General features: G+C 36.9%; 3 protein-coding genes and 3 long non-coding RNA genes across 10 annotated transcripts; 3 read left to right on the forward strand and 3 right to left on the reverse strand.

Annotated features, from left to right (window-relative positions):
• Positions 1 to 1,320: 1,320 nt before the first annotated feature.
• On the reverse strand, positions 1,321 to 5,745 carry LOC126831714 (uncharacterized). The gene is made up of 3 exons (XR_007684277.2): positions 5,636 to 5,745; positions 4,292 to 4,489; positions 1,321 to 1,455 (listed from the first exon to the last, which is right to left on the reverse strand). It is a non-coding gene; the product is annotated as an uncharacterized LOC126831714 (long non-coding RNA).
• Positions 5,746 to 28,200: 22,455 nt separating this feature from the next.
• On the reverse strand, positions 28,201 to 31,969 carry LOC126831701 (uncharacterized). Its single transcript, XR_007684262.2, has 2 exons — positions 30,972 to 31,969; positions 28,201 to 28,762 (listed from the first exon to the last, which is right to left on the reverse strand). It is a non-coding gene; the product is annotated as an uncharacterized LOC126831701 (long non-coding RNA).
• A 1,346-nt stretch (positions 31,970 to 33,315) lies between these two features.
• On the reverse strand, positions 33,316 to 37,615 carry LOC126831700 (uncharacterized). 2 transcript variants are annotated; one of them, XR_008789355.1, is made up of 3 exons: positions 37,601 to 37,615; positions 36,096 to 36,761; positions 33,316 to 34,033 (listed from the first exon to the last, which is right to left on the reverse strand). It is a non-coding gene; the product is annotated as an uncharacterized LOC126831700 (long non-coding RNA). The 2 variants fall into 2 exon arrangements; XR_007684261.2 differs by lacking the exon at positions 37,601 to 37,615 and adding an exon at positions 37,133 to 37,293.
• Positions 37,616 to 39,760: 2,145 nt separating this feature from the next.
• Positions 39,761 to 61,809, forward strand: LOC126831695 (L-threonine ammonia-lyase). Of its 2 annotated transcripts, XM_050562355.2 has the most exons (13): positions 39,761 to 39,904; positions 42,225 to 42,395; positions 43,736 to 43,806; positions 44,155 to 44,200; positions 46,427 to 46,612; positions 47,703 to 47,758; positions 49,055 to 49,217; positions 50,129 to 50,219; positions 55,911 to 55,986; positions 57,012 to 57,137; positions 58,083 to 58,250; positions 58,923 to 58,980; positions 60,386 to 61,809. In XM_050562355.2, the coding sequence occupies exons 1-13, from the start codon at positions 39,881 to 39,883 to the stop codon at positions 60,488 to 60,490; spliced, it is 1,341 nt and encodes a 446-aa protein (XP_050418312.2). In that variant the 5' UTR covers positions 39,761 to 39,880; the 3' UTR covers positions 60,491 to 61,809. The 2 variants fall into 2 exon arrangements, with proteins under 2 accessions (XP_050418312.2, XP_050418313.2); XM_050562356.2 differs by lacking the exons at positions 39,761 to 39,904; positions 43,736 to 43,806 and having other exon boundaries at positions 42,258 to 42,395.
• A 122-nt stretch (positions 61,810 to 61,931) lies between these two features.
• LOC126831694 (uncharacterized) lies at positions 61,932 to 99,985 on the forward strand. Of its 3 annotated transcripts, XM_050562351.2 has the most exons (12): positions 61,932 to 63,315; positions 66,152 to 66,252; positions 68,292 to 68,360; positions 68,925 to 69,350; positions 69,737 to 69,808; positions 70,594 to 70,821; positions 71,239 to 72,528; positions 72,848 to 73,289; positions 73,706 to 73,795; positions 74,090 to 74,134; positions 96,811 to 97,138; positions 97,793 to 99,985. In XM_050562351.2, the coding sequence occupies exons 11-12, from the start codon at positions 96,851 to 96,853 to the stop codon at positions 98,882 to 98,884; spliced, it is 1,380 nt and encodes a 459-aa protein (XP_050418308.2). In that variant the 5' UTR covers positions 61,932 to 63,315; positions 66,152 to 66,252; positions 68,292 to 68,360; positions 68,925 to 69,350; positions 69,737 to 69,808; positions 70,594 to 70,821; positions 71,239 to 72,528; positions 72,848 to 73,289; positions 73,706 to 73,795; positions 74,090 to 74,134; positions 96,811 to 96,850; the 3' UTR covers positions 98,885 to 99,985. The 3 variants fall into 3 exon arrangements, with proteins under 3 accessions (XP_050418308.2, XP_050418310.2, XP_050418311.2); XM_050562353.2 differs by lacking the exons at positions 61,932 to 63,315; positions 66,152 to 66,252; positions 68,292 to 68,360; ... (5 more) ...; positions 73,706 to 73,795; positions 74,090 to 74,134 and adding an exon at positions 94,090 to 94,610; XM_050562354.2 differs by lacking the exons at positions 61,932 to 63,315; positions 66,152 to 66,252; positions 68,292 to 68,360; ... (5 more) ...; positions 73,706 to 73,795; positions 74,090 to 74,134 and adding an exon at positions 96,376 to 96,609.
• A 22,749-nt stretch (positions 99,986 to 122,734) lies between these two features.
• On the forward strand, positions 122,735 to 126,472 carry LOC130014239 (transcription intermediary factor 1-alpha-like). The gene is made up of 3 exons (XM_056103138.1): positions 122,735 to 122,965; positions 123,184 to 123,511; positions 124,167 to 126,472. Exons 2-3 carry the CDS (start codon positions 123,224 to 123,226, stop codon positions 125,262 to 125,264), a joined length of 1,386 nt encoding a protein of 461 aa, XP_055959113.1. The 5' UTR covers positions 122,735 to 122,965; positions 123,184 to 123,223; the 3' UTR covers positions 125,265 to 126,472.
• Positions 126,473 to 144,179: the final 17,707 nt, after the last annotated feature.

Raw genomic sequence — 144,179 nt, forward strand, 5'->3', positions numbered from 1 at the left:
GGGCACTTAGAAATGGATACAAAATGTAATGAAATGAAATGGGGTTTAACGTCCAACTGTTCTGCTCCGAACTGGGCTAATGAAGATGGCCATACACCATACAGTGTGTTATGAGGGAAATTTTGCCCTGACAGTGGCACTACTCTTATATCGAATTCCAACTGTCAAGGGATCTTTTACATGCATGCCAATGTGTACACGGGACCTCGGTTTTTTATCCCATCTGAACAACTAGACAGCTGTCCTTGTCAGACTCTCCCTCCTGCATCACTGACAAGGGGAAACCACGCCGGAAATCTGGATGAACTTTCTCGGCCAATGCAGGGATCGAACACTCGACCTCCAGGCTAGCGAGCCAGGGTCTTACCCATTTTAATGACTAGACAGCTGTCTTGTCAAGCCCTTAATTGTTAGTATCATGACATTAAACTGACATTTGTTTTACGTTTTACAACTAATATCAGGTTTATGTTAGAAAACTAACGTTAGATTTATGTTAGAAAACTAAAGTTAGATTTATGTTATAAAATTAACATTAGATTTACGTTAGAAAACTAACGTTAAATTAACGGTTAAAATTATGACATAAAACTAACACTAACGTTAGATTTACGTCAGAAAACTAACGTTAGATTTACGTCAGAAAACTAACGTTAGATTTACGTCAGAAAACTAACCATAAACTAACGGTTAGAAACCTGATGTAAAATTTACGTTAGATTAACGTTAGAATTATAACCAATAATACATATATAATTATTATGTCTGAATTCCGACTATATATCAATTGTTAGAATGTGCACACACTTGTAATGTTATTTAATCAAGAAGTATTCAAAGGGAAAAAAATTGGTTAGTAATCCGTCATAAAGTTTACGTTACATTTACGTCATTTTCTGACGTAAAAGTAACCATAACCATTATGACGTAAAAGTAACGTAAATTTAACCAAAGAATTTTACCATTATTGGACGCTAACCAAAATCTAACCATAATGACGTAAACTTTACGTAAATCTAACCATCAATGTTAACTGGGTATATGCAATGAATTCTTCCCCAGCTTCGCACCTGTTGCTATGTACCGAGACAGCTAAGTCACGTGACACAAATATGACATTTTTTGATCGATTGTTATAGCAGGGGTATTACCTGACAATAACAATGTTTTGAGAAGGATCTGAAGCAAAATTATGAAAAATCAATTAGTTTAAATATGTTTTTAGTCCAAGTATATCATCAAATCGCCCAGTTTGTACGCGGGAATGTCACTTTAAATAAAACTCACCAATACAGTAAGCAGATGCGCTTAAATCGATGCGTTTAAGATTATATACGAACATGTTCAACTCCTGACAATAGTTTGTCTCAATTTGATTCACTTCTGTGCAGGTGTCATCTTCGGACTGTGCACAAACTATGGCCGTACTCAGCGAGTTATTGCTATAGACAGCATCTGAAACGAAGTAAATGTATTATTAGATTGCGGACAACGTAGATAAAACACTTAAACATGCATTATGCAAGAGCTAAATCTGCCTATTGCAGGTCTTTCTTTAGGCCTGAAATGTTTTCTAAAGTATTAATTAGACATTAATTAACTGATCTAGGCCTTAATCAACTCTCGATGGCATCAGATTTTTCCGATATTAAATAGATGAGAATGGTTCAGCGATACTTTTATTTAATCAAATATGGAGGACCGAGACTTAGCTTCGATCAACCATGTGTGGTTGAAATTATTGCACACGTCCGTCAAACCTTCAAAGGCTAATATCTTCGCTTGCAATAGAGTAATGTGAAGGATATTTTCAAATTATTGATTTGACATCATCTACTTTCGAACTGTTATAGCAAGAATGGCTAGCTCTTTATCTAAATCTTACATAATGTATCTTTAATGTTTATTGGTAAGTTCGCATTTTTAGTTATTAGTCTGTAGTTCGTAGTGGCGTGACAAAAGGGTATACCACACTATCGCCTAGGTTTGTGGATTCAATAGTAATGAGTGTTATAATTAGTCACGGTTTTATCGACCGAGACAAGGAGGGGTTCAAGATAGATGAACACCCGAGCTCGTGCAAAGTTGTGCATATTCTCAGTATCCCCAGTGGTATCGTTCCGTTCTACTACACTAACCTCTAGGTCCAACTACGGGGAGAGACGCAGTCAAATTATCCCCCCTAGTGGTTTACTCAGCAGATCAGTGTGGGGGGGGGGGAATAACCCTAATATAAAGTTTATACCTGTCTATTTACGATGCATAGAAATCAGATCATGTCCAATGTCAGGCTTTTGAAATATAAATTGAAGAAATTTGGATTGATATGCGGATAAATGTATTTCAAGCCTATTTGCTGATTTCAAGTTTTCGACACTTGTTAATACGCACAATGGCCGTATGTTTTCGTCGCCCATGCCTGTTCGTCCAGCGCCCAAGCTCTACAGACTAAAGTTAATATCCGATTGACTTTAAACGTATACACAGTTAAGGTCATGAAACAAAGAATCCTATTGATTTTTAAGGATTTCCGATAATTACTTACACAGCTATGGTCCTTGATATTAAATGTTTGTATATTAAACGTTAGAATACGTACAGAACTAGAAGCCAAACAAATTCTAGTGATTTCTGATAAATACTTAATGGTTTGTTACTCGTAATTAGATTGTATTGTGTTGTAAATGTTGTCATAACTGACAAAAGAAAAAAAATCTGCGACAACGTCTGTTGACTGCCCAGACGACTTAGGTGCTGTGGGCGTATGTTTCCTGCCAACCTAACAGAATAAGCTAACCATATAAGAATGTGAACAACAAGCAAGTTAGAATGGTATATTAGTTAGAATAGACATCCGAAAGGAAAGATTAAAATTATTTTTAAAAAATGACCAAACAGAAATTTATCCCAGTTCGCTGGGCTTGTGTATTTTATTTCTCACATGCATTGCATGAGTTTTTCTAGCCAGAGTTACTATTTCACCCACTATAAAGCCATTTCCAACAAATTCTTGAAAAAAAAATAGTTATTTATTACTAACTACATGTTTTTATCTTTTTAAATTAACGAATGAAATTGTATGGTCTATTTTCCACAATCACCGAGTTATTATGTTAATGGGTTCCTTTATACATATGAACACCTACTTTTCTAATCCAGCAAGTTAGATGTTACTCCTTTATATTCTGACGACGTAACATCTAACATCCAAACAGTCAAAAGCTCGACGCAAAAGTTTATAACTAGTTTACTCCGTTAAGTGGACGGTAAATTTCAATTTGTCAGTTGTCTGCATTGGTACCACATAAAACGTATTTCACACGAAATATGTTTTTTTACTGTTTATTTTATGAGATTTTCAAAAATCCATCGCCGGCAAGCGAATGTTAACCATTAACCACGAATTGACCTAGTTTTACTTCGTCAATAAAAATTCCGAATAGGATTCCACACAAAACGAAAGTTATCTATTCGTCATTTATTTTAATATTAATTCATTTATTTTGTTTATTTTGGTGATTTGAACTATAAAAGGACATAGTGACTAAACACTGCAACATTTTCATAAATTGCTCCCCGTGTACAAAATATACGACAAACAGTGGTAATAAGTGTCCGGAAGAGTAAGCTTACCCTGCCTGGCGCCACACCCGCCATAGCTCCATCCAAACTATTAGGCGAAATGTCGGTAAAATAGCATGATTGGCCAATGAACTATCGGTATGCAAAATGCACGCGATGAACTGTGTTAACGATGTAGTAGACATTATCAGGGAGATAGTAATAGTATACGTGTCAATTAAATATATCTCGAATAATAGCCGAGAGAGACACGTTATATTTACCAATCAAATCAATATGACGGCCATAAAACTTTTTAAAGGTTTTAATAAGTTTAGTGCGCAAGTATCCTTGTAGTTGAAGCTTAGATGACAAATGCCTCGATCTACTGAATGTAATATTGGATAGATCTGTTTTACTGGACCGCTTTAGTGTTGTCCAATGATGGTTCATCGGATAAACTTGGATATGCATATGGAATTAACCGACTGACGCCTGACTCGTGAGTATTTGGTCCGCCAACAATTCAGTCGCAAGATTGCGTGCAGGTAACCCTGCTTAGATACCAGTAAGGCGTTAAAACCCCATTTTATTTCATGCATGGCTTTTGTTTAAGTGTAGCGTGATCTTCCTGCACTAACTATTATTGTATTTGGTTTATTGTGTACCGAATAACTAAAACCAATCCAATATATTAGTCAACATTATTTATTCAAATTTGAATATTTACCTTTTAAGTATAAGGGATATATTGCTCCACAATGATTAACACCAGGTGGGTCCACTTCAAGTAGTTTAACATTGGCTTGTCCATACCATCCTTCCGTAATAAATCTATCAGACAGAGGCGTTTCTCCAGCGGTTCTATTATTTGATGACAGTCGTCGCTGAAAGTCTGAGTATGACATCGGTGAGTCGCATGGACCCGCTGATAAATAATAATATCACACATATTTTAACATTTCAAGATGATTATTAATAGGCCAAACTTAGAAAATACATGTACCAAATGCGATGCTTGAAGTTGAGCCACCAATTTTTAATAAGAAAACAACAATTTGAATGAAAATATTGTTTTAAGAAATAATTTCACACTGATATTATATTATCTTTCAGGTAACATTAATTCGTTTTATTTTTATATAAAAGCCACCTGGCTGGTGACTCTGCTGATGGTCTTTGGTCAGGGTTTATCTTCTATCCCCGACTCCTTAAATCACATTGACGTTTTCCCGTATGCTTACAATTAACCATAATAAAGTTACACTCCTCATATACCATTGAGGGGAATCCGAGTGGCTAAGTGGGTAAGACGCTGGCTCGCTAGCCTGGAGGTCGGGTGTTCGATCCCTGCATGGGCCGAGAAAGTTCACCCAGACTTTCCGGCGTAGTTCCCCCTTGTCAGTGATGTGGGACGGAGGGTCTGACAAGAACAGCTGCCTAGTCGTTCTGATGGGACGAAAAACCGAGGTCTCGTGTACACATTGGCGTGCACGTAAAAGATCCCTTGACAGTTGGAATTCGATATAAGAGTAGGCCGTAGTTGTGTCCGGGCAAAATTTCCCTCATGCCCGTCTTCATTAGCCCAGTTCGGAGCAGAACAGTAGGACGTTAAACCCCATTTCATTTCATTTCATATACCATTGAGTAATGTCTCATGAGAGGAGTTATGCATAGGCTAATAAAAATATTGTATAAAAAAATTGCTCCATAAATTATAATCCACATTTATTTTTATTACTATTATTGGCAGCGTAACGCCATAAACAAAGACTGATATGTGTACGCTCCAAGCATATATTAGTACACATCTCTTTTGATTACCATTAATGGCAGCGCAACGTCTTCAACGGTGTACGCTCCAAGCATATAAAACCACATAGGGGTTTCATGGTTTGGCGAATAGTGATTTATCACATGTTAGTCACGAATGGGTCTAGTTTGTTTTGAGTTGAACTTAAACCCCATTTCTCTCTTTCAAATTGACCATATGTGAAGTTGATGCGGATACAGACATATAACACGGCTTACCCAGCAATGTCTAGTTTAGAGAAACAATTAAAATTTGGCTTACCATTTAAACATCTTGTGGTAGATGTTATTAAGATTATTACAAACAATGTTTCAGAAAGATCCATCTTCGGTACATTCAATACATTGTTCTTAGTACTCGGTGGTGTAGAATACAATGATTACTCAAGTAGTTTGTAAAACATAATATAAGTTCCATAATATTATTCATGTCGCATCTGATTGGTTGCTTTAATCTCTGGGAATCCCCCTAATAATTTTGATATTTGATACTAATGTCTCGGTGAATAGCCCTCATAAAAACAGAATCGAGGGGGTAATAAATTAAACTGAAAGATCAAACTTTAGCTGATATAGAGATGACATTTCAATAGAATTTACTGATATTTGATAACCGTCCATTGTAAAAACAGTGTTTGGTTGGTGATTTTAATTTGTGGGGATTCCCCTTAAAATTTTTGATATTTCATACTAATTATAAAACACCCCCTACGGTCCATTGCAATCAGGTCTCGGCATTCATCGTGTTATTCATGTCTGTTTAACACTAAACATTTTATTGTTAAATATGCTTTGGATATTTGATATTATAAATGCATCCGTCTAATAATGGACAATTCACAACGTACTAAACACGTAGACTTATTCTGCAACAAAAGTCCTACATGATATGGTACCAAACCGGGGCTGCACTACATAAAGTCGACATTTTAACTAATGTACTCACAGGCCCGTTTATATTGACCGCTAAAGCGGCGATAGCATTTGATTACTATTTCAATGAAGCCGAACGTGGTCGAATTTTTGTTCGCTCGAAAAACGGCCAAGATTAAATTGCCTTCAGAGCAAATCGGTCAGAACTGGACGTGCGAACGATTTGGATTAGCTAATCAGAGTGCTAGGTTAAAAAAGCGTACATGGTCAATCGGCTATGACACAGTTGCATCTGCGGTCATCAGTGATCGCGTTCTCGCTTAGAACAAATGAGCTTTTAGCCACTCAGTGTTGTTTTTGACTACAAATTTAATGTCCAATATATTATACATGATATTATGGATAGGTTAATCTATTTGAATGTCCCCCTCCTTTCGAAGAATGCAGGGGACTGTTATAACGTCTGTCTGTCCGTCAGACTTTTTAAGCTAGAATGTTCAAACTTGGTGTTTAGTGGGTGGATGAATTTGATGGAGTTCGAAGATGGTCAATTTCTGCTTAGTCTAAGTAAGATAAGCAATTTGATTGGTTGATGATTTGGGACACGATACCTAAGTAAGAGTGATGAAACGTCGTGTATAGTTTTATCACATCAGTCGTTTGACTAAGTTCGATAATGAACATTTTTGCCTCAAGGTAAGCAGAGCGATAAGCAATTTGATTGGTGGACACTTTGGATCTCGAAACTTTAGATTCTAATTGCGTGATGATTGGGTGAAACTTCATGTATAGTTTCATTACGCCGATACCTTACTTAACAAAGTCCGAAACTGAGCATTTTCTGCCTGGGCAAAGTAGAACACAATAACTACCATTGTTCAAATTTGGCCTAGGTGTCTATTGGGTAAATTCCTTGACAGTGTTCGACCATGTGCATATTCCGCTCATGCTAAGTAGAGATAAGCAATTTGATTGGTTGAAACCATTGGACACGATAACTGTAGTTCTAATTGAGTGAGAGCGATAAAACGCCGAGTATATGTAGATTCATTATGTCAATACCTTGACCAAGTTCAATGCTGGTAATTTTCTGCTTAGCCTAAGTATCGATAAGCAATTTGATTGGTCAAGACTTTGTAAAATAACAACTCTGCTTTTAATTGGGGTAGGATATTTACACTTTATGTAGATGCTCATTGACTGAGTTTAATGATTAACATTTCCCTCTAAAGCTACTATGGGACAAAATAACTGATGGAGAGTGATGGAACGTAGTGCATAGTTTCACTACCATGTACTACTTCAAAACCTTTACTGATTTTGATCATGAACATTTTAAGCTTAGACAAAGTATAGACAACCAGTTTGAATCATTTTGTGAAATAAATAACGCTGTGTGCCTCAATAGGTTTGGCCATCTTTGTTCAATTTTCGAGGTTGGTGATCGAAATCAGACACCCCCACGACACTGCGTCCACAGTGAGCTAAGAGTGGCCCCTTTCGTCATGCTTGCTACTGCATCCACAGTGAGCAGTGGTCGGCCAGAGAGTCTAAATGAAATGCCATATTAGATCTGAGGCAGACTCGTGTACTCTTAATCCCCTAATCTCTAATGGAATGTCCTTCTATTCCGCAATCTTGAATTATTTTCCAATGTAACTAATTACCAAATATCTGTATGGAAATGTATTCAGCTACCCCGAAAGGATATATTTTGATATCAAACTCGATCATATTATGGTAATTGGATACAAATTTGCATTTTCCAGCCAAAACTGGTGTCAATTGTGGATCTTGGCCAATTTCGTCCCCTGAGAGGTAAAAGGTCGTAAGTGACAAAACAGGCAAATTTGATATTTTTGCGCCAAAAGTTTATAAATTGACCCTCCCAGGTTATAACAAACAATGGTGGCAATTGCAGTGATACAAACTGCATTATCGGTAATTAATATTAGGTAGTATGTGGGGAATGTCACCAAGATGTCACTGGACAAAGGTAGTAAGTACACTGATGGAAGTGTAACAAGGTCGTAAGTGACATATAGGCATGTGCAGTAGCTACTACTACTTGTTAGTTGTGTTTTACGTCCGCTTCCACCGAGGTGATATCGCAGACAATGCAGTAGCTACTTCCTTCTACTAAGTTCTAGTAAATCAAGCATGGCATTCACACAAAAGCCTACATTTCTAACGTCCGAAGAAGCCTTGGCAATATTATTTGATTCGGATGCGGAAACGCTTGAAAATTTATCGTCTGGTGACGAATATAAACCAACAGATGAAGATAGTTCCGACAGCAACACTAATGGTATGTAATAATCTGAGATCTATGTTTAAAATAGTTAGCCCCACCATGTGAATTCTTAGATTCAGTTTGTATTAAAATTACATTCAACATAGGGAAGGCCCTTATGTCGACTAGTTATAAAGAGAGATAACTCTTTAATGCTTAGAGGTTTTTTTATACTACAACATTAGTGTTCACAATGGCTTACTACACATCAGATTCAGTTTGTTTACATTCAACTAATAAAGAGAGATAACTCTTTATTACTTGGAGTTTTCAACATACAATAATAGTGTTCAGACCACATCAGACCACAACACAGGGAAAGGCCCTGATATCGGCTAGTAAAGAGAGATAACTCTTTATAAATGATTGTAGTTTTCATACCACTACAAGAAGGGCGGGGCGATTAAAGTAGCCATTTAGCACATACTCTAATTAACACATGGTATACTACTTAATAAGTTACAAATAAGTCCTATATTTTCCATCGAACCAGGTTTATTTCCAGATCTGCACGGAATGATTGCAATGGGACTTAATGTCCTACTTTTCATTACCGACTGGGCTAATGACGACAGGCATACGCCATACAGTGCCATGGGCAACATTTTGTCCGGATAGCAATTGAATTCCAACTCCCAAACGTTTTTTTAAATGCAACGCGTAGGCCTAGACAAAATCTCTGTTTTACGTACCATCCAAATAACTAGGCACTGTCCTTCTCAGGCCTCTCGCCCTACATCACTAATCGAGGGGGACCATACCGGAAAATCTGAAGAACCTCCATACGACCAACGCTTTCTCTTATCTAATGGTTAAACATTGAAATTATCTTATAATTCAAATACTAATTAGTGTCAATCTTATCCAATTTAAATAAATTAATAGTATCGGGTGTCAATCACAAGTTCTTTTGTCTCTACTTTCAGATGTAGATCTGTAAGGTGTTGTACTTCGTGGGGGAGTGTTTCGGGGTCACAAATGTTTTTGGCTCTTTTTGTTAGGGTGGCGACGACGGCTGCCTTAGTGCTGTTAGGGTGGTTTGATTTATAATGAATATACTGGTCCGTGTGGGTTGGCTTTCTGTATACTGAGGTAATTATTTTAGAGTCCTTTCTTTTAACTAGTATGTCTAGGAAAGGAAGACTGTTGCTGGTTTCATTCTCCATGGTGAACTTGATCCTTGGGTGTTGGTTGTTCAAATGGTGTAGTAGGATACCCGCATCATCTTGTTCTTTAATCATGACAAATACGTCGTCAACCTTACGAGACCAGAATAAGGGTTGGAATGGTGCGGTTTCAATGGCTATTTCTTCCAGTGACGTCATGAAAATTTCTGCTATCAGGGGGGATAAGGGACTGCCCATTGGTAACCCATGGATTTGTTGGTAATAGTTGTCTCCCCATGTGAAGTATGTAGATTCCAGGCATTGCTTGATTAGACAGATGGTGGTATCGACTTGTAATGATGTTTCCAGTGACGTAGAGAGTTGGCGGATGCGGGTTTCTAGGACTTTGAGGGCATCTTCTCTTGGCACATTGGTAAATAGATCAATAACATCGTACGAGAGCATTTTCCCTGGGTTTCTTATCTCTTTGAGTTGGGCGCAAAATTCAGTGGAGTCTTTAATGAACGAATCTGCCATTTTCCCTAGTGGTGAGAGTAATTTTGAAAGATACTTGGCAGTATTGTAATACTATGGAGCATATCAGGAGTCTGGCTTTAATTGGATCTTTGTGGATCTTTATTGATGCTCTAGCGTATGGTGAACAGGGGTGGTCTGGTTTCAGTCTGTTATGGATGTTGTCGGTGATCTTCCCCTCTTCACAGAGTGATTTCAAAAGCTTAGCATGATCATTAACATGGTTATTGGTAGGGTCTTTCCTAAGGCGTCGGTAGGTTGAGGTATCATTGAGTAGGTCTTCCACAAGGGTCTGGTATTCATCTGTGTTCATCACTACTGTTGCCTTACCCTTGTCAGCAGCTACAATGGTTATCTTCGGATCACTGCGAAGGTCTTTTATAGCCTTTTTCTGTTGCAGAGTTATGTTGCTTGCTTGTGGTTTGGCTTTTAGGAGTAGGTCAGTAATTTGATGTCTGAGGTATTCCACCTTCCCACCTGGTGCTAGTTGGCGTAGCCCCTTTTCAATATTGGTTATAAATGTATCAGCATGAGGTTTTTGGTTGGATGGTACAAAGCGAAGGCCTCTAGAAAGTAGATTTATTTCATCTTCAGATAGGTTTGACAACTGTCTTGGTAAGGTAATCATTGGTGACATTGGTTTTGGTTTTATTTATTGGTTTGGTTTTGGTTTGTTTCAGGTTGTAGAATTTTTTGGTATGTTTAAGTTTAACAATTGTTGATTTAGGCGGGTGTGACTTTTTTTCTGAATTTCTTGGAATATTTGGAGATCTAACTGGGTAATAGTGTTTTGAAGTTCAGTTTGTAGTTCGTTGACTCTAATGGATAGTTTCTGCTTTTCATTTCTAAAGTGCTGGAGTCTTTGACGGAGTAAGCATTTACTGGCATATCTAACAATCTTGGTTGCGGCATTCGAATTCACTGGTGATTTAATTGTGAGGCCTTTGGGTATGAGGTCACTGTCCCTACATCTCATTAAAAAGGTAACGCTGTTGCATGTACGTATATACTTATCTTCACACTTACATATTTGGTTAATAAGGTTGACAGCCACATCTCCATATTGATGTCTAATATATTCTTTAAATGGCATTTAGTAATTGGAACATAATCAAATAACACACTATTTATGGATAACAATTACTGTGTTTATTTCACTGCGACGTTTCAACAAGATTCCACAAGTCTTTATCAAGCATATAACACAAATAAATAAAATGAAAACAAAATAGCTATATATATATATGCACGAGCAGTGCGAACCCTCCAATGGGATGCAAAATCAGCAAGCATGAGCAACTGTCCCAACATTTGTGACCCCGAAACATTCCCCCACGAAGTACAACACCTTACAGACGTTTTCACCAAACACAATGGGTATCCGCTACAGATGGTCAAAAAGATTATTAATTCCACACTATCCGACCTACCAAAACCAGATAAACTAAAACCTGATAAAGCCCCTATACCAGTGTTTATACCCTTCCACGGAAACCTCCCACCAAATTAGATGATTATTAAAACAAGAAGCGCAGATAGAAACCACATATCTCAAAGGCAAGACAACCAAGGATTCAATAAAAGCAAATGGTAAGATAACCCCCACCAAACCCATCTCCCCAAAAGGGTGTGTTTACCAAGTCATCTGCAGCTGTGGGGAATCATACAATGGAGAATCGAAGAGGCCCTTAGACATCAGATTTAAAGAACACATGTCGAAAACACCCACCAACCAATCTGCCATTGCCGAACACCTATTTGAAAACCCGCGCCACCGAGTGAACTGGACTAACGTCAAAAAGTTAGCTGTTAATTGCCACAACAAACGAAACCGAAGAACCCATGAAGCTATTAATATACGCTGGCATGAAACAAAACTAAACAGGGACCCAGGAATTTACAATCCAAGAGCGTATGATCGCATCATTAAAATGTAGTTTACATCGTCTCTGAACTATCCTTTAATTTTAATATTTGTATTGCTTTTAACTTTGTACATCTCCTCAAATCAATTACAATTTGCTTTACTGCATATTGCCTTCACTGTTAGGATTAACTGCTTATGGCTTCAGTTTCACCCCCATAATACTTGTCCTTTCATCTTTTATTATTACTTTCATCTATAACTAATTACTGTATATATATATATATATAGATTTATTTAATATGTTTTTACAGTCCGGACTCATTATACCTGCTAACAATTGTTTGATCCTCTGGCTTCATTCCTGCACTTATCTATACCAATTACAGTTTATAACCATCTATGTACATTGTTTATTTAACGGCTTGGGACAGTTGCTCATGCTTGCTGATTTTGCATCCCATTGGAGGGTTCGCACTGCTCGTGTATATATATATAGCTATTTTGTTTTCATTTTATTTATTTGTGTTATATGCTTGATAACGACTTGTGAAATAAACACAGTAATTGTTATCCATAAATAGTGTGTTATTTGATTATGTTCCAATTACTAAATGCCATTTAAAGAATATATCATTGTAATGCATATTTAAAATATTCTTCTGGAAGACAAAATGATATCTTCATTAATTTCATTCATTTATATATTTTATAACGGCCGTACCGCAAAAATCGTAATCAGTATGTAAAATGTATTTTAACTGAGTGGGGATCACGTGGCTACGTGGGTAAGACGCTGGCCCGGTAGCCTGGAGGTCGGATTTTCATCCCTGAATTGGTCGAGAAAGTTCTACCAGATTTTCCGGCGTGGTTTCCCCTTGTCAGTGATGCAGGGTGGAGGGCCTGACAAGAACAGCTGTCTAGTCGTTCGGATGGGACGAACAACCGAGGTCCCATGTACACATTGGCGTGCACGTAAAAGATCGCTTGGCAGTTGTAATTCGATATAAGAGTAGGCCGTAGCGCCCATAGCACACTGTATGGCGTATGCCCGTCTTCATTAGCCCAGGTTAGGAGCAGAACAGTAGGACGTTAAACCCCATTTCATTTCACTTTAACTAGTTAGAATAATGAAAAATACATATTTTATAACAACTGTACCACAAAAAATTGGTAATCAATATGTAAAATGTATTTTAGCTGAACGTTTACATGATGTAAATATCGAACTTTACCATTCTGACCCCATGGTGGATTCTAATCCTGTATGCTGTGGCGTAATGCTTGGACTTCTACCCACTGGACCAAACATAATCAAATGTCAAGATGGGGTTATTGGACGTTTTGTTAAGATTTTTATCGAGAAATCAGAGATGATGACTTTATGTGAAGTTGAGATAACTGGTCATAAAGGTGGGTAGCATATATAGATAAGTTTATCAGCGCGGAAACCGAACATCTAGAGAAATGTATGAAGTCCATGCATGTGTTTATACATTACAAAAGATTGTATATGACGTTGAATCTTTCATCTCTAAGATGGGCACTGTGTAGTTACCAGATTTGTCTTTAAGACATTTTAGGCGCAACATAACCCTTTTATTCCTCTAGGTATTGTTTGTATTTGCGAATTGTTAATTTCGGTCTATGTTTTTGTATGCTTCAATATTAGGATTTTGTAGAGAATTGAGTGCAACTCTCCGTGTAAAATATCTTGACATGCTCTTGAAGCTGAACCTTTTTATATTTAGCTATGTCACGACCAGAGACTGAATCGCGATTGATGCCACCATAGACTATTTAACGGTTTGCTCTCTCGGATTAATTAAACCAGTGTGACGTGTCGCTACGGGGATATACAGCAGAGGAAACGTCGAATGACTGTAAGGGGTATTGGATAGTCTTTAATTAGCTGTACTTGGTTATCGGGGGGTTTAATTCCATCTGCCGAAATGTCATGGCCGAGGTATAGGCAGTGTTTTTGAGCAAATTCACATTTCTTTGAATTAAGTTTTAACCCTGCTTTGCGGAAACGATCAAACACAAGATTCATGTCTTTAAGAGGGGCATCTAATGTTTCATTAAAAAATAAGCACATCGTCAAGATAACAAAGAACACTAGTAAAAGTTAACCCGTGTAATACTTTATCCGTTAAGAGTTCAAATGAATTGGGTGGGGATTTTAAACCCCATAGGTAAGCGAAGGAATTTATAACAACCAAACCAAGTTGAAAACGCAGTGTATTTTGATGAGGAGGGGTCTAACCCCATTTGGAAAAAATCCAGATGATAAGTCAATTGAGGTTATAAAATTTGGTGTTTTAGTAGCGAAAGCTTCTGTTAACTCTTGTAAGTCCGGTATGCGATAATGAAAGTCCAGAGTTTAGGTATTGAGATAGCGGAAAACCACACAAAATCTGTACAATGACAAACGTTCTGCTTTGCCCCCAGGCTGGTAAGTTGTCTTAGTTTTATTACGCTTTGTAACCAAAACAACAGGGCTGGTAATAGGTACATCCTCAGATTCTGAGATTGGACAAATGACACCTTGCGCAACTAATTCCTCCAACTGATGACGCAGAAATTCACGCTTGTCAGGGGGAAGTCTATATGGATTCTGATGTTTACCTACAGCAACCGGTTTTAACAAAATTTTATATTCAACAAAATCAGTTAGTCCTAATGAGGGATTCTCAGTAATGACAAAGATGTCCTTAATAGCAATTAGTAAAGAGGTAAGTTTTTCTAAATCTTTCCGTGTACACCACAATTTGAAAAATTAAGTTGTTCTAAAAATGACTCATGAGTAGTACTACTAGTATCAGTATTACCAGCACATAACAAATTAATCTGTTCATCCGATGAAGAGGTGGAAGTTGATGATTTGTTTACATCCAAAATAGAGTATGAGTCATCAAGGGAGTAAACTCTGCAGTTGGTTAAAATAATGTCACAGGGTTGTCAGTAGTATTCAAATTCTTAAAGGCACAGTTGGGATATAGAAACTGTACACAAACTTTTACACACCATGTTTTTTCGTAGTAAATGTTGATCCTTGAATACCAAATTCGTGCGCCAATTTACCCCAAATATACTGAGCGCCATGGAAAACGCATCACTTTTTTTCCCAAATATACATACAAAACCACCATGAACTATTGTTTCACACAATTATGCTCCTTAATTAACGCAAAAAATATCGGCCCGTGTGCACAAAAAAAAAATGCACGAGATGCACATGAAAAACCCAATATTCACGTGCAGCATTGTGTGTGAGCCTTTTAAAACCATGTTTTCAACTTAATGTGCAGTACATGAACTGTGAAACGCCAATCTGTCGTAATTTGTTGTTGGACGTGTGAAGGAATCGAGCTAGAGATGCCGAGACTTACTGAAAATCAACGGAATGAAGCCATGGGAATGTCCAGGGCTGGCATGTCTACACGTGCTATTGCCAGACACTTCAATTGTCATCAGTCCACTATTGTAAGGTTGGTGGAACGTGTTCGAGTTACTGGATCAACACGTGACCGTCAACGTCCTGGTCCACAACGCGTTACAACCCAGGCTCAAGACCGCTACACACGGATCACTCATCTGCGTGACAGATTCCGCCCAGCGACTCGAACAGGTGCAGCAGTCGTCGGAAGACAAGGACCAGTAAGTGCCAACACCGTAAGACGTCGTCGAAGAGAAGTAGGTCTCCGTGCACGACGACCTTATGTTGGAGCTATCCTCAGGGATCATCACCGTCAGCGGCGTTTGATATGAGCTCAAGGACAACAGACATGGCGAAGAGTAGACTGGCAAAGTGTGCTCTTCAGTGATGAGAGTCGCTTTCATCTTTATCACGCTGATGGCCGTCAACGTGTGTGGAGACGTCTTGGGGAACGTATTGCAGACTGCTGCGTCTTCGAAACGAATCGATGGGGTGGGGGAAGTGTAATGATGTGAGAAGGCTTCACATTTCATCACCGGACCGCCTTACACATTTGCAGGGGTCGCGTTAATGCTGTAGCCTACCGTGATGATGTCTTGCAACCAATTGTTGTTCCGATGTTTCGAGCGCACCCACAGCTTCATCACTTCCAACAGGATAATGCACGTCCGCATACCGCCCGTTTTAGTATGGACTACCTGGCTGCCTACAACATCAAGGTCTTGGACTGGCCAACCATGTCTCCGGACATGGCACCGATAGAACATGTCTGGGATGAGATTGGACGCCGTCTGTATCGGAGAACACAAATGCACACCATTGCTGCTTTAGAAGCTGCTCTTGTCCAAGAATGGAACAATTTGCCCCAGGCCTTCTTTCAAACATTGGTAAATTCCATGCGACGTCGCTGCACAGCGTGCGTAAGAGCCCGTGGAGGACATACGCGCTACTGTCATCTGTGTCGTACTTTTGGTTTTGACCCCTCTGACTTTGTACCGTTGATTACAGATTAAACATCCATAAGTGTACAAATGTGTTGTTATTGATGTGTTCCCATTTGAATATTGTTCACAATAAGAAGCAAAATAAATAAGATATGTTTACAGGATTATTTTGTTATACGAAAAACTAAGTGATGCGTTTTCCATGGCGCTCAGTATAATAATTTCTTTGCCAACAGGAATTTGAACAGTTTTAGGACATTTGACATGAGTGGCTTTAGAAACATTAGAAAAATCAAGAATACGTTTTAATTTCTTAAGAAACTGTACACCCAAAATGACTGGTTGGGAGGTGTTTTTTAAGTACATGAAATTGACAACAATAATTGACATTATCAGTAGTTCGAAAATCTAAATAACAAGTACCTACAACTATTATCAGCTAAAACAACAGGATTAAAATTGTACTTAATAGAATCATGCAACTGACAAAATAAATCATCAGAAATAGTATTAATTGAACTACCACTATGTAATAATGCACACAATTTCATATGGTGAAAATTTTTCCCGTAGGCGTAATACAATGATTATTTATTGATTTAGTGGTTGGTTGAGCGGTGACTGAGGATGACTTTGTGTTGGATTGAAAGACGTTCGAGTTGCTGGTTGTTGATGGTACTGTTGACGTGACATGTTGTAAGAGGTTGGGTGCTGTCGTGGCCTTTGAAGAGAGTAGCCCAAGGGAGCCAGGTTGTAAGCCCTCGGGCTTGGGTAGTTTTCCGACACACTAAGTTTAAATTTAGTACTGGAATGTCCAAACTATTGACAAACACTACAATGAAACTCTGGACGAACTTGACCTCCTGGTATTTTATTACACTGTTTCTGCTGATGACCTATTCCATAACAAGAATAACATGTACCACTATTGGATTGAGGGTAGCTGGGTGGCTGGAATAGTTCAAATCTGGATGATTGTATTGGGGGTGATGTCTGTAGGTGTAAGAAGAAACTGTTGGAGGCGTATCCAAATGACTCACCCGTCGTTGCTGCCAACAAAGCTTCAAAACACGAGACTGGGTTTCTTGCTGGAAGAAAAAATGCTAGAGATGGAGGCAGACCCTTGAAAAAATTCAATTAAATATCCATGTCGGTTTTTGTAAATGAAATGAAAGGAAATGGGGGTTTAACGTCCTACCGTTTTGCTCTTAAACTGGGTAAATGAAGACGGGCATACGCCATACAGTGTGCTATGGCCTACTCTTATATCGAATTTCAACCGCCAAGGGATCTTTTACGTGCACGCCAATGTGTACACGGGACCTCGGTTTTTCGTCCTATCCGAACGACTAGACAGCTGTCCTTGTCGGGCCCCCCGTCCTGCATCACTGACAAGGGAAAACCACGCCGGAAAATCTGGATGAACTTTCTCGGCCAATGCAGGGATCGAACACCCGACCGCCAGGCTAGCGAGCCAGCGTCTTACCCACTTAGCCACGTGATCCCCATATGTCGGTTTTTGATAGCTGATGTCCAAGTCTTATCAATCTGCTATGAAATGCATCAATGGTTTCGTGACCTTGAGTAATCGATTGATATTCAGCTTGGAGGGCAAGGTTTGTCTGCGATATCACCTCGGTGGAAGCGGACGTAAAATACAACTAACTCATCATCATCATCAAGGTTTTCTTCAGGTGCAATGGAAAAGGCAGCCTTAAAATGTTTGATGAAACTATTCCAAGATTGCTCATAAAAATAATTATGTGACAACTTTCCAAACCAAATCTTTGCTGAGCCTGTTAACAATAAGTAGAAAGCAGCTTTTTTCTTCTGGATGGTTGGTAAATTATTAAGTTCAGTACATGCTTCAAACTCCTAAAGAATGAATCGAATGATATCGATTTATTAAAATGTCCATCAAAACGCTTCATAAAATACAGATATGTTGAGGCGTGTGTGTCATAGTACCCTGTGCCACCACTGACACTATCGGAATCGAAATGATGAAGACAAGGCATGGTTGGGTGCGAATTGTCTGAAGTAAAGACGAGCTGATCACCATCAAAGTCAATTAAATTATATTTTAAGGATGTCACCTCTTTGGTTATGATGGCAAATAAGTCACCCACTTATAATTATCGTTAACAGTCTTCATTGTTGTAGGTTGAGTTATGTAGAGCAGGCCCACACGTCAGCTCAATCTAGACAAAAAGTAAACAAGTAAACAAATATGGCGCGATTCTCTCTCACAACAACACGTTGTTAATGTTTAGGAAGAAAGAATGCATCTCCACCATGTGACGTGTCGCTACGGGGATATACAGCAGATTCACTCGGTTTTCAACAGGCCATGCGACGTTCAAAGATTAAAAAAAAGACATCTGGGTTTTTTTTTGTACTTGGTATTTTACATAATCATTATTCACAATGAATATGGCGATGTTCTTTCCGCTCCCTCATCCATTCAGCTCTACCGCCAATTCTCGATCAAACCAGCCCCTTACATACTTGGCCTCAGACTCGATCACACGGGCCCATTATCAAGCATAAATGTAACACCAGTCCCCACAAGCTACAGAACATACAGAATACAGCAACCGGAATGATTTCACGAAACAAAATATCATCTCACATAACACCTATTTTAACATCTTTACACTGTCCCCCAATTCCCACTTGCATCAACTGTATGGTCCTGTGCCTCACATACCAGTGTCTACGAAATCTGGCACCCAGCTATTTATTTGAACTATTAACTCCATGTCAGCCAATTCAGTCCTTGAGATCTTATAACCAGAACACACTCGTCACACAGTCGAAATTTGAACATTTTGGTGACAGACGTTTCAGGTAGTTTCTCCTAAAAGTTTTGGAATGATATACCTCTGAAAATCCGAGAGTGTGAAAATCTTGACTACTTTTAATTCACAGCTAAAGACTCACTTATTTCCAGAATGCTATGTTAATTAGACTTTGTTCCATGTGTATATATAACTATTTATTCATTGCGCTTTGGGTATGCTTTTGGATATATTTGGCGCTCGACAAATATACAGTATTATTCTTAATTGTTAAACAGTTTGGTCCTGAGCTCATTTCAAACAGCTTCCGCAATACGATATATGTATCCGAAAATTATGTTACAGTGAAGATCATTATATCTTTCAGTTGATGAGTCCTCTTTCCAACAGAACACGTGTAATGTGAACGGATGTAAACGATTTCCAAGTAAGTTATGAAATTATATCACCAGTTTTAACAATTGTGTTATTCTCGCGACACTGTCGTTTGATATTGACAAGGCCCATCAGTTTATCCCTCGCTTGTCGAAGAAAGCAGGGGCCTATAAAAATGGGTCTGTCACACTTTCCTTCTAGTTGAGCTTGAATTTGAATGTCTTGATGGAGTTCTAAGGTAAGCAGAGGTAAGCAATTTAAGTGGTTGATGATTTTGGACATGATAACTTTAGTTCCCATCTTCATTAGCCAAGTCGGAGCAGAACAGTAGGACGTTAAACTCCATTTCATTTCATTTCCAATTAATTGAGAGTGATGAGACTTGGTGTATAGTTTCATTAAATCAACACCATGACAATGTTCGATAATTAACATTTTCTGCCGAGGGTAATAAGGGCGATAAGTTTTGATTCTAATTGAGTGATAGTGGTGAAACCGCTCGCATAGTTTCATCACATCAATACCCGAACAAAGTTCGATGCTGCGCATGCTCTGCTTAGGCAAAGTGATTGGTCGAGATTTTGGAACACAATAGCTCTCCTACTAATTGAGGTAGAATGTTCAAAATTGATGTAGATGTCTATTTGGGTGAATGCCTTGAGAGAGTTCAATCATGCGCATTTTCCACATAATAGAGATAAGCAATTTGATTGGTTGAGACTTTCCAACACGATAAATTTGGTTCTAATTGGATGAGAGAGATAAAGCTCCGATTATAGATTCAGTATATCAATGCCTTGACTTAAGTTCGATGATAATAATTTTCTGCTTCGCCTAACTAGCGATAAGCAAATTGATTGGTCAAGACTTTGGAACATAACAACTCTGCTTTTAATTGAGGCATAGATGTTCATAAGGCAAATGCCTTGAAATAGCCCAATGGTTGGATTCCCTGCCGCTCGCGCGAGACACGACGAGATCTCAATGTCAACGGCAAATCAAGCGATGTGATTTTTGACATTGCGGGATTTTTTACAGAATAGTTTCTCGAACAACTCCTCCTTAGAATTTACGTTATTCTTATAGTTACACGGCAATGTTTCAACCCGATAAGTATTCCTATCCGGTAATGACAAATTTCTCCAGTTTAGAACTTTGAAATTTCCAAATGCAGCAGTTGGAAATTGTGAAATGATCAATTTCAATTTTTTCGTACTTTTTGTAAGCAGCTTGGTTTTGCTTAATACTCCAAATTCCCGTATGTATAAAGCATTTTAAAATTAAGAAACTAAAGTTCAGGTATAATACTTGACATTCACATGGGCGTGTTGATACATTTACACCCCAATCATCAGTTAGTAGTCTATCTATCTGTGGGTTGCAAAAAAAAAGAGCAGCAAGATTAAAAAATAATAATATTAATAATTGATTCCTTTCCTATTTCTTTGCTTTTGAACTTAATACTGGTAATTGCGCGAGGGGAGGTAATTTTATTTTAGTCACGATTGTCGGGTCTGTTTTTTGCCGCGGCACAGAATTATAAAGGCTTCGCGGGCGTGGTTTCGCTAGCAGGTACTTCAAAATCTGACTGAGTTTGATTTTGAACATTTTGTGGTAAATAAACAAAAGAGACACTAATACTGTTTTCATAGTCAGATTTACTTTAATATTTATCTAGTGAAGAACACTTCCGTATCGGATTCTTCGATCCACTGTTTTCATATTCCTGTTGGACGCGGATTCTACACAAGTTGAACATTTTCTGCTTAGACTAAGCCTAGATAGACAGTTTGCTCACTACATTTTAAAAAGATAAATATGAAATTAATTATGTCTGTCATTTATTTATTTTGGGATTTCGGCGTGGAAGATCAGCCTCATTGTAGGCATGTTAACTACCAGTTTTTATCAATTTTAGTTATCCACGCAACACTTCACAAAACAGCTTTCACTATGGATAACTTTTATTACAGCACGAGCCGTGTACAAAACGTTCAGCCGTAGGGTAATGATTTCACCTAGGCAGTCGTAGAGTTACACGTAGTGAATTCCATAGAAACAACAAAAATATAATTCCCTAAATACGACAAATACACTTAAAACGCGTACGATAACTCACTTCTAAAAATTCCTCAACTACAATTAGGTAGAAACCATATAAAAGCAGTTGATACATCAGATATCTATTTGACATTTTAAGAAGTTTCGTACATTTTCCCGTCATGCAATACCTAGCCCTATATGACAACATTATGATATAAATATATTAGTATTTATGCACCTCGCATAAAACTATTTAATACTCCTTTTGATTCGCCTATTTAACATCTAAAATCGACACTTATTTTCTAAAAAAAACATTGAACTATTTCCGGTAATACAAATTAATACGATAAAGGCAGGTGAAACGGAATGTATCCACTACAAATACATACCATTGCTTACAACATTATGCCTTTGTATGAAACCCAATCAAACGAAACATAATCAGATAAATAATTAAAGAAGTTCTTACAAATTTGGTAATGAAGACCATGTGTATTATATATTTCGATCCGTCTTAGGTAGAAGATAAAAGACATCCTGTTTATGTCTGATAATGTATTTTATTCAAACTATGAGAGTCGATAATTTCAGATGGACCGAACATTGCCTTGGGTAAACCTACTGTACAAAGCTCAACTAAGATACATACACACAATGTGCCGTTGTCATCATCACTGGCTGTCGATGGGAATAGAAATGGTGATGCATATCAGTTAAGCTGCAGTCATACTGAATATGGTGATTATACTTCATGGTTACAAGTTGACCTTGAACTTACTTTTAACATTACCAGTGTTACCATAGTGAATCGCGTCGATGATCGGGAATGTAAGTTAATCTTTGTAAAAGAATCTGATAATAGTGCACGGGCTCTAAAACCGTTATTGAAAGGTACATGCCTACAGCATGGGGCCGTCCAGAGCCTGTTTTTATTCTCCAAATTTAAGTCAAAGTTAATCTGAAAAGTGGAGTGACCACAAACAAATCGCTAAATAAACTAATGCTGCTGTGTTTAATCCTGCATATATTCGCATCATACTTAACTTCGGTCGAAGACGGCCACTGCCAAATGACGTAATGAACATTATAAGTCTATATGGCCGTTTTCAGGAAGTTTCGGAGATCGATATCACAATTGGTTATTAATCTATGTCACATTTGTAGGGGTATGTTTCTGTTGATAGTTACTATTCTGATTGATTTAAGTAAAACTGAGGATATTTTAAGGATATTAAATCATATCGATTGGAGAATATACAAGTAATGCACCGACCAGAAGTTTTATATCAATAAATTAACTGTTTTGTATCTAATATATATTGTCTTTTAGATGTTTATGGTAGAATGACAAATGCAAGTATATTGGTTTATGAGTCTGATCCAACTACTACAACAACCACGCCCATCATTTGTAAATTTATACCAGGGATTTTCGGTATGACTTCTCGAACATTTGAATGTGATGACGTCACTATCGGACGTTACGTCAGAATAATCAAAGATTCTGAGTTTTTAGATGTGTGTGAATTGGAAGTGACGGGAAATTTGGCGTAGATAAAATACTTGTGGTGGGTGTTGCAGGGAGATGGTAAATGAAATTAAATATTCTCCGGTTTAATACACCTCGCTTTTTGGGGCATCAAATTCTGCAATTTTTTAACTTGATAAATATTGAGTTTGGCATCTGCCCCGACCCGCTTGGGCCTTGTCACACCCACGTTTTTGTTAACATTTTGTCTGTAAATCTACAGGTTGAAATTGTTAAGAGATTTTGTTCAAATGCTACATGATCAACCGTTTAATTTTAATTGTTGTACCTATTTATATTGGTCCATGTCGTACCCCCCCCCCCCCAGGGGCAGAGCGACGCCCAATTTTTATCCGCCCACATTATCATGTGGACGTATATTGTCGTCGCCCCTGTCCGTCCGTCCGTCCGTCCACAACTGTTTGTGAACAGTCTACAGGTCACAATTTTTATCCGATTTCATTGAAACTTGATATATAGGTTTATCACCCTAAGATCTCGGGTTCCTGTCGATATTGGCATATATCGGACTGTAACTTCATGGATTATGGCCCCTGATTGTCCGAAAAATCACGTTTTTAGCTTGTGAACACTGTAGAGGTCACAATTTTAATCAGATTTGGTTTAAACTTGAAATGTATGCTTATAACCCAAAGATCTCGGTTCCTTTCGATATTCCTGCATATCGGAACGTAACTTCCTGAATTAAGGCCCCTGATTGTACGACAAATCGCGTTTTTAGCTTGTGGACCCGATAGAGGTCATAATTTTTATCCGATTTAAAAAACCGTATTTTTATGTCACCGTTACACCCTAAGGACGACTGAGTTCGAATTTCGTGAAAATCGGCCCAAAACTGACAAACAAAATGGCCGCCGTTCGTTCTCTAATAGCGTAAAAATATGGTACATGTATATCAAGGTTGTGGACTCAATACAGGTCACAATTTTTATCCGATTTTGTTGAAACCTGAAATGTAAGTTTATAACCCAAAGATCTCGGGTCCTTTCGATATTTGCGCATATCGAATTGTAATTTCCTGAATTATGGCCCTTGATTGTAGGAAAAATCACTTTCGTTTTAGCTTGTTCTCTGTCCTTCCTCGAAAATGTGGACGTATCCTACCTGGCAGCCGCTGGTTGTGTTTATTGTCCACAAAACCGCAATTCTGAATGGATCATCTTTAAAATCGGCATATTTATACCGTAATGACGTTGATCTTGGTACATGTACCGACCCCATTGTTTGTGTTTATCGCCTACATGCAGAAATTCTGAACGGTTCCGTATTGAAAAATTGCATACTTATTCCTTATACCCTAAGGATGATCCCTCTTATCCATACCACGATCCCTAGGGACACAGCTACGCCCATGTTTTCAGTTTATCGTCCATAGGCCGCAATTCAGAATGGATCACAGGGCCGGCGAAAGCAATTCTTGATTGGGGGGGGGGGGGCTTCCATCCTACGTCCTTATAGGCGTGGGTCCCGGGCCGCAATAACCTGGAGAAAAGAGTACTTGCGGCCAAATCCCCCCCACCCCACCCACTCCGCCGGGCCTGGATCATCCTAGAACTAGGCATATTTATGCTTTATACCCGAAGGGCGGGATGCATACTTATTCCTTATACCCTAAGGATGATCCCTCTTATCCATACCACGATCCCTAGGGACACAGCTACGGCCATGTTTTCAGTTTATCGTCCATAGGCCGCAATTCAGAATGGATCACAGGGCCGGCGAAAGCAATTCTTGATTGGGGGGGGGGGGCTTCCATCCTACGTCCTTATAGGCGTGGGTCCCGGGCCGCAATAACCTGGAGAAAAGAGTACTTGCGGCCAAATCCCCCCCATCCCCCCCCCACTCCGCCGGGCCTGGATCATCCTAGAACTAGGCATATTTATGCTTTATACCCGAAGGGCGGGATGCATACTTATACCCTAAGGATGATCCCTCTTATCCATACCACGATCCCTAGGGACACAGCTACGCCCATGTTTTCAGTTTATCGTCCATAGGCCGCAATTCAGAATGGATCACAGGACCGGCGAAAGCAATTCTTGATTGGGGGGGGGGGCTTCCATCCTACGTCCTTATAGGCGTGGGTCCCGGGGCCGCAATAACCTGGAGAAAAGAACACTTGCGGCCAAATTATTGGGGGGGCTAAAGCCATCCCCCCCACTCCGCCGGGCCTGGATCATCCTAGAACTAGGCATATTTATGCTTTATACCCGAAGGGCTGGATGCCCGACCCCGAGGAGTGGCTCAAACCGATTTTTTGCTAATATTTTGTCTGTATATACTCCACATGTTGTAATTATTAACAGATTTTGCTCCAATTTGGCATGATCAATCATTTCAATAACTGAATTGCACTTCAACCACAGCGTAATCCGTCTTATTCTAGCAATGGATAAAACTGGCACACCCAACAGCTAACACTCTGTAATTGTTACATTATTTTATTTATCGTGGGCTTATTATTAAATATATACTTTGCACGACATTAGAAATTGTATTATATTTAAACACCTTGCGTTATAGTACTTGTATTGTATTTAAAACCCTTACCTTATCATAATTGTATTGTATTATAAGTTATAGTAGTGTATTTTATTACTGCCCTTGTTCTAGTGTTCATTTACCTTAAGTTTCAAACATCATCTGTGTTTCAAACCGTACCCAAGTGACAAACATTACCCAACAGTACAGCGGGAGGGAACTTTCTCATGTTGCTCGACGTTGTTATAACTTTTCCTCTGTTAACGGACCCGGTCATAATGAAATCTTCAAGTTACTCCATATATCCACGAGAAAAGATGGAAGAGCGTTTAGCTGAATATATAACATTTTTAAAAAGAACTTAAGTCATCCATACGTTTCTAATGTACACTTTATATACGACCAACCAGAGATCATCAGATATATTCAAACTCATGTAACAACCAACCAAAACAAGCTATTATTCCATAAAGTAAACGACTCAACATTATCAAGCACCGCTTACGAATTCGTATTTTCTAATTTGAACGGACGTCTGGTGATGGTCAATCAAGCCGACGTTTATACGGGACAAGGTTTGGATTTAATTACTAAAGATGTCATGGTTTCTAATAAGTTGATGATGTATGCTTTAACCCGACACAGTCGTGTGGAAAGGAAGTGTGATATGAGACCAGGAACCACCACCTGTTCTGATAAAAGATACCAAGGTTCCCACGATACATACATATTCGTACCACAAGGGAAATTACCCCAAGCAGCATGGGACGATTTGAACCATCTCTCCTTTGTTCCTGGAATCGATAATGTGCTTATATGGACTTTCGAGAATATTTTAAAATATAAAGTACTGAACCCATGTAAAGTGATAACAATGTTTCACTACCATTGTAGTGAAAACGAATAAATAACAGTAAGAATACTGGAATGTCTAAACCCACTGAGAACCTTAAGTGATATGTAAACACGGTGATAAGCTTAAAGGGCGTGTGACTCTATTTTTTGCAGCCTTAAAATAGACGAAACACACATACATATTGATGTAAAAATTAAAGTGATTTATATTCAATTGCTAATCAAGTTATGTTCGATGAAATACGTGAACAGTTCAAATAGAACAATTACGCCTGCTCAGTATATTTATAAAGTTTATTTTAATTATTATTTTGTCGTTTGTGAATCAGCCATTACTAATTACTTCCGCATTGTCTTTTAGGACATGTTTTTCTTTGTTCATTACAAATAGAACACATTTGTATACTGATTATATAATATTTCATTGTGTTGTAAATATTAGATATTAGGATCTCATATTCTCAAGGCAAGATAACAACATCAATATTGATTAAAATGGACCAATGTTCAATTGTAATTCGTGTTTTAATTTCAAATATTATGGGAAATATTGGCTTAGAGGTTCGTTCACATTTTTGTTCGATTTTGACGAAATTTGAAATGTAGGTTTATATCCCAACGATCTCAGTTCCGTTCGATAGTAGCATTTATCGGACCGTAACTTCATGGATTATGGTCTCTGATTGTACGTAAAATCACGTTTTTTATCCAGTTTTGATGAAACTTAATGCATATAACCCAAAGATATTGGTGCATATCGGACCGCAACGTCTTGGATTATGACTCCCGATTGTACTAAAAAAAATCATGTTTTAGTTTGTGGACCCTCTACAGGTCCCCAATGTTACCCAATTTTACAAATCGTTCATGTATTCTACCGTTACACCCTAATGAAGGTCGAGTTCGAATTTCGTGAAAATCGGACGAAACTGTCCGACAAAATGGCCGCTCGTCGTATGTAAGAGTATGTAATACCAAGGTTGTTGGCCCTTTAGGGCGTCACATTTTTTTTGTCCGATTTTGATGAAACTTAAAATATAAGTTTATAGTTTATCGCTAGGATCCCAGTCCCTTTTGATATTCGCGCATATCGAACCGTAACTTCCTGGTGTATGGCTTCTTATTGTACGAAAATTGGTTTTTGAACTTGTTCTATGAGAGCGTATATTGCATGACAAACGCTTGTTATATTCAAGCTTTAGAAACGGAAGTTGAAACAGTATTGTTATATTCAAGCTTTAGAAACGGAAGTTGAAACAGTATTGAGTTGTTTCCAGAAACATTAGTACCATAGGCGAAGGACCCCCCACCCCCCCCTCGATTCGGTGAACCGTCCATTTTTCGGGCAATGTATTTCCGTTTTTTGGGCACAACAGAGTTGTTTTTTGCTTAACATATTAATCCATATTGTTGTGTAAATGTGTAATTAGTGGAAAACTCGTTTTAGTTAATGATTGATCCAGTGACCTATTCCGAAAATTCGATTGGCAAAGAAAATTTTCGAGCAAATAGCCCAACTGAAACTGGTCCCCTATGCCTATGATTAATTAAAAAAAAACAACGTCATCCCAACCGTTATAAACATGAACTGTAATGCCATAGAGCTTGATCCAAAACCAAGGGCAGAACCAGTCCAGTTCAACCCAATTCAATTCAAAAACAAGGCATTGTGGGTTTATGTCTTTAATTATCGGAAACATAACGGTTTGGTTTTGTATAATATATAGAATTACATGTATGCACTCTATTTATTATCAATTGTGTATGTTTTTGCACATTTTATAAACATGTGTGTACCTATATACATACAAATCTGGATGACAACGCGCGACCATAATATGTAGACTGGAGTTGTCTCCCTCTAACCGCAATCATCAGGCGTTGCACGAGGATCGATTGTCGTGTATCGTTTACTTGACTTCAGTTCTATATTTAAACGTCTATCACAGGAACGTGTTAAATAATATATGTAATGAAATGGGATTTAACGTCCTACAGTTCTGCCTGCTCCTGGCTGGGCTAATGGAGACGGGTGATCTGCTTTGTCAGAGTCGAATCATATTTTAAATGTTAGTGATATCTTTCAGAAACAGCTACATTCATACAGGAAAATCTCGGCGTCATATTCACACCGTCCCGGACCAGGGCAGTTATTCCTACACCCCCAAACACAATCTTCATATCTGTCATAACATAACCAACACGCTCCTCGACTGGGTGATGTCATACCTGGAAAAATTAAATGAATAAAAAAATGAAATGGACGCTGCTAAACAATCTGTAGATGGCAGATAAAGAGACCTCTAGCAATTATCCAAAGTTTAACCTTCACATTCCTTTGTTGACAGCGGCGCAATGGTTTCTCTTATTTCAAATTTCTCTTAATTCAAATTCCCACTGTCAAGGGTTCTTTTACGTGTATGTCAATGTGTGCACTGGACCTCGATTTTCGTCCCGACCAAAGGAAATGTTTAGTGCAATGAAATAAGACCGGAGGCTCAGCGCGGGGGTACGTGTCCATCAAATGGGCACAAAACCAGACCCAACTTTTCTAGAGTAAAATTTTGCGTAGAATACGATGCCGAGTGGTAATCAGTCCGCCGTTGGGTCGTTTTCGAGATATTCGGGGTCAAAGGTCAAATGGGTTCATTTGCACTGAAAGTGAATGCGCGGTCATTCTTGTATTATGAAATGAAGCTGAAAATGATAGAAAGTAATCACACTTTCAATAAAAATGTAAACTTGCTAAATTCACCTTTAGTCTTAGTGACCCTGGAGGTCAAAAGGTGAAATTTACCGTTTTTGCACTAGGAAGATTTAAAGTAATAAAATGTCAGCGTAAAATATAAAAACTAAAGCGAAACCTGTTCTAATTAATAATAGGAACATTTCAAATTTATCTTTAGGTGGTCTTAGCACCGAACCTTTACTTTGGAACGTCGAAAATGATCTTGCATAACAGAACCAAAACACTTTGAAACCGGTTTCAAAGATACGTAAAAACGGTCAAATAGAAATCTCTCCGATTTATTTTCACAACGATTGTTAGTGTTGGACTCCAGCCTGCAGGCCGGTTGGATTTCCGAGAATCCCAGTCTAGGAAAACCGACGTTAATCTGTGACGGGAAAACACGTATCTGACGACGAGATTAAAAGTTTGCAAATTTTTTATAAGTTTTTATGAATTTCGCCGGAACATGGACGCAGATAAAACCGACGAATGCATTGTACATGGTAGTTCACAGGATATATATGTCGTATTGGTAAATGTTAGCGGGAAAAATTTTGGCAGGTTTTGTGACACTGCCTGCAGGCTGGAGTCCAGCCATGGAACTATTCAATTGTTTTTTTCAGACAACTAGTATCATTATGTATAGCATTCGTTGAAAAACTAATTCGGAGAGATTTTGATTTAACAGTTTTTACATATTTTTGAAACAGGCTCCGAAGCGTTTTGGTTCTGTTATGGAAGATCATTTTCGACGTTCCAAAGTAAAAGTTCGAACGTTGCAGTAAATAAACCTAGTGAATGTAATCCATAAAACTGACTGTTTATTATATATCGCTTTCTCTAAATGCCTTTCAAAGATAAGGTCCTACTCCTTTGCTCCACACGGGCTAGCAAAGACGGGCATACGTTCGTTCGTTCGTTACGTCTACTTCCACCAAGGGTGATATCGTAGACAAATGTTTCCTAAGAAACTTGCCAGAGGAAGCCACAAAATAGGCTATGTACTACGTCATGCATAGAGTATTACGGTGGGATTTTTTGCCCGAACAACGGCGCTATGGTCTATTCTTATTATGAGTTCCAGTCAGGTCAAGAAACGTTTTCGGATATCCAGTGTATTTACGCTGCAATATTATAGAATGATGTCCTCTGTAACGTCACTTACTGTCAACAAACGTTATTATGCTAACCTACCAGTTTTCAAACGAGGTGTTTTGATCTTTTTAACTATAATATGCCACGACTGGACGTGGTTGATTTTTATAAATTAATATCAACATTGTTAATTTAAAATGGAATCTTGTATAATTGAAGTAAATAATGACTTCATTAGTTTTTATAACAATACTTATACATCTTTTCTAATAATGTTTTAAAGATACATTATGCAAGAGCTAAATCTGCCTATTGCAGGTCTTTATTTAGGCTTCATATGTTATATAAATTATTAATTAGACATCTATTTACACGACAAGGTTAAAATCAACTCTTTTTTTATCATCTATTTTTCAATTATTATAGCAAGAATGGCTAACTCTTTATAAAACTCTTAACTAATGTATCTTTAAAATTACAGAAAATATATAACATAACATTTACAGTTATAACAATAATAAAACCTCTTTTTTAATAATGATTTGAATTTTACAAAAACAAAATATATTAGATATAAATTAAAACTAATATATATATAAAACTACAAATTACCTTTGTCAAAATAAACGATAGTCAGCACCAGGGAAACTATCAGAAAGATATTTAAAACTCGTCCCATTTTCCAAAACCCTTGGTTACAGCTTTCTGGGTCTTCTGTTTTCGGATTAACAAAAGATGAACTGGTGATGAATTGATTCAAATTTAAACTAGATTATATCAAGTTGAAATGATTAACTTCCACTTAAAGTCTTTAAACAGGTGCGCTTCCCGTATACTGCACTATTCCTGGAGTCGGTAACGTATAATCTATTCAAGTCTATGTGTACAGCAGGTATTTATATACCAGAGAGAATCATCTACACCTGTTGTTCATTATACCAGCCCCATAAACTGATATCATAATGCATGTTATTTACTGACCTGGTTCCCTCTAGACCATGACCTCTATTTGCTGACAAACAATGAATGGTTCAGAAAATGATATTAAAGTGACAGGTACATTGTACCACTTTTAACATTCCTTGCTATATAATTTAAATTATTCACTTTTTGGGGGCAGACGAAAATTGTTATTTTAGATCCATGGATTACACAGTTGTGATAGAACAGTCGATAAAACGTGATCAGATACGTGATAGAACTGTAGACAAAATGTAATCAGATGTGTGATAGAAGAGTCTACAGACAGATGGGATCAGATGCGTGATAGAACAGTCGATAAAACGTGATCAGATGTGATCATACACAAAACTATAATTAGTACCTCCTGGTTAGCGAGAAGGATAAATGGGTTTAACGTCCACTTGAAACAAACTAGGTCATTTAGGGACTAACATGCCTTTCCATTTTATGTCCATAATTTGCTTGCGCGTAGGTCTCTTTAGCAGTGGGAGAAACCGGAGGACCTGGAGAAAACTCACGAGGTTGGACAGGCAACCATACCGCGTGTCATGTACAAGCGGGGAGTCGAAAGCACGCCACTTGAATTAATGATAGTATTGATAGGCCTTATAGATTGAACGAGCACGCTTTAAATCATTCAGCCCTTCTCCCTCCTCCCCCCCCCCCTCCTAGTTAGCGAGATAGCGCCTAGATATTGAGCACTAACTCATGACTTGCTTCTATATATTTAGAAATAAAAAAAACACGTGTTGTTTCTTTAAGGTATGTGTTTAGTGCTGTAGAACCCGGGCTGATCCTTGGTTGACCGTGTTAAAACAATACAAATGACTGCCACACCCCTATATATATACATACATACAAATAGTGTATTACGTTCTAGAAATATGTGTTATGGTATTTCTACGTAGTAAAGTTTTATACTACGGAATAACAGACTTGTACCGAGAGCTGATCAAGTACAAGGTCTCCGCCTAAACTCGAAATGAAATGAAATGAAATGGGGTTTAACGTCCTACTGTTCTGCTCCTAAACTGGGCTAATAAAGACGGGCATACGCCACACAGTGTGCTACGGCCTACTCTTATATCGAATTCCAACTGCCATGGGATCTTTTACGTGCACGCCAATGTATACACGGGACCTCGGTTTTTCGTCCCATCCGAACGACTAGACAGCTGTCCTTGTCAGGCCCTCCGTCCTGCATCACTGACAAGGGGAAACCACACCGGAAAATCTGGATGAACTTTCTCGGCCAATGCAGTGATCGAACACCCGACCTCCAGGCTAGCGAACCAGCGTCTTACCCACGTGATTCCCCCCCCCCCCCCCGCGCCTAAACCCAGTATTTTCTATTGTTTTGGATTTATAATAATACAATATATTAAAACGCAAAAGTAAATTTACAAAAAAGGGATTTCCGAGTTATTTGACACCGATTGTTTTCGCAAGCCAAGATTGAGCATAACAAAGTATTTTATCAATCTGGTTAAAACACAGATTCTATTTCATTTTGTTTTTTATAGATCAAAAGTTCGATTTACTTATCTTTACTACACTAGGATCTGGAAAAGGTGTTATATAGCCGTGTTCTGGATGACTTGAGGGATTAACAAATGTATCGGTATGTTGCAACGATCGAGTTCTGTCGGTATCCCATTAGACAACTCAATGCTGCTTGGTTAATCAAATGTCTGACGTCATAGGGTCAAAAGTCGCTCGTATGACCCTTGACGCGACCTCTCACTACAACTGGTCAGATCCTCATGTAATAGAGGTCATTGAAGGTATAAAAAAAACGAAATATATATATCTATATTTTAATGAGACTGGTATTTTGCTGAAATTTGCTTCGCTATGAATTAGACCTAATTATTCAATTATTCTGTCTCTCTCATGGTCTGTGTTGGCGCTATTATATTATACCATCACCACCATGCCCCCTCATCCAGCCCGAAAAAAATAAATACCTCCACTAAACAAAACAATCAAAGCGTTCTCAGCTTTAAGGAATTAAATTTATTTGAGTTAATGTACATCAGTGATAAAATACAATAACAATATATTAGCGTTAATAAGTGATATGATACAAAAACTCTGAGATTTCTTTCGATATTCACTGAACAAATGGACATTATCTACAAATGATTGATTGGCCTTCTATTGTGTGACGACAAATTAGTATTTGAGTGAGTTTTTTTTATGATTGGGGTATAGAGTTTTTGGTGTAGGTTTTGACTGGGGTAAATCATTGTTGACGGAATATAGGGATTTTGACGGAGATACAGAGTTTGTGACGGGGATATAGAGTTTTTGACGGAGATATAGAGTTTGTGACGGGGATATAGAGTTTTTGACGGAGATATAGAGTTTGTGACGGGGATATAGAGATTTTGGTGACTAAAAGATCCGAGAGATCGTGATGATTAGAACTGGTTTCAAATGTTGCAGGCTATAGTTTTTATAATGCCTCGTTATGTGAAGGTCTTCTGGAGGTGACTATCAGTCATAACATCCGTTTCAAATGGTACAGGCTATAGTTTTTATAACGTCTCGTTACGTCTAGCTTTTATATGGAAGTGACAATCAGTCATAACATTCACAGTACCATCTAGATTGTCTAGAATAACAATAACCATCCCCATAACACTGGACATAGCACGACTGATCACATGTCTGTTCATCATAATAATAATCATATCTTCTTCCTGAAACTAGACAAAACAAACACATTAGCTAACACCTTAACTGAAAGCATTGATTTCTTTTGTAATTCTTAAAGATACATTATAATGGGAGATTAGATAAAGAGCTGGCAGTTCTCACTACAATAGTTAAAAACTAGATAATGTAAAGGGAATTTGCTGAAAACTTCAAATGGATCCACTCTGAACTTAGCATTTAGCGGTTGAATTTTCGATCATCATCACTAACATGGGTACGACAAAAACATAGTCTCGATTATCCAGTTCCATGATTAAATCATGAATGAAATTCGAGCAGCAATTCTGATCCTAATCCAGTAAATATCGCAGGTTAGCGATGATATCGAGAGTTGATTATGGTCTCGAAAAGTTGATTAATGTCTAATTAATAATTTAGATAACATTTCAGGCCTAAAAGACCTGCAATAGGCAGATTTAGCTCTTGCATAATGTATGTTTAAGTATGCTTGCCAATCGCTATAAGTGTAATGGTAGTGATGAGTGTCATACGTGCGACACAATATGCTCTTTCACCTTCCGGAATACCCAATTTCGTTGCATTTGATACACTTTGAAATTTGTTATCGTTAATTCTTCTATCTCGTATTTGTGTCGTTGCGGGTGGGGTTTGGGGCTTAAAAATCCGATGGTGACCCAGTACCGGATTAACCTTGTTGGGGGCCCGGGACATACCAACTGTGCGGGGGCCCCGTTGTTGTTTGTTCAAATTGTTCGTACTGACCGCGGATCGTACTAGTATGTACTCCGCCCCCTTGAGTACCTATGGGGTGTTTTCCTCCAGGTATTTTTTTTTATAATTAGGATTAATTTCAGTGCATCTGAGACAATTTAGGTAGCGAATTCCTGAAAATCTGTTGGTACCTACCAGTCCCCAGGCCCCCAATATCCCTTACTGCCCAGGGCCCCAATCCCCGCCCACTCAGCCCAGGTACTGGTTGGCTCCGTCTGGGATAAAATATTAATATGACCCAGAATTGTGGGGGGGCCCCTAAATGTGAGGGGGGGGGGCCGGGACATTTTTCCCACTTTGCCCCCCCCCCCCTAGATCCGGTACTGGGCCGACCTGGAAGTCTTCGGTTTCAGTCCATGCGTTGGCCGAGAAAGTTCATATGGATTTTCTGGCGTGGTTCCCTCTTGTCAGTGGCTTAGGACGGAGATCTGGCAACGTATAGTCGTTTGGATGGGACGAAAAAACGAAATTAAATGGAGCTTAACGTCATACATTTTTGTACCAACCGAGTGTATGCCATGCAGTGGTCTTTGAGGTTTTTTTTACGTGCACACCAACGGGTCCCATCAGAACGACACATGTCCAACCCGTATAGTTAGAAATAAATGGCTAATGAAGACGGGCATACACAATACAGTGTGCTATGAGGGAAATATATCGAATTCCAAAAGGGATCTTTTACATGCACGCCAATGTGTACACGGAACCTCGGTTGTTCGTTCCATCCGACCTTGTCAAACCTCCTGCCTGCACCACTGACAAGGAGGAACCATGACGGAAAATCCCGATGAATTTTCTCGGCCAACATCGGGAGCGAACTCGCGATCTCCAGCCCAGAGTCTAAGTGAGAGGGACGCAATGACGAGCTTTGCGTCATGTTTTTGATTTTTTGCGCCCCCTTGAGTTTTTACGCCCCCTCGCAAATGGCAAAAATCACGCGGTTTCAATGCGGTTTTCAAAACTAAATCATTATCATAACTTGCTCAACCAGTGTCAAACATATACCGTGGGTCAGTGCTGGAAATCGACTCTAGCATGTTCCACAAAGCCCAATATTACTCGGACTGGGAGGGACACTCCCCCTTCCCAACTCACACATACAAATATTGTTTTTTTGGATGTCCAGACGGAATCATGTTCCTCATGCAAAATCATGGATCACCACGCCCCTGCTCAAGTCTAGCGAGCCAGCGTCTTACTCACTTAGCCACCGTGGCTCCAGGAAATTAAAGAGAATAGTGTCAAGGCGTATAAAATAGAGAGAACACATAAAAGTCCGAAGATCCCCCATGACAGACAAAAATACAAATGGATACTTACCGTCACATGTGTAGATTAAAACCAGCAATAAAACCATTACTATTATAAATCGCTGCATTCTGATGGTTTATCTGTTTCTATAATATACTAAAGATATAACGCTAACGGTATATTTGTTCCTATAATTAATTATATTATATATATCGCTGACGGTTAAATGATGTAACCAATTGTATAAATAATTCTTCTAATTTATATCAAACAAACAGGATCTAACTATAAGTGACGTAATTAAAATAGCCCTGACCTTTGATTATCAGTACGTAGATAAACATTAAAACAATATCAAAAGGGTAGTGACATGTTTATGCCAGGATATAGATCATTTTGTTTTGATAAATGAAACAAATGTTTAAATGGGAATTAACATCCTGGTGCTCTGCTCCAACTGGGATAACGAAAAGAAACCTACGCCATACAGTGTGCTATGACTGCTCTTATATCGAATTCCAACTGCCAAGGGTTCTTTACGTTCACGCCGTATATGATTGGGGGGGGGGGGTGGAAATGAAACGATGGTTAATATGTCGCTTTAATATTACCTGGGTATCGGGACCGTCTTGAATTTTGTAAACCCCTGCGCTGCCAGTATTGAGAACAGTAGGACGTTAAACCCCATTTCATTTCATGACCTCTACATTGTTTATGACATTATTTCTAGCGGAGCTTAAAAAAAACACAAGCCACTGTAAACAGATATGAGATAAATAGACCAAACTAGTTATATGTCAAATCTAATACGCAATTAAACTGCGCAATAAATATCGTAAATATTATGACTTTCCCCGGGTGCATGGGGCGAACATTGTTAGAACTGATTCCCACAGGACTAAGAGGCAAAATGTTGCCGCGAGTAATTCCAGTGGTAATTCCTTTCCAATTTCGAATGGCGCGTATACGACAGGAAAAACATCGTCTCTGAATGGACGATGTTTTCTGGCCAGTCTTGTCCGTCCCTATTAAGCTGCAATATGAAAATATCGCTCTTACGGTAGTCTACCCACATCTCTGTTCAAAGTATATTTGGGAGTCCTTACCTTGAATTTTCACTGCGTAAATTCTTGTCAAACGTGTCGGTCGTTATGGGTCGACATTCCATATGTACGTCCGTTGTCGTCACCGCCATAGTGGTCTGTGGGTCTGTCAACAATATTATTCTTGTCGGCACTCTACTGCGGGCCAGGCTAATTTTATTTCCGTGCCAAATCCCCCCCCCCCCCCTCACACCCACACATACCAATAAAGAAATGAACTAAATTTGATTTTGCGCAAAATTTAATTTATATGCTGACACAGTAACAAGCGGTTGCCATGCAAGAAACGCCCACATTTTGAAAGATAAAAAATAAGTGGATAATAAATTGAAAGAGGTGTATAAGTCGTCCACAATCATTGGTAAAGTCGTCCACAAGGTATTAGTTACGTCGTCCACAACCAATGGTTATGTCCTCCAAGACTAATCGTTGACCACAGGCACTTGAAAGGATTAAAATAAAATTTCTTACTACTGCTTGACTATATATCAATAAAATCAAAGTTTATCACATGCCATGTAGTTTTTACTCGTTCAAGAAATTTCGTCCGCTATCAGCTCACAATACTCACTATATAGTTCTAACACCAACGAGACTTTATTTGATCATTATACACCTTCCAATGTAATTAAATTATTACAAATCAAACATGAAACGCTATATATATACTATTCAAAAAAAGTGGGTATGTTTGATTTTTAAGTGTTATTAAAGTCACCTAATGAAACTGACGAAGAAACAAATGACAAAATGAAATGAAGTTCACATTCATCAATTTATTCCAAATGATCGTTAGACTAAGTAAGGCACAGACTGACCATTATAAGGGTAAAATGATACCCGGGGTCAAACAGCAAAGTTACCACAGCATCACAACCAAGTCAGTAACGGGTAAATCCTCCTCTGTTTGCCAAACAAGCATTGATCCGACGTGGCATACTCCTAATGAGACGTCTAAGGTCATTTTGGTCCAGATTGTCCCATTCCTGTTGCAACGCAGCAGCAAGTTCTTGGACATTGGCAGGACGTTGTTGACGTTGACGTAACCTCTGTCCAAGCATGTCCCAGACATGCTCGATGGGGGAGAGGTCGGGACTCAGTGCTGGCCAAGGTAATGTGGTGATGTTCTGTTGTTGGAGGTAACCTGTAACGATCCTGGCCCTGTGACATCTTGCGTTGTCATCCTGGAAGATGAAACGGCGGCCATGACGTCGTGCGAACGGCACAACATGGACTGCCAAGATGTTGTCCCAGTAGTACTGGCCTGTAACACGCCCTGCAACAACATGTAAAGCCGTTCTTCCAGCAACAGTGATGCCTCCCCACACCATAACAGAACCACCCCCAAATCGATCATGTCTGATGACGTTAACGTCTTGGAAGCGCTCGTTTCGACGACGCCACACCCTCCTACGTCTGTCCAAAAAATCAACAGTGAGCCTTGACTCATCTGAAAACATCACATTGCTCCAGCGTCGATTATCCCAGTGTTGACGATCCCTACACCAACGACGTCTTGCCTGAATGTGATGATCTCTCAAACAAGGGATCACGCGAGGACGTCGGGCGCGAAGGTGACCCCTATGCAGTCGATTCCGAATCGTCTGGCCACTCACTCTCACACCAGTGTCTGTTTGAAGACGAGCGCTGATCTGATTTGCTGTGATGACACGATTTCTCAAGGCCAAGGTACGGATAAATCGATCCTGGGCTTGAGTTGTCGCCCTTGGTCGACCTGAGCGTGGTCTGTCCTGTACAGATTGTGTATCACGGTATCTGGACCATAGCCTGCTTATGACAGACTGAGAAACATTCATCGTCCGCGCCACAACCGCCTGTGTTGTGCCGATCTGTAGCATGCCAAGGGCACGTAACCTTTCATTTTGGGTAAGCCGACGCATATCAAAATTTGTTTTCTGGTCACTAAAACAATTAAACTGATGTTTCCACCCTGGAATTCAATGCCACAATGACTGTAACATTCAAAGTCAGAGTCGTGCAAATCTTGGGTTGGACCCCCATGATGATCCCAAGCATCACATGCATTCCATGCGGTAGCTATTGGTGCGTTACATGTAACTGGAAATGTTTCTTCTGTTAGGTTCTATAGTGACTTTTTTCGTAGTCATTTGCATATTTTAGTATTATGCCCCCAAAATCAAATATCCCCTACTTTTTTTGAATAGTATATATATATTAATTAGCAGTTATCAACTTCGTCGGATCGGAAGTAACACGAAATGAGGTCAGCGACATCGGGTTGGGGAAACCCTTATATCTAATTGATCGAGGCGTGTAACTAAAACTAAAATTGACTTTCATAGCTGACCGCGAATTAAAAATCTCAGAATGACAACAGACTCTTCTCATTGGTAGGGCCCTATGCATATTCATCTCTCAGGTAGACAGATAAAGTGATAAAAATTAATATAATATTTTTTACGAAAAATATTTTGCTTTTTAGTGTGACAAAATGCTCTATAACTTTCATCAAATTGAATGATTATTAGGCGCATAGAACTGATGTGTACAGACTGTTACTAACAAAAACAAAACGGAATTCCTTTGACCGCATTTCGTGTTCTCTTGGCTGATCTGCGCGAGCAAGTCACGTGACCCACATTAGTCAAAACTTAACCCATTTCTATGTGTAAACTTAGCCACAGTTAGTGAAAGTAAAATGCACGTTCAGTTATAGAGCCTGCTATATTATAAACACGATCTATATATACTCTTAACACGGTTTGGAATATGACGGACGAGAATTCAACTAAGGTAACTACTTTTCAAATTCATCGTTTCGGGACGGTCAATACTCAACAATGTCACTGTCAGTGCCAGTGTTGAATGGACCAATTTTGTTGTTTTATTTCTACTACTAGCCTACTACTACCACTACCTAGACCAGCGTAGTTAAACTCAGGTTTTGGCACACAGCAGACGCTTCTTCAACTAAATTGTTATTTTGTACTTGTAAAGTCTGAGTTATTGGGTGATATTTTCGAGTTATTTATTGAGTGTTATTGGATTGTCATTGGACTGTTATTTATTCGATAATTCGGTAATTCCACGCGCCCCTATATTAATGGCATTCACATTGGAATTGGCAATGCCAATAATAGCTGCAAATACACGCCGTCAAAACTTTATCTTACATCTACCCTAGGTTTTTTTTTATATATATATATATTTAAATACAGATCTTATTGGATTTAAATGCCCCGCCTCCTTATTTATACATCTTTCATCAACCAATCATATGAATATTCTGTCAGCAGAGGCCGTGGACGTAACCTGACCTGAGCCCTGGCCCACTGCCAAAACACTGACAACCAAATAAAGAAGGGTTGAATGGAAACAATGAGTGATATCAGAACAAAACATTAGTGTTAGAATTTGTGCAGTAAAAGTGTTAACCAAGATCCCTAGCAAAATAATTACACTTTGGAAAGAAATGAAATGAAATGAAATGGGGTTTAACATCCTACTGTTCTGCTTGAACTGGGCTAATAAAGATGGGCATACTCTTATATCGACTTCGAAGGGATCTTTTATGTGCATGCCAATGTGTACACTGGACCTCGATTTTTGTTCCCATCCAAACGACTAGACAGCTGTCCTTGTCAGGCCCTCCGTCCTGCATCACTGACAAGGGGGAACCACACACCTTTGAAAGAAAATACATGTATAATGTATTACATTCTGAAGTTGAAACCTAGCTGCAAATGGTCATTTTAATTAAGGGGGGGGGGGGGTAATCACAATTTTGAGTAAAACCCCTGTTTAAAATATGGAGAATATAGTACAAATAAAAAAAAAAAAAAATTATTGAAATTTTGTTCCCCTAGCCAATTCCCCCCCCCCCCATGCTCTCTGAAAATTTAACCCCCTAATTTAGCAAATTGTTTTCAATTTTGAGCTTGAATAACATCAAATAGTGCAGGCTTATCATGCATACGACTTTATATGACATAGGCCACGATAAGGTGTTGAACTAACATATGGTTTTGGGTAAATTGATTTTTTTTTCGAAACTGGGACAAATCCAGTGTAATTTTTGATATGGTTATACACAAAATATAATAAAGAGAAAATAAACACAACTTCATGATTAAAATAGTACAAATACTAGCATTTAGATTAGATATTGTGGGCATTTGTCAATAACTAAACCATACAATGGTCTTGAGAGTTGATTATTGGTTTGTCAGTCTAAATAATAATTTAGGGTGGTTGGATGGCTGAATGGTTAGTTCGTGCGCGCTGAATCATAAAGTCTATCATTGAGTCAACTGGCATGGTTTCAATTCCCTGGTTGTACATGACAATGAGTAGAGTTGCCTGTTCAACCTCGGGGGTTTTCTCTGGGTCCTCCAGTTTCCTAAAGACCCTACGCGCAAGCAAATTATTCAAATAAAATTGAACCATATGATAGTCCCGAAATGACATAGTTTGTGTCGAGTGGACGTTAAACCCCATTTCTCTCTCTTCCTCCCTCAGAAATCAATAGAATATCTTTTTAGCAATAACAGCAAGTTGAGGATGACAAATTAGGTGCATATTGAACTGCCTGACAATGGTTTTTTTTTTTCAAACTGATAAATTTATTTGATGAAATGTGGGTCTTCTAACTTTTCATTACCGGGTACTTCATATATATCAATATATCAGTGTCTTTTTGGTGTTAAAGATACATTATGGGAGATTAGATTAAGAGCTGGCAGTTCTCACTATAATAGTTAAAAACTAGATGATGTAAAGGGAATTTGCTGAGAATTTCAGTCAAATCCATCCACCCTGAACCGAGAATTCAGCGATTGAATATTAGGCCTAGCCTTGATCATCATTACTAAAGTCAGTAGAATAAAAAACATAGTCTTGATTATCCATTTTTTGATTTAATCAACAGTAGCATACAAGGTTCTAATCCAATAAATATCGCAGGCTAGTGATGCTATCGAGAGTTGATTATGGTCTGGATAAGTTAATTAATGTCTAATTAATAATTTAGATAACATTCGAGGCTAAAAGAAAGACCTGCAATTGGCAGATTTCGCTCTTGCATAATGTATGTTTAAGTTGCATTTAATTCCAGGTCATAGAAAATGGTTTGGCTGAAATTGGTTCAGAAGACAAAGACGAGAAAGTAAAAGTATTGATTAAAGATGAATTCTGTGATCCAGATAATCCAGTAGCTATTAAATTCCAAGACATCAGTGCTGCTGCTTATAAAATAAAAGGAGGAATACAAAAAACTCCATGCACAGTAAGTATCCCAAATATGTTAATAAGAGAGAGAGAGAAATGGGGTTTAATGTCCACTCGACAAAAACTAACATATGGTTCAATTTTATTTCCATAATTCGCTTACGCGTAGGGGTCTTTAGCAGTGGGGGGAAAACTGGAGGACCCGGAGAAAACCCACGAGGTTGGACATGCGACCCTACTCCTTGTCACGTACAACCGGGGAATCGAAACCCCACCAGTTGACTCAATGACAGACCGTATGATACAGCTCGTGCTAACCATTCAGCCATCCAACCCCACTCATTATGATATAAAGCACACGCACTAACCATTGAGCCATCCAACACCCCATGTAAATAAGCATTGATCTGTTTTGAAAAGGATGGTTTAATGTTTGTCAATGATATTACACAAACAATAACAACAGTCCGTTTGTCTGTCCATCTAAAATTGGCTTGTTGACATGATAGAGGCTGCAGTTTTCAACAGATATTTCTTACAAATTTGGGTCATAAGAAGACAAGGTACTAACCCTATCGACATTCATCAGTTGATGAGAGGAGGAAATCCCATTGATTTGAAGGGGGTTGGATGGATGGCCGTATGGTAAGCATGTGCACATTGTATCATAAGGCTTCCTCCCACTGCTAAAGACCCCTAAGCGCAAACAAATTATAGAATTAAAATAGAACCATATGTTAGTCCCAAAATGACCTAGTTTGTGTTGAGTGGACATTAAACTCTCTCTCTCGCTCTCTCTGCTAAATATGTATTTCCAATCCGCTAAATAGCAGGCTAGCGATGGCACCGAGAGTTGAATATGGTCTGAATAAGTTAATTAATGTCGAATTAATAATTTAGATATCATTTCAGGCCTAAAGAAATACCTGCAATAGGCAGATTTAGCTCTTGCATAATGTATGTTTAACGAGTAAATAATGTTTTATCTATAAATCCCAAAATGTTCCTTTTTATGATAGGGGAACCACGGTGGCTAGGTGGGTTAGACGCTGGCTAGCTAGCCTGGAGGTCGGGTGTTCGATCCCTGCATTGGCCGAGAAAGTTCATCGGGATTTTCCTACATGGTTTCCCCTTGTCAGTGGTGCAGAACGGAGGGCCTGGCAAGGACAGCTGTCTAGTCCTTCGGATGATACGAAAAACTGAGGTCCCGTATATACATTGGAATGCACGTAAAACATCCCTTGGCAGTGGGTAAACGATATCAGAGTAGGCGATAGTGCTGCTGCCCAGGCAAAATTCTCAGTAGCACACTGTATGGCGTATGCCTGTGTTCATTAGCCCAGTATAGGAGCAGAACAGTAGAACGTTAAACCCCATTTCATTTCATTTTTATGATAGATATCACAGATGTCCAATTTTGCAGAAATGACAATATACTTCAAAAAAGAATTTCTTCAATACACTGGAAGGTAAGTGAAAATTAAGGCCACTGTGGCCTAATCTTATATTGAATTCCAACTGCCAATGGATCTTTTACGTGCACACAAATGTATACAGGGGACCTCGTTTTTTTATCCCATCAGAATGACTAGACAGCTGTTCCTGTCAGGCCCTCCGTCCTGCACCATTGACAAGGGGAAACCACGCCGGAAAATCCTGATAAACTTTCTCTTCCATTGCAGAGATCAAACACATGACCTTCAGCTTAACGAGCCAGCGTCTTGCCCACTTAGTTAGTCACCATTGTTCCCTATCACAGAATGATGTGCTTGTTTAGAAAAGGTTCCCCTCATTTGACCTATGTTTATATATTTCAGTTTTAAAGAAAGAGGTGCTAGATATACATTATTGATGTTGTCAGAGGTACGTGTGACTTTATTTGCTTCTAAGTGTTTCACAATAAACGTCCTTGCTGATGGAATTCCCACCAGACGTTGCTAGTAATAACACGTTTCCATGTGACCTTATCGATGGTAAGAGGACCGTATTTCGACGTATCAGAATTAAATTCCATATGAACGTTTGTCAACACACCAGTTCATAACGAATGTACAGGAAAACAGTGCTGTAAGGTAAACAATGAGGTCACATGGGACCGCCCCCTCTATGGTGTCACCTAGAAATTATGCCCCTTTATCTTTAGCGAGGACACCCATTCATCTTTATGATCTTTGGTTGATGTTATGATGTATAACTAAAAGGGGGGTCACAGTGGCTAAGTGGGTAGAACGCTGGCTCGCTAGCCAGGAGGTCGGGTGTTCGATCCCGACATTGGCCGAGAAAGTCCATCTAGATTTTCCGGCGTGGTTTCCCCTTGTCAGTGATGCAGGACGGAGGGCCTGACAATGACAGCTGTCTAGTAGTTCAGTAAGGGATGGAAAACTGAGGTCCTGTGTACACATTGCCGTGCATGTAAAAGATCCCTTAACAGTTGGATTTCGATATAAGAGTAGGCCATCTTCCTTATCCTAGATCGGAGCAGAACAGTAGAATGTTAAACCCCATTTCATTTTGTATAACTAAAACTAGATTGTTTGAATTGCAATGGTCAAGGATTACCACAAAAACTGTACAGTATTATATTGGTTGAACTCACGGACAACATATTTAACAACACATCTGTAAATTAAAATCTATTTTATTAAAATAGCTCTTAGTCACATAATAAATTTAAATCTATTATATTAAGGCCACACAAAATAAATGTCTTGTTTCTCGGGCAACTGACAGCTGAAACTGTAGGGAGGGAGGGCGGTTTCTTTTTTTTTTTTACTCATTGATGGTGCAAAATAAAATTTGGCTATTGCTGAAAATTGTTGGGGCGGGAGGGCGGTCTTTCTTTTTTTTTTTTTTAAATGAGAAAGTCATTACTTGTTTACGTTTTTGCTTTCCGTTATATTCAACTTTATTGTACATATTTAAAACATAAACCCAAAATCAAGTCTACTAAAACACTGAGACTGAACACTGACTGAAAGGAAAATAATTTTCCATATTTAATTCACATAATTGAAATTGGTTTAAAATAAAATTCCATACGACTATGTAATAGCCCTCCATAAAGATGTAGGTACATGCGGGATATTTTTTTTACGACTTGCTTGTCGATGTGCAGGCGGGCGTTACATATTTATTTTTTTTCATCAAGACTAATAAATAGACTGCACGCGCAACCAATTTTGCGTGCGGGCGGTGCCCGAGAAACAAGTTATTTTATTTGTGTTGCCTAAAATAACATTGTTGTTTGAAAATGTTCCAAATTTTGCCAAAATCTGCCTTATTGCAAATGTAAACACAAATAGTATACTTTCCTCTGAATTATCATCTTGCCTATAGATGTAAGTATCTGAGGCACAATATTTCCACTGTGAGGGGTCCTATAGGCAAAAAACACAAACTTTATTTTTAGAGGCTCGCTCCCCATTTCCATTATTCGAATCCCTGGTTGTACGTGACAAGGAGTAGGGTCGCCTGTCCAACCTCGTGGGTTTTCTCCGGGTCCTCTGGTTTCCTCCCACTGCTAAAGACCCTGACGCGCAAGCGAATTATTGAAATAAAAAAATTAAACCATATGATAGTCCCGAAATGACTAAGTTTGTGTCGAGTGGACATTAAACTCCATTCGGCCATCCAACACCCCTGAAAGAATGATGAGCCTCCACTTAGTCCACTATATAAATCTGTACATGTATATTCGTACGAAATAAGGACAACTGCCAGGGTGCTGCTATGGTTGCGTCAAGTTATGTAAGTGTTACATGTTGCTAGCTTCATCCCAGACTTCTACGTATTACCAGGTCTTGGCAATAGAAACATTTCTGTCAAAATTTAGCACCTTTTTTTTTTTAGCTTAAATTGTACACTCCACATGGTGTTTTTACGCCCACATTTTCATGTGAACGTATATTGTCGTCGCCCCGGTCCATCTGTCCACAATGTGTTTGTGGACACCCTATACAGGTCACAGTTTTTATCAGATTTTAATTGCTTTTTTAACTGATTATCTGTCCATCCCGTATAAAATGTGCATCTTGTTTGGCAACCACTTGTTTTAAATAGCCCTCATCTATGTTTGTTTCAAAATTTCAGGAAAAAAAAAGATCAGGTGTAATTGCTGCCAGTGCTGGAAACCATGCCTTGGCATTGAGTTATCATGGAAAGTTATTAGATATACCTGTGACAGTAGTTATGCCAAGAGTAGCACCATTAATGAAAGTTAATGCATGTGTTCATTATGGTGCTAATGTTATAGTACATGGTGATGATATCGGGGAGGTAAAAAGATTTTTGTAGGCTCACATTTTAATTCCTTGATATGATCATATTTTTTATGCGATTTTGATGAAACTTAAAATGCATATTTATAAACCAAATATGTTCAAATATATCAACGTTACAACATAATGATGATAGAGTTCGAATTTTGTAAAAATCGGATAGAAACTGCTGGACAAAATGGCCGCTCCCTGTACGCAAATAGTATTTAAGTATGTAATGTCGAGGTTGTGGACACGCTAGAGGTCACAATTTTTATCTGATTATGATCAGGCGCCTGTAGCGTGGAAAATATTTCAGTAACATTAAGCTAGGACTAAGTATAATTTGTAAAGTCTGAATGTCCATGTTCACAAGGGGGATCACATGGCTAAGTGGGTAAGACGCTGGCTCGCTAGCCTGGCGGTCGGGTGTTCGATCCTTGCATTAGCCGAGAAAGTTCATCCAGATTTTCCGGCATTGTTCCCCATTGTCAGTGATGCAGGACGGAGGGCCTGACAAGGACGTCTGTCTAGTCCTTCAGATGATAAGAAAAACCGAGGTCCTGTGTATACATTGGAATGCACGTAAAAGATCCCTTGGCAATTAGAATTCGATGTAAGAGTAGGCGATAGTGCCGCTGCCCAGGCAAAATTTCCCTCATAGCACACTGTATGGCGTATGCCCGTCTTCATTAGCCCAGTATAGGAGCAGAACAGTAGGACGTTAAACCCCATTTCATTTCATTTCCATGTTCATAAGCGAGATTATCAAATAACTGGTCTGATTCCGATTTCTAACTCAGGGGCAAATAACTTGTCTGAAACCAATTCTCTTTCAGTAGATATAATAATACCAAGGTGAGAAACGGATTAGAATAAAACAATTGGGATCAAAGTTCACTACCCTAGATTCCATCAACCAGTGGCAATACTCACTAATTTTCGCTAGGCAGACAATCAAGTCTGTGATGACGTTTTAAAATGATCAAAATCACCCGCTTTAAACGTCATTGTAGACTTGATTGTCTATTCTTGATCATGCCATGCTGCGAGTGTGGTAAGCAAGCATCCCTATTATTCAAATTCAATGTTACTTCTTGTTTTTTCAGTCCAAAGATCATGCCATGAAACTGTCAGATGAACAAAATCTGACATATATTAATGGGTAATTATTTTAATAAGTTAACAGAAATCTACTTGTAAAACAGAGTACAGAGTGATGTAAGATTGTGTTTTTCTTATTGAAAGGAACTTGTGCATAATTTAGCCACAATCATACCTGGAAATAACGGGTCGGACACCAATCTGGTTAAAACACAGATCCTATTTCGTTTCAATTTTATAGTTCAAAATTTCGTTTTACTTGTCTTTACTACACTTGGATCTGGAAGAGTTGTTATTTAACTCGTGTTCTGAATGGTGTCAACGATAAGCCAATGAAACGGTCTGTTACGGCAAGTTTTAGGCATGTTTTTCACGGAACTGTGGGTAATCCACTAGTAACATCAATGCTGATTGGTTAATCAAATGTCTGACGTCATAGGGTAATAAGTCGGTCTTTTGACCCCTGACCTGACCTATCGCTATAACTTGTCAGATCTTCATGTAGTGTAGGCCATCGAAAGTATAAAGAAATGAAACGAAATATAGATCTGTATTTTAATCAGATTGGTCAGACACAAACAAAGTCTGATCGATTACGCAACTTTTCACTGTCCAGGTGAAAATTTATCGGTGTGGATCCAATCAATCACCGTGCTTTTCCCAACCAACAGTGACATGTATCCACCTCAAGTATCATGACATTCAAGTCATTTTAATGGGTTGTATTTTTATATCCATGTTAAATCAAAACCAGCTTCCTCGAACAAACGAAAACTAAGCAAATCTAACCTTGTTGATAAGTGGATCGCAAAAGATATTTTGCTGTTTGTTTTCAATCTGAATCGTTATACAAAAGTTGTCACAACAACAACCCATCCACCCATTTGTCAATATTTTAGACATTGATAGACTTAAACTGCTTCAATAGCATTTAGTAATTGACCTGAAGTATACAGGTCACAGTTCTCTGGAATACAATTACTGCTTGTAATAAGCCGTACCGGTAATTGTATTCCATAGAATTGTGACCTGTATGTTGATATACTTTGTGCCAAATGTCAGAACATTAGGAAATGAAATGAAATGGGGTTTAACGTCCTACTGTTCTGCTCCTATACTGAAAGCTTTGTGTGATAAAACATTCATCAAAATTTTTGTCATGGGTGACGCCGTTGGTATTTTGGGAACTTGAAGGCAGTTCCAATGGCGGACTACATCATACAGCCGAGGCTAGATGTAGGGTACTGGAGCCTGGTCAGGTTTGCCGAGTGCACCAATGCTACAAGAAACGAAGCGCCAGGAGTAGCATGCAAGGCATACAAAATCTAAGTAAGGTTTATGATTTATTTTAATTAAGATATGATCATCCACACATATTAGCTGGTCAGGGTACAATGGGTCTGGAAATTGTGGACCAGGTTCCAGATTTAGATGCTTGTTTAATACCTGTTGGAGGAGGAGGTCTAATTGCTGGCACAGCTTTAGCTATAAAAAGTTTATACCCCAATGTTAGAATTATAGTAAGTATATTATTTAGCTTATTTTATATAACTAGCGGACCCACGGTGGCTAAGTGAGTAAGACGCTGACGTGTTCAGAATTGTTCAGAATTGTCCGGCGTGGTTTCCCCTTGTCAGTGGTGCAGACGGAGGGACCGACAAGGACAGCTGTCTAGTCATTCGGATGGGACAAGAAACAGGTCTTGTGTAGGCCTACACATTGCCATGCACGTAAAAGATCCCTTGACAGTTGGATTTTGATATAAGAGTAGGCCGTAGCTCCGCTGTCCGGGCACAAGTTCCCCCATAGCACACTGTATGGCGTATGCCCGTCTTCATTAGCCCTGTTGGAGCAGAACAGTAGGACATTAAACCCCATTTCATTTCCTTTGTATATTTGGCCTTTTAAATGTCTACATTATAAAGTGGTCATATATTGTCCATTGCCATTCAATAGTGCTTTAGAGAGTAACATTTACATAGGAAGTTCCCAGGAAGACAGAATTTCCCAAAAAAATGTGCCACCTGAAGAAATCTTGGTGTTGATTAATTAACAAATATAGTTTGTTGACTAAGTTGACTCCTTTATAAATTATGCAGGACGGAGGGCCTGGCAAGGACAGCTGTCCAGTCATTCGGATGGGAGGGAAAACCGAGGTCCCGTGTACACATTGGCGTACACATTGGCATACACATAAAAAAAATAAAATTTCCCTCATAGCACACTGTATGGCGTATGCCCGTCTTCATTAGCCCTGTTGGAGCAGAACAGTAGGACGTTAAACTCCATTTCATTTCACTTCATTCATTTCCCTTTATAAATTCCTAGTAGTTGATATCTGTTTCATGGTGTCTGTCATCCTATTTATATAGTTGTTTTTTTTTTTAAAATATGTCATTAAAAGTTTGATATATGATTAAGATAATTTTAGGGTGTTGAATCAGAGAGGTGTGCCAGTTTTTCATCTGCTTTAAAGGAGGGTAAACCAGTATATACCAAAGCTTCGTCATCATTAGCAGATGGTAAGTTTATTGATAAACCTTGAGAACGTTAATACTGTCAGTTTTAAAACGATATGAAAGAGTTCATTTCATATACAGGTAACAATTCTATAGAATACAATTACTGCTTATTACTGAGTGACGTTTCGACTAGGTTTCTCTAGTCATTATCAAGCAAGGATGATAAGTGGAAGCCATGTTTGAATTTGTTTCGCGTAGCACTAGTGTTGTCTGGAAACTCTACCTTGTAATTTTATCCACAGTTGGATGAAAATGAAGCGGTTGTTATCTCCCTTAACACTTTATTTGATGTTAGAAGTTGGGAAAATAGTAAAACTAGTGTTAAATTACATCATAACTATTTACTCCAACACTATATTTCACCTCACCCATAGTAGCCGTAAGTCATGTTTACATTAAAAAAATTTAGCGTGCCAGTAATGGGTCTGAGAATGGAATGGTTATTTTTTATACGCCCTCATTTTCATGTGGACAAATATTGTTGTCGCCCCTGTCTGTCCTTCCATAATTTGTTTTTGGACACTCTATAGGTCACAATTTTTATACGCCCACATTGAAATGTGGTCGTATATTGTCGTCGCCCCCGTCCGTCCGTCCGTCCGTCCGTCTGGCGGACCGGCGTCCACAATTGCTTGTGGACGCTCTAGAGGCTAAAGTTAATATCCAATTGACTTTAAATTTATATACAGTGTTTAAGGCCATGAAACGAATAAGGCTATTGATTTTTAGCGATTTCCGATAATTACTGCCAGAGTTATGGCCCTTGATCACTTCAAAAAATCTTGTCGACGCTCTAGAGGCTAAAGTTAATATCCGATTGACTTGAAATTTATACAAAGTGTTTAAGGTCATGAAGCCTATTGATTTTCAGCGATTTCTGATAATTACTGCCAGAGTTATGGCCCTTGATCACTTCAAAAAATCTTGTGGACGCTCTAGAGGTCAAAGTTAATATCCAATTGACGTTAAATTTATACACAGTGTTTAACTTCATGAGACGAAGAAGCCTATTGATTTTCAGCGATTTCCAATAATTACTGCCAGAGTTATGGCCCTTGATCACTTCAAAAAATCTTGTGGACGCTCTAAAGGCCAAAGTTAATATCCGATTGACTTTAAATTTATATACAGTGTTTAAGGTCATGAGATGAAGAAGCCTATTGATTTTCAGCGATTTCCGATAATTACTGCCAGAGTTATGGCCCTTGATCACTTCAAAAAATTTATACACAGTGTTTAAGGTCATGAGATGAAGAAGCCTATTGATTTTCAGCGATTTCCGATAATTACTGCCAGAGTTATGGCCCTTGATCACTTCAAAAAATCTTCTGGACGCTCTACAGGCCAAGTTAATATCCGATTGACTTCAAATTTATACACAGTGTTTAAGGTCATGAGACGAAGCAGTCTATTGATTTTCAGCGATTTCCGATAATTACTGCCAGAGTTATGGCCCTTGATCACTTTAAAAAATATTGTGGACGCTCTACAGGTCAAAGTTAATATCCGATTGACTTTAAATTTATATACAGTGTTTAAGGTCATGAGACGATGAAGCCTATTGATTTTCAACGATTTCAGATAATTACTGCCAGAGTTATGGCCCTTGATCACTTCAAAAAATCTTGTGGACGCTCTAGAGGCTAAAGTTAATATCTGATTGACTTTAAATTTATACAGTGTTCAAGGTCATGAGACAAAGAAGTCTATTCATTTTCAGCGATTTTCGATAATTACTGCCAGAGTTATGGCCCTTGATCACTTTAAAAAATATTGTGGACACTCTACAGGTCAAAGTTAATATCCGATTGACTTTAAATTTATACACAGTGTTTAAGGTCATGAGACAATGACGCCTATTGATTTTCAACGATTTTAGATAATTACTGTCACAGTTATGGCCCTTGATCACTTTGAAAAATCTTGTGACGCTCTAGAGTCTAAAGTTATCATCCGATTGACTTCAGATTGATACACAGAGTTTAAGAGCTTGAGACGAACAAGTATATTGATTTTCAATGAATTTTTATGTCTTGAACAGCTAAATCCATGATATTAAAAACCAAACAAATTCTAATGGGTTTTCTGATAATTACTTCATGAGTGTATTATAAATGTTTCATTACCGAAAGAAGTAAAAATATGCGACAACACTTGTTGACTGCCCGGACGATTTAGCGTATGTTTCGTTTCCTGGCAACCTATCTTTATCCAATTTTGACAGATATTGGTTTATTTCCCGAAGATCTGGAATATGGCCCTTGATTGTATGAAAAATCATGTTTTTAGCTTGTGGACACTTTAGAGGTCACGATTTTTATCAGATTTTGATGAAACTTAAAATAATTGTTTATAACCCAATAATCTTGGTTCCTTTCGATATCCGGGCATATTGGACCTTAACTTAATCGATTATGGCCCCTAATTGAATGAAAAATCGTGTTTTTAGCATGTAGTCCTGCTAGAGGTCAACATTTTTATATAATTTAACAAAACGTTTGAATATATCACTGTTACACAGTAATGATGGTTGTGTTTGAATTTCATAAAAATCGGACTGAAACTGATGGACAATGTGGCCACTCCCTGTATGTAAATACTGTAAAAGTATGTAATATCAAGGTTGTGAATGTGGACCCTCTAGAAGTCACAATTTTTATCCGATTTTGATGAAACTTAAAAAATTGTGTTAACCCATAACTGGTCATTGTCGACTATACAGCTAAGTGGTCACAGTTAACTAAAGTCGACCACAGCAAGAACCTTTTTTATAAGCCGCATTTGAGTATTTAGTTTTGTATTTAATTGATATGGCCATGTATGCATGTCAGACAGGAACTTGTCTTGTCAAGGGCATTGAGAAGAACATGTCTTTGTTCAACATTTTTTGAAGAAAAACGTAATTTAACGATGTCGGGAACGTTAAAGACGCTTGAAGTGGTTGAAATACTTATGAATTATTCCGACTCAGATTTAGAATGATTTGCAAATTATAGATCAACTTATCCCCTTCAACTTTTTTATTGGTGTCAAGAGTCTGTCACTTATAATTATTCGGCATAGTCGATTGAAATAGGCATACAAAATATTTCACATCAGCCTTTATTTAGCCTGACCACTTGACGTCATGACGTCAAAATGTCGTCGACCAGTTAAGGGTTAATATCACAAAGATCTTGATTCCTTTCAATATAACAGACCGTAACTTCCGGGATTATGGCCCCTGATTGACGAAAAAATTGCAATTTTAGCTTGTGGATCCTCCAGAGGTCACAATTTTTATTATCCTATTTTAAAAATTATTTAAATATTTCCCCGTTACACCCTGATGATGATCGAGTTCAATTTTTGTAACAATCAGAACGAAACTGCCCGACAGAATGGCTGCTACTTGAACGCAAATAGTGTAAATGTATGTAATACCAAGGTTGTGGACCCACTAGATGTAGAGGTTACAATTTTTGTCCGATTTTGATGAAACTTAAAATATATGTTTATATCCCAAAGATTTAAGTTCCTAATATCAGATCATAAATTCTTGGATTATGGCCTCTGATTTTATGAAAAGTCACATTTTTAGCTTGTGGATCTTCAAGAGGTCACAATGTTTATCCGATTTAAAAAAAAAGGTTAAATATAGCACTGAGTTTAAATTTCAGGAATATCGAAACGAAATGGCCGCCCTGTGTACGCAATTGTGTAAAAGTATTATGGCCCCTGATTGTACGAAAAATTATATGGTTTTTTTTAGCTTGTTCTCTATCCATTTCTTGCAAAATGTGGGTGTATCTTGCCTGGCAACCACTCGTTTGTAGTGTAAACAGGTCAAACATAAGCGTTCCGTACTGAGAACCGTTCCAATATGGACGTCTGAAGTGATGTGGTCTCGAACGGTTCTCAGTACAGCATGTTAAACGCTATCTTGATTATTGCACTGCGCAAATGAACTTTGACCTTTCTTTACCTTTGGTAGCGTAAAATCATCAAGTAAGTTAATGAGACTGCTACAAGTCGCTTAAATGAAATGAAATGAAATGAAATAGGGTTTAACGTCCTACTGTTCTGCTCCAACTGGGCTAATGAAATCGGTTGGTAATCAAAGGCTCAGAGCAACATTTAAAATGTTGGAACAGGAAAATGAAATGAAATGAAATGAAATGGGGTTTAACGTCCTACTGTTCTGCTCCGACTTGACTAATGAAGACGGGCATACACTATACAGTGTGCTTTGAGGGAACTTTTGCCCAGGCAGCGGCACTATGGCCTACTATTATTTCGAATTCCAACTGCCAATTGATCTTTGATGTTAAAGGACAATATTGGTGACAGTCATTATCACATATGTGATAGAACTGGTTAAACACTTTCCAAATATTATTTTATCACAGAGATCATTGCTAAAATGGATGAGTAATCAATGTTTCAACAATAGGAAGTGACGAACGCAAAAAGAAAACATGAGTTATCCCTTTATATAACTGAATGAAGTGATGGGTGATAACAGATACATGGGCGAATTGCTGCTCACTGTGAAAGGATATCTGATTATCTAGACCATAATCAACTCTTGATGTCATTGCTAGCCTGCGATGTATATCGGATTAGGTTTTGATTTGCTGTTCAACGTCTGTTGATGATTAAACGGAAAAATGGATAATCGAGACTTTGTTAATTATCGTGACAGCAGTAACAATGAAAATTGAGACTACAGTGATTTTAAAATAAAGATTTCTCGGCTTAGAGTGAGGCAATTTGACTGAAATTTTCAGCATATTCCCTTTACACCATCTAGTTTTTATCCGCCCACATTGAAATGTGGTCGTATATATTGTTGTCACCCCATCCGTCCGTCGGTCGCTATAGAGGCTTAAGTTAAAATCCGATTAACTTTAAATTTATACACAGTGTTTAAGGTCATGAGACGAAGAAGCCTATTGATTTTCAGCGATTTCCGATAATTACTGCCAGAGTTATGGCCCTTGATCAAGTCAAAAAATCGTGTGGACGCTCTTGAGGCCAAAGTTAATATCCGATTGACTTTAAATTTATACACAGTGTTTAAGGTCATAAGACAAAGAAGCCTATTAATTTTCAGCGATTTCAGATAATTACTGCCAGAGTTATGCTCACTTCAAAAAAATTGTGGACACTCTAGAGGCCAAAGTTAATATCCGATTGACTTTAAATTGATACAAAGTGTTTAAGATCATGAGAGGAAGATTTCTGATAATTACTGCCAAAGCCTTAGGTATGACCCTTGATCACTTTGAAAAATCTTGGGACACTCTAGACGCTAAAGTTATCATCCAATTGACTTCAGATTGATACACAGAGTTTAAGGTCTTGAGACGAACAAGTATATTGATTTTCAATGAATTTTGATAACTTAAACAGCTAAATCCATGACATTAAATGTTTCGTATACTAAACGTTAGCATGGTGCAGAACTTTATTAAAACCAAACAAATTCTAATGATTTTCTGATAATTTCTTAATAAGTTGTTGCTCTTAATCAGATTTTAGTGGATTATAAATGTTTCATTACCGAAAAAAGTAAAAATATGCCGCTGTGGGCGTATGTTTCGTTGCCTGGCAACCTATCTTTTAACTATTATAGTGAGAACTACCAGCACTTTATCCAATCTCCCATAATGTCCCTTTAAGCTAATTCTAAATAATTTTATGTTTTAGGTTTAGCTGTGCCAACTGTAGGTGTGAATGCTTTTATTACAGCTAAACCATTAATAGATAAAATGGTGGTTGTCAAGTAAGTTCTTAGTTTGTCTTCCTTATTCTAGTTTTAGCAATGGTAAAAGATATATGATAATGTTAAACGTCCTACTGGGCTAATGAAGATGGGCATATGCAAATATTTTTGCTAAGCCCAAGACTTTAAAACGCTCCTTTTAATTGAGGTAGAATGTTCAAACTTAGTGTAGATGTTCATTTAGTGATGATTAACATTTTCCGCTTAGGTTAAGCAGAGATAACTTTCATTGTAATTGAATAAGAGTGATGAAACCTTGACTAAATTGAATCATGAGCATTTTCTGCACAGGTTAAGAAATTTGATTGGTTGAGATTTTGGAACATGAAAATTTTCATTCTATTTGGGTGAGAATGATGAGACTTTTGTATAGTTTCGTTATATATCAATACCTTGACTATTGTTAGAATATTCAATCTGATTCAAACACAGATCCTATTTCATTTCGTTTTTTAAAGTTCAAAATTTTACTAGTCTTTACTACACTAGGATCGGGAAGAGTTGTTATATAACCCGTGTTCTGGTTGATGTAAAGGATTAGCCAATGAAACGGTCTGTTGCAGCGATTTCTTGGCATTCTGTGCACGGAACTGTGGGTATTGAACAGAAATTTAAATGTTGATTGGTTAGCGTAATTAAAAGTCTGGCGTGATAGGGTCAAAAGCCCTGACACGACCTCACATTACAAGTAGTCAGATCTTCATGCAGTGGAGGCCATCGAAAGTATAGAAAACGAAAAGAAATATAAATCTGGAATTTAATCAGATTGTAGAATATTGAAAGACCAGCTTCTTCAACTGGCATGGTTTCAATTCCCTGGTTGTACGTGACAAGGAGTAGGGTCGTCTGTCCAACCTGGTGGGTTTTCTCTGGGTCCTCCAGTTTCCTACCACTGCTACACACAAGTGAATTATTGAAATAAAAAATTGAACCATATGTTAGTCCCGGAATGACCTAGTTTGTGTCGAGTGGATGTTAAACCCCATGTCTCTCTCTGTTTTAATATAATAATTGTTGTATATCAGGGAGGAATATATAGCTTTAGCTATATTACGTCTTATAGAGTTAGAGAAGGCTGTAGTTGAAGGGGCAGGGGCTACTGCATTGGCAGCCATCTTACAAAATCAAGTACCAGAATTGGTGGGTAAAAAGTAAGTTGTATTTTGGTAAAATCAATCTTATCCATCTAGGTTAAAATTTAACTAAAGCTAATTTTCAATGATTTGACAAAAATCTTTTTGCTTAAATTACCAGAAGTTTATTTGAGCTGAATCAAATATGTACTTAACCCGAAGGCAGCAGTGTTTATTTATTAATTTAAAAAAAATTACAGTAGTTATTAGGGATTTGTATTGCAGCCAAAAACCATCTAGCAACTATTTAAACATGCATTATGCAAGAGCTAAATCTGTCTATTGCAGGTCTTTCTTCAGGCCTGAAATGTTATCTAAATTATTAATTAGACATTAATTAACCTATCCAGACTATATTCAACTCTAGATGGCATCACTAGCCTGCGATGTTTAGTGGATTGTGAGCCGATTTACTGCATAACTTTCCTTCACAATTTAACGATTAAATGGATAATCGAGACTATGCTGTTTATCGTACTGACATTAGTAATGATGATCAAGACTAGGCGGAAATTCAATCGCTTTGTTCTCGGTTCATAGTGGATCAATTTGAATGAAACTTTCAGCAAATTGCCTTTACATTATCTAGTTTTTAACTATTATAGTGAGAATTGCCAACTCGTTATCAAATCTCCCATAATGTATCTTTAATTTAATATAAATTTATACACAGTCTTTAAGCTTGAGAGATAAACAAATTCTAACGATTTCTGATAATTATACAATGGGTTAATTTGTTACTCATAATCAGATTTTAATGTGTTGTAAATATTGTTTCCTTTACTTACAAAAGAAAAAATTTGTGACAACCCTTGAAAAAGATAAATGTGAAATTAATTAATATGTGTCATCTATTTATTTTGGTATTTCTGCGGGGGAACATCAGCCTCACCATTAGCTTGTATTTAATGTATATTAGTGTAGAAGTAATAGACCAGACTATATGTTAATTGTATGTTATAGAGTAGTGATACCATTATGTGGTGGTAATATAGATACGACAGCTTTAGGTCGAGTTATAGAAAGAGGTTTAGCTGCTGATGGTAGATTAGTAAGATTTGTTGTAACAGTAACAGATAGACCGGGTGGTATAGCTGATTTAACCAGATTAATAGCAAATTTAGGGGTCAGGTACAGTACATTTATTTATTAACAACTAGCTTAGCACTTTAACTGCTATATAAAAGGGGGGATGGGTGGCCGTATGGTTTGAGCGGGCACGTTGTATCATAAGCTCTGTCATTGCGTCAACTGCCGTGGTTTCGCCTGTCCAACCTCGTGGGTTTTCTACGGGTCCTCCCCTATGTGCAAGCGAATTATTGAAATAAAATTAAACCATAGTCCCAAAATGACCTTGTTTGTGTCCAGTGGGTGTTAAAACCCATTTCTTTCTTTGCCCGAACAACAGAATTATTTTTGCCTACTCTTCTTCAAATTCAAATTTTCATATGTTATATTGCATGGGGGGAGGGTTGGATGGCCAAATGGTTACCGTGTGCGCATTGCATCATAAAGTCTGTCATTGAGTCAACTGGCGTGGTTTCAATTCCCCGGTTGTCTGTGACAAGGATTAGGGTCGCCTATCCAACCTCGTGGGGTTTCAACGGGTCCTCCAGTTTCTGTCCACTGCTAAAGATCCCAATGCGCAAGCGAATTATTGAAATAAAATTGAATCATGTGTTAGTCCCAAAACGACCTAGTTTATGTTAAGTGGACGTTAAACCCCATTTCCCTCCCTCTCTCTCTATTCCATGCATTTCAAATGTGTATACTAATAGAGGCATGTATATAATGTACTTACAGTATTAAAGATATATTTCATGAACGAGCATGGTTAAAGTCAGATGTATTTGCTGTACAGGTATTGTAGTATTTATTATACTATATCTAAACTACCGGCAAAAATAATGTTGCAATGAGTTTACACATGATCAGAAAACATTTGACAAAATATACCTGGTGTACACTTCGCAGTCAGGATATGCTGAATTTCATGTATAATTACCTACGAATGTCCAAAATGAACAATGACCTTTTTCACGCAAACTTTGACAGCTCTATCATCAGTTCTGTTAAAACTAAATCAACCACCATATTTGTTTTCATTGAATATTTTGAGAGACTCTAAATCACGCAGATGAAGAGAGCAAAAACGCAAAATTTTTGAATGTCTGGGTATTTTTACGCAACTCGAAATTGATCCAATGCGACCTCTGAACGGGGTGGCCGTGGGGGGGCGTATGGTTAGCGTGTGTGCATGTTGTATCATAAGGTCTTTCATTGAGTCAACTGGATTGGTTTCAATTCCCTGGTTGTATGTGACAAAGAGTAGGGTCACCTGTCCAACCTCGTGGGTTTTATCCAGGTTCTCTGGTTTCCTTCCACTGCTCAAAGACCCTTATGTGCAAGCGAATTAATGGAATGACCTAGTTTGTGTCGAGTGGACGTTAAACCACATTTCTCTCTCTCTTAAATCGATGATTATTCAAATTATTTGATGGTATGTTAATTGACTGACAGATAAATTATCTGGTCAATTAATTCAATCAAGACTGGGGGGTTGGATGGCCGAATGGTTAGCACGTGCGCACTGTATCATAAGGCCTGTCATTGAGTCAACTGGCGTGGTTTCGAATCCCTGGTTGTACGTGACATGGAGTAGAGTTGCCTGTCCAACTTCATGGGTTTTTCCGGGTCCTCCGGTTTCCTCCCCCTGCTAAAAACCCCTACGCGCCATCGAATTATTGAAATAGAATTAAACCATATGTTAGTCCTGAAATGACCTAGTCTGTGTCGAGTGGACGTTAAACCCCATTTCTCTCTCTCTCAATCAAGACTGGCAAATATAAACGGGGAGATAACCACATAGTAGATAAGCAAGACAGGGTGTTCACAACTTGGAACACTTAAAATTCCAGGAGTTATTTACCAGATTCCTTGAGTCTCAGTATAGAATTCTATATCATAATGTATTTTCTTACGCTTGAAAAACATTTACGACGACGAACTCAGTAACTTTTGAAGAAAGATTCGATATACCTACGTTCAGTTTTATATCTTAAAATATATAACCAAACCAAAATTTTTAATTTTCTAGGAGTTTCAAGGAGTAATCTTGTTTTTCCAGGTTTTTCCAGTACTGGAAATCACATTTTCATTTTTCCAGGATTTTCAAGGAGTGTGCGAAACTTGCTAGCTCGAGATATACAGTTATTATGAACCATTTAATAGTGTGTAATTAATGTGTAAATGTTTTATTTTAAAAGGTAAAATGTGTTGTTGAAACAAGAGATGCACAACATACTAAAGAACTAGAAGCTGAATTAATTAAACATTATGGTAAAGTAGTGTGGGGACCAGTGTACTTTTGAATATGATAAACTCAATTGTGTGAATCTCAGTGGATATTTTATTTTGTATAATTTTAGATAAATTAAGAACAGGTATCATTATTTGGTTTTGCTATTTATCTTAAATGTCTTTTAAAGATCTCAGACAGCTTTAATAGAACTTCTTCCTGGACACAGGCTCTGGATAAAATCTGGTGTCACATTTGACCATAATTACTGTTTTATAATTGAATTGATTCATATTTCTCTAAAAGTTGTGTGTGTGTGTGTGTGCGCATGATTTTTGTTCCCCGCCTTTTGGAGAAAGCCGGGGAGTAGGATGGTCAAATGGTTAGCAGGTGCGCGCTGTATCATAAGATCTGTCATTGAGTCCACTGGCGTGGTTTCGATTCCTCGGTTGTACGTGACAAGGAGTAGGGAAGCCTGTCCAACCTTGTGAGTTTTCTCTGGTTCCTCCATTCCCACCCACTGCTAAAGATCTCTATGCGCAATTGAATTATTGAAATAAATTTCAACCATGTGTTAGTCCCGAAATGACCTAGTTTGTGTCAAGTGGTCATTAAACTCTCTCTCTCTCTCTCTCTCTCTTTCTCTCTCTGTCTCTCTGAGAAAGCCTGGGAATATGGAAATATTCAAAATAAGTTTGTCTGTCGGCCCAAGAACTGTGCTTCTAGTTTCAAATATAATTTTAAGAAGACAAATCGGGAAGTGACACAAATAAAAGAAAGCCGTTATTGTTACCAACAGAAGCAGAAAGTGGTAACAGCTACAGTGACAATTTTCCACTCACAGATAATTCGTCTGAAACTAGCTATTCATAAAAAGAATTGACTGCCACAAGATTGGAAAAAGGGAGAAATATAAGAAATATTAAAAGACATAAATCTGCCTATTAGACATTAATTAACTTATCCAGACCATAATCAAATCTCGATGTCATCTCTAGTCTGCGATGTTTATTGGATTAGGTTCCGATTTGCTGTTCAATTTCCATTCAAGATTTAATCATGAAATGGATAATCGAGAATATGTTTTTTATCGTATCGACTTTAGTAATGATGATCGCGACTAGGCCAAAAATTCCATTGCTAAAATCTCGGTTTTTCAGCAATTTCCCTTTACATTATCTAGTTTTTAGCTATTATAGTGAGAACTGCCAGCTCTTTATCTAATCTCCCATTATGTATCTTTAAGCGAAAGGTATAGTTTATTCATGTAGTCCCACAAACTAAATTCATACTATTATTTTTTTTAAAAGTTATTGCTGTCTCTCAGTTTGACGTGTGGTCTCATAATAAGACATATGTAAAATGAATGTATATAAACTGATTTACATACAATCGTTTTTGTTTTTACTGTAATAGAATGGCAATCTTTGGCATCTGGTTATTCAAGTAGAAACCAGTAGTATTCTTCTACATGCGATATGTTTAGCCTCGTTCATTGAGCATTCATTGAGTCGGTTCATACAACTGACACTAAAGAATTCTGACACAAATAAGAAGAAATTTCTTTAACAAAACTACTATGTATGAGAACGTCAGGTAGTCACTATATAAAACCTTGTTTTTATCTTGATTTAAATTTGAATCTACAGCCAAAATAGGTTGTTTTTAACAATTGGTGCATATTTCGGTTTTATATTGATATTTCCGATAGTTGTCTCCCCTTAGACCACATATCACATTTCTGTCAATCTCTCTGAATCGTGGATGCTGCTTTAAATTCCGAGTCTACTGTTCGGGTGAAGCTGATTGGCTGATGGTATATATGACCCACAAAATATGTTCGAGATAGACTGGACAACCTGCTCTAAATGACGTCAGGCTTGTTCCTGCGCTATAGTCTATATGCAAGTCAGAAAAGGAGTGACTTAGGAGCGAGTCTGACGTATTAGAGCAGGTCATCCAGTCTATGTTCGAGACTGCTATACAGTCTAAGGTGTTCGAGGCTACTTGGGAGAAAAGAAGCTGCAAAATACATGTAAATCGTAGACTTAGTTTGCGTTGACAAAGGTAAGTTTGACTAGTAAATATTATTCTAGGTAGTTTTTCTGTAGGATAATTAACATTTCCCCATGCTCAAAACTAAGTGAAGTCAATCGAACAAACGAAAGCAGTTGGTTATTATGGTGCACAAGACAAGGAAGGTTTCATTATTGGACACGAGAAGGGGGATGGATGGCCTAATGGTTAGTGCGTGCTGTATCATAAGGCCTGTCATTGAGTCGACTGGCGTGATGACAAGGAGTAGGGTCGCCTGTCCAACCTCGTTGGTTTTCTCCGGGTCCTCCGGTTTCCTCCCACTGCTAAAGACCCCTACGCACAAGCGACTTATTGAAATAAAATTAAACCACATGTTAGTCCCAAAATGACCTGGTTTGTGTTGAGTGGACGTACACTTTAACCCATTTCTCTATGAATTTGCCTGTCCGGCTTATGAGAATTTTTGATCAATTGGAACATTCCCACATGTTAGTCCCGAAATGACCTGGTTTGTGTTGAGTGGACGTACACTTTAACCCCATTTCTCTATGAATTTGCCTGTCCGGCTTATGAGAATTTTTGATCAATTGGAACATTCCCAAACTTGTTTTAGGCCTACACTACAAAGAACTTAGACATGAAATACCACTTTATGGTAGCCTAGCTAATTGAATATCTTAAGGTTAGATAAGAAGAATGGCCTAGATGAATTCTTTTGTGAATTTTCAGTTCTTAACTTCGAAGCTACAAATATTAAATAATGAATTTCTTTTGTGAATTTTCAGTTGTCAGCTGCAATTTATTGGAATATTGGCCAACTTGTGACATATTCGTTTTGGACATATCGTGGCCATACCAAAGGTTAGTTTATTTAGGTCTATATGATGTAGGGTGACCCACCATAAATAAATGTCTCGACAATTACACCACAATATTTGTATATATACCAAGAATTAAATCAGTTTCGCACATTTATAGTCACTAAATAAACCGTCATCTTGTACTTAATAAGCTATGACCATTTGACCATCCATAAATAATAGTATAATACACTGAAAGTTTTGGCCATAACATCTGGGCATTTGTGAGTAAAAAATAGGTTACATGCCCTTCTTTTGAAATTAGTCTCGCTTAACCAGTCAACCGACCATTCTACGTCTGATTGACAAGCCAAGATAATCAAGACTTCCTTTTTTACGAAACATAACAGAAAACTGGAAAAAGAAATTGAAGAAACACACACGTTAGGCAAGTCAACAATTGTTTTAAGAACCTTGTAAAAATAAAATGAAACTACTGCGCATGCTAGTATCATGTTCTTGCCTACGGTAACGGAGTGTTTCAGTGATATTATTTGTACTTAACCAAAAGATGAATCTCCTAACGGTACAGTTAATGATAAAGCAATTTAAAAAATAAAACAAACGTAATTTTTAAAGCTGCTGTAATAACCAAAAAGCTTAATATTGCTGCTATTCAGATTCGTCAACAATAGTTTTTTTACGGCCGTAATAGTTGATAGACGTGTAAATAATTGCACGTGCAGTGGCTATTTAGTCTCATAGACTCTAGCACAGAGTTTTATCATACTGCGTGGTTAGCCATGTGAAGTCCAACTTTCTGTAGGGAAAATGTTCACAGGTCACCCTACTATATGTAGGCCTAACACTTTAAATATAGATTTATTTTGGCACTTTATTTGGATTTATTAACCTCTAATTGACTTCGCTGTAAATGCTTACATGTATGTCGCACTTTGCCCCTTGAGACAATGGTGGGTCTTTATAAATTGTCTCTTCAATTTTGTCTATAAAGTTATATCACACGTACTAAATGAACGTGGATATAGTTATTCGTAAAAAACCCTGTGATGTATTGGTTAAATTGTCAAAATAGTCATCAAATTCTAGCTGTTTATTGACCTATGGTTGATAGAGAAAAGTAGCTAATGTTTCCTATGTTATTTGTGGGAAATAAAGAGTTTTATTCCTTATATGGCGTGGAAATTCATGTCAAGGTTATTGAAGACCTGCAGAAAGTAGGGGGTATAAATTAGGGTGTAGAGGCGAGCTGGATTAGAGCTCACCCAGAAATTCTTACCAGTCATTACCGTTGAGAACGAGGAACCGGAAAAGCCAGTACAACTTAGTAATAAAGTTGTGAAACCATTATTACTGTAGTGTTATTTACGATCACAAACACAACCAATAAAGAAGTCTGTAGTCTGTATCCCATATCCAAGGGCCTGCATAACTATCAAGACCCCATTTTTTAAGCATGTAAACACAAGTTTAAGCAAAGTATGAATTAATTTTTTAATTAGATCAGGTGGCTCTGCGAAAGGTACTTGCATGTCAGCCTGGAGGTCCAGGGTTCAATTCTAGCGAAGATGAGAAAGTGCCAAAGATTCTCCAGCGGCTCATCATTTCCCCTGGACAGTTGTAATTATAACTAAAATATGAACGCGGGCTGCAGTGTTAATGTCTGCACAAATTGCACTCATAACATGGCTATGTGTGTACATCTGTTTTCACTAGGGACCGGGTATCATTCAGATTTGATGAAAAAAGGAAAGAAACTGAGCTTACCATCTATAATCTAATACACATATTCAGTTAATAAATTGCCATGCGGAAAGTGTTAAATACCATCAAGATTCATCAAAAACTGCCAGTTTGTGCTACCGTTTAGTTTGACATCGGTTGTCTAGTTTATGAAACTAAATGGTCATAAACTGGATGACCAATATCAAAACTAAACTAAATGGTCATAAACTAGATGACCGATGTCAAAAACTAAATGGTGTTTCTTAAACTAAACAGTAGCACAAACTGGGCGTTATTTGATGAATCTTGATGGTATTTAATACTTTCTGCATGGCAATCTATTAACTGAATATTTGTATTAGATTATAGTTGGTAAGCTCAGTTTCTTTCCTTTTTTCATCAAATCTGAATGATACCCGGTCCCTAGTGTTTTATTAGTCTGGATGGAGCAGAACAGCAGGACCTTAAACACCATTCCATTTCAATTTATTTTTATTTTACTCAACAGTTAAAGGAGCTAAATCGCTAATATTTGGCACCTAGAAATTGACCTAAATGGGTCGCAACGCATATAATAATGTAATCTGAATGTATATAAACTGATTTACATTCAATTGTTTCCGTTTGACTCTAATTTCAAATCAGTTATCTCCAGCGAAATACGGCATGAGTCTCAACCGAATCGCTATTTCTAGCGTCTGGTTATTCCAGTCTATTCAGTATTGCGCATGCATCACCGTTTCAATGAGTTGTGGAATATGTCAAGCCTCGTTCTTTCTGGTCACTTGTTACACATGACGCTGAAACGCAATATGGTACACGATTCGTGGACCAATGGTAAAATGTTTATTTTATCTTAAATATTGGATATCAGAAGCCTACCTTTTCCCGGTAAGATCACAACGTCAATGTTGATTTGAATTGACAAACAATTCGTGTTTTCAACGTGTAAGACTTTGGATGATATTGAGTTAGAGACTTAGCTACTTTAATATGTAAATTTAGGCAGAGCTGCAAAAATCACATTCCTGACTTGTCCAACTACGACTGCTGTGACAGTGAAACTTGGGTCTGGTTTGACTAACTGCAGATTATATTATAGGCTACCCTCTCTTATATATCTACTTTCATTTTGTTTATTCTTATTAAAGATTTGTTGGATAAAGCTAGATATGGGTGTATGGTGGCTGGGTGAGGTCCATGACCGAGGAAGAGGAAAGATGCAAGGCACCTTTTGGAATAAGGGTAATCAGTAAGTATTTCAAAGAACTAACAAGTTTTCAATTTCAAGATATTTGTGAATTGGGTTTTTTTCAAACGTCATTTATCAGCCCCATTGACAATACTTGATACATAATTGATCAGTGGAAATTCTTACAATATTTGAGTTTCAGCTTGTTTACATCATGCTTAACTTCATAAAACTGGGCTGTTAGGGTTTTTTGGCAGTTGAAACTTTGGTGGGTTGGTGCTGAAAAGCAGGGCATCAGGATTAGTTCATTTGGGCTTCAGGTTTTGGTGCATAGATGTAAATTTATTGCGAGAAAATTAGTGCTTATTAAAATGTGAAGGCCAGACACATGTATTCAAATAGATTCAGCCTGTCATCTCGTTTTAAGCTATAAATTGTTTTTATGTAAAAAGGCTGAAAAAAGGTCATTTTAAATACTTTAACACTCCTGAAAAAGAAGAGTTGATTAGAAATTCGAAAGGTATAGTCCAGGTTGTGTTTAGAAATGTCTCCAGGAAGAGGCAGAATTGTTTAGTTTATTTTCATTTTGTTAAAGCGATTTATGTTGTTGATTCAGGTTTCCATTAGAATGTTTTTGTTTTCATTTCTCCGCTAAATACAATATAATGGGCCTTGAATATTTCAGAATAAGGGCTGGCGCTGTCTGTCGCTCAAGTCACCACTAGTAATAAAAATATGAAAGTGGTGATTAACATTTGAATGTGCCAATTATTTGGGCGATAACGTTTTGGGGTTCTGGTGATTTTGGGTGGGGGGGGGAACAGGTGGAAAAAAATCTTTAAATTCTAATTGTATGATCCTAGTTTGACCATAGTTTTGCGTGTCCATCATATAACTACATGGCGACATACTATAGATCAACTCGATGATAATCTGGACCTGTCAATTGGTAATACTAATCATTAGTTGATTGATAATCACCGATGGTGTATGTACCATTTTTCAATATAAAATTTTGGTGAAAAAAAATTAAAAGCCAGCGCGAGCCCAGTTCAGAATTATTGGTTAGACAGAAGCAATCTAATTTAATTTGCCATTTATTTTATTTTGTTTTATTTTATATTGTATGCCCAGATAATGCATACATAGGCATGTATTGTTGGTTGTCACATGTGTAGGTCTGTCTTCAACATTTGGCTCGTAATCGTAAACAAGGCTTTGTTAGAACCTTATGCGAATGATCCAAAATCGGTATCCCCCTTGTTATACACCCATTCTTTTAAGAGGAATATATAGTATTTTTGTTAAACTATGTTTTTTTAATTCTATTTTAAATATTATATTACAGATTTTGAAAATTTTAAAGGCAATACAGTAAACCTCACATTAGTCGGATTCGTATAAGTCGGATCTTCGCTCAACTCAGAAAAAATCATTTGGACCCTTTGATCCTGCACGTTTTTCTTATTAAATTTCCGTGCGTAAGTCGGATTTCCTAAGTCGGATCTTCGCTCAACACGGATCAAAATGTTTGGTCCATTTGATCTACTTCTGGCTTTTTTCCTTCACCCAATCGGATTGGCAGTATCTTCAGAATTTGACTGTTTCATCCTGATGAAATCGCGGTTAGGTATTCCATGCACAGAGCTCCAAAATTCTTTCCTCTTATCATTTTGACTCAAATCAGCCTATTTGATGCGATGCAATTATAGATTTTTCCCAAAAAATTCGAAACCCGCTGTCTGCTGTACGAGACACTTTCCGGGAAAATTTAGGACATTTTTCAAAGATGGCGACAAAATGGAAGTTATCTACTAGCACCAAAACGAAAGTTATCTACTCGCATATACGAATAAAAGCTTGAAATGTGCCTTTGAATCAATTATTATCCGGCTCTTGCAGTTTACTTCTAATCAAGCTAAGATTGAATTTCAGTCTTTGGCTAACTCATCTTCACTTAACTCGGATAAAATTGGTCAGTCCCCTTAGATCCGACTTACACGAAGTTTACTGTATAAGTAATTATTTCCATCTAAACTTTATGAATTAAAAAGAGAAATAAGACTGAGATTTGATCTTTCTACTTCTATTTCTTTCAGTCAAACTAAAGAGACTCAGAAGGGCCGATTTAGTAAGAAAATTCAAACAAGATATAAAAATTGCAGAAGGTAATTTTACATTGGAAATTTTCAGTTTATTATTTGGGAATCCTGTTTGCATGTCACTTTGATGATGAAATTTATTTCCATTGTTAGAACAATTATAAGTAATGACATAGTTGATATTCTTGGGGAGGGGGGGGGGTGTTAGTATGATCTAATCTTATGCAAATGAGTTATTCCAGAGTATTAGGATTCATAATGATGCAACTGTGTAATAATGTCCTCTTCTGCATTAATAATGTCCTCAAATGCACCAAGGACACCATTGATTTGTTTTTGGATTATATTATGGTATATTAGATTATATTATGGTATATTAGATTATATTATGGTATATTAGATTATATTATGGTATATTAGATTATATTATGGTATATTAGATTATATTATGGTATATTAGATTATATTATGGTATATTAGATTATATTATGGTATATTAGATTATATTATGGTATATTAGATTATATTAGATTATATTATGGTATATTAGATTATATTATGGTATATTAGATTATATTATGGTATGAGATCGATAGTGATATAATTTATACTGGATAATGAATCTTTCAGGGAAACAGGAGAGATATAATGACCTACAGACAGATGACAAAGACATGCAGACAGATGCCTGAAACACTGAGTTAGACACCCACGACACCCAGTCAGATACCAGTGTCACCCACCAGGTATCAATGTCATCAGCCAGACAGATACCAATGTCACCCACCAGTCAGATACCAATGTCATCAGTCAGGTAGATACCAATGTCATCAGTCAGGCAGATACTAGTGTCGTCCACCAGGCAAATACTGATCTCACACACCAGACAGATACTGATACAAATGTCACCCACCAGGTAGATACCAATGTCACTCGATGAAGACTATCTTCCAGCATCTGATGAATCTGATGCTGAATCGGACATATTACCATTTCAAGGTGCATTTCCTGATATGTCGGTACACCTGAACAACAAAAGCGACAGTTCAAAGCAAGGTAAGATACATTGATTATGTGAATGCTTATGCATAGTTGTATTTATTAATTTAAAGATGTTAAATTGGTTTCCATCCCCACCAGTGAACAAAATAACCGGGTGTGCATCGCACTTTGCGACCCATTTCCGATGTTACTGCGAGCCGATGGAAAAATTGATTAGCACAATTTTAGTTGGGAATCTATATAGTTGGGTATCTATAAAGTTGTGAATCATTTTTATCAGATATAGTACCTTTTATTTCAACATTTAGTGCCTCAAAATTCAGTTGGCAATAAGAAATCCTTTCATGGTTACTCTAAAACGTTAACTTATCCTTTTTATTCTACATTTCACAACACAACATTAAGTACAATGTTCACCTTTGTAATTGTTTGAATTTCAGGTATCTCCAATCATTCAGAGGATCACAGTGACTGGTCATATAAAGCTAATAAAAGATATCTTTATAAGGACAGTAAGTCAAATTTCATTTCATCTCAACTCGTTTTTCAGCATTGAAATGAGACCAATTTAAAATACTTTATTCCACTATTCTGATGTCATTTTATTATATTTTGTGCAAACAGAAAATATTCCCCATTCCTAGCAATCTGATTAAAACACAGATCCTATTTCGTTTCTTATTTTTAGTTCAAAATTTAGTTTTACTTGTCTTTACTACACTAGGATCTGGAAGAGTTGTTATCATTGACGTATTCTGGATAATGTGAGGCATTAGCCATTGAAACGGTCTGTTACGGCGAGCTCTTGACCTTTTGATGCCCGGAACTGTGGGTAAACCACTAGAAACATCAACGCTGATCAGTTAATCAATGTCTGACGTCATGGTCAAAATCCTCTTGTTTGACCTCTCACGTGAACTCCCATTATAACTTGTCAGATTATTCAGTCTTGGAACTTCTCGTTTTAAATGGCAATTTAATTTCAGTATATACATGTATTTATAAAAAAAATGTACAACCCGCATGGTCGAACTTTAATTATATATTAGGTAGTCGGTTATCATTTATTTCTTCCATAATCCAGATCTGCTATTTGGGCGGTTTGATGTTGTCATATAAGCAGTTTACAATGTCCAGTGCGTTAAGATTAAACTGACTGACCATAACATTTATTAGCTGAGAAATGTCATCCTTATTTTCGTGATGGCTATATTGTAAATTGTTATTATATAAAATTTTATGTATTATTATATAACATTTTATGTATTGATATTATATAAAATTTTGTGTATTTCAGTTACCGTTTATGGATATAAAAAGATCAAGGAAAAAAGAAATTATTCCAAAATAGATTATTGTTTATTTTGTAAGAACCAGTACAAGTCCAAAATGTCAAAAGATATTAGCAGCTCATAGAGATGAGGATAGAGGAAAAGAAATAATTGATTCACCTATTAAATCAAAAAAGAGAAAATATCTTTTATTAAAAGTACAAAATGAAGGCAACTATCATCACAATATTGAGGTATTTTCATAAGTTCCATTATATGGGTCTTTAGTCAAGTTTTCAATGGAAAAGGAAATGCTAAGGAAAGATATAGAAATGGACTCCTGTCCAATTTATATTATCGGAGCATATCTCGTAAACATTCAAGATATCTTTTTGGATCTGTATACACGTATCATAGTACTTTGCTGATCCAATTCCCTTCATTATTCCTGTCTTTGCAGAATAATAGGAAGTGAAACCTCATTCATTTCATTTTGCTTGTCAAATTTCAAGAGCTGATATGGTTCTATTTGTATCGTCGGTCAATACAGGTTTATTACGATAATGCATTTATCGGCCAATTACCGATATTGAAACCTATTACTGTACCATCACTAGTATAGTCATCTTATCAAATAGTTATGTAATCCAAATATAAATTCTATTTTGCAGGTACTGCAAAAGGGCAGTGTTGAATTAATTGTGAAAAGAAGGCCTAATATGAAACAAAATCAGAATGCTATTGACTATGTGCCTTGTGAATTCTGTTTGTCATTTATTAAAGATGATACTCTTTGGACACATGCAAAAAATTGCTGTATGAGACCCGATGATTGTGATAGAAATTTCTTGAGAAACGGAAGAGCTATGATCCAAAGTTTTTTGTGTAATCGGAAAGATGATACTGAAAGAGCTAAGTTGAAAGAAACCAGCAAAAAACCAGGATTAAAAAAGATTTGTGAAAATGATGAACTGATTAAAAAGTTTGCTTCAAATTTATTAGACAAGTTAGGAACAGAAGAAGAACAGAAAAGAAAAGACAAAGACAATATAATAACAAAAGTTCGAAGTGTTGCAAGATTACTAAAAAAGCTCAACCAAAACAAGTTCCGTTTTGTGCCTTTTAAAACATTCATATGTGGCAAAGAGTTCACAAACGCTGAAAAAGTAAAAGAATTATCTCGTGAAAGTGATTCACCAAATTTGGCCCTTACCTTAGGATATTACTTGAAACAAATATGCCCTTTAAAAATTAGCCTAGCCATTAAAACTGAAAACCCAATCATGAAACAAGAAGCAATGTATTTTAAAGAATTGTACAATGCCCACTGGAATGGTAAAGTGTCGGCTGTTGTTCACAGGCGTCTCCGTTTACGACAGATCAACAAAAGAATAGAGCTACCAAATACTGAAGACCTTGTCAAATTTAAAGATTTCTTAAGCAATGAAATAAAACAGACCAGAAACTTTAAGCCTTCATTGGAAGAGTGGGTGAAATTAGCAGAAATCGTGATGACACGTATTGTGTTATTCAATAAAAGGTGTATTTCAGAGGTAAAGGAACTGAAAATAATAGATTTTAAAAAACGTCTTTCAGGAGACAGTACTAGTGAAGAAATTGATATGCTGGATACCTCAGAAAGAGTTCTTGCTAAAAGGTAAAGAAACAGTTAGGGAAGATTCAATGAATCTGTGGCTAAAGTACTGTCTCTCTAATTTGTGGTTGTTCATTCATTTTTCTAGTCATTTGCATTGACCAAAAACCATGTACACATTGGTGTGCACGTAAAAGAAGCCTCAGCATAATGGGCTGTAGTGCCAGCAATATTTTACATTCCCATTCCATGGCTCTAATTCTGACACTGATTTTGCTGGGGGATCACAGTGGTTAAGTGGGTAAGACGCCGGCTCAGTAGCCTGGAGGTCAGGCCCCGAGTTCACAAAGCATTCTTAGACTTACATGTAAGTTAAGAATTTACTCAAAATTGTTTGCCTTATTTTCACTAAAATATAACTCTGTATAAAACTTTTGTTGTTTTAATGTATCAAATACATCAATAAGAAACCATGAGCAAAGTTTTGTGTTTCTGGATCAAAGATATTTCTTATAAACAGTGATTGAAAGTTGAGTACATTTCCCTCCTATAACACTGTATGGTGTATGCCCGTCTTCAGCCCAGTTTAGGAACAGAACAGAAGGACATTAAACCCCATTTCATTTGCAGATATACTTTCAAAGAAAGCATTCAGATATTTATTATTTTTTTAATTTTCACTTCAGAATGGATTTGATTGAGGTACTGGGAAAAAGTACAAGAGGTCTAAGGAAAGTATTTGTTCTATTGGAGCCAGACATGGTTAGAGGACGTAATTAAAATGTATCGGCTGCATGGTTGGTTGAGATACTTACTGATTCAGTCGACGCATGCGTTGTAGCCCGAAATCCACCTTTTCACTCGATTGTCACTATTTTTGGGATTGAGAGAATTCAATTCCGGAACATTCAATCGAGTACCCCCTTTTACAGCTCCTTGATATGACTGGGGATAAATTGAAACTGGTCGCAGATCACATGGGCCACTCCGTGGCTACACACACTGATATTTACAGAACCATGACTTCAACCTTAGAAAGGACCAAGGTTGCACGAGCCTTGATCGCCCTTGAAAATGGCACCCTCAGTAAATTTCAAGGACGAAGCCTGTCTTCAATTGATCTTGACGGTTAGTTTATTATTGATGAGCTGTGTAATTACCCACCCAAACCCCTCCGTAACTCAAAACTAATTCTGTTAGTTAAAAATTAGATTAAAAATGCTGTATACTGTACTTCTATCCTTACTGTGTACTCCAGAAAATTATACATTTGCTGTGGATTATGCGGACACAGAATGGTTCTTTTTCTTCTGTAACAAGAGAGAGAGAAATGGGGTTTGACACCCAGTCGACACAAACTAGGTCATTTTGGGACTAACACATTGTTCAATTTTATTTCATTGATTCGCTTGTACATAGGGGTATTTAGCAGTGGGAGGAAACCGGAGGACCCGGAGAAAACCCACGAGTTGGATCCTGTAACAAGACAAAATTTTTACTTTACTAAAATGCAATTTATTTATTTTTTATTTTTTTCATTTCAGAAATCCGATTCTCCATCGACAGTGAAGAGTTAAATGACGATCATGGTGATAATGAACTTGAAACCCAGGAAACAAATTTAGAGGAAATAGGTATGCTGTTCCTTTGAAATTATTTTGTAATGACTACTCTTTCAAGAAAATAAACATGTGTATTGCTGTGGTTAAGATTATCTTTAAGATCTATTCAAATTCAGTTGTAGCTTTCTTTTACCAGAATGTAAAAATTTATTTTCCTACAATTACATTATCATTCGGAAACCCTGTATCTAAATTGGAAAAGCAATAATGTCACAATGCTTATGTCCTTTGTTGTGTGTGTAATTAGAAATTGTAATCAGTTCTGAACTGTTTTTTTTTTTTAATCCATTAATTTCTTTATTTCAGATGAAGAATTAACTGTGGAAGAGGATGTTACCAGCACAGCAACAGGTTTGTACATGAATTATATTGTGTTAAAATTTTCGGGGGAGTCACAGTGAATCAGTTAGTTTTCACGTTCGATCCCTGTGAAGGGGAGGATGGAGAGATTGGATGGCCAAATGGCTAGCACATGCGCGCTGTATCATAAGGCCTGTCAATGAGTCAACTGGCGTGGTTTCGATTCCCCGGTTGTACGTGACAAGGAGTAGGGTCGCCTGTCCAACCTCTGGGTCCTCTGGTTTCCTCCCACTTCTAAAGACCCCTACGCACAAGCGAATTAGTGAAATAAAATTAAACCATGTGTTAGCCCTTTTTGAGAGGTGCTAAGTAAGGGTTATCGACTGAGACAGAGGGGTTCAAGTTAGATGAACACCCGAGCTCGTGCAAGGTTGTACACTGAGAACGCGCCAGCGTTCGAAGTGTTCAATTGCGCAAGCTCGGGTGTTCATCTAACTTGATCCCAAGGGTCGAAAGTCGGTAACTGACTTGCACACTGGATTCTTTGTGTAAGAAGTTGAATGAGTCAATGAAAATGGGCGGATACGAGAGAGACTTTGCACGTCATAATATATTGTTCCTGAATATATGTAAACCTGTTTATTTACGATGCATACAAATCAGATCGTTTCAATGCCAATTTTTATTAAGAAATGGTGGATTGGTATATGGATAAATGTATTTTAAGCCTATTTGCTGATAGAATCCTGTTGATTTTCAATAATTTCTGATAATGACTTCCAGATTTATGGCCCTTGATATTTAATGTTTTTAGTACTCAACGTCAGTATAGGGCAGAATTAGAAGCCAATCAGTATAGGGCAGAATTAGAAGCCAATCAAGTATGACAATTACTTAATGGGTTTGTTATTTGTAATTATATTTTAGTGTGTTGTAAATGTTTTCCTTACCGACAAGGGGGGTTCGATGGCCGAATGGTTAGTGCGTGTGCGTTGTATCATAAGGTCTGTCGTTGAGTCAACTGGTGTGGTTTCGATTCCCCGGTTGTACGTGACAAGGTGTAGGGTAGCCTATCCAACCTCGTGGGTTTTCTCCGGGTCCTCCGGTTTCCTCCCACTGCTAAGGACCCCTACGCGCAAGCAAATTTTTGAAATAAAATTGAACCATGTGAGTCCCGAAATGACATAGTTTGTGTCTAGTGGATGTTAAACCCCATTTCTCTCTCCTTACGGGCAAAAAAAATAAATATGTGACACCCCTTTTTGACTGCACGGACGACTTAGCTGCTGTAGGCGTATGTTTCGTTGTCTGGCAATCTATCTTTAAAATCCACAACAGGCCAATGAATAATGTAATATCAATTTGGTGTGAATGGGGTATGCTGCATTGACTGGAATACGTTTAACATTCACGAATTGTCAGCCACAGAACAAACTAACCATGTGCGAAAAAAATAGCATGTGCGATGATGTAGGATTATTTTACAAGATTACAATTATCTAAAACATGACCAAACAGAAATTTATCCCAGTTCGCTCGGTTTTGTGTATTTGTTCCTTATACTAATGGATGCGTTTTCTAGCTGATGATACTATTTCACAATCTACATTGTAAAAATATTTATTTATTGTTTTAACTACATGTATTTATCTTTTTTAATTAACACGGTGTTTCTTGTTATTTCTAATACAGTGCACGCATATCGGACGGTAACTTCCTGAATTATGGCCCCTGATTGTACGTAAAAACGCGTTTTTTGGCTTGTGGACCCTATAGAGGTCATAATTTTTATTCGATTTAAAAAACCGTATTATTATATCACCGTTTAACCCTAAGGACGGTTGAGTTCGAATTTCGTGAAAATCGGCCCAAAACTGACAGACAAAATGGCCGCCGTTCGTTCTCAAATAGCATATAGAGGTCCCAATTTTTATCCGATTTTGTTGAAACTTGAAATGTAAGTTTATAACACAAAGATCTTGGTTCCTTTCGATATTCGCGCATATCGGACCGTAACTTCATGAATTATGGCCCCTGATTGTACGCAAAAGCGCGTTTTTTTGCTTTTTATCCGATTTAAAAAACTGTGTTAATATATCACAGTTACACCATAAGGACAGCTGATTTCGAATTTCGTGAAAATCGGCCCAAAACTGACAGACAAAATGGCCGTCGTTCGTTCTCAAATAGCTTAAAAATATGGTATATCAAGGTTGTGGACCCTATAGAGGTCACAATTTTTATCCGATTTTGTTGAAACTTGACATGTAAGTTTATAACCCACAGATCTCGGTTCCTTTCGATATTCGCGCATATCGGACCGTAACTTCCTGAATTGTGGCCCCTGATTGTACGAAAAATCACGTTTTTAGCTTGTGGACCCTATGCTATAGAGGTCATAATTATTATCCGATTTAAAAAATCATATTATTATATCACCGTTACACCCTAAGGACGACTGAGTTCGAATTTCGTGAAAATCGACCAAAAACTGACAGATAAAATGGCCGCCCTTCGCTCTCAAATAGCGTAAAAATATGGTATATCAGAGGTTACAATTTTTATCCGATTTTGTTGAAACTTGAAATATAAGTTTATAACCCAAAGATCTTGGTTCCTTTCGATATTCGCGCATATCGGACCGTAACTTACTGAATTATGGCCCCTGATTGTACGAAAAATCAAGTTTTTAGCTTGTGGACCCTATAGAGGTCATAATTTTTATCCGATTTAAAAAAACGTATTATTATATCACCGTTACACCCTAAGGACGACTGAGTCCGAATTTCGTGGAAATCGGCCCAAAACTGACAGACAAAATGGCCGCCCCTCGTTCTCAAATTGCATAAAAATATGGTATATCAAGGTTGTGGACCCTATAGAGGTCACAATTTTTATCCGATTTTGTTGAAACTTGAAATGTAAGTTTATAACTCAAAGATCTTGGTTCCTTTCGATATTTGCGCATATCGAATTGTAATTTCCTGAATTATGGCCCTTGATTGTAGGAAAAATCACTTTCGTTTTAGCTTGTTTTCTATCCATCTCTCGAAAATGTGGGCGTATCCTGCCTGGCAGCCGCTGGTTATAATAAAGATCTTGGTTCCTTTTGATAATCACACATATCTGAACGTAATTTCCTGGATTAAGGCCCCTGATTGGTAGAAAAATCGAATTTTTAGCTTGTGGATTCTCTAGATGGTCACAATTTTTTTTCCGATTTTAAAAACCGTTTAGATATATCACCATTCCACCATAATGCAGGATGAATTGTAGTTTTGGGAAAATCCAAATGAATCTGCCCAACAAAATGGCCGCTCTTTCTACGCAAATTGTGTATAAGTATGTAATACAAAGGTTATGGACCCTCTAGAGGTCACAATTTTTATGCAATTTTAATGAAACTTAAAAATATATCTTTATATAGCTGCTGGTTAAAGATTAATTTTGTTTTGTATTTTAATTTCTAAATAAAATGATTTGACAGATTCTAACCCATCTATTTAGTTTCCTTGTGGGTGGTTGAATGTACTCATTGGTGTGCACATAAAAAATACCCCAACAGTTTGAATTCAATATGAGTAGACTGTAGTGCTGCTGTCTGGTCAAAATTCACTCATAGCACACTGGTGTAGAACTGTCTTCATTAGCCTATTTCATTTCCCAACCTTGCATGTGACAAGGCGAGTTTCCATAAGGGTTTTATAAGGTGCCCTGATTTCCTCCTGCTGCTAAGACACCTACCTCTACGCAATTATTGAAAGGACTCAACAAATTTGTTTTTTTAATTTTCAAACAAAATGAATTTTATCGGTCATTCTGGTTCAGATTCTTACACCTCTAATGGTTTCCAGGTGGGTGATTGAATGGTTTTAAGGTGTGCGCTTTACATCATAAGGTCTGTAATTGAGTCAGGGGGGCACGGTGGCTAAGTGGGTAAGACGCTGGCTCGCTAGCCTGGAGGTCTGGTGTAAGATCCCTGCATTGGCCTAGAAAGTTCATCCAGATTTTCCGCTGTGGTTCTCCCCTTGTCAGTGATGCTGTCTAGTCATTTGGATGAGACAAAAAACTGAGGTCCCATGTACACATTGGCATGCACGTAAAAGATCCCTTGACAGTTGGAATTCGATACAAGAGTAGGCCGTAGTGCCGCTGTCCAGGCAAAATTTCCCTCGTAGCACACTGTATGGCGTATTCCCATCTTCATTAGTCTAGTTTGGAGCAAAACAGTCGGATATTAAACCCTATTTCATTTCTGTAATTGCTTCGATTCGAAACTTGCACATGACAATGAGAAGATTTGCCTGTCCAAGCTCTTGAGAGATATAAAGTCCCCTGGTTTCCTCCCACAGCTAAAAGAACCCTTACACTATAGGTTAGTTATGAAATGACCTAGTTTTGGTGAAGTGGGTGTTAAACTATGGAAATTGTGGATTTTCTTTGTATTTTCCATTTGAATTCTAGTCAGATCCATGGCAATGCATTATTTCTGTAGGATTGTGGGTTATGTGTTTTTAGTAAAAAAAAACCTCTCAATTCGGATGAATAACAATTTGGGGGCCTACATATATATCGGGTACCCCACCACTGAAAAAGTAAATAATACAAAAAATAATACAATTAAATAATACAAAAAATAATACAATTAAATAATACAAAAAATAATACAATTAACTATGAACACTGCATTGCCTGGTAACTGTTAGATATACGGTTTGATGAGCTCTATGAAGCAGAATTTGTATACCCCATATATAATTATAATTCTGTTATTTTACAAACAAAATTATAGTTAAATTCATCCACATATACTGCAAAGTGGTTTCCGGATACTTTCTGACCTACCTGTGATTATGAAAAAGGAACGCTCAAGACTTGCTAATATAGCCTATAAATTGAGAAAAGAAAACTACTTGAAAACACGAATCAGAGATAGTGGAACACAAATGATTTTAGAAACTAGGAAAACAAAAGAAGATAGATGGACGATACATAAAACAGCCTCAAACAAAAACTCTTCTACCTAGAATAAAATTTGATACTTGTGTGAAACTTATGTATTGAACTGACAAACAAATGGTATACACCAAATTTTGTACTCCTTATAATGTTTCGTTACTACTCTTACTTACTCCAACGCAAACCAACAGTTACATTAACAACTGCCCAAAACAATAGATTGCACAGATCAAAAATGATTTTGACATTGAGCCCCCTGTCACAATCTGAGTCACATTACCTACATTTAAAATTAATGTACTGTAGATACACACATTGTAAACTGCAAGTACCAGTAGTAATTTGCAAAAATAGCTTTTAATTGTACTGTTTAAGTATCCAGATACAATTAGTAAAATAAGTTATTTTCCCTACTTGACCCTTCAAAGCAAAATGTTCAATTTTTTTTATAGTAGACAGACACACTATTGAAAGGTACACAAAGAGTAAGACACTAAGACTTTTGATGTTTGTCTGCTTATCTGTGTAGATTGATCCAGAGTAAGCTCAACATTGCAGGATCTGATAAATAATGTAAATGCACTAGATATTATGTTTTCTGTTTTGTACATGTAGTAGAACTAAAGTCATAAAGTATTGAACATATATGCCGATATAGTTAAACAGACAGAGAACTTATATTGGTTCTTAATCAGCACTGTTTTAGAAAAAAAACCCAAGAAAATTACATCAGTAAGTGATTATAAACTTGAATATTCATATATATGTTTTAGATCCTTGCCTACCAACAGACTAGGGGATCACGTAAGACGCTAGATCGCTAGCTCGCTAGCCTGGAGGTCGGGTGTTCGATCCCTGCATTGGCCGAGAAAGTTCATCCGGTTTTTCCGGCGTGGTTCTCCCTTGTCAGTGATGCAGGACGGAGGGGCTGACAAGGAAAGCTGTCTAGTCGTTCGGATGGGACGAAAAACCGAGGTCCCGTGTACACATTGGCGTGCACGTAAAAGATCCCTTGACAGTTGGAATTCGATATAAGAGTAGGCTGTAGTGCCGCTGTCCGGGCAAAATTTCCCTCATAGCACACTAGGTATGGCGTATGCCCGTCTTCATTAGCCCAGGTTAGGAGCAGAACAGTAGGACGTTAAACCCCATTTCATTTCATTTCATTTCACCAACAGACTATATATAAGCAAGTGGAGAGCACTCAAAATGATTAGATGTTACCATTTCATTACTCTGAAACATTCCCTGTGTTGTGCATACCTCAGCCATAGCAGGCGTACGAGCTGGGGGGGGGGGGCATTTTGGGCACCAAATGCTTGGAAAATTTGGGCACACAATTGTACTTTGTAAAAATTGTATCAAAAAATATTGTGTTCTTGAATGTGTACTATTTAACAGCGAATTTAAATTCAGAGTGTCTATAGTTAGGCAATTTAATTGAAATCTTAAGACTCGAACCCTCTATTGTTAGGAGTACAGTAAGCCACGAGTTACAGTTACATAAACAACTGTTTTTAGTTGTGTATATTACAAGTAAATAAAATTTAGTTCTCTTTTATTGATGATTTAGAAATTAAGAACTTATTCATCCCAAAAGAGATATTGTAGTACCTGTCATGGGCCTTCAAATGAAAAATTGAACTTTTTTTTATTTGGTAAAAACTCCTCAGAATCACTTAAAATGCATATTTATTCATACGCGATTTTGTAAAAAAAAACACAGACACCCTTAGCAGCATTCGGATCGGAAATATAGTCGGATTCTCGGTCCGTTAGTTTACTAAAAGAATCTGCACACTTCGTTTCCATCCTACAGGCTTGGTACATGAACCTATATATTTTGTATTAATAATATTAAATTGTAGTTGCCATTACCCGTCATTCAGATAGCATCCACCATATTGTCTATTTTTTAACCATTGACTCTGTGGGAAGGTCTGAAGCTCTTGGAACCATGGGGACCACGTGGCTAAGTGGGTAAGGCGCTGGCTCGCTAGCCTGGAGGTCGGGTGTTCGATCCCTGCATTGGCCGAGAAAGTTCATCCAGATTTTCCGGCGTGGTTCCCCCTTGTCAGTGATGCAGGACGGAGGGCCTGACAAGGACAGCTGTCTAGTCCTTCGGATGAACGAAAAACCGAGGTCCCGTGTATACATTGGAATGCACGTAAAAGATCCCTTGGCAGTTGGAGTTCGATATAAGAGTAGGCGATAGTGCCGCTGCCCGGGCAAAATTTCCCTCATAGCACACTGTATGGCGTATGCCCGTCTTCATTAGCCCAGGTTAGGAGCAGAGCAGTAGGACGTTAAACCCCATTTCATTTCATTTCATTTCTTGGAACCATTTCCGTTTAGTTTAGTCTTTGAGCAGTAAAGACGTCTTTCCTCTAGGAAGAACATTTAATTTCGCTTGCCGTAAAGCTATTGATGCAGTTAGTTGTTTGTAGTTTTATAAGAAAATAAAGTTATTATTATTATTATTATGTAAGATACTAAGAACCTAACTACATTTTTTGGGCACCAACCACCACCGCACCCCCCCCCCCCCAGTCAAAAATTTCCCCGTACGCCTATGCTAGAACTCTTCTGCACTTGACAACCAAAGAATTATTCTGAAATTTACCCTTTCATTCTTCTGAAACATTCCCTGTTCTGTGTATATTCCTAGGAAATATTCTACACTTGAGAACCAATAGTAAAAAATTATTCTGGAATTTACTCTTTATGATATTAAGGGGGTAGAACTTTGATTACCTGTATGTCAGTAGTTTTATCTTCTAGGCTTGTGATTTACATGTAATTTCCTGTGCAAATACCACTAACTTCTCTAAATCTGATAAGCTATGTATGTAGGCCTAATGGTCAAGTGCTAAATTAGAGTAAATGTGCAAAGTGTAGACTGGAAATTCAACAACCTATGGCGCCTAGACTACCAAAATAAATTAGCATGACCAAATTCAGACAATTGCAGCAATGACATCTGTCACAGCGGTCAATATCCTCATGCTCCCGAAGGTGTAGATATCGGTTACTCTGCATGACTTTAAATCAGTCCCTAGAATAGTAAATTACATGAATGCCATCAATAGGTCCAGTAGAAGCTCACTGCCTAGCAGATGTGAAAATAAAATAGAGGACACTCTCAATTTTTTATAGTGAAACTTAAAGAAAAAGTAACTGCAAACCACTGTTTATTTTGTAGATCGTTTGAAGTTATCTTTTATGGAGTTTAGATATAGAAAACAGGGGAGATAACTACCCCACAGAATGTAAAAGGTATGAGGAACTGTAAATATTTTCAAAGAAGTTGTGTAGGCCTATAAAACGAAAATATATTTCAAGTTTCCCAAAAAGGCGGCAGTATAAAAAGACTTTGAGACTTTTTCGAAGTATTTGGATTCAGACTAGCCCGGAAGGAAGTTTACATCGTACCCAAATCTTTTTGTTTTCGAACTCCAAAAAGGTTTATGACGATTTTTGTATTTACATATAAAATGTTGAAATTATTTACAGAATTATTGTACAATGTTCATGTTTCATATATTGTTAATTTATATACTATAAAAATTAAACATGAAAGAATAACGGAACTAATAATTTGGTCCTTTGATAATGGATAGCAATCTAAAAATACTCTCAATGAACTGTAGGGGCCTTGGTGATAAGCAAAAAAGGCGAGACGTCTTCCAATACTTAAAACAGAAACAGACAAATATTATCTGCTTACAAGACGTACACTTTGATGACAAGAAAGAACCAATTATTGAAGCAGAATGGGGATTCAAAACTCTAATATGTGGTTAAAAAACCGCAGCAAGGGGGTGGGGGTGACAATATTATTCAATAATAATTTTGAATACAAACTAAATAAGATATGTAAAGATACATAATAATTGATATAGAAGTTAGCCAAAAACGTTTTATTCTAGCTAATATTTATGGTCCAAATGAAGATAATCCAAACTTTTATCAAAATATTCAAACCAAATTACAAAATTTTCAGTGTGAAAACATGATCATATGTGGTGACTGGAACTTAACATTAAACCCGCAAAAAGGACACATTTAATTATAAACATGTAAAAAAATCCTAAAGCAAGACTAAAAGTCTTGAAACTGTGTGATGAATTAGACCTACAGGGGCGGATCCAGGAATTTTTGCAGGAGGGGGTTTGCCAGGTTCCTGAGAAAATGTATCTACCTCCCCCCCCCACCCCCTCGGCTTGAAATTTTTTGAGAAATAAATGGTCTCTGTTGTCATTTTGGCGTATATACATACACATTGAGCTTTTTAAACAGAGAAATCCAACATCCTGTTTGACGTCAATTTTTATTATGAATTAATACGATGACATTGTGATTCAATTTAATTATTGATGCAAAGCATTAATTTTGATATCACATATATCATTATCTCGCGCTTTGAGTGTCCATCCTGTCGCACCATTTGACGATAAAGGATAAAGCACAATTATGACACTTTTCTCACAAAAAAAAGTTGTTTTACAAAAGGTTGTTTTACAAAAACATTTTTTATGGAGATGTTCTAATGAAAATAAACGAACTTATACATGGGCAAAATCCAACCCAATAAAAAGAGCGGGACTGGATTTTTATCTCGTGTCAGAAAATTTTATGAATGTTATCTCTGATCCAAAGATAGACTCAGGTTATCGCACTGATCATTCAATAATAAGTGTTTCGGTAAATCTATCTTCTAACAAACGTGGAAGAGGGTACTCTTAACTCATCATTGCTGTATGATTTCAAATTCGTTAACATGATAAAAGCTGAGATGTATGAAATAAAACAAAAATATGCTGCGTTAGTCTATGACAGAGAATACGTTAAAAACTGTCAGGATGAAATAGAACTAACAATTGATGACCAACTGTTTTTTTTTTTTAGATGCTACTACTACACTTAGGAGCAAAAATAATTGCGTACGCACCGTATAAGAAAAAAGACAGAATTAAACAAGAAAAAGAAATTGAAGAAAAAATAAATTTAACAGAAAGTCTAATAGAAGAAAATCCAAACAGCCAGAAACTATTCGAAGAATTTGAGGTACTGAATGCAAAATTAGTTAATATCAGGAATGAGAAAATGACAGGTGTTATGATAAGATCACGTGCAAAATGGTATGAAGAAGCAGAAAAATGATCAAACTATTTTGCGAATCTTGAAAAACGAAACTTTACAAACAAAAGTATTTTAGAATTAGAAACAAAGGATGGTCAGACAATCAAAGATCAGGCTAAAATTTTAAATGAAGTAAATAATTTCTATCAAAATCTATATGAACAAAAAAATATGACTAAAGATAATAAAAATCTATCCGAACTATTAAATGACTGCTCATTCAGAAAACTAACAGACTTAGAAAAAAAAAAGTCTCGAAGGTAAAATTACACAAGATGAAATTCTGACGGCGCTGACGGCTTAGACGGATATAGTATTGAATTTTTTTTTTAAAATTTGGAAATATATTGGAAAATTTCTGCTAAGGGCAGGGAACTATGCCCTCCAAAGTGGCAGTCTCTCTATAACACAAAAAAGGGGAGTAATTACATGTTTACCGAAACCTGGTAAAGCAAGAAATCATATTAAAATATGGAGACCCATTTCTTTACTTAGCTTCCCTCATAAGCTGTTCTCAGCATGTATAGCAAACAGATTGAAATCAGTTCTGAAATCAGTTCTTTATTTCAGGGCGATTTATAGGTGAAAACACAAGACTGATATTTGATACGATGTTAGAGGCCCAAATCCCCAAAAAATCAGGAATGCTCTAATGTCATTGCCCAATCCTACAGATAAATACTACAAAGAAATTGAAAGATTAATGTTTAAATTTATTTGGGGTAAAAGCAATGATAAAATTAAAAGAGGTCAAATGTTCCAGGCATATGATATAGGTGGCCTAAAAATGACAAACATAACAATTTTTACTAAATGTCTCAAACTAAGCTGGATAAGGAGTTGGTGGAGCCAGAATAGTTCTTGGACACTATTCCCAGACCAATATTTTGGAAGTATCGGGGATATCCTGATGGTAGATCCCAAATATATGGCAGAATTGGCTTTAGCAAAAGATAATCCATTCTGGAAAGACGTCATTTGGGCTTACCATGATTTCCTGAAAGGTTTACTCTATGACAATAATACTAAATGAAATGAAAGTGAAATGGGGTTTAACGTCCTACTGTTCTGCTCCTAACCTGGGCTAATGAAGACGGGCATACGCCATACAGTGTGCTATGAGGGAAATTTTGCCCGGACAGCGGCACTACGGCCTACTCTTATATCGAATTCAAACTGCCAAGGGATCTTTTACGTGCACGCCAATGTGTACACGGGACCTCGGTTTTTCGTCCCATCCGAACGACTAGACAGCTTTCCTTGTCAGCCCCTCCGTCCTGCATCACTGACAAGGGAGAACCACGCCGGAAAATCTGGATGAACTTCTCGGCCAATGCAGGGATCAACACCCGACCTCCAGGCTAGCGAGCTAGCGTCTTACCCACTTAGCCACGTGATCCCCCAATAATACTAAAATCAGTATAACTATAATATGAAACTTGACCATATTCAAAATTGGCATAATAATGGTGTAAGTTTAATTTCAGATTTGATATCCCCAGAAGTAAAGTTTAATAAATGTCAAGAATTGAAAGATATTTATAAAATTAAAGGTACATTCCTGGACTATTATTGGGTAATGACATCAATACCAAAATCATGGAAGAAAAAGATAGAACTGTCAGAACCAAAAATGATAGGACCAGTGGCGGAGCCAAATCCCCCCCACCCCCATTAATCTGGTCTGCCCTCTGTTTGCCCCCCCCCCCCAATAATTTTAGAAAATAAAAAAAAGTATTTGTGATACGTTTCGGTAATCAATACCCTATGGTGATTAAATCCCACATCCCCACTCAGTCATAAACTTGCATGTTGTAGAGCATTTCCGACATTCTATTTTTCAAAATTTTCTTGGCGAGGTCCCCAATGGATAATGGACTCGCCCCCTACCCATTTTGAAGCTCGTGCCTTTGCCCCCTTAACCTTGGACTTTGCCCCAGCTTTGCCCCTCCAATCACCGCCACTGGATAGGACCGATAAAACCTTTAATTCTTGAGACTTTAACAAAGGCTAAAAAGTAGGCTGTTCAGTTTTTCAAAAGCTATTTGAATCAAAAATTGAATATAATAAAAAAAAAAGAAAGTCAAATGGAAAATAGATATTGGTCATGAGATTAAAGATGAAACTTGGAAGAAAATTTTTATGAAACTTATAGAATTCCAATTCAAAATTGTAAACAGAATTCTAACCACCAAAACATTTTTTGTTCAAAATCAAAATAACAGAAAATAATCTATGTTTATTTTGTGAACAATTACCAGAAACACTAGAACACTAACGTTTTATTAGGAAACCCTAATGCATCCATCCTATTGAATCATGTTATTTTAATAACAAAATATTATCTATATAGATGTACTAAAAATGATTCAAGACCATCATTCAAAGTTCTCTTAATAAATATTAAAGAATATTACAAAACTCAAAAGTTTCTTTTCCAGAAAAATAACAAAATAAAAAATTCCAACAAAAATGAGGTCCTTTAATTGAAAATATTAACTTAATAATATAGGGCTTGCCTACAGTTCATATGAGAGGATTAGAGATATATCTTCTCTAATTTATATAATGTCTAGTATTACATCGTGAACATTACGATAATTTCATTGTGTCTTAAATAGACGGATGTTTAGTTAATTGATTGACTTCTTTTTCAGCTTATATTCACTGTATATGATCTATTATTGAACCATGACTAACTAATATTTCTTTGAAACAGGAAAATGTAACGTTTCGCGTCAACATAATATATATATATATATATATATATATATATATATATATATAATTGAAATTAAAGATGGCAAAATAAAGCTACATTTTAATGCTAACGTTTTCACCGCGATAGCGGCTCTTCAGGCATTTATTAAACAATAAATCAAATGGGAGATGCTAATTGTAGGCCGGGTGGGGAGGTTCGGGTATTTCCGGAGTCCAAAATGGCCGCCTTATATAAATGAGTATTTTGGGGAGAACTAACCCGAACCTAACCCTAACCCTTTTAAGAGAGGTAAAAGGTAAATTGGATCCAAGTTCAGTCTTCTAAAAAGGATTAAGGTTAGGGTTAGTCCTAATATTCCCCAAAATTCTCATTTATATAAAGCGGCCATTTTGGTATCCGGAAACACCCGAACCTCCCCAACCGACCTACAATTAGCATTTCCCAATTCGATTAACAATAGTCTATGACGTCACAATGTCATAGTTACATTATTATACAGTCAAGGGTAGTAATTTCTTAGCCTACAAACTATAAATATTCAATCCCACCACGGTCTTTATTTAATTTAATTTGATTTAATTATTCTCTTTTTTAGAATTAAGTTTCGGGTGGTACTTCTCAATAAAATAGCTTTCTTTTGCCTCCAAGAGGTCGTTGTTTTTGCTATTAAGTCTATATAAAGGAAAGACACTAAATTTACCCCCACCACATCCTTCAAGATGCTCACTGAGCGGGATCATCCTGTATTTTGGTTGAAGTATGTGCTGTCGATGGAGGTTCATTCTCAATCTAAGCATCATTTGGGTCTTTCCTATATACCTTCCCTTGCATCCCGGACACGCTATAAGGTAAATTACATAGTTCGATTGGCAATTCATTGCCTGTTTGATATAAAATGTATTATCATCATTAATTTTTATTGATGATCCCTCAATAATAATGTCACAGGTTTTACACTTTGAATTACCACATTTCGAAACTACTGGAATTGAAGCGACTGAATCGTATTTAGAAGATGTTATAATCCAAGCTAGATTGGAAGGTTGATTATATTTGTTTTTCTCAATATTTTATCCATCGTTTGGCTATTTTTAAGGATATGGATGTAATTTTCAATGATAGACTTCCCATTTTCCTGGGACGGATTGAATGTAGTAACTAAAGCAACGTTCCTTTTATCAGAGTCTACAGGAACTTTAGGTTGTCTTAAAACGCTTTGGTCCAGACTCAATTTAATGTGGATTGACTCTGCTCAATTGTAAACTGAATACTGTCATCTAAACTATTTAACATTTTATGAAGCTCTGAGATGATTTCTTGAGATACGCTGAGTATCAAAGAACAATCATCTAAGAACCGTTTCCATGAAGTCTTAATTAAATCACCGAATTCATTGCCAAACGTTGTTGTCACCCTCTCATACCATATTTCCTCAAGATAACCTAAAGTTAAAGTAGCATAGGTAGGGCCAACTTTCGTACCCATAGCGACTCCCTTGATTTGTGTATAGTGTAGGCCATTGAAGAAAAATATGTTATTTCATATCACAAGATCTAATGCACCGAGGATAAATGAATTTGAAAACCGGTCTGGTATGAGGTCTGCGTGGTTATTTAGCCAATATTCGACAGCTTTTAGTCCCAGATCTTTGCATATATTGTTATATAAATTAACTACATCAAAGCTAATAAGTGTACTACCAGGTTCTACCTGTGCAGGTAGTTGATGTAGAAAATCTGTATCATCGCGAAGAAAGCTTTTAACGCGAGAACATAATGGTTTTAAGATGATGTCTATAAATTTGCTGAGTCGTTGGGTACTCTCTCTCTCTCTCTCTCTCTCTCTATATATATATATATAGAGAGAGAGAGAGAGAGAGAAATTGGGTTTAACGTCCACTCGACACAAACTAGGTCATTTCGGGACTAACACATGGTTCAATTTTATTTCAATAATTCGCTTGCGTGTAGGGGTCTGTAGCAGTGGGATGAAACCGGAGGACCCGGAGAAAACCCACGAGGTTGGACAGGCGACCCTACTCCTTGTCACGTACAACCGGGGAATCGAAACCCCGCCAGTTTACTCAATGACAGACCGTATGATACAGCGCGCGCGTGCTAACCATTCGGCTTCCCGCCCGCCCCCCCCCCCCATATATATATGGAAACATGAAAGTGTAACACTGATTTGTACATGTAGATATTTCAACAATATAAAAAAAAAAAAGAAAAAAATATATCGGATATTAGAAGCCCAACTTTTCAGGGTAAGATTACAACATCAGTGCTGATTTAAATTGACCAATAAGTTATGTTTGCAATGTCTAAGACTGTGGATGATATTGAGTTATAGACTTGCCAGCTTTAAGCATTCAGTAAGTGAGATTATAATGTACACAATGTTGCAGCAGGCCTACGAGGACAATTTTAACAGATTCTGATACCTTTACGGTAGCTGAAAATAACAATAGGCCCATTGTACACCCAACACATAAATTTAGAGAAAATTGGCAATCCGTGGATGAGATTTGACGTGTAAACACTGACAATATATTTTGCAGTACTGTGTTCAAATAGCATTTATTTACCAAAAATAAAATCTGATCTTATGAAATCCAAACCTTTCTTATCTATTATGTAAAGACAGATTTTTAAAGTTGTTGTATATTGTATTGTATATATAGGTAATTGTTTTATAATATGTATGTCTAGCTGAACCATAAAATTGTTAGATGTCTTTTTTATCACACATTTTTGGCAGATAAAATATTTCAGTTGGCGGAAAAAAAATATGAACATCTAAAACGAACAACTTTCGTGCTGACTTGAACAATGATATATGACTTTTGTAGTGTTGCTCTATTTGGAAGGGAATTTCATAAGTCAGTGGATACTTGGGTGACGTGAAACAACCAGTAAGGCTACCCATTTTACAGCTCCAGGGGATTAGATGGAAAACTAGCAGGGTCAACAGCACCGCGGTTTACAATATTGAAGACGGTTGGGATGCCGGCTTGCTCTTTACCTAGAGAAGAATCAGACGTGCTCAGTCAGGTAGCACCCATGTGATTGCAGAGGACACTGACCTCTTGGGTTCTACTGTTGCGTCATGCAAAGCCAAAGATAGGCAACATGGTTTTTAGGTCTCATACAAAACTTAATTTTTGGAACATCAAATTCGATCGGGGATCACTTGACCGGGGCGGTCACACGACATCTTCCGTTTGTGAAAGAGTTAGCTGGGCGTGACACACCCAGATTGTTTGGAATTGGCAAAAGGGTCTCTTACAAAGCGATTCATGAGGATTCTAACTGCCGCAAACACACTGATATCTTTGTCCGCAAATAATGTCGTAGCCGAATAAGTGGACCACTAGAGAGCTTGTGCATTAGGAAGTTTAGGGAAAGGGTGGTGAAAAGCTAGTCCTGTGTGCAGATTCGGATGTTGCCGCTGACTTCAGGTGCTGCAAAGTATCACAAGTTTTGTGTGTATACTACTAGGTGGAGTTGTGGATGGAGAGGGGCAGTGAATTAAGCAATGGAAATTGGTTTCTAGACTTGCGAAAGAGAAATTAGAGCCCATTTAAATAAAGCCCCGATAATCGAGGTGGAGCTCACAACAATATACACCAGCTCCAGCTCCAGAGTCAATCCCCATAATTGCTGTAAAGGAGGGAGTAACACGTCAATGTGAATCTGTACATGATACGATTTAGAGTGTACTAACTCATGATACGATTTAGAGTGTACTAACTCATGATACGATTTAAAGTGTACTAACTCAGGATACGATTTAAAGTTTGGGCAATATTCCCATTGTTTACGATTGTATGAAATAGCTTTATTATTGTACTCCAGGTACTAATAAACTACGGCTCGAGTGAATCTGATTTTTATTATGTAATTTAGACTATCGGCATCGCGGAGCACGTTTTACTCGCGAAAACTGTTTTTGTTGGTAGACAGAGGGGCGACACACTGTTAAATTGTATTTTTACCCTTTTTTAACTGGCAGAAATATTGCCATCGTTATAACTGTATTTTAACATTGCATGTTATTTCAGTCTGTAATGTATCTTTAGCTCTAGCTATTATACATCCAAGGTAAAATTACGTATCTGTAAATGGAGTACATGTAAATTATCATGATGTTAATTTACATAAATTTGTACAATAACATTTAATACAAAAGAATATTGTGTATTTTGACAGAGTTTATGTATTAATACCTCACAACTATTGTAGAATTATATATTATGTAATTTGCCAAGGTAACATGTGTTTGTCCCCGCTTGGCTAATTAGTCCTAGGTTCGATCCTGGCGAACACAGAAAGTTTTGCGGAACTTTCAGCCGAGCACGTAACACAACATTCGATAATGTAAAGAAATTGTGTGAGTTAGTTGTATTCTACGTCCGCTTCCACCGAGGTGATATCGCAGATGATAAAGAAATTAAATGAAATGCGGTTTAATGTGCTACTGTGCTGCTCCTTACAATGGAAGAGTAGGTGGCATGACACCGTCCAAGCAAAATGCCCCACACAACTCAATGTATGGCATATGCCTGTCTTTATTAGTCAGTTCGGTGCATTCAGATTTCGAATAACCTATTTCTCTAAAATGGGCTAAAGTGACTGACAGAACAGTCAATATTTTGCACAAAATTCGATATGTGGTCATAAGGGAATAACCGATGTGACCACAATTTGACAGTAAATTTGCAATTTTCTGTAAAAATAATACTTCAAACGGCATTTCTGTTAATATATAGCTCATTATGTAAACTAACATATGGTAGTATTATGTGTGTATATATTTAACTAAACAGCATAAGTGTATAAGTTTTCTTTAGAGTATAAACGAAAGCGCGGGAAATTACTAGCCGTCACCTTGGTAACGCATGCTTTCTGAGTGTATTGTTAGTTCTATATATACCCTTGTATAGTCATATAGGAAACTTAACAATTTATACTAAATCAGTTTTGACTAGAATATTTCTTATCTTCAAGGATGATAAAGTGTAACTAGTCTACGTTTCCGTTAGGAGGAAAATAATATTTCCCCATACGCAATTCGCCGGAAGTTAACAATCAAAATGCCCAACCTTTGCGGAAATAATAGTTGAGATTTAAGAAATTATTTTAGATATAAAGTTCACTTCTTGGCTTCGTAGAGTTAAGTTATTCATAATACCACACGTATAGTAAAGCCCCATATATTCCCCGTCTACTGGGAGGGTTTATTGATAAATGTTTGTTGAAAACGGGGCTCACACTGGCTTTCAATTTTTTTTCCGCCAAAAGGATGATAATCTTTATATAAAAAAATGTTCATATTTTTTTTCCGCCAACTGGAATATTTTATCTGTCAAAAGTGTGTGATAAAGACAACATCTAACAATTTTATGTCTCAGCTAGACTTACATAATATAAAAACATTACCGATATATACAATACAATATACAACAACTTTAAAAATCTGTCTGTATGTAATAAATTAGCACAGTTTGGATTTTATAAGATCAGATTTTTTGGGGGTGACTTTAGTCTACTTGAACACCGTACTGCACAATATATTTTCAGTATTTACAAGTCAAATCTCATCCACGGATTGTCAATTTTCTATAAATGTGTTGCGTGTACAATAGGCCTGCAGTTTTTTTTCAGAATCTGAATCCCTGATAGAATGATATAAATTTCAATAATATTTATAAGAGATGCTTACACAATTATACCCGTCATTCACCCAGGGGCGGATTGGACTATCGGGTGCGATCGCCCGAATGGCCGGTCGGACAAAAAATGAAAAAATAATTTTGTCCAATTCGTCTTAAAAACCCTTTTCTGCTGAACATTATATGGGGGGGGGGGGTATTGGACCGATTATGGAGCGATGATGATCATGTTGTATGTGGCCGGTGGCTTTGACGGGCCGCCACGCCATCACTGGAGTCTGGAATGGGCTGGTATAATAGTCTTTATGGGCCGGGTGTGCTGGGTGTGGGCCGGAATTCGGAATCCTACAATGGGGATTCCGAATTTCATCCGAAAATTTCATCGGATTCGCCCGCAAATTTACTAATTATTAAGTAACCTGCATCCTGTTTGTGGGGATACCCCAGAAACGTCTGCCGATGGTTCGTAACTCCCCCAAACTAATTCAATTTTAAGGCCTCAGCAAAATTTGACGATAGCTGGTCTGCTGGCTGAATATGAGTTCGAGACGATTTACTGAGGCTGGTGTTAAACATTCCTTGACATTTTTATTAATTCGTTATTTTTAGAGATGAAATTACAGAATTGGGATGTCGAGAATGGTCTCAAATTGCGTTACAATATAAGTAACTTGATGTGGGTACCAAAATCCATGTCGTGGTAACTATATTTTGCGTCCAAGATCAAATTTTATTTTTATTTTTATTTCAGCCCGCCGCTCCTGACAAAAATGTCGAGGGTAACGCAATTGTCATAATTAAATTTGTGTGGCCTTAATTATACTCGAATATTCATTATCTGAACTAATGCTATGTTTATTAATCAATATGTAGTGTGTCAAATGTTCAAGTTCGGAGTCAAGGTAAAATAATTTACCTGGAACAACAAATCCAAAATTCAATGTGTCTCGTGGCCTTCAACTAGCGCTCCGGGCAACAAAAATGGAACATTTTTCAATGAAAATATTCCTACTTATTCAATATTCCTAACTGGTTAATCAATGGTCAAAATTTTCCTAACTAGTCCCATTTTTAACCAGTTAAATTCCCTCGACACTTGACGATACAATGATAATACGTTAATAATCATATGACGATATGATAATTTCACAGGTTGATGGTTGTAAATTACTTGCAGGTCGGAGTTTTGGCCTAAATTAATCGATTTATGAGATATATTATTTGACAGAGATTATAATCAGATATATTTGGGGTTCATTTTTCAAAATTTTCCAGGGGGAGAGCCCCCGGACCCAGTCAGTAAAAGGGGCCGCTCTGACACGGGAGCCCGGGCCGGTTTTTGACTATAGGGAGGGGGGAGGCTTTTCTTAAGAAGGCAGATATATTTTTATGATGGGCAAAGTAAGGAACTTGAAAGAAAAAAAATGGGGGGGGGGGGGTTGAATGGTTAGCATGTGCACGCCGTACCATAAAGTCTGTCATTGAGTCAACTGGGGTGGTTTCGATTCCCCGGTTGTACGTGACAAGGAGTAGGATCGCCTGTCCAACCTCGTGGATTTTCTCCGGGTCCTCCGGTTTCCTCCCACTGCTAAAGACCCCTACGCGCAAGCGAATTATTGAAATAAACTTAAAATCATATGTTATTCCCGAAATGACCTAGTTTGTGTCGAGTGGACGTTAAACCCCATTTCTCTCTCTCTCTCTCTCTCTCTCTCTCTCTGAAGGAATGGTCTAACATGAGCGCTTTATATTGAGTCAAGTGGCGTGGTTTCGATATTAAAAGGAAGTTTTAGCTTTAATCTATGAAATTTTGTCAGTAACTCGTCAATAAATATGAATAGTTCTTATTGTAACATTATATGATGCATATCACGAGATGACGCAACTTCCTGTGGTTTGTCACATCCTGGTTAGTATGAATTGTCAATACGGGTATATGTGTAATTGATCAGCCCACTGATTTCAGATTGTAGTATGTTATCGTTACAGAAGAGTTGGGCTTATTGATGTTTGGTGTATATTCCAACCAGGTAATTATTGCTTAGATTATATTTCCCATTGACAACCCCCAACTTGATAAGGTACCAAATATATATTATTCTATCGTCAATAACAATTAGGCATTGTCTGTTTCCCTTGTGATAAATAAACCAAATAGAATATCGACGCCTTGTGATAAATAAACCAAATAGAATATCGACGCCTTCCACACTACTGATGAAATGACTGCTGCTACGGAGACCCGCTAACTCAAAAACAGCTTCAAAATTGCTTTGACTATAGAAAGGCGTAAAAGAGAGCAAAATGTGAAAAAAACTTCAAAATTTTCTTATTAACCACTCCGGTGTTCCATACTCTTGATGGCCGAGAACTCCGGTGTTCCATCCTCGTGATGGCCGAGAAGGTTCCTTGGAATTTTTGCAGTCTGGTTTCCGGTTCAGTGGTGAACGGGAGGCCTGTCTAGTGACACTGTCAAGTGATTTAAAGCACGCTAAACCAAGGTCCCGGATGTTGATGTGGACGTAATAGAACCGTTCACAGTTGTGCTGGGTCAAATTTAACTTATAGCACTCTTTGTGACGTGTGCTCGTCTTCATTAACCATTTGGTCCACAGACATGTAGGATGTTGAAACCCATTTTATTATATTTCAAAATCGCTATCGCAAAAATTTCTAGGCGCTTCGCCCCCTGGATCCCCAATTAGGGGCTTACAGCGCTTCCTGGACCCCAACCGGTTTACTGACGACCTTCAAACCTACGGTTGTTTTGTTTGGCTTGTCGTTTTCTACGGCAGCTACTAAATCGTACCACCATGCCATTAATTCACACTGTGCATAAATTGGTCAATCAGTAATTTATTTTTATAATGTAATTAGGTTAAAGCGCGCTTTTATTGGTTATAGTCATAATCCCGTCGGGACGTTCTAGTCTACAGACATGGCTAAAACGATTCGGCAATGAATGAATGAATGAAATGTTGTTTACTGGCACGTCAGCTCCAACCGGGCTATATTGCGTCAAACATTTATGAATGCACATTCGATATAATGCACTTGAGATGCTTGCACTCAATCAATATGTGTTTAACTGTCAAAGAAACGTGACAGTGTTCACATTCTAGTTGAGGCTCACTGATCTGACCTGGGCTAATGAAGACGCGCATACGCCATACAGTGTGCTATGAGGGGAATTTTGCCCGGACAGGGGCACTACGGCCTACCCTTATATTGAATTCCAACTGTCAAGGGATCTTTTACTAGCACGCCACGGGACCTCGGTTTTTCTTATTATCCGCACGACTAGAGAGTTGTCCTTGTCAGGCCCTCCGTCCTGCATCACTGATTAGGGGAAACCACATCGGAAAATCTGGATAAACTTTGTCGGCCAATGCAGGGATCGAACACCCGACCTCCGGGCTAGCGAGTTAGCGCCTTAACCGCTTATAGCCACCGTGACCCCCCCCCCCCCCACAACGTTTCTAAAAGTATTCTCTTAACGTTTTTCAAGCAAATAATATAACAGTAACAAGTAGGCCAATTATATACAGACAAACGATGAATAATAACAAGATGAAAGGAAATATAAACGATTATTCGAGAAATATTTGCTCAGTGTTGTAATCGTACTCCAGTATATACTACCCATAGTCTCCAAAATAAATTTATTTTATTCGTCATTTTTTTTTTCATTTTAACGATTTTAAATAAATGTTTTGGCCTTTATTTTATTGTTAAACGATCTAAAAAACTTAATTTAAATCCAGGCCTAGAACGAATAAAATCTACCGTTTCATGCAGCTACAATTTACTGTCTGACCTTTAACCCAGGTTTAATATATCATAATATTTATTATTATCACTAGTTACAAGCTGAATAAACACGCGCATAGACAGATAGATTAAATTTTTAATATAGAGAGATATAGTAGATCTTACATAAAGAGGTCTGGCCCACTGAGTTGTAACAACTAATAAGGCTTCAATTCTTTTTGAATCAGAGATATTTTATGTTTATCTACTGTTTATAAGGTATGTTATGTATATATAATTACGTCCCTTGTTTACTGTTCTCTCTTCTTGTGTTTTATTACAGAATCTTATTCACATATTATATAATCCTGTGTTAGTATTTCGCTTAGAGTATTTATAATAAACAAGACAGTAATATGTCCCGCTTTAAATTATGAAAAAAGCACCATGTTTCATTGATATTTTCTTCTTTCTTTTCAGATTTACTGTTAAAGACTACGATAAATCAAGATAATTCACAATGGCTCAAAACCGAATGGCGGAATCTGATTATCAGATTCTAAGAAGGAATTATTCATATTTATTAGAGAATTTACAAGCTAAAAATATAACAGCACATCTCTTCCAATATGGCGTCATAGATCACGACGATCTGGAGGAAATTAATCTTAAAGAAGAAAATAAAGGACGAAAAGCCGGGGTTGAAATTCTGATAAGAAAATTACGATGGTGTGCTGGGGATTCGTATAACCTGTTTATTAAAAGTCTGGAAGTAAATGGCTACCATGAAGTAGTCCAGACTTTAAAGGTAAGTCAATTATGTTAGAATATTAGATATTATTAAACCAATTAATTAGAACAAGTGGACTGTATATTTAGATAATGGATCAAAAACATTGGCAACGTGTCTAATACTTGTCCTGTAAGTTTCATATGACAAGTTGTCAAAGCCCAGTATGAGTTGGATTGATTGTACTATTGTCTTTATACATTTCATACTAAAATATTCACAAGTATTCATCAACAACGTTCTTTAGTGTATAAACAACAATAATTTGTAAAACCTGTGGTAGAATGGAGATGGACATAGGCCTACATCATAGGCCTACATCATAGGCCTACATCATGCAGTGTGATATGTGAGACTTGTTGCCTTGACAACGGCGCTACGGCCTACTTTTATATCGAATTCTAACTATCAGGGGTTCTCATACGTGTATACTGACATATACACGGGACCTCGTTTTTTCGTCCCATCCGAACAACTAGACAATGTTCCTTGATCTTCCATACTGCACTGGTAGAATTACTGGGCTGACAGTAATTATGAATAAATCAGTTTAACCAAATGTCAGACCCTTCATTTGATTTTGTGGTTTATAATCAATCTAAGGTAAATCTGTCGTTATTAATTAATAAAAAAAACAAATTAATTACATACAATAAATTGTTATATTTACAGACAGACGATAAATTAGGTGAAACTCAAGCAGAAACTACTAGAAAAACTTTACCTCTTGAACAAGACAAACAATATTGTAGAAAACACAAGAATGAAGAAATAGAAGTTTACTGTATGGATTGTAACCAACCATGTTGTGTGGTTTGTCGCCAAGTATGGCACAACAACCATAAACTAACTGATTTACATGAAGCTGAAGAAAACTGGAAAGGTCAATTCCTTAAACTTAAAACAGAATCTGATAAAAAGATAAAACAACTACAAGAACATTCTGACTATTTAAAGGCTAAAATATCTGACCTAAACAACTCTTGTCAGACCGCGTGTGATAATGTTGACAAGAATGTTAAAAACATTTGTGATCAAGTAACCGTGTTAGGAAGTGGAATAAAAGATGATATTATCAAAGTGAAAAATGACGAAATTATGGAATTAAACAATTTCATACAGGAAGCTGGCAGGATGACATCTAAAATGAAAGATTGGTGGGATTATTCTGATCGTATGTTATTACAAAGTTCTTTAATTACATGTCTGGACAAACATAGCATGACAGATGTTCAGACCAAAATAAATCACGATATTTCATCATATGTACAAACCCCTGTGATACGACATCCATTTTATGACATGGTGAAGATTGACGTAGAATCATTAAAACAACAAATGAATAAAATGAGAATCATGGATAGTGCAACTTTTACCAGTAGTTTTAATGTAAATCAGATACTGGAGACAAACGTTAACTACTGTGATGATGATGTAATGATACAAGGAATGCCATGGTATGTAGATGTTACGCATCATAAAGATACACAAACATTGGATGTTTACCTATGGTTGAGGAAGGTAGAGGATAAAACAGTTAAAACTGTTACAGCTGATCGTACATTTAAACTGTTAAATATAAACAATGTTAGTAAACATAAAGTACAAAGGGAGACAGATACACATATACCAGGTGGTCTAGGATATGGTTATAGATTGATAGACTGGGATAAACTCATTAATCCTGATAATGGTTACCTTGACGACAACGGTATGTTCACAGTACAAACAACTGTCAAAATAAACAAAATAGATAGAAATTAATCTGAAAATACAAACTAAATAAAACGTGATATTAACTCGTACGTGATATTCAGATAGATGGAAATTTTATATGAACCGTAAAAAAAGAAAATGAAATTATGTGAACGCAGATAAGACGTGTTTATGGCAATATCAAGTTAAGACTAACAAACTCAATCTATCGGCTGATGTTGATAGCAGGGACATCTGTCTAGTCATTCGGATGGGAAGAAAACCCGTGCACGTATAAGATCCCTTGACAGTTGGAATTCGATATAAGAGTAGGCCATAGTGCCACTGCCCGGGCAGAATTTCCCTCATAGCTCACTGGATCTGGATGAACTTTCTCGGCCAATGCACCCGACCTCTAGGCTAGCGAGCCAGCGTCTTACCCACTTAGCCACGTGATCCCCAATATTATATGGATTACAAGTGTAATTCTTTAAAGATGAGAGAATCCTCGTCGAGACGTCACCATAGAAATAAACATCTAAGTATTCCATATAATTGTATCATGTATTATTCTCATTCTGTTACTAAATGTCGTTTAAACAATTCAAGATACAGTTGATACTGTTCTCGACACAATAATACTGGATAAGCGAGTAACTGTTGACTATATATATATATTATACATGTAAATAATGATCTATAATTAGAACTGTATACACTGTTTTTATAACTCTTGTTTTAATGTATTATTGTTAAACAGGTTTTAGAATTTCTTCTCCAATAATTAAACTTATATCTAACAGTATAATATAAATGTATGGTAAATTTTGTTTTTTGCATTGTTTAGATTAAAGTCCCGTGGCGCCTATTCAGCGCTACATGAATAACGTGCAGTATTTACAGAGCTATTTGGAATTCAAATTCCATCGAACTATACAATACCCCCATCGCCATGTTGTTGTCCGCGTCAATTCATTCATTAGTTGTCCTTTTTTTTTTAAAGAAATTCCAATTGGATCCAAAACGGGACATTATCAGACGTCAAAATTAAATAATCAATCTGAGTACATTTTAGAAGTTGCGAGAAATTTGATATTTTAGGTAAAATGAATCATCAGTACTTTAAATCTGTTATTTTGTGACATTAAAATAAAATATATATTTTGTATACATGTATTTTAGTATTAATTTGTAAATCATCTTCCAATATATTATTGTTGCATCACGGTTTTGTGTTAAATAAATAGTTTTGATAGTTGATTTAGTTTCCCTGCTTGTAAGTGACAAGGTGTACGGTACTCTCTCCAACCTCGTGGGATTTCTCCGGGTCCTCCGCTTTCCTCCAACAGCTATAGACCATTACACAGTCCCGAAATTACCACGTTTCCTTCCAGAGTCTAGGTTGTTATTCTTTACCGTTCATTCCAACAGTGTCGACTGCCTTACCTCGTGGGTCTTCATAAGGTCCCCTGGGTGCCTTCCCGGCGTGTAAGCGAATTATTGAAATAAAAGTTACAACATGTTAGTCCCAAAATTAACCCAGTGAACATATGCTCTTAGTGACACAGCAGTATCTGGTAGTCAGAATACTTTTATTATATTTCCTAACAAAGTTTTATTTTAAAAGTTATTAGTATGACTTACGATTTATCTATCTGTTTGGGGCTTTGTTTTTAGAGTGCGACAGAAAACCATATACAATAATCATCTCAGAATTAGAAATAGTGTTACTCAAAAACTAATGGTAGAGATGAGGCGGACAGTTGTAAAAGTTATCTCCCTTTAAAACTGAATACTGAAACAGTATATTTCAGTGTTTAATATAAAAATAAAATAAAACCAAGAACGAACAATCCAAACCATTAGACAAAATTCGAAGTTCTAAAAAAACTGTCTAGGCAAGATAGTGTAACAAGGCAATATAGTGTAATCAGCATATGGACTGTTCACCGTGTACAAAATACACGACAAACTGTGGTAACAGGTGTCCGGAAGAGTAAGCTTACCCTGCCTGGCGTCACACCCGCCATAGCAGCATCCAAACTATTAGACGAAATTTCGGTAAAATAGCGTGATTGGCCAATTGACTATCGGTATGCAAAATGCACGTGATGAACAGTGTTAACGATGTAGTAGACAGACATTATCAGGGAGATAGTATACGTGTCAATTAAATATATCTAGAATAATAGCCGAAAGAGACATATTATATTTACCAATCAAGTCAATATTATACTGTACCCCTTTTTTTGGCTTCCCAGATTCCTTGATGAAAATTATAGAAACATGTTATATTGAAACCGGTACATCCCTGAAAAAACCGAAATCAACCGACAGAGATACATGAATAGCTTACTATTAGCAGTCCGTTTTCTAGTTCTTGTGAGCGTCACAGCTGTGCAGCTGAAATGGGTGGTCAAAGGATCACCAGTTAGAGTAGTTTGGGGCAGTCTAAGGGTTATGAGTAATTCAGTGCCACCTGCCATTTTGGTTTTACGATGTCGAGAGCCACAGTCGGTCAGTGAGTAAAATACCGGCACACTAACCAGGAGAAAATGTAAATTCAAGCACATGTCTTCGATTCTGGACCATAAAAGTCAACAAAACAAAAAATTGCCATTCAAAAGGGGAGAAATCGAGAATTCCTATTACATTAGTCTTATACTAAAAGGGGATCACGTGGCTAAGTGGGTAAAACGCTAGCTCGCTAGCCTGGAGGTCGGGTGTTCGATCCCTGCATTGGCCGAGAAAGTTCATCCAGATTTTCCGGCGTGGTTCTCCCTTGTCAGTGATGCAGGACGGAGGGGCTGACAAGGAAAGCTGTCTAGTCGTTCGGATGGGACGAAAAACCGAGGTCCCGTGTACACATTGGCGTGCACGTAAAAGATCCCTTGGCAGTTGGAATTCGATATAAGAGTAGGCCGTAGTGCCGCTGTCCGGGCAAAATTTCCCTCATAGCACACTGTATGGCGTATGCCCGTCTTCATTAGCCCAGGTTAGGAGCAGAACAGTAGGACGTTAAACCCCATTTCATTTCCCTATCTACTCATAACACATTTATACCCTCTAAACCCAGGGTGGCGAAAATTCATTTTTCAGATCGTTTGCCAATATTTTCAATTTGATAAAAGTACATTTGTTTTAGCTTTTTACTTGATTTTGCTATTTGATTTGTGTGTACTGGAGTCTTAGATTCATACAACACAGGATTTGGTCCAGGGGCATACAACACAGGATTTGGTCCAGGGGCATACAACACTGGATTTGGTCCCGGGCATCATCAAACCTCTTCACGTTACTCTACCTGTAGTACATTAAATGTAAAATGAAATGAAATGGAGTTTAACGTCCTACTTTTCGGCATCGACTGGGCTAATGAAGAAGGGCATAAGCCAAACAGTGTGCTGAGAAGGCAATTTTGCCCGGACAGCGGCACTACGGCATACTCCTATTTCGAATTCCAACTGTCACGGATTGTTTTAAGTGCACGCTAATTTGTACACGGGTCATCACTTTTTGTCCCATACGAACGACTATACGTTTTTCCTTACAATGCCCTCCGACATACGCTGCTTACAAGGGGGTCCACGCCTACATTAAATATAATAATCAGTAACAATAAACATGAAAGGTGAATTAAGTCTAGAACAGGGGAGATAACTCGTCTATCCATGTCAACATAATGAGACAAGAGAGAGGGGGGGGGGGTATTTCGGGACTAACTGATGGTTCAAAATTATTTCATTAATTCGCTTGCGCGTAGGGGTCTTTTAGCAGCGGGAGGGATCCGGAGAAACCCACGATGTTGGACAGGTGACCCAACTCCTTGTCACGTACAACCGGGGATTCGAAACCACGCCAGCTGACTCAATGACAGGCCTTATGATACAGCGTGCACACGCTAATCATTCGTCCATTCAACACCACCGTAATGAGAAACCATTATAAATACGTTAATGTGTATTGACAATGTCAAATAAACGAAGGAATTACAGGCCGCAAGTACTCTTTTCTCCGGGTTATTGCACGTAAGTAATTATGCCGTTAGATACAACGAGGTTTGATTTTAACATAGTAGTGACACGTCTGGAACGTAGACTTTAAAAACAAAACCCTATTATGCTCTATACTGATCCCTGGGCTGAGAGATCCCCATTTGCGAGCAAAGCTGTACAGGCTCTATAAATATTCGGGGGCAGAACCTTAAATGCCCCAAAAAATTAATTTCGGGTTATAGATGGTGGTGCCGGTCGGCTGCGAGAGGCGAAGGGGCAGAGCTTACCGTGCAGGACCCCCCCCCTCCCTCCCTTAAAGATACTTTGGAAAATTTGACGGCCGCAGACACGTTTTCCTTGCGCGTATGGCGATAGTGGGATATTGGATTAAGACGGTTGTATTAACATCTTCTACACTGAAAAAACCCTTGTGTTGGATCTCAACACAAGAACTTGTGTTAAAAATATTTAACACATGTTTGTGTTGTATTGCATTGCAATGACACAAGTTTGTGTTTTTTTCAATGTCTTAACACAAACTTGTGTACATTTATAAAATCTTATGTGTTTTTTTTCCATATAATTAATTACGTCGACATTAAAGATAACATTTATTATGTTCCTTTATCACTAGCCTATATGTAAAGCCACTCTTCCTGAATTTGAATGTCGAGTAATTCACTTGATTTATTTTTTAATATTTCTAATTATCTAAAAGGATATATTAATTATTACAAACATTAAGTAGAAATCGCAATGTTTGTATCGTGCGATGCATTTAATATCTCTTTTAAAACAACGTATTTTATAACAGTATACTGATATAAGAGATCAAAGTTTTAGTCAATTATTATCTAAATATAAACTATTTATTTAATTAGATATAATAAAAGATTATTCTGATTCTACTCTTTGTTTATTTTCACATCTTGTCTCAGACAATATACAGAGACAGGTTATTACAATGTCTGCATTTGGAGGTGTCTGATTGATATCGCCCCAATAAACTTGACACATCAAAGACAATAACAATTGTGTTATATCTACGTTTTAAAAAAATGTTTGAATGGGCGTGGAAATAGTCGAGTTAATCTTTTTATTTAATTTAATTGGTTCATTAATCGAAATTGGAAATTTATTCTTACCTGTAAATGACCAATTAAAATGAATTACTCTTAAAACAAAGAAAGAAATATTTATTGAAGTAATTTTGCGGTATTAACCCTGTGGTACTGCAAATGTTAACTGTATTATTAAGCATTAGTATCGAAAAAAGTGATATTGTTGTGAAAAAAGTTTGTCAGAAAATAAGAATATCAGGTTTGTGATTTTGGTATTTTTTAGTACAATGTATTTATAACGCAAATTTTTCGTTTCGGTTAAAACAAAATATACGTCCATTTTAATTGGCCGAAGGATGTGTGACTAATAGAAATATGGCGGGCGGACAAACTGACCAAACAGTATATTTCGAGGTATTTGAGGTAAGCTAATTTAATATTATATCATAACTGCATGTGCATAATTGTGTTTCTGTTTGATTAAATATTCAAAAAATCATTCTTAGGATACAACCTCGACACCAGTCCGCCCTGAATTGCAATGTTTGTTTTGTGTTCTGGGCGCCATTTTGAATATAATACAATCCAGCGATAGTGTAGTCTAATTCCTTTAAACGGGAATCCGAATTTGTTAATTTTCTGCAATATCACTTCGGTGGAAGCGGACATTAAATAAAGCTATTTCACGTACAAAGACCTACAATAAAATCCAGGTGAATTGGGAAAAATATTCATGTATTTTCTTGATGAAGAGTAGCTATTTCAATTTGTAAATGCCCAGTCATCTTAGACAAATAATAATTCCAACTTCAAATCAGTTGTATTTATTCAAATCATACCATGAAGAATTGTATTTTTCCACTTGCATAATAATAAAAACTTGACTTTTATTATTTTATTTCTTCAGGCCAAGAGCACGGAAAATTGGTAATTGCCTTGTATCACTGCTAACTATAAATCACAGGGAGCCTTGGGCAGAAATGATAATATGGTTCTCAGATATGTTACTGTGTACAGACTGAACAGAAAATATTTATACACTTGCTATTACAGTACTGGCCAAATTAATAGCAATTTTTTCTAAAAACGTTGCAGAAGTTACTCACTAAAATTGAAGTATGAATAAAATCATACACCGTGAGTATATTGAACTGAATATTCTTACGCATACCCATAGGCGTACGGGGAAATTTTTGACTGGGGGGCGGTGGTGGTTGGTGCCCCAAAAATGTAGTTAGGTTCTTAATATGTTACATAATAATAATAAATTCGCTGTTAAATTGGACACATTCAAGAACTTTCAGCCGTAAAAAAGGGCACTGTTGAAAATTAGAGGGGGGGGGCGCCCCTCGCGCCCCCCATTGAATCCGCCTCTGATTAAACATATTTAACTTGCATTCGCTTTTAAAGGAGCTAAATCGCTAATATTTGGGAACTAGAAATTGTCACAAATGGGTCGCACTAACCTTGATGTTGACAAATACGTAAGACGATATGAACATCAAGGTGATATATGCATATATGCAGCATAGATAATTAAAACTTCTATTCAAGTTAAACCAACTGTATCTATTTATGTCTTACGTCGAGCTGAATACATTTTATGATTTATTGTCATTAAAACATCTATTGGTGGTTAACAGTGTGTAACTAAAAACTAAAATTGGATCTTATTATTGCCAATGATATAATGTACCTTGAATTTTTTATCACGAAGTCTATCGCATCCAGATATTTAAAGCGCGTTTACAATAAATTCATTTTTTTGTATCGTAAAATTCATCTTCATTTGACGAACTACACCCAAACTACAGTCAGTGTAAACACGGTTTGGAGACTATATCTGAACTAAAGGGTACATCGAACTACAGTGTACATCATGCTTAAGAGACACTATCTAATATCCAACAGGAAAAATGACGATTAATTTAATATCCGCCAATTGGTGTTGCTGCTATTTTGTATTTTCAAAATTTATCTTCAAATTCAGAGACATCGAAAACCATATAAAGGACATTGCAAAAGTCATATCTTACGTATCTTAAGAGATGCCCTTTTGGTCTACCAAATTTATGTTTTTTTGTTAAATTGCCTTATACATGTATTACCAAATTCGGTAGCCCTTTTAAAAGAAATGCCCGGCACCACGTGGAAAATACATTTCTTTAATTGATGTTTGTCAAATTCGATTTCCGCACATTTCGCGTACATAACCACGATATAATGGTCAAACATTACGTACATCAGATAAACTATTTTTAAAGCCCAAAACTGTTCAACTAGTCTCTTTTAGTTATCAAGCACCTGTTTTATGGGATAATCTACCATTTAGTTTAAGATGTTGTACATCTCTTTATTCTTTTAAAAACAACTTAAATCACATTTATTTAATGAGGCTTTTAACTGACTCTGTATACAATTGTTAACATGTCCATAATCTTGTTGTTTATTTATGATTACATTGTCACTTTGTAGAGTGCCCCTGAACATGTTTTATGAAAGGGCGCGCTATAAATATGCTGTAATAATAATAATAATAATAATATTACCAAATTTGGTGGCCATTATGAAAGAAACGCCCGGCACCATATAACAAATACTTCTTTTTTTTAATTTGACGTTTGTCAAATTCGATTTTTCGGCACATTTCGCTTTCATAACCACTCTGTGTTTGAGGAATTTAAAAAGAAATCATTTATAATCCAACGAGTAAATAGTAAAACACACTGATTACGAGATATCATTCTCAGAAAATTCCCCGATTTTGGGTATGATTTTGTTTGATATATTTATCACTGAACCAAACTGCATTGGTTTCTTTTGCATTTTTTTTAGGGTAAAACGTTATATTATCCCTCAACGTCTAATACTGCAAGAAAAAAACAAATTTTGGTATGTAAACCTGTATGAAGCCATGACGTCATAGCTTTTATGGCGTCATAATTGGGACCCAAAATGGCGCCTGGAAATGAGTTGTCGTAACTTTCCCACAGTCTACTCACTCATGTGCTCATCGTTGTATACCAACTAACGTTGAAAAAATCAATTTACGTCGATTTTGGAACATTTTAAAAGCCGTAGTTCGATTCGGCGCCCAAGAAAAGATATAAATATACACCAAAAACATGGCAATCAATCAAGTTGAAGCGTTTTGGCGTAAAACATCTGTTTAAGCGAGATGACGTGTTTTTGGTGTACATGAGTAAGCAATAATGCTACCTGACTAAAATACCCCCCCCCCCGCCTTTTGCATTCGCATGTAGTCATACATATGAGTCTCAAAATAATATAATATATTGTTAAATTATGCTCTTTTCAACTCCCCCGCCCCCTAAATAACTCTATACCCATGACTGGTGTACCAAGTTAAATCCACATCAAAACCCCATTTGTCGATAAGTGTATTTATAATAATCACTTGAACATCCTTGGAGAATTATATCTATTTAGTGAATATTAATACCAAAGAAAGAAAACAACTCTAAATTCTGAATATAAAGTCATCAAATTCTTTTACAGATCTTATTGTGGAAACCCAAAAGTTATATTGCCTTTTTAATCACATTTTTGTTTTTAATGTCAAATACCAAACCATCTCTAATATTGTTTCATTATATAGAATGCAGTGTAATCCTAAACACTAAAGATTTGGCCTGAAAACTTGAAATAATATAGAGGGATCATCAATAATTAATAGTAACATTCGATAATTATAAAAATGTATTATTGTAGGATGAAATCAACCTTTATTTTTAAACATTTAGTGAACATTTCGAATGTTAATGCCTCTTTTATATAAAATGGTTTTATTAATTAATCAATTTTTGTTTTACAAATTTTTAATTTTCTCCATTTTGTTTGATTTTTATGCTATATTTATTTTATCTATCTATAATTATTTGCCTGTGCTTAATCTATTAGTTCCCATTTATATACTGTAGAAAATTTTGAATTCCTAATCTGTTAAAGGGACTATTTTTTCTTAAAAGTATTTCAATTTAGTGCATTATTAATGTCTTTAGTGCTTGGTTTGGTTGATATTAAATTTAGATATATTTAAAATGTATGTTTTGGGACCATGGGGTAGGGATATTGTGAACATATATATTATATTCTCAGTTCTTTTTAAGGTTAATTGTAAAAAAAAATTAAATAGCTTTTTTTGAGGGGTGGGGGATATTGTTACTATTGAACACAATTTTATTAGTATTGAAATTAACTTTGTTCATTAATATTCCAAATGTCTCGGTGCTTTATTTTTCAATTTAAATAGCTACTTTTTATTTAATAATTGGGAATGGGGGGGGTGGGGGTATTTTTTCATTGTATAACACAATTTTATTACTATTGGAATTAACTTTGTTTATTAACCTTCGAGATGTCTGTATTGGTATTAATTAGGCATTAATTTATTTTTTCATATCATTTATTGAATAAATAATAATTTAACAAACAAAATTATTATGTCATTTATCAATAATTACAGTTTAAACAGAACGAATGGAAGGGGTTTGCATTCGAAAGGTTGCTATACTGGATATAAATTGGTAAAATACAACACATTTTTTTGTTATACACAAGTTTGTACGAAACCACACGAGTTTCAGAAATTTCAACACAAGTTTCAGAAATTTCAACACAAACAAGTTTCAGAAATTTCAACACAAACAAGTTTCAGAAATTTCAACACAAATAATGTGTAGATTTTCACACAAGTTTTGTGTTGTTTCAACATTTAACACAAGTTTTGTGTTGTTTCAACATTTAACACAAGTTTTGTGTTGTTTCAACATTTAACACAAGTTTTGTGTTGTTTCAACATTTAACACAAGATTGTGTTGTTAAATAGAGACACCTAACTTGTGTTGAAAATAACACAAGTTTGTGTTGTTTCAACACAAGTTTTTTTTCAGTGTATTTCTTTGTAACACCTCACTGGTTTGCGCAAATAAAATTAATTGTCAGACCATTTATGCCCCTATGTTTAAAAATGAAATAGCTATTTGAGTAACGCCCTTGTTGAATAGTATGGAGAAGACGATGAATGAAAGTGTATACGTATAATAAATAAATTCATTATACATTTGGAGCGTGACGTGATTTTTGTGTTTTTTAATCAAAAGTCTTTTATGAAGGGTGTTTCACGTTTCACAGTTGTCCTTGTGGCAAAATAAAATAAGAAATATCAGATAAATCTATGCATAAAATGGTCCCGTGATGCATAGGCGTACGAGCTCGATAAATGTTTGAAAATTTATCTGCAGACCAGCCCGTGAATACAGATACTTCAATGTGGTCAAATATAGTCTACTTTGGGTTACTTACCTAAATCCCAAATCCCAAACATCCAGGCAATCGTCGCGAGGTATGGGAGCCTCGCGCTCTCAAGAATATTTTGAAAATTTAACCGCAACAAATGCATTTTTCTGCTATTCTAGCACGTGAATTAAGCAACTTAAAAGTTTCTAATCGGTTTTCAACCTAAATCCCACTGTATGCCGACCTGAATTCCAACCATCCATTCAGACTGTTGCAGCTGCATTCACAAACAATAATCGATGCCCGAAAAATGTCGCACAAAGAAGTGAAATGAAATGAAATGGGATTTAACGTCCTACTGTTTTGCTCCGAGCTGGGCTATATAATGAAGACGGGCATACGCCATACAGTTTGCTATGAGGGAAATTTTGCCCGGACAGTGGCACTACGGCCTACTCTTATATCGAATTCCAACTGTCAAGGGATCTTTTACGTGCACGCCAATGTGTACACGGGACCTCGGTTTTTCGTCTTATCCGTCCTGCATCACTGACAAGGGGAAACCACGCCGGAAAATCTGGATGAACTTTCTCGGCCAATGCAGGGATCGAACACCCGACCTCCAGGCTAGCGAGCCAGCGCCTGACCCACTTAGCCACCGTGATCCCCCCGCACAATGAAGAGTGACTCCAGACAAAATGCTTTAATCAAAATGCTTGAATTCGTAGTATTCACTTAAAAGAAAAGTAAAATTATTGTGTTATTAGATAATAATAATAATAATAATAATACTGAGAGTTTTTATTGAGCGCTCATTCCATTACGTAAAGTAATGCTCATGGCGCATATTTGGCTCTCCACTATCAAACTGCGTCTATCTTAATATTTTAATCATAGGCTGTTAGAAATAGGTGTGTCTTTAACTGTGACTTAAAACATTCTAGACTTTTTGAGTTCCTAATGTTGTATTCCGGGCACATTATTTTGCCAACTAGATAAAATATTAACTTTTGTTTTCACTTTACCCGTCTGCACGACAAATAAGATTGCCCGAACGTTAGGGGGCACATTGCCCGGCCCCACCCCTGGCTCGTACGCCTACGGTTGCAACGGTCAGGATTAGTTAACTGAACAGTCGATCTTTATTTCAACCCCATCCCACTTCCGTTGTACCTATGACGGATTAGGTAATTAAAAAAAAACGACGGGATAGACTTTTTCTCACACTCTTTCCCTGTGTCCCTTATCTATCAAATAATTCACTGCTATCAATTATGACCAGTTGAAAACAAGCGGTTACTATACAAAATACGCCCACATTTTCCAAGAAATGTATGGGGAAGAGATAAAATCAACAGGGCTCATTCTCTCATTCAAGATCATTTGATCTTTAACATATTTGTTAAGTTTCATCACAATGGGACAACAATTATAACCCTTCAGGGCGGCCTAAAAAATTCATACATATTTCACATCTTGCGTAACAAACAGGGGCTATAGTTTAAGAATGTGAGGTTTGCTGAGTAACAAAGTCGAAAACATCCAAGAACTTTTGATACTTAAAGGGCCAATCCCGATAATTTTTTTGAGAATAAAACTGCTTAATTTTGTGTTAAAATCCCGTAAAATACTCTACCTAAGGGCCCAGCAACTAACTCAATATTTGTGATACCTTTTCAAACAAACTGAAACCCGTTAGTCTTCATTTGGAAATGGAGACTGGTGTAGCAAGCTGTATTATGCGGTGTCTGGATACAACCAGACTTTTATTGTATAAAAATAATTTGTAGGCGAAATTTACCTTTCGTTATCAAGTACAGCACATTGGTCATTCACTGTATAGACTTCTCAAGGAACGGGAATCGATTATCAGATCTCCCAATGAAAACATTGACCCGAAATCTTAAAAGGGTTACATTTCCGGATAATCAGTTTTGGCTTTCACGTCCAAACGACTCAATATTTTGAGCTGAAATTTTGAGACAAGGTAAATACACCATTCCTCTGCATTTTGGCGCTTAAATTACATACGTACTGGGACTTTCATGAATCGGACAAACTTCATTGATATGTCACATTTCGTGTAAAAGGCCGGGGGCCAATGCGCACCAAAATTGAACTCACCCAAGAGCTAGTAATACTCGTTTTAAGTTTATCTAAATCGGATAAAACTTCTGACCTCTAGATGGTCCACAACCTTGGTATTACATGCTTTTATACTATTGGCGTAGAGTGGCCATTTGATTGAAAGTGTCGGTCTGATTATGATGTAATAGTGATTTATTTGAACAGTTTTGAAAATAAGATAAAAATGGGGACCTCTAGTGGGTCCACGAGCTAAAAAATGTGATCCAGAAAGCTAAGGTCCAATATGTGCCAATATCGATAGGAACCCAGGCCTTTAGGGTATATCAAAATTGGATGAAAATTCGAACCTCTGACCGACAACTTGGGTATTACATGCTTTTAAGGGTAGCGGTCATTTTGTCAGGCAGTTTCGGTCCGATTTTCACGAAATTTGCATTGAGCCATAATTATGATGCCTCGGTGATAAATTTGAACGGTTTTGACAATCAAATAAAAACCATGAGGTCAAGAGGGTCCACAAGCTAAAGATGTCGAGATCGTTCGGTTATAAACGTACATTGTCAGTTTAAAACAAATCGTATAAGAATTGTGACCACTAGAGTGTCCACAACCTTGGAATTATTATGCATATGTTTGTCAAGTTCAGCATCGCATGAAATCACCGTCGAATGCGCTTGCATGGTAGGGGATCTAGAAAAGAAATAAAATTTCACTTCATTACTGAGTAATTTAATTCGCCAGAAAGCGTCTCTAGATCCCCAGGCGCTTCCGGGGCCTAGGCGGCCCCTGGACCCTCGCCTAAAGTCCCCCCCCCCCCAGCGCAAATCAAGAATTGCTTCCGTTCCACCGGCTCTGAATTACAGGAAATTGATGGTGTATGATACTCGTTCATATCGTTATGTTGGTTTAGTTAAATTATTTAATCTCAGATTAATATAATGTTTATATTCTACTAGAAACGAAGTATACGAGTATCTCCATAGATCTCAATATATTTATCTCGAAATGACCTAATTAGTGTCTAGCGGACGTTAAACCCATCACCAAACAGATCAGACAAGATTTTTGCGTTTTTGTTTTGTTCAATGTAGTGACCATATTTTCTCATTGTCGGTATAACAATACTTTCTTCAGATTTCAATATCATTTTTTTACATCATTAAAAGTTCGAATATCATGTATATAATATGCTATCTATATAATAGCTGTCCTTGTCGGTTTATTTCTTGCAATATGTTGGGCGATATTGACAAAATAACACTCTTATCGGTTTTTGTTTCACGTGCTACACTCATGTTCAGGGAGCAAGACCAAATATAACCCCCACCTCTCAGAGTATGGCATCAGGGATCGCGGACTCTGCGGCACGATTACAGGCAATGCTGACGTAAATAAAATTTAATAGATGTTTATGGGACTCCCGGGGTTTCATGGGCGATGTATCGACTGCACCCCCCCCCCCCAGGTGCCCGCCCATATTTTTCAACGAATGTCGTGTGAGGGTTGGTTTGATCGTTATGGTTGATTAAATTACAGACAGGGATGGTATGTTATGCATAAGAGATTGAATTACATCCTGATTGGTTGTTTCGGTTAGGTCTATGAATATTTAATGAGGTAAATAGGGGTGGTATATGTTATGTATAAGAATTACATCCTGATTGGTTGTTTCGGTTAGGTCTATGAATATTTAATGAGGTAAATTGTACTGTTTACACATGTTCAAAGACATGTTGAAACGTCTGATATGTTCGTTATCTGAAAATACTACAATCTATAAAACACAATCTATAATATACCTACCTGTTATATGAAATACTACATCTATAATATACAATCAAAATACAGAATATACCTACCTGATATATTAATACAATCTATAATAGACAATCAAAATAAAGAACATGCTAAATGAAATGCAATGGGGTTTAACGTCCCACATTTCTCCGACTAGCTAATAAAGACATACACTACGGCCTAATATTATACCGAATTCGAACTGTCAAGGGATCTTTTACGTGTACACGGGACCTCGATTTTTCACCCATCCGAACGACTAGACACTTTCCTTGCCAGATCCTCCACCCTGCACGAAAGACAAGGGGAAACCGCCGCAAAATCTGGAGGAACAATCCCGAAACCTCATGGTAAGCGTCAGCGACTTACTCACTGAGCTACCGCGGCTACCTGTCCAAGGTGTTTAAGGTGATTATTATTGTATTTTACTATCCACACCTAGCAACCAGTTATCTACTCTTTGTTGTTCACATAGACATACTGGCCAGGTGGATGTTAGGGGGATTTCCTGCTATTCCAGCCTATGGTTCAAAATGTAGCCTATGTATTAATAAAGAAGACAAGCTTATGTATTAAAATTTTATTTTCACACAAGTCAGTTTTTTTTTATCAGTATGAATGACTGTATAGAATGGTATTTTAATACAAACAAACTTAAAGGGATACAGGATTACCTTGAATTTAGATTAGATGCGTAATAAGTTTCGTAGGGTGGGAGGGGTAGAGGTCTTTTACGTGGTTGTAACCTGTATTTAATCAGGTAATAGTAAACTGTTTTACAAAGAAATCAGCAAACCAATTCTAAGAAACAGCTGTGTGTGGGGGGATGGTGGAATGAGTAATTTCTAAGAAATTCGCGAAATCGTGGATTTGGCAAGGGATTCAGAAATGTAGGACGGTAAATGAAGATGGAAGGTAAATTGTGATCTTGGAGTAAAACGGTTTACCTTCAGTCTGTTTCCTCAAGATGAAATTTATTTGAATAATTTCGTTTGTGCGTAGGGGTATTTGGCAGGAGGAACCGGAGAAAACCCAAATGATTGGGCAGATGAACATACTCCTTGTCAAGCAGTGTATCGAAACCACGCCACTTGACTCAATAACAGACATTACGTTCTAATTTACAAATTCATAAATATTTATACAATACTTTGTCTGCTCCTTTATTTTTATACTCAGTCTCATATTATTATATTCTCTATTCCCTTACTATATAACTTTATTTATATTTTATATATACTAAACAAAAAAAAAACGTCAGTACGAGATGTCAGTACGAGATCAAAATCAGAGAGGTACTTTAATCAAATCATTCCAGAAAAGGACTTACTAAATGGATCAAAGCAATTTTTTGTGAACAGTATCACAATTCCAAGGTTTAGAGTCTGTACACAGTCTATACATCAGTATCTGGTGTGTCCATCGCGAATTCCACAAAATAGCAGCGCAGCGCCTGTACATGGAGTGGACCAGACGATTGATGAACGCCATTGGCACCAGGAACCACGCACTCAGAAAAGTCTGGCACAATCCATCGGCTGTGTTTGGTCTCGGTTCGACGTTATTAAGTCTCCTCTGAAGTGCATCCCAAAGGTGTTCGATCGGGTTTAAAAGTCCGGACTAAGGGCTGGCAAGTGCATAACGTTGACACTGTTCTGCTGTAGAAAGTCCCGAGTAACTCTGGTCGTGTGGGCACGAGCGTTGTCATGCTGGAAAACGTTGTTTCGGTGACGTGCGAATTGTGGTATGACGTGGGGTCTGAGAGCTTGATCCATGTAGCGCACTGCTGTGATGCCGCTTCCTCTCCCTGAACCAAGATTTTGGAACAGCACAGGACCCACTCTCTGGTTCAAGCTGATTCCACCCCAAACCATTATGCGTGGACTTCCCCGTGAGTCTCGTTCCATGACACATTGGTCAGAATAACGCTGGCCACGTCAACGCCATATTCTGCAATTGATACGAAATACCGGCACTGTGAACAGAACAGTTCCCCATTGTCTGTGTCGCCAGTTCTGGTGTTGTTGGGCAAACTGTCGACGTTCACGTCGATGGCAAGGGTGAGGATAGGTCCACGGTAAGGTCTACGGCAATGGATGTTCTCTCTGGCGAGACATCGACGCACAGTATCGGTGCTGATGGGTCTTCCGTTTGTTCCCACTGTCTGACGTGCTGTCTCAGATGCCTGTGTGAAGGGATTCTGCACGTGATGTCGCACAACATGGCGGTCTTGTCGCCTTGTGGTAACCCTTGGTCTACCAGTTCGGAGGCGATCATCTGTGGTGTTGGTGACCCGAAAGCGTTGTTGAAGCCTGTAGATGGTCCGAACATTGACCTTGAAGTGATTGGCAACGGCTTGGACTGTGTGCCGGCGTCGAGTCTTCCAAGCGCCTGGTTCCTCTGAGCTGTCGCGAGTCGTGGCATGCTGCTGACGTTGTAGTGTGAATGATCCAACCAGGTATGGGGTGCATTTCATAGGGCTGGTCCCGGTGAACAGCACGTGCAGCATGAGTTACATGGAAATCATGGAGAACACATTACCATCTCAGAAGTCAGGTTGCGTTCTTGAGAACATTTGCTGGGTTCAATTCTATGTTTGGAAAGGGGCCGTATCGCTCAGGTAAAGTTGGAGATGTGGTCACAAATATACAATAAAAACATTTAGCAAGTTTTATGCAATGCGTCTATTCAGAGTAACATACCAACCTGACGTTTCTTTTGCTGTTTAGTATACAAGACAGTTCAAACACTCCACGTAAATTATAAATAAACAATCATATGGAATATAATATTTGTAATAACTCGCACAATGAGTCGTAGCAAGGCGTGCCATTTCGGTGGTACACATCATCCCGTGATTAAGCCCTGTTCGCGCATTGTATACATGTTTAAGTTACGCAATGGCTACGCAATGCGCGGCAAAAATGGGCCGCATTGGTAATCATTGAGACGCAATGGCTCTATTTGTTTACAGAGGGTCACGGTGGCTAAGTGAGTAAGACACTGGCTCGCTAACCTGGAGGTCGGGTGGTCGATCGCTGCATTGGCCGAGAAAGTTCATCCAGATTTTCCGACGTGGTTCCCCCTTGTCAGTGATGGAGAACGGAGGGCAGGGCCTGACATGAACAACTGTCTAGTAGTTCGGATTGGACGAAAAACCGAGGTCCAGTGTACACATTGGTGTGCTCGTTAAAGATCGCTTGACAGTTTGAATTCGATACAAGAGAAGACCGTAGTGCCGTTGACGGACAAATTTCCCTCATAGCACACTGTATGGCGTATGCCCGTCTTCATTATACCATGCAGTTCGGAGCAGAACAGTAGGATGTTAAACCCCATTTCATTTCTATTTGTTTACGCATTGGTTAACTATTGTTCGCGCATTGTTCATGTCTGCTGTAACGAATTGTCCCGTTAAAATTTCAAAATTCTCTCTACGTCCAGGGATCGCCAGACTTTTTTCATAGTTGGTCAGATATAACTGTCATTAAGTCACTCCCGTGGTTTCGATTCCCCAGGGGGGGTTGGATGGCTGAATGGTTAGCACGTGCGCGCTTTATCATAAAGCCTGTCATTGAGTCAACTGGCGTGGTTTCGAATCCCCAGTTGTACGTGACAAAGAGTAGGGTCGTCTGTCCAACCTCGTGGGTTTTCTCCGGGTCCTCCGGTTTCCTCCCACTGCTAAAGACCCCTACGCGCAAGCGAATTATTGAAATAAAATTAAACCATATGTTAGTCCCGAAATGACCTAGTTTGTGTCGAGTGGACGTTAAACCCCATTTCTCTCTTTCTCTCTTTCGATGCCCCTGTTGTACGTGACAAGGAGTAGGGTCGCCTGTCCAACCTCCTGGGTTTTCTCCGGATCCTCTGGTTTCCTTTCACTGCTAAAGACCCCTACACGCCAACGAATTATTGAAATAAAATTGAACCATGTGTTAGTCCCGAAATGACCTAGTTTGTGTTGAATGGACGTTAAACCCCATTTTATGTGACAATAAAATATGTTTAATTATAAAAGCAAGGCGCATTGATGACGAAAATGCTATTTTTTTCAATATGTATCGGGAACACTCTATTTCTATATGTACAGTCAAATATTTGATAAATAAATACGTGTTATATGATATTATACGCATCGTTTCACAACTTCAATATACTATACATTCACACTGATTTCACGGTGAGTATTGGCGAACATACAGACAGTTGCGTATCTACTCCACAATGAATATCAACAAAATAAGTAATATAATGCATAAGAAAAATACACTGAGCGCCCCGGTAGACCAAAGATCGTGTTGTTTATATAGTTGTTCACTGATGTTATCTCGCCCCCTTTAAATCTGTACCTGGCGACAGAGCAAAATACAAACTTAATTTAACCGCATGATGAATAGTTGTAACATACCCTACATGTAACCTAGGTTGGTAATGATCTTATAATGGTAATGATAGTTGTAACGTACCCTACATGTAACCTAGGTTGGTAATGATCTTCTACTGGTAATGATAGTTGTAACATGCCCTACATGTAACCTAGGTTGGTAATGATCTTATAATGGTAATGATAGTTGTAACGTACCCTACATGTAACCTAGGTTGGTAATGATCTTCTACTGGTAATGATAGTTGTAACATGCCCTACATGTAACCTAGGTTGGTAATGATCTTATACTGGTAATGATAGTTGTAACGTACCCTACATGTAATTTACGCTGGTACTGGTAACGGTAGTTGTAACATATCCCACATGCGGACGTTTAACCCCATTTCTCCCCTACATGATTATAATGGTTATTATATTATGTTCATACAAGCCAGAGTAATATGACTGTAGAAATTATTTGGAATATGTAGGATAATATGATTGCTGCACCCAGATTACACATATCGTTTCATAACGTGATTGTCGTAACTTGATAATATTTACCTTGACCTAGTTATCATATTTTACATTTAAATATGAATAAACATGATAGTAACACAGTTTTAGTCGACAAGATAACTAAATGTGACGACACGGTGTTTTAAATGGGGGGAGGAGTAGATAATTGTGTCCTATAGTCTATGGCTCGTTTCAAGGAATAACAATTTTTTTTTTAAATTCATATCAAATTCTATGTTTTGTACCCGTTTTTTTTACCTGACCTGATAATATTCCATGTTAATTTATCATATTCATATTAGTTAATTTCCCTGAGAAAGTCCATTTATACTGTTGCACTACTTTATAATTTGGATTTTATGGCCCTTGAATTTAAATCTCATTATTTTATGACACAACGCTGTGTCAAACTGTTGGAGACAATCCGGCATAGCGGAACCAGATAAGTATTTACATCGGAACAGAATATCAAAGTTACATAGATACAACATGAACTAAACTACATCGGGAACTAGACTACGACAGGAACACATATAACACTATTAAATCCACCATTCCACCAAGGCAGCGGCTGAACTCGGGTGAGTCCATGCACTCGTCCAAGCCTCGCTTGTCCTTCCCGGTCTGTCTGTCTGTCTGTCTGTCAGTAAACTCCTGATTATATAGCACCGGAGAATAGATAAGACTCATGATCATACAGGAAATTGTCTCTTTATCACGTCATGGTATGCTTACTGACCACTGCATATTCCGTTGATGTCATATGGAGCTTGTACACAGATCATATGTATTTTGCAAATGACATATAGGATTAATTACATGATTAATTAGATGATAGCCAGTTCGTGCCTTAAAGTGCACATAAGATGGGTCTGGAAACTTTGAGATACGTGTAGCCAATGGTTACTATATCCACTTTACGGCAAGTTCACACCAATCTGATTGAAATTAATTCCGCTATCTTCACTCAAAGTCGCAAAAATTCGAAAACACTCTTAATTTAATCCCCTCAGACGCCAGTGACGTCACAGTGACCGAATGCATATTCGGAATGTTTGTTGTTGTTTGTTAGTTGTATTTTACGTCCGCTTCCACCGAGGTGATATCGCAGACAATAACATGTTATGTATACAAGGTGCAATAATTTACAGTGTGATTAGTGAAAAAGAGGATAATTAGGTTTTTATATATATGTACAGAAGACAATAGATAACAGCAAGAGACATGAGATAACAGGTGCAAAGAATAAAAAGGTGCCAGTAGACGTTTACAAACAGACGAATTTGTAACAAAACAGACATGAATGTGGACGAACATTTGGACAGAGACAAACATTTAGACATAGTATGTGCATATATATATATATATATATATATATATGTTTAGGTCGTTTTCGTCGGACTGGTCGATTTGTCCGGTTGAATGGCAGGGCGGTGCAACTCTTCCTCTGGGCTTCTTGGTGAGTGTAAGGCCTGGACCATTCTTCCTTCCATTTGGTTTTGTTGTCCGGTATGGTGGTTGATTTCGTCATTATTTCTGTTGTTCATTCCTTTGTTGTTGGTCCTCTGAAGGAAGAATCCAGCACCTGAAAAGAGAGAGCTAGAAAAAAAAGAGTATCTGGTCTTACCATGGTTTTGTTTTTATTTCGTCTAGTAAGGCTTCGAGGGGGGGGGGGAGAAAAAAATGCATTTATGGCATGTTAGTACGGAAGCGTAATAGGGCCACATATTTTTTTTATTATTCTATTTTTAATTTTTCAAGTTACTAACTTGAATTTTCAAGTTACTAACTTGAATTTTCAAGATACTAACTTGAATTTTCAAGATAATCTTTTAGAGGTATTTAGTATCTTGAAAATTAAACTATAGCACATACTTATGGAAGAAAAATTACTAATCAGTAATTGTTCTTCCATAAGTATGTGTTATAGTTTATTGCTCTATCCAGTTACTAAATGCCTCTAAAAGATCATCTTGAAAATTCAAGTTAGTATCTTGAAAATTCAAGTTAGTAACTTGAACAATTGAAAATAGAATAATAAAAAAAAAAAATATGTGGCCCTATTACGCTTCCGTAAGTTAGTATGATATACAGTCAAAAAATTTTAGGAGTTAATAAATACAATAATACATGTATGGTGACTTAATATGATCTACAATCAATACTTATTTAGTCAAGAAATAAAACAAAATGGTATGTAAAAAAGTGTAGCGTTTCCCTCTTATGGGGACATTTTTACGCTTACACCCTGATTTATTAGTTAAGAGTTTTATTTGTGGTGTAGGATGGGTGGCGATTCCCTCTAGGGGACGTTTTTTTTGCTCCATCCTACAGGGTAGAATTCGATTTATTAATTTTATCGGGGTTTTATTAGTAGTGTAGGGCGGTTTACGTTTCCCTCTAGGGGACAATTTTACGTTCCACCCTACTGTTTTAATTGATTAATTTTATTATTTTATGTATGTTTATTCCTTAATTACCTATATACAGCTGGCGTGTGTATTCATTAACGCTTGACTGCCTCCTTAATCCACTAATTAAATAAAACAATTGACTGCGGAATAATTTGTTTTGTAATTTATTTTAATTAAGATCCTATTTAAAATTTGTTTTATAATGTCCCGCCCTCTCTTCTCACGACAGCCATTTTAAAACTGTGTTTTATAATGTCCCGCCCTCTCTTCTCACGACAGCCATTTTAAAACTGTGTTTTAAAGTGACTTTTTGAGTACAAACGATTCGAAATATATTTCCGTCAGAAGAGTATTGTGGTTCTAATTTGTTTTATAATGTTCCGCACTCTCTTCTCACGACAGCGATTTTAAAACTGTGTTTTAAAGTGACTTTTTGAGTCCAAACGATTCGAAATATATTTCCGTCAGAAGAGTATTGTGGTTCTAATTTCCCCGAGTAAAAGAGTGCAGAAGTAAAAGATGTGGTCATGCAAAATGAATCATTAAAGTCAAACATGACTGAAATGTGATTTTTTAATGACGATCCGTAGCTCGATTTCCTGTAGTCATCGTACGGCGTCTTTCTTTCTGCACGTGGATTTGACTTCATGAAATACGAAAAAATATCTCAATATTATACGTTAGAATTAAGAGATTGAGAATGGTCATCTAACTATCTTTGTGTATTGATAAAGTGTACTGTCGTTAATATCTATGATTAATCAATCCGACTAAAGTTGCAGACATGGGGCCATAAATTAATTTACATATCGATGTAGATAATGATTAGCGTTGCACACACATGGGGTTATAAATTAATTTACAAGTATAGATGTTGGATTAAGAATGCTGATTAGGTTATTATTAGCCCGCCAGATCAAAGACATCATTCTTGGTAGAACGTGTTAAAACTCCACGAACGAACGACACAAGTTACGGGGGAACTTTGCTGCAAACATTTCTCCACACCACAACTAATCGCTGAATCGTACATTACTCATCAGTTGTTTATAATTATTTTTGTACCCAATAATCAAATAGATTTGTTCACCGATGTTTTTGTAATAAAGTAGCCTCGTATTATTTGTTGATTGGCGTTTAGACAATATTTAATGGACATGAGGTTATTGTCTAACATCGTTTAACATCTTTATAAAAAAAAAGTATTTAACAAGTACATTCACACTTTAATAGCTCACCAAACGGCACCAGGAACTTTAGTCACGATGATCACGTGTATTTGATATTCATGTCCATGAATCCCATGCAATTGTCGCAAAAATGTCTAATCTATAACAGTACGAGACGATAATTCGGTGATTATGATTAGGCCAGTCACGTGTTAATTGGACCGTGATGTGTATATCAGAGATATACTGTACAGGTAGTGATATATTGTGTATAGATAATGTATATACTATGTGTAGTGCCTGTGACGTCACCAGTCAATCAACCGGATTAAGGTCGTAATTATAAAGCGTTTTTGCGAGTCGAATACTCAAACGTTAATAGCCGAATTAATTTTAATCAGATTGGCGTGAGCTTGCCGTAAATTGGATATAGTAACTATTGGCTACACGTAGCGAAAAAAAAATTGGCCATCTTATGTGGTCTTTAACAGAAGTTTATACAGAGTTGAAAGGTCACTATCAAATATTATCAAAAACCAGCTGAGGTCTTAAAGTTCTAAGCACCTAAATGATCGTTTAATTTGATGAAAGTTATATAGTACCTTGCTACAATAGCTACAAACGTAAACGTTGAATAATGGCCACGTTTTCGCTCTTAGTTCAGAAATGGCTCAATAGGCATACTTCTTGGGCCATTGCTTCAGGAATACGGATACATCGTTGATGCTAATCCTTGAAGATTTTATTAATTATGTTAACATTAAAGTCACCTAAAATTATAGTTTTAATATTTTGTTCTTTGGCAAGCTCTAGTGCCAGTATTTCAAATTTGCCGTTGGGTGGGTGTCTGTCATTGAGTCAAGAAACGTGGTTTAGATTCCCCGCTTGTATGTGACAAGAAGTAAAGTCGTCTGTGCAACCTCATGGGTTTTCTCCGGTGTCCTCCCACATAAAAACTTCTGTCTCTTTTATCGCCGTCACTGCTAGAGACTCCTACATGCAAGAGAATTATTGAAATTAAACTGGATCATATTATCTTAGTCCCGAAATGACATAGTTTTTGTCGTGCCTCTATATTTATGTAATATTATTCAAGATCGTTATCCGTTCATTGGAGTAACTACTAACTAAATGGTTGGTTAATCGAGTAGCTACTTAAATTTACGCAGAACTATTTAAAATATTTGTATATTTAACACTTGTGAACTATACACTATAAATATAGTTTAACTGTACACTGAAGTTTGAGGTGTGGTGAATGTCGACCAGGTATAATTGGGCGATGTAATGATAACAGCCAATGATATATGAAAGTCAACCCGTTTGACTACTTCTATGCATATTGTTAGCAGGTGTAACAAACTCATCTTACATAAAGACGTCTGGTCCACTGAGTTGTAACAACTAATAAGGCTTCAATTCTATTTTGTTATGAAATCTATTTGAATCAGAGATATTTTATGTTTATCTACTATTTATAAGGTATGTTATATATATAATTACTTCCCTTGTTTGTCTATAATTATATACTGTTCTCTCTTCTTCTGTTTTATTACAGAATTATATTCATATATTGTATAATCCTGTGTTGATATTTCGCTTAGAGTAATTATAATAAAAAAGCAGTAATATGTCCCGCTTATACTTTAAATTATGAAAAAAACACCTTGTTTCATTGATATTTTCTTCTTTCATTTCAGATTTACTGTTAAAGACTACGATAAAACAAGATAATTCACAATGGCCCAAAACCGAATGGCGGAATCTGATTATCAGATACTAAGAAGGAATTATTCATATTTATTAGAGAATTTACAAGCTAAAAATATAACAGCACATCTCTTCCAATATGGCGTCATAGATCACGACGATCTGGAGGAAATTAATCTTAAAGAAGAAAATAAAGGACGAAAAGCCGGGGTTGAAATTCTGATAAGAAAATTACGATGGTGTGCTGGGGATTCGTTTAACCTGTTTATTAAAAGTCTGGAAGTAAATGGCTACCATGAAGTAGTCCAGACTTTAAAGGTAAGTCAATTATGTTAGAATATTAGATATTATTAAACCAATTAATTAGAACAAGTGGACTGTATATTTAGATAATGGATCAAAAACATTGGCCACGTGTCTAATAATTGTCCTGTAATTTCATATGATAAGTTGCCAAAACACAGCATGAGTTGGATTGATTGTACTATTGTTTTTAAACATTTTATTCTAAATATATTCACAAGTATTCATCAACAACGTTATTTAGTGTATAAACAACAATAATTTGTAAAACCTGTGGTAGAATGGAGATGGACATAGGCCTACATCATAGGCCTACATCATAGGCCTACATCATGCAGTGTGATATGTGAGACATGTTGCCTTGACAACGGCGCTACGGCCTACTTTTATATCGAATTCTAACTATCAGGAGTTCTCATACGGGTATACTGACATATACACGGGACCTCGTTTTTTCGTCCCATCCGAACGACTAGACAATGTACCTTGATCTTCCATACTGCACTGGTAGAATTACTGGGCTGACAGTAATTATGAATAAATCAGTTTAACCAAATGTCAGACCCTTCATTTGATTTTGTGGTTTATAATCAATCTAAGGTAAACCTGTCGTTATTAATTAATAAAAAAAAACAATTTAATTACATACAATAAATTGTTATATTTACAGACAGACGATAAATTAGGTGAAACTCAAGCAGAAACTACTAGAAAAACTTTACCTCTTGAACAAGACAAACAATATTGTAGAAAACACAAGAATGAAGAAATAGAAGTTTACTGTATGGATTGTAACCAACCATGTTGTGTGGTTTGTCGCCAAGTATGTCACAACAACCATAAACTAACTGATTTACATGAAGCTGAAGAAAACTGGAAAGGTCAATTCCTTAAACTTAAAACAGAATCTGATAAAAAGATAAAACAACTACAAGAACATTCTGACTATTTAAAGGCTAAAATATCTGACCTTAACAACTCTTGTCAGACCGCGTGTGATAATGTTGACAACAATGTTAAAAACATTTGTGATCAAGTAACCGTGTTAGGAAGTGGAATAAAAGATGATATTATCAAAGTGAAAAATGACGAAATTATGGAATTAAACAATTTCATACAGGAAGCTGGCAGGATGACATCTAAAATGAAAGATTGGTGGGATTATTCTGATCGTATGTTACTACAAAGTTCTTTAATTACATGCCTGGACAAACATTCACTGGCCGACGTCCAGGCAAAAACAAATCACGATATATCATCATATGTACAAACCCCTGTGATACGACATCCATTTTATGACATGGTGAAGATTGACGTAGAATCATTAAAACAACAAATGAATAAAATGACAATCATGGATAGTCCAACTTTTACCAGTAGTTTTAATGTAAATCAGATACTGGAGACAGACGTTTACTACCAGGTTGGTGATGTAATGATACAAGGAATGCCATGGTATGTAATTGTTAAACGTCTTACAGATACACAAACATTGGGTGTTCACCTATGGTTGAGGAAGGTAGAGGATAAAACAGTTAAAGCTGTTACAGTTGATTATACATTTAAACTGTTAAATATAAACAATGTTAGTAAACATATAGTATATAGAGATACAGGAACATCATATAAACCTGGTGATCCAGGATGGGGTTGGGATCGCTTTATAGACTGGGATACACTCATTAATCCTGATAATGGTTACCTTGACGACAGCGGTATGTTCACACTACAAACAACTGTAAAAATAAATAAAATAGATAGAAATTAATCTGAACATACAAACTAAATAAAACGTGATATTAACTCGTACGTGATATTCAGTTAGATGGAAATTTTATGTGAACCGGAAAAAAGAAAAAGAAATTATGTGAACGCAGATAAGACGTGTTGTTTATTGTAACATCAAGTTAAGACTAACAAACTCAATCAATCGGCTCATGTTGATAGCAAGGACAGTTGCCTAGTCATTCGGATGATACAAAAAACCGAAGTCCCTTGTATACATTGATGTGCTCGTAAAAGATTCCTTGACAGTTAGAATTCGATATAAGAGTAGGTCATAGTGCCACTGCCCGGTCGACATTTCCACCATAGCACACTGTTTGGTGTATGCCCGTCTTCATTAGCCCTGATGGTACGGAACAGTAGGACGTTAAACCCCATTTCATTTCATTTCATTTTATGTTGATAGAGAATATTTCCAGCCAAACGGCTCGAAATTCTCATTTGCTGTTAAAATGGAGAAATGAGAATGTCGTGATTAAGTATGTTTTGAATAAGTTTATTTCAGAGCAAATTTATATGATGAAATGACACTAACATTAGGTTACAATGTTCCTTCGTATAGTCCCGGTGCGTCTTTTCAGCGCTACTTGAACCACATGCAGTATTTACAGAGATATATGGAATTCAGATTTCATCGATTTATGCAATACCCCCATCGCCAAGTTGTTGTCCGCGACAATTCATTGATTGGTTGGATTTTTTTTTTAATGGATCCAAACCGGGACATTATCAGACGTCAATATTAGATAATAAATCATAGTACATATTAGATAATCAATCATAGTAAGATAATCAATCATAGTACATATTAGATAATCAATCATAGTACATATTAGATAATCAATCATAGTACATATTAGATAATTAATCTGAGTACATATTAGATAATCAATCATAGTACATATTAGATAATTAATCTGAGTACATATTAGATAATCAATCATAGTACATATTAGAAAATTAATCTGAGTACATATTAGATAATCAATCATAGTACATGTTATATAATCAATCTGAGTACATATTAGAAGTTGCAAGAAAGACGCAAGAAATTTGATATTTTAGGGAAAATGAGCCATTGTAACATTAAATCTGGTTATTTTATGACACTAAAATAAAATATATATTTTGTATACATGTATTTTAGCATTATTTTGTAAATCATCTTCCAGTATAATATTTTTGCATCACGGTTTTGTGTGAAGTAAATAGTTTTGATAGTTGAAAAATGGGATGATTTTGATCCCCTGCTTGTAAGTATCAAGATGGACGGTACTCTCTCCAACCTCGTGGGATTTCTCCGGATCCTCTTGTTTCACCCAACAGCTAAAGATCATTACTAACCATATGTTAGTCACGAAATAACCACGTTTCCTTCCAGAGTCTAGGTTGTTATTCTGTACTGTTCATTCCAACAGTGTCTACTGTCTTGCCTCATGGGTTTTCACCAGGTACCCTGGGTGCCTTTCCCGGCGTGTAAGCGAATTAATGAAATAAAAGTTACAAAATGTTAGTCCCAAAATTAACCCAGTGAACACATGCTCTTAGTGACACAGCAGTATCTGATAGTCAGAATATTTTTATTATATTTCCTAACAAAGTTTTATTTTAAAAGTTATTAGTATGACTTACGATTTATCAATCTGTTTGGGGCTTTGTTTTCAGAGTGCGACAGAAAACCATATACAATAATCATCCCAGAATTAGAAATAGTTTTACTCAAAAACTAGAAGCTTCTAATGGGAGAGATAAGATGGAAAGCTGTAAAAGTTATCTCCCTTTAAAACTGAATACTTTTAAGATGTCGAGAGCCACAGTCGGTCAGTGAGTAAAACACCGGCACACTAACCAGGAGGTCCTGGGTTGTCTCCCCCTTTTGGCCGAGAAAGTTCACTGGATTTTCCACTGTGGGTTTTGGTTGTTAGTTGTTTCTAGGAAGATGGCGTTCCAAGGAACGACAATCTGAATAAAACACAATGGATCCAAAATTTCGTTTTACTTGTCTTCACAACGCTAGGATCTGGAAGAGTAGTTATTTAACAGGCGTTCTGCTTGATGTGAGGAATTTAGCCATTGAAACGGTCGGTTACGACGAGTTCTTGGCGTGCCGTGTACGGAACTGTGGGAAAACCAGTCGTAACGTCAATGCTGATTGATTAATCAATGTCTGACGTCATAGTGTCAAACGGCGCTCACATGACCACTAACACGACCTCTCACTACAACTGGTCAGATCTTCATGTAAAAGAGGTCGTCGAAAGTATAAAAAACGAAACGAAATATAGATCTGTATTTTATTCAGATTGAAGGAAGGGTGTCTAGTCATTCGGATCCCGGTTGGAGCAGAAAGTAGGACATTAAGCCCCATTTCATTATGTTTTGTCAAAAATATTGTGCTGAATTTGAATTTGAAAGGATGCCAAACTCCCCTCGAACCACTATGTCTCGGGGCTATGGTAATGGCCCAGTAACCAATATTGTCTGGGAAGATGTATCTAATGGTGTTGTGTTCTTGCATCACTGGCATTCCCAACCTCGTGGATTTTATCTGGATCCTCTGGTTTCTGTCCACTGTTAAATATCTCTCTCCATTTTCCTCCTATATCTTGATGTACATTTCTCCAGCATTTTATTAGTTGCATGGTAAACTGTAGGCTGTCAGTCACTCTCACTATTAGTGGTATTGAGTTTTACAAGGCACTGATGCCGGGGTCAACTTCAGGATTCCCCGAGTCTGAAAGTTCCTGATGATAGGGCGCTCAGTCTTAAAAAGACCCTTGTTCCAGTTGTAAACGGACCCTTGTCAGTGGGTTCAGTCGTAAACAGGCCCTAGTTAGTTGGCGCCATCGAAAACAGACCCCAGTTAGTTGGTCCAGTCGTAAACAGGCCCTTGTTAGTTGGTCCAATCGTAAAGAGACGCTAGTAATTTGGAATTTGATGAAGAGTAGGCATCAGAGTAAAACTTCCATCATTATTCTTTCTCTCCGCATGCCATTGAGTTGACCATCTCAATGTTTTTCTAGGTGAGGTCAAAATAACCCTTCTGATCCTTCCGCCTGAAAGTCATGAAAAATCATCACAACCTGACAGAAAATGTAAATTCAAACACATGTCTTCGATTCTGGACCATAAAAGTCAACAAAGAATTGCCATTCAAAAGTGGGGAAATCGAGAATTCCTATTACATTAGTCTTATACCAAAAGATGATTTCAAAATGTAGTTACCTCCCCTTTAAAGCGTGTTATCATACCCCCCCCCCCCCCCCACACACACACACACACACACACTCCCAATTTCTTGAATGAAAATGTAAGAAATTCATCTGGTGTAAATATTTAATATCATCAAAGTCATAAACTGGATAAATGCACATTCATTTATCATTTTGTATATTTTACAAATATTTAATATAAGTTTTTCAAAGATTGTCTATAATGTAATTTTTTTATAATAAAAACTTTTATTTGTACAAGTACATCAAACAATTATTTTCAACCTGTTTTTTTATAATCAGGACATTATTTGATATTTTCTGAAAAATGCAAATGATACACACATAGACCTCTACCAGAATAAAATTCCATCTGTAACTAAAATCATTCATTCTAAACAAAATAATGGCAATTACCCGCGACAAAGTTTGAAAGTCCTGAAGGATTTCGTAACAGTTTTTGAAGGAAAATTTCATTTCATACAAAAGTGAAGAAAAATAATTTTCGGTTTAATTTTTGCATAAATCAACCGCTAGAAAGAATTATGTTATTCTAACATCAGCATCAGGAAGTCTGAGAAAAATAAAAATACTTCCAGATCTTATATTCTAGTAAAAGGAACTTATCCATAGTCTGCCACTGGTCAATATTGGATTTATGCTTATTATTGTATGTATGACGTCACGGGTCATAATTTGTCTATGTTTTTGGGGTTTTTTTATTCTTTGGTACCACTTTTCTATCTACCCGTAACACATTTATACACTCTAAACCAAGGGTGGCGAACATTTTTCAGAACGTGTGCCAATATTTTCAATTTGATAAAAGTGCATTTTTTTTTAGCATTTTACTTGATTTTGCTATTTGATTTGTGTTTACTGGAGTCTTAGGTGCATACAACATAGGATTTGGTCCAGGGGCATACAACAGTGGATTTGGTCCAGGGGCATACAACAGTGGATTTGGTCCAGGGGCATACAACACAGGATTTGGTCCCGGGCATCACCAAACCTCTGCACGTCACTCTACCTGTACATTAAATGTAAAATGAAATGTAATAAAATGGGGTTTAACGTCCTACTGTTCAGCATCGACTGGGCTAATGAAGATGGGCATAAGCCAAACAGTGTGCTGTGAAGGCAATTTTGCCTGGACAGCGGCACTACGGCCTACTCTTATTTCGAATTCCAACTGTCACGGATTGTTTTAAGTGCACGCTAATTTGTACACGGGACATCACTTTTCGTCCCATACGAACGACTATACGTTGTTCCTTACAATGCCCTCCGACATACACCACTGACAAGGGGCGCCACGCTTACAATAGATGTAATAATCAGTAACAATAAACATGAAAGGTGAATTAAGTCTAGGGGAGATAACTCGTCTATCCATGTCAACATGAGAAGATAGAGAGAGAGGGAGAGAGAGAGGGGTTAACGTCCACGAGAGAGAGGGAGAGAGAGAGAGAGAAATTTGAGGGTTATTTCGGGACTAACATATGGTTCAAAATTATTTCATTAATTCGCTTGCGCGTAGGGGTCTTTTAGCAGCGGGAGGGATCCGGAGAAACCCACGATGTTGGACAGGTGACCCAACTCCTTGTCACGTACAACCGGGGATTCGAAACCACGCCAGCTGACTCAATGACGGGCCTTATGATACCGCGTGTACACGCTAACCATTCGTCCATTCAACACCACCGTAATGAGAAACCATTGTAAATACGTTAATGTGTATTGACAATGTCAAATAAACGAAGGAATTACTGGCTGCAAGTACTCTTTTCTCTGGGTTATTGCACGCAAGTAATTATGCCAAAAGATACAACGAGGTTTGATTTTAACACAGAAGTGACACGTCTAGAACGTAGACTTTCAGAAGAAAACCCTATTATGCTCTATACTGATCACTGGGCTGAGCAAAGCCATACAGGCTCTATAAATGTTGGGGGGGGGCAGACCCTGAAATGCCCCAAAAAATTAATTTCGGTTTATAGATGGTGGTTCCGTTCGGCTGCGAGTATATACTATAAATAACTAAATATAAATTCAAGAAGATCAAACTGAGAGTTTATTAATTATATCGAAACCATAATCATTTCATTGATTATAACAGTTAAGAAATATATAATTGTATGGTTATGTTTTATAGTTTTAACTATAAAAGTAATAAGTTGCATATATGTATTTACAAGGTAAATATATATCAAAGGTTTGAATAAAATATAAATATATTATGATCAATTGAACAGAATGCCCTATGATGAACACAATTTAAATTAAAATTGTGAGAGGTCAGATACTGTAAATAAGTTACATAGACATAAAATACTGTGATTAGCTAAATAAATTATAGAAAATAATTGAAACATGCAAATTTTCACATATTGATAACAGAGGATTATAAATATGAGGGTTGTGGTATGGAATATACAATGTATGTGACATTGTTTGTCTATAATTATATACTGTTCTCTCTTCTTCTGTTTTATTACAGAATTATATTCATATATTATATAATCCTGTGTTGATATTTCGCTTAGAGTAATTATAATAAAAAAGCAGTAATATGTCCCGCTTATACTTTAAATTATGAAAAAAACACCTTGTTTCATTGATATTTTCTTCTTTCATTTCAGATTTACTGTTAAATACTACGATAAAACAAGATAATTCACAATGGCCCAAAACCGAATGGCGGAATCTGATTATCAGATACTAAGAAGGAATTATACATATTTATTAGAGAATTTACAAGCTAAAAATATAACAGCACATCTCTTCCAATATGGCGTCTTAGATCACGACGATCTGGAGGAAATTAATCTTAAAGAAGAAAATAAAGGTAGAAAAGCAGGGGCTGAAATTCTGATAAGAAAATTACGATGGTGTGCTGGGGATGCGTATAACCTGTTTATTAAAAGTCTGGAAGAAAATGGCTATGGCGAAGTAGTCAAGAGGTTGAGGGTAAGTGAACCAATTAGAACAAGTGGACCATATATTTAGATAAGGTTTAGAAAATGAATCAAAAACATTGGCCACGTATCTAATAATTGTCCTGTAATTTCATATGATAAGTTGTCAAAGCCCAGTATGAGTTGGATTGATTGTACTATTGTCTTTATACATTTCATACTAAAATATTCACAAGTATTCATCAACAACGTTCTTTAGTGTATAAACAACAATAATTTGTAAAACCTGTGGTAGAATGGAGATGGACATAGGCCTACATCATAGGCCTACATCATAGGTCTACATCATGCAGTGTGATATGTGAGACATGTTGCCTTGACAACGGCGCTACGGCCTACTCTTATATCAAATTCTAACTATCAGGGGTTCTCATACGGGTATACTGACATATACACGGGACCTCGTTTTTTCGTCCCATCCGAACGACTAGACAATGTACCTTGATCTTCCATACTGCACTGGTAGAATTACTGGGCTGACAGTAATTATGAATAAATCAGTTTAACCAAATGTCAGACCCTTCATTTGATTTTGTGGTTTATAATCAATCTAAGGTAAACCTGTCGTTATTAATTAATAAAAAAAACCAATTTAATTACATACAATAAATTGTTATATTTACAGACAGACGATAAATTAGGTGAAACTCAAGCAGAAACTACTAGAAAAACTTTACCTCTTGAACAAGACAAACAATATTGTAGAAAACACAAGAATGAAGAAATAGAAGTTTACTGTATGGATTGTAACCAACGATGTTGTGTGGTTTGTCGCCAAGTATGTCACAACAACCATAAACTAACTGATTTACATGAAGCTGAAGAAAACTGGAAAGGTCAATTCCTTAAACTTAAAACAGAATCTGATAAAAAGATAAAACAACTACAAGAACATTCTGACTATTTAAAGGCTAAAATATCTGACCTAAACAACTCTTGTCAGACCGCGTGTGATAATGTTGACAAGAATGTTAAAAACATTTGTGATCAAGTAACCGTGTTAGGAAGTGGAATAAAAGATGATATTATCAAAGTGAAAAATGACCAAATTATGGAATTAAACAATTTCATACAGGAAGCTGGCAGGATGACATCTAAAATGAAAAATTGGTGGGATTATTCTGATCGTATGTTACTACAAAGTTCTTTAATTACATGCCTGGACAAACATTCACTGGCCGACGTCCAGGCAAAAACAAATCACGATATATCATCATATGTACAAACCCCTGTGATACGACATCCATTTTATGAAATGGTGAAGATTGACGTAGAATCATTAAAACAACAACTGAATAAAATGACAATCATGGATAGTGCAACTATAACCAGTAGTTTTAATGTAAATCAGATACTGGAGGCAGACGTTATTTGCTACCATGATGATGATGTAATGATACAAGGAATGCCATGGCGTGTAGGTGTTATGCATCATAAAGATAGACAAACATTGGGTGTTCACCTATGGTTGAGGAATGTAGAGGATAAAACAGTTAAAGCTGTTACAGCTGATCGTACAGTTAAACTGTTAAATATAAACAATGTTAGTAAACATAAAGTATATAGAGCTACAGGAACATCATATATACCTGGTGGTAAATGGTGGGGTTGGGAAGGCTTTATAGACTGGGATACACTCATTAATCCTGATAATGGTTACCTTGACGACAGCGGTATGTTCACAGTACAAACAACTGTCAAAATAAACAAAATAGATAGAAATTAATCTGAAAATACAAACTAAATAAAACGTGATATTAACTCGTACGTGATATTCAGATAGATGGAAATTTTATATGAACCGTAAAAAAAGAAAATGAAATTATGTGAACGCAGATAAGACGTGTTTATGGCAATATCAAGTTAAGACTAACAAACTCAATCTATCGGCTGATGTTGATAGCAGGGACATTTGTCTAGTCATTCGGATGGAAAGAAAACCCGTGCACGTATAAGATCCCTTGACAGTTGGAATTCGATATAAGAGTAGGCCATAGTGCCACTGCCCGGGCAGAATTTCCCTCATAGCTCACTGGATCTGGATGAACTTTCTCGGCCAATGCACCCGACCTCTAGGCTAGCGAGCCAGCGTCTTACCCACTTAGCCACGTGATCCCCAATATTATATGGATTACAAGTGTAATTCTTTAAAGATGAGAGAATCCTCGTCGAGACGTCACCATAGAAATAAACATCTAAGTATATCATATAATTGTGTCATGTATTATTCTCAGTCTGTTAATAAATGTCGTTTAAACAATTCAAGACACAGTTGATGCTGTTCTCGACACAATAATACTGGACAAGCGAGTAACTGTTGACTATATATATATTATACATGTAAATTATACTGGACAAGCGAGTAACTGTTGACTATATATATATATTATACATGTAAATAATGATCTATAATTAGAACTGTATACACTGTTTTTATAACTCTTGTTTTAATGTATTATTGTAAAACAGGTTTTAGAATTTCTTCTCCAATAATTAAACACATATCTAACAGTATAATATAAATGTATGGTAAATTTTGTTTTTTGCATTGTTTACGAACTCTCACTATAACTGGTCAGATCTTCATCTAAAAGAGGTCTTCGAAAGTATAAAAAACGAAACGAAATATAGATCTGTATTTTATTCAGATTGAAGGAAGGGTGTCTAGTCATTCGGATCCCGGTTGGAGCAGAAAGTAGGACATTAAGCCCCATTTCATTATGTTTTGTCAAAAATATTGTGCTGAATTTGAATTTGAAAGGATGCCAAACTCCCCTCGAACCACTATGTCTCGGGGCTATGGTAATGGCCCAGTAGCCAATATTGTCTGGGAAGATGTATCTAATGGTGTTGTGTTCTTGCATCACTGGCATTCCCAACCTCGTGGATTTTATCTGGATCCTCTGGTTTCTGTCCACTGTTAAATATCTCTCTCCATTTTCCTCCTATATCTTGATGTACATTTCTCCAGCATTTTATTAGTTGCAAGGTAAACTGTAGGCTGTCGGTCACTCTCACTATTAGTGGTATTGAGTTTTACAAGGCACTGATGCCGGGGTCAACTTCAGGATTCCCTGAGTCTGAAAGTTCCTGATGATAGGGCGCTCAGTCTTAAAAAGACCCTTGTTCCAGTTATAAACGGACCCTTGTCAGTGGGTTCAGTCGCAAACAGGCCCTAGTTTAGATGGCGCCATCGAAAACAGACCCCAGTTAGTTGATCCAGTCGTAAACAGGCCCTTGTTAGTTGGTCCAATCGTAAAGAGACGCTAGTAATTTGGAATTTGATGAAGAGTAGGCATCAGAGTAAAACTTCCATCATTAGTCTTTCTCTCCGCATGCCATTGAGTTGACCATCTCAATGTTTTTCTAGGTGAGGTCAAAATAACCCTTCTAATCCTTCCGCCTGAAAGTCATGAATAATCATCACAACCTGACAGAAAATGTAAATTCAAACACGTGTCTTCGATTCTGGACCATAAAAGTCAACAAAGAATTGCCATTCAAAAGTGGGGAAATCGAGAATTCCTATTACATTAGTCTTATACCAAAAGATGATTTCAAAATGTAGTTACCTCCCCTTTAAAGCGTGTTATCATACCCCCCCCCCCCCCACACACACACACCCACACACACACTCCCAATTTCTTGAATGAAAATGTAAGAAATTCATCTGGTGTAAATATTTAATATCATCAAAGTCATAAACTGGATAAATGCACATTCATTTATCATTTTGTATATTTTACAAATATTTAATATAAGTTTTTCAAAGATTGTCTATAATGTAAATTTTTTATAATAAAAACTTTTATTTGTACAAGTACATCAAACAGTTATTTTCAACCTGTTTTTTTATAATCAGGACTTTATTTAGTATTGTAAGTAATAGGTTGAGACAAATGCCCAACAGCTGAAAAAAACAATTCCCCCACTGTTAAGTTACCTAGGTGTATTTATAAGAATAACAGGTGAACATATGGTAAATATACTTAATATGATTATATTTTCATTAAATAACAGCTTTTTAAAATTACTAGGACCATTTAAAAAATGACAATAATACAGGTGGTAGAGTCGGGGATACAATACAAAGAAATGAGACAAATTGTTGGCCGTTTAACGATACTGTAATTTTATTGACTAAGCAATATTTTTATTTTAAAAAGCTGTTATAGTTAAGGTCGTTGATAACCTAGTAATTTCCTAAAACATCCACTGTATTAGTTGTTGTTTAATGGGGTTTGAAAAACTAGTATTCTCCAAAAATATTTGATTTATTGTACCGTGCGAAGATCTATGTGACTAAAATAAATACATCAGTAATAACAAAGTTATGATCAACATTTGTCAACATTCTGCATCCATTACAGACGATGTTAGTAGGATATAGCCATAACAACCTAGCACCATCTATGGTTTTCACTAAACTCTTTGAATCTGTTTTCTGATACAATCAGATTATATATCATTGAATATTGTTTTATTAATTTAAATGTTTAATAATCTATTTTAATAAATTTTAACATGGATTAAACTGTAGAAAATTTGATATTTTCTGAAAAATGCAAATGATACACACATAGACCTCTACCAGAATAAAATTCCATCTGTAACTAAAATCATTCATTCTAAACAAAATAATGGCAATTACCCGCGACAAAGTTTGAAAGTCCTGAAGGATTTCGTAACAGTTTTTGAAGGAAAATTTCATTTCATACAAAAGTGAAGAAAAATAATTTTCGGTTTAATTTTTGCATAAATCAACTGCTATCAACCGCTAGAAAGAATTAGGTTATTCTAACATCAGCATCAGGAAGTCTGAGAAAAATAAAAATACTTCCAGATCTTATATTCTAGTAAAAGGAACTTATCCATAGTCTGCCACTGGTCAATATTGGATTTATGCTTATTATTGTATGTATGACGTCACGGGTCATAATTTGTCTATGTTTTTTTTTTTTTTATTCTTTGGTACCACTTTCCTATCTACCCGTAGCACATTTATACACTCTAAACCAAGGGTGGCGAACATTTTTCAGAACGTGTGCCAATATTTTCAATTTGATAAAAGTGCATTTTTTTAGCATTTTACTTGATTTTGCTATTTGATTTGTGTTTACTGGCGTCTTAGGTGCATACAACATAGGATTTGGTCCAGGGGCATACAACAGTGGATTTGGTCCAGGGGCATACAACAGTGGATTTGGTCCAGGGGCATACAACACAGGATTTGGTCCCGGGCATCACCAAACCTCTGCACGTCACTCTACCTGTACATTAAATGTAAAATGAAATGAAATGTAATAAAATGGGGTTTAACGTCCTACTGTTCAGCATCGACTGGGCTAATGAAGATGGGCATAAGCCAAACAGTGTGCTGTGAAGGCAATTTTGCCTGGACAGCGGCACTACGGCCTACTCTTATTTCGAATTCCAACTGTCACGGATTGTTTTAAGTGCACGCTAATTTGTACACGGGACATCACTTTTCGTCCCATACGAACGACTATACGTTGTTCCTTACAATGCCCTCCGACATACACCACTGACAAGGGGCGCCACGCTTACAATAGATGTAATAATCAGTAACAATAAACATGAAAGGTGAATTAAGTCTAGGGGAGATAACTCGTCTATCCATGTCAACATGAGAAGAGAGAGAGAGAGGGAGAGAGAGAGAGAGGGGTTAACGTCCACGAGAGAGAGGGAGAGAGAGAGAGAGAGATTTGAGGGTTATTTCGGGACTAACATATGGTTCAAAATTATTTCATTAATTCGCTTGCGCGTAGGGGTCTTTTAGCAGCGGGAGGGATCCGGAGAAACCCACGATGTTGGACAGGTGACCCAACTCCTTGTCACGTACAACCGGGGATTCGAAACCACGCCAGCTGACTCAATGACGGGCCTTATGATACCGCGTGTACACGCTAACCATTCGTCCATTCAACACCACCGTAATGAGAAACCATTGTAAATACGTTAATGTGTATTGACAATGTCAAATAAACGAAGGAATTACTGGCTGCAAGTACTCTTTTCTCTGGGTTATTGCACGCAAGTAATTATGCCAAAAGATACAACGAGGTTTGATTTTAACACAGAAGTGACACGTCTAGAACGTAGACTTTCAGAAGAAAACCCTATTATGCTCTATACTGATCACTGGGCTGAGCAAAGCCATACAGGCTCTATAAATGTTGGGGGGGGGGCAGACCCTGAAATGCCCCAAAAAATTAATTTCGGTTTATAGATGGTGGTTCCGTTCGGCTGCGAGTATATACTATAAATAACTAAATATAAATTCAAGAAGATCAAACTGAGAGTTTATTAATTATATCGAAACCATAATCATTTCATTGATTATAACAGTTAAGAAATATATAATTGTATGGTTATGTTTTATAGTTTTAACTATAAAAGTAATAAGTTGCATATATGTATTTACAAGGTAAATATATATCAAAGGTTTGAATAAAATATTATGATCAATTGAACAGAATGCCCTATGATGAACACATTTTAAATTAAACTTGTGAGAGGTCAGATACTGTAATTAAGTTACATAGACATAAAATACTGTGATTAGCTAAATAAATTATAGAAAATAATTGAAACATGCAAATTTTCACATATTGATAACAGAGGATTATAAATATGAGGGTTGTGGTATGGAATATACAATGTATGTGACATTGTTTGTCTATAATTATATACTGTTCTCTCTTCTTCTGTTTTATTACAGAATTATATTCATATATTATATAATCCTGTGTTGATATTTCGCTTAGAGTAATTATAATAAAAAAGCAGTAATATGTCCCGCTTATACTTTAAATTATGAAAAAAACACCTTGTTTCATTGATATTTTCTTCTTTCATTTCAGATTTACTGTTAAATACTACGATAAAACAAGATAATTCACAATGGCCCAAAACCGAATGGCGGAATCTGATTATCAGATACTAAGAAGGAATTATTCATATTTATTAGAGAATTTACAAGCTAAAAATATAACAGCACATCTCTTCCAATATGGCGTCTTAGATCACGACGATCTGGAGGAAATTAATCTTAAAGAAGAAAATAGAGGTAGAAAAGCCGGGGTTGAAATTCTGATAAGAAAATTACGATGGTGTGCTGGGGATGCGTATAACCTGTTTATTAAAAGTCTGGAAGAAAATGGCTATGGCGAAGTAGTCAAGAGGTTGAGGGTAAGTGAACCAATTAGAACAAGTGGACCATATATTTAGATAAGGTTTAGAAAATGAATCAAAAACATTGGCCACGTATCTAATAATTGTCCTGTAATTTCATATGATAAGTTGTCAAAGCCCAGTATGAGTTGGATTGATTGTACTATTGTCTTTATACATTTCATACTAAAATATTTCACAAGTATTCATCAACAACGTTCTTTAGTGTATAAACAACAATAATTTGTAAAACCTGTGGTAGAATGGAGATGGACATAGGCCTACATCATAGGCCTACATCATGCAGTGTGATATGTGAGACATGTTGCCTTGACAACGGCGCTACGGCCTACTTTTATATCGAATTCTAACTACTAGGGGTTCTCATACGGGTATACTGACATATACACGGGACCTCGTTTTTTCGTCCCATCCGAACGACTAGACAATGTAGCTTGATCTTCCATACTGCACTGGTAGAATTACTCGGCTGACAGTTATTATGAATAAATCAGTTTAACCAAATGTCAGACCCTTCATTTAATTTTGTGGTTTATAATCAATCTAAGGTAAACCTGTCGTTATTAATTAATAAAAAAAACAATTTAATTACATACAATAAATTGTTATATTTACAGACACACGATAAATTAGGTGAAACTCAAGCAGAAACTACTAGAAAAACTTTACCTCTTGAACAAGACAAACAATATTGTAGAAAACACAAGAATGAAGAAATAGAAGTTTACTGTATGGATTGTAACCAACCATGTTGTGTGGTTTGTCGCCAAGTATGTCACAACAACCATAAACTAACTGATTTACATGAAGCTGAAGAAAACTGGAAAGGTCAATTCCTTAAACTTAAAACAGAATCTGATAAAAAGATAAAACAACTACAAGAACATTCTGACTATTTAAAGGCTAAAATGTCTGACCTAAACAACTCTTGTCAGACCGCGTGTGATAATGTTGACAAGAATGTTAAAAACATTTGTGATCAAGTAACCGTGTTAGGAAGTGGAATAAAAGATGATATTATCAAAGTGAAAAATGACGAAATTATGGAATTAAACAATTTCATACAGGAAGCTGGCAGGATGACATCTAAAATGAAAGATTGGTGGGATTATTCTGATCGTATGTTACTACAAAGTTCTTTAATTACATGCCTGGACAAACATTCACTGGCCGACGTCCAGGCAAAAACAAATCACGATATATCATCATATGTACAAACCCCTGTGATACGACATCCATTTTATGACATGGTGAAGATTGACGTAGAATCATTAAAACAACAAATGAATAAAATGACAATCATGGATGGTCCAACTATTACCAGTAGTTTTAATGTAAATCAGATACTGGAGACAGGCGTTCACTGTAATGATGATGTAATGATACAAGGAATGCCATGGTTTGTATGTGTTAAACGTCTTACAGATACACAAACATTGGGTGTTTACCTGGGGTTGAGAAAGGTAGAGGATAAAACAGTTAAAGCTGTTACAGTTGATCATACAGTTAAACTGTTAAATATAAACAATGTTAGTAAACATATAGTATATAGAGATACAGGAATATCATATATATCTGATGGTAAATCGTGGGGTTGGGGTAGCTTTATAGACTGGGATACACTCATTAATCCTGATAATGGTTACCTTGACGACAACGGTATGTTCACAGTACAAACAACTGTCAAAATAAACAAAATAGATAGAAATTAATCTGAAAATACAAACTAAATAAAACGTGATATTAACTCGTACGTGATATTCAGATAGATGGAAATTTTATATGAACCGTAAAAAAAGAAAATGAAATTATGTGAACGCAGATAAGACGTGTTTATGGCAATATCAAGTTAAGACTAACAAACTCAATCTATCGGCTGATGTTGATAGCAGGGACATCTGTCTAGTCATTCGGATGGGAAGAAAACCCGTGGTCCCGTGTAGACATTGGCGTGCACGTATAAGATCCCTTGACAGTTGGAATTCGATATAAGAGTAGGCCATAGTGCCACTGCCCGGGCAGAATTTCCCTCATAGCTCACTGGATCTGGATGAACTTTCTCGGCCAATGCACCCGACCTCCAGGCTAGCGAGCCAGCGTCTTACCCACTTAGCCACGTGATCCCCAATATTATATGGATTACAAGTGTAATTCTTTAAAGATGAGAGAATCCTCGTCGAGACGTCACCATAGAAATAAACATCTAAGTATATCATATAATTGTGTCATGTATTATTCTCAGTCTGTTAATAAATGTCGTTTAAACAATTCAAGATACAGTTGATGCTGTTCTCGACACAATAATACTGGACAAGCGAGTAACTGTTGACTATATATATATTATACATGTAAATTATACTGGACAAGCGAGTAACTGTTGACTATGTATTGTTTAATGGTCGAGAGCGAGACATTAAGTGATATATTGTAACAACAAGAGGACCGTCAGGTCCGAGTGTTTTTACAATATATTACGCAATGTCTCAGCTCGAGACCATTAAACATCTTAAAATACAGACACTCCGCACGTGCGTTTACAGTGAAATACGTCACTCGAGTCTAATATTTGACAAGGTACGATTGGCAAGTTGCCCGTACGATTATTTGAAATAATGGTACGCCAACATCAAAGGGTGACGTCACATCTGTATTTTAAATATATATATTATACATGTAAATAATGATCTATAATTAGACCTGTATACACTGTTTTTATAACTCTTGTTTTAATGTATTATTGTTAAACAGGTTTTAGAATTTCTTCTCCAATAATTAAACACATATCTAACAGTATAATATAAATGTATGGTAAATTTTGTTTTTTGCATTGTTTACGAACTCTCACTATAACTGGTCAGATCTTCATCTAAAAGAGGTCTTCGAAAGTATAAAAAACGAAACGAAATATAGATCTGTATTTTAATCAGATTGAAGGAAGGGTGTCTAGTCATTAGGATCCCGGTTGGAGCAGAAAGTAAGACATTAAGCCCCATTTCATTATGGTTTATCAAAAATATTGTGATGAATTTGAATTTGAAAGGATGCCAAACTTCCCCGAACCACTATGTCTCGGGGCTATGGTAATGGCCCAGTAACCAATATTGTCTGGGAAGATGTATCTAATGGTGTTGTGTTCTTGCATCACTGGCATTCCCAACCTCGTGGATTTTATCTGGATCCTCTGGTTTCTGTCCACTGTTAAATATCTCTCTCCATTTTCCTCCTATATCTTGATGTACATTTCTCCAGCATTTTATTAGTTGCAAGGTTAACTGTAGGCTGTCAGTCACTCTCACTATTAGTGGTATTGAGTTTTACAAGGCACTGATGCCGGGGTCAACTTCAGGATTCCCCGAGTCTGAAAGTTCCTGATGATAGGGCGCTCAGTCTTAAAAAGACCCTTGTTCCAGTTGTAAACGGACCCTTGTCAGTGGGTTCAGTCGTAAACAGGCCCTAGTTAGTTGGCGCCATCGAAAACAGACCCCAGTTAGTTGGTCCAGTCGTAAACAGGCCCTTGTTAGTTGGTCCAATCGTAAAGAGACGCTAGTAATTTGGAATTTGATGAAGAGTAGGCATCAGAGTAAAACTTCCATCATTATTCTTTCTCTCCGCATGCCATTGAGTTGACCATCTCAATGTTTTTCTAGGTGAGGTCAAAATAACCCTTCTGATCCTTCCGCCTGAAAGTCATGAAAAATCATCACAACCTGACAGAAAATGTAAATTCAAACACATGTCTTCGATTCTGGACCATAAAAGTCAACAAAGAATTGCCATTCAAAAGTGGGGAAATCGAGAATTCCTATTACATTAGTCTTATACCAAAAGATGATTTCAAAATGTAGTTACCTCCCCTTTAAAGCGTGTTATCATACCCCCCCCCCCCCACACACACACACACACACTCCCAATTTCTTGAATGAAAATGTAAGAAATTCATCTGGTGTAAATATTTAATATCATCAAAGTCATAAACTGGATAAATGCACATTCATTTATCATTTTGTATATTTTACAAATATTTAATATAAGTTTTTCAAAGATTGTCTATAATGTAATTTTTTTATAATAAAAACTTTTATTTGTACAAGTACATCAAACAATTATTTTCAACCTGTTTTTTTATAATCAGGACATTATTTAGTATTGTAAGTAATAGGTTGAGACAAATGCCCAACAGCTGAAAAAACAATTCCCCCACTGTTAAGTTACCTAGGTGTATTTATAAGAATAACAGGTGAACATATGGTAAATATACTTAATATGATTATATTTTCATTAAATAACAGTTTTTTAAAATTACTAGGACCATTTAAAAAATGACAATAATACAGGTGGTAGAGTCGGGGATACAATACAAAGAAATGAGACAAATTGTTGGCCGTTTAACGATACTGTAATTTTATTGACTAAGCAATATGTTTATTTTAAAAAGCTGTTATAGTTAAGGTCGTTGATAACCTAGTAATTTCCTAAAACATCCACTGTATTAGTTGTTGTTTAATGGGGTTTGAAAAAATAGTATTCTCCAAAAATATTTGATTTATTGTACCGTGCGAAGATCTATGTGACTAAAATAAATACATCAGTAATAACAAAGATATGATCAACATTTGTCAACATTCTGCATCCATTACAGACGATGTTAGTAGGATATAGCCATAACAACCTAGCACCATCTATGGTTTTCACTAAACTCTTTGAATCTGTTTTCTGATACAATCAAATTATATATCATTGAATATTGTTTTATTAATTTAAATGTTTAATAATCTATTTTAATTCATTTTAACATGGATTAAACTGTAGAAAATTTGATATTTTCTGAAAAATGCAAATGATACACACATAGACCTCTACCAGAATAAAATTCCATCTGTAACTAAAATCATTCATTCTAAACAAAATAATGGCAATTACCCGCGACAAAGTTTGAAAGTCCTGAAGGATTTCGTAACAGTTTTTGAAGGAAAATTTCATTTCATACAAAAGTGAAGAAAAATAATTTTCGGTTTAATTTTTGCATAAATCAACCGCTAGAAAGAATTATGTTATTCTAACATCAGCATCAGGAAGTCTGAGAAAAATAAAAATACTTCCAGATCTTATATTCTAGTAAAAGGAACTTATCCATAGTCTGCCACTGGTCAATATTGGATTTATGCTTATTATTGTATGTATGACGTCACGGGTCATAATTTGTCTATGTTTTTGGGGTTTTTTTATTCTTTGGTACCACTTTTCTATCTACCCGTAACACATTTATACACTCTAAACCAAGGGTGGCGAACATTTTTCAGAACGTGTGCCAATATTTTCAATTTGATAAAAGTGCATTTTTTTTTAGCATTTTACTTGATTTTGCTATTTGATTTGTGTTTACTGGAGTCTTAGGTGCATACAACATAGGATTTGGTCCAGGGGCATACAACAGTGGATTTGGTCCAGGGGCATACAACAGTGGATTTGGTCCAGGGGCATACAACACAGGAT

The sequence above is a fragment of the Patella vulgata genome, chromosome 9 (genome assembly GCF_932274485.2).
Source record: "Patella vulgata chromosome 9, xgPatVulg1.2, whole genome shotgun sequence".
In the NCBI taxonomy this organism is placed as follows: domain Eukaryota; kingdom Metazoa; phylum Mollusca; class Gastropoda; family Patellidae; genus Patella; species Patella vulgata.

Coding starts and splice junctions, on each gene's coding strand:
- LOC126831694 (XM_050562351.2), top strand. CDS start 96,851: ATGGCTCAAAACCGAATGGCGGAATCTGATTATCAGATTCTAAGAAGG. Junction 97,139..97,792: donor AAGTAGTCCAGACTTTAAAG/GTAAGTCAATTA, acceptor TTATATTTACAG/ACAGACGATAAATTAGGTGA.
- LOC126831695 (XM_050562355.2), top strand. CDS start 39,881: ATGACGGACGAGAATTCAACTAAG. Junction 49,218..50,128: donor ACCCCAATGTTAGAATTATA/GTAAGTATATTA, acceptor AGATAATTTTAG/GGTGTTGAATCAGAGAGGTG. Junction 58,981..60,385: donor CAGATGTATTTGCTGTACAG/GTATTGTAGTAT, acceptor TTATTTTAAAAG/GTAAAATGTGTTGTTGAAAC.
- LOC130014239 (XM_056103138.1), top strand. CDS start 123,224: ATGGCCCAAAACCGAATGGCGGAATCTGATTATCAGATACTAAGAAGG. Junction 123,512..124,166: donor AAGTAGTCCAGACTTTAAAG/GTAAGTCAATTA, acceptor TTATATTTACAG/ACAGACGATAAATTAGGTGA.